Source organism: Varanus komodoensis, unplaced genomic scaffold (assembly GCF_004798865.1).
Source record: "Varanus komodoensis strain SLA01 unplaced genomic scaffold, ASM479886v1 scaffold9, whole genome shotgun sequence".
Classification (NCBI taxonomy): Eukaryota; Metazoa; Chordata; class Lepidosauria; order Squamata; family Varanidae; genus Varanus; species Varanus komodoensis.
The window spans coordinates 7,998,001-8,129,486 of record NW_025336598.1 but is presented as its reverse complement, the minus strand read 5'-3'; the positions used below and the strand labels follow the sequence as shown (position 1 = coordinate 8,129,486).

The window sequence follows — 131,486 nt, the reverse complement described above, 5'->3', positions numbered from 1 at the left end:
AGGAAAAATAAATAGAGAAAGTGTGGCAAAAATGGGGAAAGGGAGGGAAAAAGAAAGGGGGGATAGGAAAACAAGGGAAGGGAAAATAAAAGATGCCTCGCAAAGTATGTTAGTGTTATCTTCCCTCCCCAAACTGTGGTTCAGGACTGAGATTTCTCCCCACAGAAAGTATAACTGAGGCACTGGGGCACTGAGACTCCTCTGATTGTAATTACTAGACTGACTTCAAGGAACAACTCTGTGCATGCTCAGAGATGCATTCTGAGTGTTTGTGTTTATGAAAAACACTTTGGTCAATAAAAAAGTTTGCAAAAAAAGGTCTGTGACTTTTAATGCTCAAAGGTAGGGAAGCTAGCTCATGATACCTGAAAGAACATACACACATTTAATGACTGGGAAGAAAATGGATGGGAAATTTGCACACCTGCATAAACTGTTCTGTTACTGCAGGTCCACTTCCAGCCATTACATTTCCATTTTCCATCTATTTACTCTCTGTTCTCCAAAACCACAAAAATATTTTCAGCATTTAAGCAAAACAGAATCCTTAGTGGTAGGAGATCAAGATAGAGCTAATGAGGAACCAGCCCCAGCAGTACTTACACAGTACCAATGCCCCGTTCAATCCATGGAAAACCTTTTAAAAATGTCAGGGAACCACAGTAAGTGCAGCACTAAAAAGGAGTTGCAAAAAGTGGGGGAGTTAATATCTTTTCTGGAGTAGGTGGAAGGTTGGGAAAGGGTTGAAAAGGTAGAGTTTCCATACTTGAAACTAAGATCACATCTTGAAGGTGAAAGAAATTGCTCTCTACCCCGCACATCCCTCTGGTTTTCCCCCCAGTTTTCCCTTTCGGCTGCCCACAAAAAATCAAAACCTGACCTGACCAGACCAGACCAGACTCTCCATATGGAGAGTGGCAAAAGTGTGCTTATGGAAGAATGAATCACTACACACTTTCAGGACCTGTAGGAACAACCCTACATCAAGCCTGGAGGCCTCGGGATGGCTCATTCAGGTGTTTTCACAAAATTTAAGCCACCAGCAGAAAACATGCTGTGCTCAGACGACAGGAGGATCCATCGTGGCTGGCAGCTCTTGGTAGGTTGTCATGTTCTGTGAGCCCCATATGTGGCTGGATTGATTGAAGAAAGTACAATTAACTTTCAGTATAACTTTACATAAGATTTAGGATGGGGAAGAACTTTGACTGGTTCAACCCGAAATTACCTAACTCCTATCTTCCACACTGAAACTGAAACCATTATGCTTCTGTTTTTGCACTTGTTCAAATCCAAAATGCAGTTCTCCAAACAACACACATGGAAATGTGTATATTAATGAAAATATTAAAATGTTTTAAAATAGGGGAAATTACTTGCAAAATATTTATATTGACAAGACTCTGCATAAAAATACAAATAACTTTACAAAGAATAACTGGATATTGATGTAGAAATAGAACAAGACCAATGTACAAATAGAAAAATATAAAGAAATACAGCTTCCATGTTGCCTGAAGTGCCTGATCCTGCCTAATTTTGGAAGCCAAGCAGGATTGGGCCTGGGTGCTTAATGTTCTGAACTGCCCTGAGAGCTTTGGCTACAGTCAGTATAGAAATGTAATGAAGAAGCAGAAGAAATAAAACACTGACCAAAAAGATTCATCCCTGACAAGATTGAGTGGGTTGGCTTACAAGAGAAAAAACAACACTCTCATGAACAATTCTGGGCAATTCACACGATCCTGTTTGGAAGGTGACATCATACTCTGATGTTTCCTTTCATTATTTCTGTGTTAAAGTCATCCTGAGAAAACTTTTCATACTGAGAGTGCCAGCTCCTATGCCAGAGAAGACAAACTTACCAATGCAGTATCCTGCTTTAGCACTACACAAATAACTGCAAAACGTGAGGCAAAGTATTTTTGCTAACTGATTTGCAGCCCTGGGGCTGTAAAGCACAGCCACATCGCAGATCTGAAACTGGAGCTCTGTATAGTTTCCAGGTTTCTTTGGGAAAGCTGTAACAGTTCAACTGTTAGAAAACAGATGTCTTATTCTACTGTACATCTGTCCCCAGTGTTTGAGAATAATGGGAAGGTGGCCCTGGAAAGCGGAGCTTCAAAACTACTTGTTTTGTGGCCAGTCCCTGCCTTTCAGCCTAACTCCCCTCATAGGGTTCTGTGTGAATACATTTTGGGAAGAATGATGAAGGGTGCCTGGAGCTCTCGTAGGAAGAGTGGGATGCAATGTAATAAATGCAAAGTGCTCTCTTTAGGAACCAACATGGACTAACAGGGACAACAGGTCTACCAACCATGCGACTGCCATGTGCATTTAGAAGGCTGCTGATCTGTTCACTAGCATATGTGGCTGTGCCTACCTGATGGCACAGGATTACCATCAGCATGCCAAGGGTTTCCTGACAGATGTAAAAGGTTTTATACATCAGCATGATTTGAACATGGTTCAAATTTCAGATTTTGGAGAAAAGGTGGCAGCACTAAATTAATTTATTCATGCGTGAATACAGGGAGGTGGCCTGAGCAGCCTGCCTGTAGTGCTCACTGACATGAATAGCACACCAAGGCTTTCCCATTTCCTGGAAGAAAGGGTTGGGTTGCATATGCTAATTATGCATTTTCATTAAGCTCATTTCAAATTGCTTGGGGGAAGCATGAAGAATCATCTGAGTGGGTGAAAAACCAGTATCTTCCAGCTGAGGATTGGCAGTCATTAAGTGTTTATGCATGCATCAATCAGACTATTCACTATCATTACAGGAACTTGTTTGAGAAGTGCTGGCAAGGTTTTTACTGGATTGGGTCAGTATGACACCTACAGAAAGCAAAATCACTTTTGCAGAGGGTGCAAGAAACTACTCTAATGTCAAAATGAATTGCCTCTGATCTCCATACACTAATCACTATGTTCAGTATTTGACAGTGATGATTGGAAAGCCTATTAATTATTTCAGAGAAGTTTTGACCATGGGAAAGCAGAGCAGTCCATTAGAGGAAAGTGATTACTATTTGCAGAAGGCTGTGTGAAAGAATTCTGCAAGTTAATTAAGTTCAAAGAGGCCTACAGAGGAGGAGCTGCCACAATCATAGAATCAAAGAATAGTATAGTTGGAAGTGGCCAGAAGGCCAATGAGTTCAACCTCTGGTTCAGTGCTGGACTCCAGGTTAAACCATCCCTCTCCGATGACTATCCAGTTGCATCTTGAATGCCTCTAGTGTGGGAGAGCCCACAACCTCCCTAGGTAATTGGTTCCATTGTTGTACTGGTCTAACACTCACCAAATTTATCTGGTTCTTTAGCCAGAATCTGGCTTCCTGTAACTTCCTCCTGTTATTCCATGTCCTGCACCCTGGGTGATGGCGAAGAAGAGATCCTGTCCTTCCTCTTTGTGACAGCCTTTCAAGTACTTGTAGAGTGCTATCATATCTCCCTCAGCCTTCTTTTCTCAAGTCTAAACATGCCCAAATCTTTCAATTTCTCCTCATAGGCTTTGTTTCCAGTTCCCAGATTCTCATGGTTGCCCTCCTCTTAACCCTTTCCAACTTGTCTGCATCTTTCTTAAACTGTGGTACCCAGAACTGGACATCATGAAGAAATTGGGCTAGGTACAGGAGACCACAAGACTGGCACCAAATGTTATAATCCCATCTCCTCAAACTCCCCTGATGAGTACCAAAACACAGTACATATCTTGTTGAAAAAAATTCATACACGTATGCAGTATAAAATCTACAGGAATGCCCTTCCAGAAGAGTGGCTGTGCACATTCTATCTGCTACCCAAATACATGACTCTGGCAAGCCTGGATGTTCTGCTGTTTCAGGCATTGGTGCTATCACATGTGGGGTGTCTGGCTTTATGGACTCCTTTCTCAGACATAGCAAGGGTTGCACCAATACTCCAAACTACATAGAAGTTACCACAAACTTTCTGAGAAACTACAGTCCACTGACCATCTCCCATTAAACACTACAATGGATGTTGAATCTCTTTATTCCTGTGTACCTCATAAAGATAGGCCATTAGGAACATCATTCCAGACAGGGCCACAGCTCATCAAGTCACCAACCTGTGCCACTTGGTACCTGCCCACCATTACTTCAGCTCCAGATGGAAAGTGCTGGCATGGGCATTCATATGGCGCAACAGCATCCCAACTTCTCCATGCCCCAGTGCTTTCTCAGTACTCCCCTCCCGCAAAAGCCTCTTGTCTATCAAGTAACAACTGATGACATCTTTATTATCTGGACTCAAGGACAGAGAGTCAGTACAGTATAGGGTAGTGGTTACATTGCTGGACTGGGATCAAGGATCATGACTTAGCCACAGAGCTGACAGGGTGACTTTGGGCCAGTCACTGACTCTCAGACTAATTTACCTCATAGGGCTCTTGTGAGGACAAGAGGGAGAGGAGGGGGAGGATTATGTAAATTGCTTTGAGTTCCTTGAACAGAAAAGCAGACTATTGCTATAATACATAAGAAAGGTGTCCCTGATAGGATTCCAGTGGGATTTCAATAACTTCCACCCCACCTTTGGCCTATGCTTAGAACAGTCCGCACAAAGGGTTCATTTTCTCAGTACTTCAGTCCAACCGCATAATGATCTGTTAACATCACCACATACACCTGCTTGTCGTTACACATTTTAACATGCTTCCAGCTTCCATCCAGAACATATCACAAATCCTTACCATACCACGACTTCTGCTCAGATGCATCAGACAGATATTCATACCTTAAGGATCTAAATCAGACTTTTCTCAAACGACAATACATACCCAACTAAGTGCAATAACAGATCAACAGGGCCAGGCTAGTACCCAGAAATTGTGGTATTGTTACAGTCTAGGAATTACTGGAGAGAGGCCCAGATGAGAAAATGGCATCACAACATTTGTTGTCACCTGCTGCTCCCAGCAAAGACCACTCAAATGTGCTGTCAGTGATCTATAACACACCAATACCCTCACAGGCCTTGGCTGGTTGTCCTGTAGCTGCTTACAGATAACTGCCCGACCTGAAAAAGGGTGCTCATCGTCTCCGGCAAAAGGCTTTGCAACAAAAACAGATGCAGCCGCTCTGGCAGTGCTGTTTCAGGACCTAATCATGCAATCTCACATTAGGGGCTGAATCTGAGGAACACCCGTTCATCTTGCAAAGAGGTATATGCTATCATTTGCCTGCAGTGCCCTAAGGCACAGGCATAAATCAGAACAACTAGGTTGCTCCCTGCACGAAAAGATAAACGGGCACAGATTTCGCATTGGGAATTACAGTGTTTAGGAATGAGGGAGGAATCTCTACCTGCAGGTCAATCAGTCTTCCTTGTTTTGATTTTAGCTGGAAGGCTGCCCTCTGAAAGCTTATTCGGAGTGGAGTCTGGCCTTTGGGCTGGAAGAAGTTCTGCACTCCTACCTTTTGCTTTTTGTTTATCACATGGTGACAGGGATGAAAGGATGATTTGAGACAGGCAAACAGGAAGAGTGAAAATGTAACAAAGAAAATTCCTTAGCCAAAAGGAGGAGGGGGCTGAGATCAGATAGCAGGAGGGAATTGGCACATAGACAAGATAGCAGGACCATTGCTGAATGACCTCACGACTATTAACAAGCATACCCTGCATAGGAAATAAGCTCATTATAATTCACCTGGGAGGGATGAAGTGGGAGGGAAGAACAGATACTGGAGTTGCACGGTATAGGCAGAGGGAAAAGATTGTAACCTCCCAGAACCCTGGCCAATGAGGGAAAAAGAGGAGGGAAGAAGCGGCCGGGGAAAGGGCATAAAAATGGGATGTGAACATGTGCTTGGCGAGCTGGCAAGGGGAAGGAATCTCTGCAACTCCCTTTATTGCAAAAAAGTTTCAAAAATAACTCTCTGCTGCTTGGAATATTTTCTCTTCTGAAGGAAAGGAAAGCATGTTTCTAACACATGGTATATATGTTAATCAGCTCACTGTTACAATGATGTCTATGCCGTCAGCCAACAATGATTTGTGAATGACAACCATTCAAATAATCATCACTGTCTGCCTTTTTTGCCTGCGCTGAAATTTCTCTGCATCGAAATCCCCAAGTTCACAGTTCCCAGAGCACCCCATCCCAGCATATGTTTGTATATGAATTTGCCAGTTTTAGATTAACACATTATGTATCTGATGAAGTGAAATCTAATCAAGGAAAGTTTATTCACAGATACATTCATTGTTCTTTTAGGTTCCATAAGCCTCTTCATTATATCTGCAAATTTAGCCACTTGAAAGCAAGGAAGGCCTTTATAATTCCCTAACTGTGCATTTTGGAAACTTGTACCACTTTCAGTGCAAAGTAATTGCTTGGTTCCAAGTTTCTTTTATTACAAAATGAGAACAGAAATGCCCACATTTTGATCACCCCTTCCTGCAGTCCAAGTAGCATGGGCTTTTTGCCACCCTTGCCAGACAGCTCTGTAACCAATTGCCACAGCCTTACACAATGACCCATCACGAGCAAAAACAGTACATCACAGTTGCTCAGCATAGTTTGTTCCTGAAAAATAAACCACATTATCAAAAATGCCCTGGGCTCTGATAACTGGCAAGGATGGTGTTGCGTCTCACATACTGTCAGCAGTAAGCATCCTCCTTGCCACCCTGCTTCTGCCAATATATCCCAGATATCCTCAGACCAGTTATGTCATGGGTTTTCTGTATGTTACATTCTTCTCCTTGTACATATATCAGTGTGTGCTTACCTGCTGGTCCTGTTCTTGGGCCAGGAGAAGCCGTTTCAGTCTGTTGGTGTACTGTGGAGGGGGAAAGCTTTCTGGAACTGTACAAATGTATTACATGAATTACACAGAAAAAGAGAGAGAGGAGAGAGAATGAATGAATGAATGAACCTGTATGTATAACAAACTGGCCTTAACTGTGGCTGGGTGGCTTGGTCTCTTCCGCAAAGCTCCATCTGTATGGCAACCTGCTGGGTTTTGACCAAGTATCTCAGAGATGTGGTCTCCGGCAAAGCCTGTGCTGAACTGGACCTTCAGGAAGTCCAGTCACGTGTCATGAATGTTCTTCAAGGCTCCAGGTGTTCTTTGGAAGGGTGAAGGACTAATACTGACAAAGAGAAACAGCAAGGCCCCAGTGGACCCTGGTTAATGGAATCCAGTATTCCAGCACGGGAAACATATGTTGTGTACTGTAGCTGCCATTGTAACTGAGGGAAAACAGAAGATCTGGAACTAGGTGTAAGCCATGAAGTGGCCCAGTTTGCTGGCGACAGCAAACTATTTAGGGTGGTAAAAATTGAAAGGAATTGACAGGAGCTCCAACGGGATCGTTCCAAACTGGGAGAATGGGCATAAAAGTGGCAAATACAGTTCAATGTAATCAAGTATAAAGTCATGCATGTCAACTTCAAACAGGCTGATGGGATTTGAGCTAGCAGTGACTGACCAAGAAAGACAGCTTGATGTAAATGTTGATCGAGTGCTCAGCTGCTGTGAAAAAAACAAATGCCACAATAGGCATAGTTAGGAGAGAAATTGAAAATAGAACTGCCAAGATCATACCCCACTTACATAAATCAAGCCCACTTACCACATTTTTCGCTCTATAAGACGCACCTGACCATAAGACGCACCTAGTTTTTAGAGGAGGGATCCATGGAAAGCTTCCTGATAATCACAGGCACATTCCCCATCACTTCCCCATGGGCTTCATTAAAAGATGGGTTGCCATTTGAAAACACACACCGACCTGTGATTAACAGCTCTCACCTGCGCCGGAGGGGGGTGGCGGAGCAGGGCGCTCTGAGCGCGTGCCGGCCAGGTGTGGTGCAGCCGGGCCGGCAGCGTGCCGGAGGTGGTCTTCCGGGCGGTGCGGCGGCGGCAGGTCTTCCTGGGTGGTGGGGGTGAGCAGTCTGTCTCTCCGTGCGGCCGGTGGGTTAAAGCCCACGGCTCCTCCTCCTCTGTGGCAGGTCTTCCCGGGTGGTGGGGGTGAGCAGTCCGTCTCCGTGCGGCCGGCGGGTTAAAGCATGAGGTGCAGCAGGGCGCGCCGAGCATGTGCCGGCCAGGTGGTGCCACGTGGTGCAGGCGGGCCGGCAGCGTCCCAGGTGTCGGGCACACACACATTCACTCTATCAGACGCACAGTCATTTCCCCTTACTTTTGAGGGGGGGGTGCATCTTATAGAGCGAAAAATACGGTATATTGGGTAAAGTTCAGGTCACCACACCTGAAAAAGGACATTACCAAGCTAGAAAAAGTACAGGGACCTTAAAATGATCAAGGAGCTGGAGTAAGGTGACAATAGCTGAGATTGTTAATCTTAGAAAAAAGGCAAGTAAAGAGAGACATAATAGAGGGGTGCAGAATTTTTCCCTATCTCATTATACTAGAACCCAGTCATCTGATGAAGCTGATTAGTAAGTGATTCAGAACAGAAAGTGGATGCATTTCTTCACACAGCACATGATTAAACTGTGCAATTCACTTGTGCAACTTCCATGAGTTGCACTTCCACAAAATACCCGGGGGTTTTTTGTTGTTTTTTTTCAGAAGCATCCATAGCTTGTCATGATTCACACAGTCAAAGGCTTTACTGTATCTATAACGCATAGCCTGATTTTCTAGTTCTTTGGTGTGCTTCAGTGGGCAACATATATTTGTGATATGATCTTGAGGGCCTCTTATTCAGAATCCAGCTTGCATGCCAGACATTTTTCACTACAGATAGGGTCAAATTCTTTGTTGAAACTCTTTGATCATCACTTTGTATGAAAATTATTGTAATGGTCCCGTAATTGCTATACTCTTTTGCATCTGTTTTCTTGGGGGTTGGAAAGTATATTGAACATCTTCAAGCCATTGCTTTGTTATACGTATATTTTCTGACATATTTTTGTTAGGATTTGGACTGATTCACTTTCTGCAGTTTGGACTACTTCTGTAGGTACCCATCTACTCTGGGTGCTTGATTCCTTCCAAGTGCTTTCAGAGCAGCTTTCAGTTCATCTTCTAATATTACGGATTTTTCCTCACAGGATTGCTCTTCAAAGAGTCTGTCACCCTTTCATCTCTTTTCTCACATGTACAAAAACATTTACTTTTACCGGAACTTATCTGGTAGCAGAAAGATAACCATTCTGGTTAGTAGCATAGCAGCAGCAGCAGCTTGTTCTCTCGGCCAGGCCAGTAGCGCCCTTGCCCTCCCCAGCACCCTCCCCAGCCAGCTTCCACCCACCATAGCCAGTGGTGTGGTGCTGCTGCATCCTTGCTTGATCACTTCGTTCCTCTCTGCCAGCCGCCAGAGTGCTGGTCGGGCTACGCATGCTCTGGACAGCTCCACAAGTGTCAGCAGGGTCAGGCATGGACAGGCAGAAATCCAGGCAGGGACCTGTGAGGGCTGCTCAGCCTTATTCCAAATATAGGCTTTTTCTGTTCCTTGAATAGCTGCACAGAACCTGGCTTTTAGCAGTATCTGGGGCGTCCATGGAGGGCATTACAGCCAATGGTGGAGCATTTATTCTTGTTCATTTATTTCCATTAATTTATGTTCTGTTATTTCTGCACAGAGCCAGACTCAGAGCTCACAGTGCTAATCTTGTACACTGCATAGATGCTGAGTCCCCAGCGCAGCTCAGGGCTTTTCGTTCACTTTTTAATTCTGGGCTCAGTAGCACGCTCAGAGATCAGGAAGCAGAAAGAGATTAGGAGCTCTTCATGTGAGAGCTCTTGTGGGTGCAGTCAAATAAGGCTGTTCCCCAGTCACCTGGAATGCCCCTTAAACCTTTCTCCATTGTCATTCTTATATGCTAGGAGAAACAGCTGACACAGTCCTTTCTGTTCAGGCTGCAACTGGGAGAGCAGGCCAAGCATGGAGTCAGAGCTGTTTTCCAGGCTCCGAGCAGCATTTCTGAATAATCCTATAGCCCTCTTGGTTCAGTCATCAATTCAAGCAGAGACTGTGGAAAAAGACAGAAGAAGGCTTGGAAGGGGAGCAGTGAAGGAACCAGGAAAGATTCTCACGTGTAAAGTTGTTTCACTGGAGACTACAGCCTCCACAATCATCTGCATTATTGTATTTCTGATCACTATGCATGGGTATGAAAGCTGGACAGTGAAGATCACTGGCAGAAAGAAAAAATGATGTCTTTGAAACATGGTCCTGGAAGTGAGCTTTGTTCATTATTATTATTATTATTTTATTATTATTATAACATTTCTATGCCGCCCCTTGCCGAAACCTCGGGGCGGCTTACAACATGATAAAATACATTGAAATACAATAGTACATAATAAATTACCATTAAATATAACAATACAAAAAATACATTGATTTACAAATACAAAATTAAAATTATCAGTATAAAATAAAAATATAGGAGGAGAAAGAGAAGGAAGAAGAAGTTGCCCAGGCCAGATCATATGTTTTAACAATTGAAATGATGTTTAAATAAAAAGGTCTTTACCTGGCGCCGAAAAACCAGTAACGACGGTGCCAGGCGGACCTCTTTGGGGAGTGAATTCCATAGGTTGGGCGCCACCGCAGAGAAAGCCCTCCTCCGGGTACTTACTCTCCTAATTTCTTTCATGGAGGGTTCTCGGAGAAGGGACTCTCCCGCAGATCTCAAAGGGCGGTCGGGCATATACGGACGTAAGCGCTCGTGCAGGTAGCCAGGACCCAAGCCGTTTAGGGCTTTGTAGGTCATAATCAACACCTTGAATTGGGCCCGGGCTTCAATGGGAAGCCAGTGAAGCTGATGGAGGACTGGAGTCATGTGAGCATAACGCCCCGTCCCCGTCAGCAACCTGGCAGCTCTATTTTGCACCAATTGAAGTGTTCGGACTGTCTTCAGGGGAAGCCCCACGTAAAGCGCGTTACAGAAGTCTAGGCGGGAAGTCACCAGCGCGTGTGTCACCGTCGCCAGGCAGTCGTATTCCAGGTAGGGGCGCAGCTGATTAATCAGCCGAAGCTGAAGGAAGGCATTCCTCGCTACCGCTGTCACCTGAGCTTCCAAAGAAAGCTCCGGGTCGAGGAGTACACCTAAGCTGCGGACCTTATCCCTAAGAGGGAGTGTTGCACCATTCAGGACCAGGTCAAATCCACCCTCTCCGAAACCCGATCCGCCAACCAACTGACAAACAAGTAGATCGGATGAAGCCAGAACTTTCCCTGGAAGCAAAACCGGCAAAGAAAGACAGACAGACAGACAGACAGACATGGGGTGGGGAGGGGGAGCTGTTTTTTTTTTTTCAGGCACATCATGAAAAAGCAAGTTTCAGTAGAGCAGACAGTCTAGGAAAGTTGAAGGCAGAAGAAAAAGAGGGGACCCAACTATGAGAAAACCCCAGCCTTGAATTTACTAGATTTATAGGATTATCTCCTAAAAATGCATAGGATCATGCCCTTAGAAGTTATAAAGTTAAAACTGTTAAAACATATATACTAGTCAGTACAAAAGACTGACGATAACCCTTTGCTGTTTTGTATTTCAGTTAGAAAGAAAAAAGGCCACATTGTTAGTGATAGATTTCGACACAAATTTCTAGTCAGTCTGGTTTGTTTTCCTTCTGCCAACAGTACAAGTCATCTCTAAGGTAAATTTCCCATCAAATGATGAGGTTTAAAAAGTAAATATTCTTAAATGCCGTATAAACACTTGGAACAATAGAAATTCAAGATTTCCTGTCTTGCCTCACTTTTTTTGTTTATTTCCAGCATTACTGCTCCTAGTAAGAATGTAGTGCAGGGATCTCCAAGCACCTTGAGCTGGTGAGCCCATTTGGAACACGCTTGAGGGGCTGTTCCGACTGTTCTCACGAAGCGGCTGCCACAAGCATTGCCCATTCTTAAAAGGCTGCCATGGTGGGCCCGGTCACAAAACGGTCATTTCCCACATGACAGGCAGGTGAGACTGCAGAAGAATGGCCTGTCCAAGAACTTAATGCAAGGGGCAAGTGAGGTTTGAGCTCCAAGGCACCAACACATGCCAGTTTTCTTTTGAGCCCCCGTTTCACAGAAGGCAAATTGATGGGTCACCACATTGGACTGGCTAGGAAATTAGAAAGATTTTTTTTAAAGCTCACATTTGAGAGTCCCAGGGCAGACTACTGTGGCTCCTCCTGCTGGGACCCCGGCTCTGCCCTCTGTCTGGGCAGCTCCAGTGGAAAACAGGCTCCGCTAGGTCTCCACTCTAAAAGGGTAAAGGGTATGTTCTCTTAAGGCCTACTTTCACTAGAAATTACCATTTTAAAAAACTCATAGCATCATCTAGTGCTTGATTAAAATGTATAAGAGCCAGAAGTACACCCTTTATGAGTGAAGCAAAATGCTAGCAGAAAATTAGCTATCTAACCTGATTCAAGCTTATGAAATAGTTCCAGAAGGCTGCTGCTGTTATGAGCTGTAAAGTGGTGTCTGGCTTATGGGTACCCTCAGAATGAGCGCTCTCCTTGACAACCCTGCTCAGCACTTGCAAATTCAAGGCTGTGCCTTCTTTATGCAAGCAAATCATCTCCCTCTTCTGCTGCCGCCTTTCCCTAGCATTATTGTCTTCTCCAGTGAAATTTGCCTTCTCATGAAGGAAAACCCTATCTAGAGTTTCTAGAGCTAGAGGTACTTGACCTACCACTCATTCCTGTTCTCTTGATCTCAAAGCATAGGGGGATTGCTGCTAGTCTCACGTTTGTTCTTGCATGAATATACCCACAAGTGTATCCGTATCAGGCCATGTGGCAACCGAAGAGAAAATCATGACTGCACATGTTGGAAATACCCTGGTACAAGCCAAGAGGAACAATAATCTCTGGCTCTTAGTGATATGCTGGAAAGAGGAAGGTAGATACTAAATATTCCGCCTCATCATTCTTTTGCAGGCAAGGAAAGAAAATTGGTAGACATTTAGTCATGGCTGTGTGGAACCCCATGAGGTAATTGGTGTTTAGGACTATAAAAATAAATTGCTCAGGTGTGCAATACTTCAAAGCATCAGTTTTACTCAGAAGATAGGAATAATGATATCAAATACCATAGGAACAGAAGAAGTATAATAATTAACTGGTTTTGACCACACTGTTATGAAATGCAAAACACATTACTAAACTCCATTATGACTACATTCCTAAAAAAATAAAATAAAATAAAGTATTTCCATTTCCCCATTCTTTCTAGACATGCTAGACAATTTAAAATGTCATTACTTGTGACTCTGCATATTTAACCCGTGGGAAAGTCCACTGAACTTTTTTTTTTGTCCCCCCGCCTTTTTTTAATAGACAGAAAAAAAATACAATATATCACAACAATAATAATATAACATAACAAAAACACAATAATAAAAAAGTAAATGATAAAGTGCCCCCACCGCCCGGGAGACCAATACTACCACCATTCACATACTATAACAATTAATAATATATAATATACTTCAATTATATCCATATCCCCTCCAGAAATTCATATAATCTTGACTGGGTTTACAGTCTTTGCCTTCTATCAGTACTGCTTTTACAAAAAATTCCCAAATTTATTTGCTTTCATTAACCCTTTTTTAATTCTTATTTCTGTCATTAGTTTATCATTAATTACCATGTTCCATATTTCATTATACTGTTCATGTCTTTGCAAAACCCAATTCTGTTTCCAGGAAAGTCCACTGAACTCAGTGGACCTTATTCCCAAAAAAGTCATGCAGAATTGAATTGCATGACTGGAAATGTTTTCCAGTATACAGCAGTACCTTGGCTCACGAACGCCTCAGTTCATGACCAAATCAGATCGCGAACAGACATTTCATAAAAATTTTGCCGCGTGTCGCGAACTCTGCATCAGGTGATGATCGCGAATGTGCCCGCCTTCCCTGCACTGGTGCAATCGAGCTCGTGCTGGCGGAGGGGGGAGATGGCCACATTCGAACTAGCGGGGGGAGATGGCCACGATCGTGCCCATGTTCCCTGTCTGAGCCCGACAGTGCCCGTGCCTGCCTCCCCCCCTGCGCCCCCACACCTGCGCCCACCTCCCCCCTGCACGATTGCTGGGGGGCGGGAAGATGGCCACGATCTTTGTTGTTCTTTGTCACTTTGCTTCAAATTTTTGTGAGTAAAAAAAATAGTTGCAGAACGGATTAACCTTGTTTACATTGACCCTTATGGGGAAATTTGACTTGGCTCACGACCAATTTGGGTCACAACCAGAGTTCTGGAATGGATTGAGTTTGTGAGCCAAGGTACCACTGTACTGAGTTGCACTCCATGTGTAAGAAAGGTGTAGAGAACTGAAAAGAAAATGTGTATGGTATGTTTGCAGAAGAATGAAAACATCATCATGTTTTGCAGAAGATTGCTAAAGACACTTGGCATCTGTCGTTTCACTGGCCAGTTAACTGTCTGGATCTAGCAAGGGAGATTTATCTATGGAAGCTTCTGGGAAGGGAGCTGTTCTCGACAGCCAGAACTTTTGTTGCATTTTATATTTTTTAATCTTTGCAAGCTACTTTAGGACCTTCCTGTCCACATGTGTACACTGACTAGAATAGTTCTTACATTCAGATGTAAATCATGTGCAGGATTTCATTGTTAAAATTAAGTAATTCCACATTGTGCTGCTGATCTGGGTCCTAGGACTGAATATATATGGGGTTGGATTTGATACACTTAACATGTGACAAGTTGCTGTCAGCTTGCTCTAGCCTGGGACTAGCATTCTTTAGCCATTGTTTCTCATGACACCTGTTAATTTGAGAAAGGTTGCTGTTCTGATGTTTGGGGTGCTGTTCTGATGATTGGGGTGCTCCTGGCATGCTGAGCATTACATGATATGTTTTCTAATCCCAATGTACTCTCAGGGTAAATCACTTTCCTCTGTATATAGGCAGAGATCAAAATTATGTACTGTGGCACTTTATCTTTTCCCTCTGGATTATTTCTGTGTAATATGGCACAAATGTGCTCTTGACTTAGATGATGACTGAGCGGAAGAAATGTGGCTTACAATAGTTTGCAAACTGCTTTCCCCTCTATGTGGGCTTCTTCCCATGACTGCAGGTTGACGGTGCCTATTCCAAAGTGGTCATGGGAGTGCTGTGTATACTGAGTGCCATATGTGTATACTTGCCTAAGCCCAGCCATCAGGTGCAGATTTTCTTGCCAAGTCATGGAGCAAAGCTCAGGGAGCCAAGATTTAGGGTGAATGCCAGGAAGTACTTCCTGATGGTTAGGACCCCGAGGGCATGGAATGGGCTTCCATGGGAGGTGGTTGAGGCCCCATCAGTGAAGGTGTTTAAGGATAGGCTGGATATACACATGGTAGGCATGTCATGAGCGGAGCTGGCTGGAGCTGGGGGTCAGACTAGATGGCCCAGGATACCCTTTCTGACTCACTCTGTTTCAATACTTCTATGTGTCCCAGTGCAGCAATTTCTTGAAGACACGTGATAAGCTGTAAGGCTTACACAGTGTTAGCCCAAGGGCTTCCCTTTGGAGTGGACTGGTCACTTTAGTGCAGGGAAACAATAGGAATCAGCTTCCAGGACAACAGTTGTCACTGGAGTGGACAACAAAGACCGTTCACAGGTGCACCACAAAAGTTGGGTAAACCTGGCTTGTTCACCCAGGAATGTATGACTGAACTGGAGACAAAACCCACAGTTCCAGCACTCCACACACCAAAATGGAATGCCCTAATTCCCTCAGTTCATCTTTTGCTGCCATTCTGCTCCACCTTCTCCTTGTAAGTGGAGTTTGTGATACACACACAAAACTCCCCAGATGGTTCCTTATGCAATGTTTCTGACTTGATCAACACAAATGACTTCATTTTGCCTTCTTCTTTTGCCTGGGGGGGGGGGGGTGATTCCAAATGAGGCTATTATTGAGCTACTGCTCCTCTTATTCACAGGTGATGTCATTTTTCATGCATAACCCTCCATGGTTTCCTTTCCCCATTCCCATGCCCTTGCCTACTGTGGAAAATCTATTAAATAGGGAAAGATGGATAACTGGACCAAATGCCTTCCACCTAGAGGTCCTCAGAGCCCTCGGTCTGAAGGTGACCTGAAAGAAGTTGCTGTCAGCCCCATGCACCATCACACCCCCCTCCCCACTCCAGACAGTCAGATTCAAAGAGGCATGTGGCCTTGACTGTGTTAGAGATGCAAACCAGCAAGGGAATGTTCATATTGTCATATTGTCATTTCATTCACACATTCAGCTGGCAGTTGTGAAGTAGTGAAGTAAAGGGCGCTGCATCCAGGTGTTGTATTTATTGTTTATTTATATTGTAAGCCATCCTGAGTCGATTGGATTGTATAGGACAGGATAAAATATTCTAAATAAATAGACAAACCAGGACATGACCTGCCAAGTAAAAACTGTGCGAACTCCCTGGTAATTGGTGAATTCCGTTCCTTAACTTCAGCATCCACCAACAGCGGGTGGAGATCATCAGCTTAAAGATGAAGGCCGGAATCAAGCAGAGCTTCAAGGCAGGACACTATTATGTTTCAGTAGGATGGCTGGTTGTTTTGTATAACATAGCTTCCTCGCTTCCTCCAACACTGTTAACAGAACTCCAATTGTTAAAATAAGTTTGTGCATGCATTTTATTAGAGTGGCTCACAGGTTATGGCAAAGAGATCTTGAGTAAAGGAAGTCCATTTTTCTAGTGTCATAGAATGCAAGGTCACAACATCAATGAACCAGCCTATTGAATAGTAAAAGATTTGTTCAGTTTATGGACAAATTTGCATTTACTAGAATGATGAAAACATGTGAGTCATGCATTTCTACAAAGATTGTGTATTATGCAAAGTGTATTATACATTCTGACCACAATAACTTTGCAGGGCAGTTTGCATGTGTTAGAAAACTTGAGCTGATGAGTCACTTTCAGTTTCTAGGAATCTCTGGGAACTGTGTAAATGTAAGATATAAATAACTATTTGGGAATGTATTTGACAAAAGTCAATTAATGCTAAGAAGTCTGAATATCAAAAGCATTGTATACAAAACATATATATCACAGAGTACAAAATAAAACCAGACTGATGAAACCTAAGGACTGTGTTCTTACAAAGGACACTTGCAAGAATCTATAGGTATATAGATAGACCTTTAAAAACACCAAATAAGCCAGGCACATTTCAGCTTTTCATTTGCATCAGTGATAATCATCCATAATACAATGGCTTGAGCTATCACTGGAGGGATGAATGTATCTCCATGTATGTTTGATAGACGTACATTCTAGATATGTCATTACTTGATTAATATTTTTGCCTAAAAAGCTTCAGCAAAGTCTAAGTGTGGTGGCTTGAAAATAAAGACATATCCTTTTTCTTCATTAGCTATGTGTGTGTTGTGACTTTTGCAAATCATAAACATTTTAAAGGAATATTGGAACTGTTATTTGTTTTCATTTTATAGGAATCATACAATAGTAGACTTAGAAGGAGCCAAGAAAGCCATCGGGCCAACCCCCCTGTTGCAGGACACCAATTTGCACCATCTTACTCAGATGGCTGTCTAGTTTCTTCTTGAATGTCTCTAATGTGGAAGAACCCACAACCTCTCTAGGAAACTAGTTCCACTGTCACATTGCTCTGACAGTGAGGAAAGTTTTCCTGATATCTAGCCTAAATCTTTGTTGTCATGACTTGAGTTGAAGATTCTGTGCCCTACACTCTGTGAGAAGAGATCATGCCTTCCTCTTTGTGGTACTTACAGATGGATATAATTTCCCCACTCAGTCTTCTTTTTTCTGTCCGGTTCTCTCAGTCTCTCCTCATGCAGCAGTGTTTCCTGGATCATTTTTGTTGCCCTCCCCTGGACCCTTTCTAATTTTTCTGCATCTTTCTTAAATCTTGGTGCCCAGAACTGGAAACAGTATTCCAGATGAAGTTTGAAAAGTGAAGAATATAGGGGAACTACTACTTCTCATGATTTGGTCTTTTTCTATTTCAGTTCTGTTGAGCCACATATTCTCCATCTCGTATCGCTGCATTTGGTTTCATTTTCCTAGGTGGAAGACTTGGCATTTGTCCTTATTGAATCTTATTCTGTTGCTTTCGGCCCAGCATTCAATTTTATCAAAATTGTTCTGCATCTTCATTCTGTCTTCCAAGGTGTTCACTATCCACCCAGTTTTGTATCATCTACAAATCTGATTAGCATTTCTTGTACTTCTGCATCTAAATAATTGATAAAGATGCTGAAGAGCCCTTGGCCAAGAACTGAACCCTGCAGCACCTCACTAGTTACCTTTCTCCAGTTAGAAAGTTGCCATTGATGAGCACTCTTTGTCTGGTTTAGATCAACCTAATATTTTTTCTTTCTAGTCCACTTTTTGGTGGTTTGCTTATCACAATGTTGATAGTGAGGCACTATGTTCAAATCTTTGCTAAAGTCTAGGTGGATTATTTCCACAGTGTTTCCACTGTCCATTTGGAAGGTTACACAGTAAAAAAATGAGATTAAATTAGTCTGACAGGATTTATTTTTGATAATTCCATGTTGGCTTTTATTAATCACTGCATTTTCTTCAAGGTGCTAGCAAATTTTTTAATTTGCTCTAGAATTTTTCCAGGAATTGATGTCAGACTGGTCTGTAGTTCCTGGGTTCATCTTTTTTCCATTTTTTGAAGATGGGGACAATGTTCTCTTTTTCAGTCATCTGGCACCTCTCTTGTTTTCCAGGATATATCAAAGATAATAGGCAGTGGTTCTGAGAGTTCCTTAACTAGCTCTTTTATGGGATGGAGTTCATCAGGCCATGGATATTTGAATGTGTTTATTTCTTCCAGATATTCCTTGACCATTAGTCTATCAATCTTGGGTTGCTCTCCTTCATGGATCACTGCCTTGTCGTGGCGAAGGGGCTTGCGTAGCTCAATGAAGCTATGAGCTATGCCGTGCAGGGTCACCCAAGACAGACAGGTCATAGCAGAGAGCTCTGACAAAACGTGATCCACTGGAGAAGGAAATGGCAACCCACTCCAGTATCTTTGCCATGAAAACCCCATGGACAGTACCAAAAGGCAAAAAGATATGACGCCGGAAGATGAGCCCCGCCCCTCAGGTCAGAAGGTGTCCAGTATGCTACTGGGGAAGAGCAGAGGGCTAGTACTAGTAGCGTTAGAAAGAATGAAGCAACTGGGTCAAAGCCGAAAGGACACTCAGTTGCAGATGTATCTGGTGGTGAAAGGAAAGTCCAATGCTGCAAAGATCTATACTCCATAGGAACCTGGAATGTAAGATCCATGAATCAAGGCAAGCTGGATGTGGTCAAACAAGAGATGACAAGACTGAACATCAACATCTTAGGAATCAGCGAACTAAAATGGACAGGAATTGGTGAATTTAATTCAGATGACCATCAGGTATGCTACTGTGGGCAAGAATCCCTCAGAAGAAATGGATTAGTCATTAAAAGAGTAGGAAAAGCAGTTCTGGGATACAATCTCCAAAATGACAGAATGATCTCAGTTCGAATCCAAGGCAAACCATTCAACATCACAGTAGTCGAAGTCTATGCCCCAACCACTGGTGCTGAAGAAGCTGAAGTTGACTGGTTCTATTAATTTTGTCAACAGAATACAATGGTCATAGCAAACAGTCTTTTCCAACAACCCAAGAGACGGCTCTACACATAGACATCACCAGACAGTCAACACAGAAATCAGATTGACTGTGTGCTCTGCAGCCAAAGATGGAGAAGCTCTAAAGCACTAGGCCACTCAGGTATGACCTAAATCATATCCCTGATGAATGTACAGTAGAGGTGACAAATAAATTTAAGGACTTAGATCTGATAGACAGAGTGCCTGAAGAACTATGGACGGAGGTTCACAACATTGTACAAGAGGTAGCAACTAAAACCATCCCAAAGAAAAAGAAATGCAAGACAGCAAAATGGCTGTCTGAGGAAGCTTTACAAATAGCTGAGGAAAGAAGAGAAGCAAAAGGCAAGGGAGAAAGAGAAAGATACACCCAATTGAATGCAGAATTCCAGAGAAGAGCTAGAAGAGATAAGAATGCCTTTCTAAATGAACAGTGCAAAGAAATAGAAGAAAATATAATAGGGAGGACCCAGAGATCTCTTCAAGAAAATTGGAGATATGAAGGGAGCATTTCATGCAAAGATGGGCATGATAAAAGACCAAAATGGCAGGGACCTAACAGAGGCAGAAGAGATTAAGAGGAGCTGGCAAGATTACGCAGAGGAACTATACAAGAAAGAGCTTAACGTCCCTGATAACCACGATGGGGTGGTCATTGACCTCAAGCCAGACATCCTGGAATGTGAAGTCAAATGGAAGTCTGAGCAACAACGACAAAGCTAGTGGAGGTGACAGTATTCCAGCTGAGCTATTCAAAATCTTAAAAGACGATGCAGTAAAAGTTCTACACTCAATATGCCAGCAAATTTGGAAAACACAGCAGCGGCCACAGGATTGGAAAAGGTCAGTTTACATTCTGATCCCAAAGAAGGGCAATGCCAAAGAATGTTTGAACTACTGCACCATTGTACTCATTTCATTGTACTCATTGTACTCAAAGCTCTGGCAAATCTAGACAGCATACTAAAAAGCAGGGACATCACCCTGCCAACAAAAGTGAGTATAGTCAAGGCTATGGTTTTCTTAGTTGCAATGGATGGCTGTGAAACCCGGACCATAAGGAAGGCTGAGTGCCGAAGGATTGGGGCCTTTGAATTGTCGTGGTGGAGGAGACTCCTGTGAGTCCCTTGGACCGCAAGGTGATCACACCAGTCAGTCCTAGAGGAGATCAACTCTGATTGCTCTTTTAAAGGCCAGATACTGAAGATGAAACTCAAATACTTTGGCCACCTAATGAGAAGGAAGGACTCCCTGGAGAAGAGCCTAATGCTGGGAACAATAGATGGCAAAAGAAGAAGGGGACAGCAGAGAATGAGGTGGCTAGATGGAGTCACTGAAGCAGTTGGTGTGAGCTTGAGTGGACTTCAGGGGATAGTGGAGGACAGGAAGACCTGAAGGAATGTTGTCCATGGGGTTGCGACGGGTCGGACACAACTTTGTGACTAACAACAACAACAACAACTTGGTTTGCTATTCCTCATCTTTCAGCTTGTACTTCCCTCTTTGTTGTAGATTTTCTTGTGGCAGAAAATGAGCCGAAGTAGGAACTGAATACCTCTGCCTTTTCCTTGTCATCTGTCATCACTTTGCCATCCACTTTAAGTAGCTGGACACCTTTCTCTTTCACATATCTTTTGTTCTCGAGGTATCTGAAGAAGGTTTTCCTGTTGTTCTTCGCATCCCTTGCTAATCTTAGTTGTTTCCTGCTTTAGCCTTCCTGACACCCTCCCTGGAATTCCTTGCTGTTTGTTCATACTCTTCCTTGGTGGCCTGGCCCTCCTTCCACCTGCTGTGTGTGTTCTTTTTTCCTTTCAGGTTGTCATTTACTTTTCTATCTTTTCCCCCCTCTTACAAAGAGTTCTAGGTGACTTACTTGGTCTTTTTCTCTATTTTATCCCCACAACAACCCTTTGAGGTAGGGTAGGCTGAGAATTAGTCATGGCCAAGTGGATATTAGAAACCAAGTCCATAGCTTTGACTATACAAACTTTTGATGGCAGGGTGATGTCTCTTCTTTTTAGTATGTTGTCTAGATTTGCCATAGCTTTTCTCCCAAGGATCAAGTGTCTTTTAAATTCTTGGCTGCAATCCCCGTCTGCAGTGATCTTGGAGCCCAAGAAAATAAAATCTGTCACTACCGCCATTCCTACCCCATCTATTTGCCAGGAAGTGATAGAACTGGATGCCATGATCTTAGTTTTCTTAATGTTAAGTTTTCAACCAACTTTTGCACTCCTTTCTCACCCTCATCAAGAGGCTCTTTAGTTCCTCTTCACTTTCTGCCATTAGAGTGGTATCATCTGCATATCTGAGGTTGTTGATATTTTTCCCAGTAAGCTTAATTCCAGCTTCCAATTTATCTAGCCCTGCTTTTCATATAATGTACTCTGCATATAAGTTAAATAGGCAGGGCAACAATATACAGCCTTGCCATACCCCTTTCCCAATTTTGAACTAATCAGTTGTTCCATATCTAGTTCTAACTGTTGCTTCTTGACCCACATATAGGTTTCTCAAGAGACAAATATGATACTCCCATCTCTTAAGAACTTGCCACAATTGCCACCCGCATTTACAGGATCACATTGCTTTGATGGCCATCAGACCTCAAGTTTCCTTTTAAAATAGATTTATTGAGAGGAACATATGCATGCCAACTCAGAGACTGCAAAAAGATAATTTCTAGGGGAAAATGAAAAATAAATGGGGAACGTTTTTACAGGGTAAAAGGGTTCGTGATCATAGCAAGAAAAGGTGGCAAGGTGGTTTGCCAAGTCCCCTGGATAACAGTAGAACTGGGAGAGAAGGAAGAGGACAACGCACTATGAGCCCGGTTGTCTCCTGGGTGCACCATGGGTTGTTCATGCAACAGCCAACTGCCATGAATTATTGCCTGCCTGTGCAATATGTCCACATAGAGATTTTTAGTTTAGAAAAATTCACTAGTGGGACTTCTGATTTATTCTAATAAAATGTTGCCTGACCATGGATTCCAAATCAGCAAGTTATATCTGGATGTTAACATTTCTTGGCAATACATGTGATGGCAAACTACAGTAAAGATAGCTACCCTCTTCTCTGTAATGTATGCACCATAGCCATTTCAGGATGAAGAAGGAGATTTTCTGTAATAAACCAACAAAACAGCACACAATGATAGCATAACAGATAAAAATGATTTTGGCTTGAGTCCTAAGATAATTTAAGGACATTCATGTAAGAAAATTGCAAAAGTCTGGCAAAGTTGTTAGCGTATACATTTTCATTGACTAGAGTCCATTACATATGATGCATATACATATGGTTATAGAGGAAGAAAAAGAAAAGAAAAAGGGAAGAAAAAGAAAACCAGTGAGTCAGATAGCATGCAATGCAAAATGTACAGTTTATCCTTAAATGACTTTCGATTAAACTGTGGTATCAATAGTGCTTCAGGTTAGACTTAGAAAGTAGTTCCTGGTGCTGCATGCACAGGCCAGTGTTACAGAGTTGTCATTTCACATTGCATGATTTAACATTATTATCTCACCCTGAAACTGCCAGATGAATCTTAATAGCTTCCTTGCTATTCTCTCAGTAGCTGAGAAAAGGGCAAAGCATGAATCTCACCCAAGACACTGCAGACCCCAGGGCCAGATGGCAGATTTAGACCCTGTCCTGACTCTGGTTTATTCCTTCATATGTGAGTGACTGGGTTTAGACAACCCAACATTCCACAACCAAAAGTTGACTATGGGTTGAGTGCAAGTTGGTGCTGAACCACAGGTTGTTGTTGAAATGTAGATTATCATATTGTTTGAAGCCAGCCAAGAGAAAAAACCATAGGGACGACCCACAGTTCATAACAAACCATGGGTTCTCTTCATGGATTGTTCCTAGTTAACAAGGCATGGCATATAAGCACAGCAGGGGTCAGACAATGCAATAACTCATGATTTGCCAACAACCTATACTCAGCCTGCACTTAACCCATGACTGTGAATTATGTTCTTTGAAGCTAGTAGGTATCTGCTATTCACACGTTCACTGGAAAAAGGAAGCCATATTCTTAGAACTATTTCTTTATTTTAAAATAGCAGAGAAAAGTTAAAAGTCTGTGTAACTTTAAGGCTTAGTATATTGTTCTGCCTTTTGTTTTTAGTGATATATTTATTGCACTTTTGTAATAGTGACAATACAGCCATATCCTTTACCATAGCCTGAACCAAATACTTGATAATCTATGAGTATTACATTACATCTTTGTTTTCACACTTCCAGTCACTATGCATCCTGTCATGCTGGAAAACTATTTACCAATCCCTTGGGAAATTTTGTTGCTCTCTAATAAATAAGAAATGTTTCTTGTTTAATGTCCAAACTTGAGAATAGTGTCATACTGCTTTGCAGGAAGTAAATAAATTAAGACAAAGATAATGTAAGAATCAGGGCCAAAATACATAATGGTAATTCAGAATGACTTGTGTGTCCAGAGGATTTATAAACTTACTGGCAGTAGAAAGTGCTTTCGCTTGTACAATACTTCCTCATAGTGTGATGCCATTTTACAAAATATTGGTTGATATTGCTCAAGAAAAGGCTGAGGTTAATGAGTAACCAGCCATGAAAGCTTATAAAATAGAAGGTTGCAGATGCAAACAGGTGGGTTTAATTATTGGTTCTTTTCAAGTCGCTTCAGTATTTCCTTCCATCTCAATGGCTTACATGAGTACTCTTTAAACTGCCAGAATCTGAAGCAGTCACTAACAGGATGGCCACCTTTGAGAAATGTAAGTGTCAGACTTGTTATTTTGCTTTGCTTCTTCCTTAATTTGCTGCAAATACCTAACCTATAATGATAAAAAATATTTTTTTTCAGTAAAGTGTAAAAGCTATTTCAAGCAGTCACTATAAGCAGAAGCATCTTTGAGTGTAGTGTTCAGACTTGTGGTTCTGCTTTGAATATTACATATTTTATCGAATCTATAGATTCTACAGTAGGAATATTCCTATTTGTTAGGCGCTAACTGCATGGATTTTAGGTTAGAAATTGATTGTTGAGAGGTATTCAGGAGTGCTCCAGTGCTCCCACTGTTGTGTTAGGGCAAACCAATATTTGTGCAAAATATCGAGTACTTGTGAGGGTAATGAGAGAAGCAGATATTTGTAACTGGAATTCATCAGTGGTGCTGAAATTCGGCAGCATATAATTGCTCCCCGCCCCCTCCCCGCATTGTCCTAGCTAAATCTAGTTATGTTGCAAATGTTGATTGATGCTAGCACAATATCATTGATCCCAGCATTGGAGTGTAATTGGATATTACAAAAGTTTTGGAAATATATTTCATTCTTCCTCTGCCACCAATAGTGAAGCAAACTCATCTTGTTCAATATACAGTGCATGGCAAGAGGTTGCTCTTTTGCGTTCTGTAAGTTTCTGTCTGTTAGAAAACAGTTGAAAAATATGGCATGGTTTTTGTTAGTTTATTTATCCATTTAGCATTGTATTATTCCAGTCCTCAGCCAAAATGCTTCTTGCAAATTATCAGTACAGCAGTCTCTGGCTTACAAAATAAAAAGACATGACCCACAAAAGAGGAGAAATGGGGAAGGAAGAAGGAAACAAAATTACTGTATTTTTCGCTCTATACGACGCACTTTTCCCCCCTCAAAAGTAAGAGGAAATGTCTGTGAGTCTTATAGAGCGAATGTACCACGTGGCACCACCTGGCCGGCACGTGCTCGGCGTGTGCTGCTTCGCCCCCCCCCTCCGGTGCAGGTGAGAGCTGTGCTGCTCACAGGGAGCGGTGCGGAGGAGGAGGAGCCACGGGCTTTAACCCGCCGGCTGCACAGAGAGATGGACTGCTCACCCCCACCGCCCGGGAAGACCTGCCGCCGCTGCACCGCCCGGAAGACCACTGCCGGCACGCTGCCAGCCCAGCTGCATCACGTGGCACCACCTGGCCGGCACGTGCTCGGCACGCCCTGCTCTGCCCCCCTCTTCAGCGCAGGTGAGAGCTGTGCCACTCAGAGGGAGCGGTGCAGAGGAAGAGGAGCCCCGGGTTTTAACCCGCCAGCCACACGGAGAGATGGACTGCTCACCCCCACCGCCTGGGAAGACCTGCCGCCGCCGCTGCTGCGCCACCCGGAAGACCACCACCAGCATGCTGCCGGCCCGGCTGCACCACACCTGGCCGGCACACACTCGGCACGCCCTGCTCCACCCCCCCCCCCCCGCCCAGGGGAGAGCTGTTAATCACAGGTCGGTGTGTGTTTTCAAATGGCAACCCGTCTTTTAATGAAGCCCATGGGGAAGTGATGGGGAATGTGCCTGTGATTATCAGGAAGCTTTCCATGGATCCCTCCTCTAAAAACTAGGTGCGCCTTATAGAGTGAAAAATACGGTAAGTGTTTCAGCAGGGCTGTTGCAATGGCCCTCCTTCCTCAGCACAGTCTGTTCCAGAAGCAACTCACTTTCTGAAGCTGTGTATTTCCGTTATACTGACACAAAATTATGTATTATGCTTAATGATGGCATTCTGACAACTGGAAACATATACCATAGGACTATTCAGATCTGACTGCAGCACAAACCAGAGATTACATTCTTTCTGGAGCAAAGGTGGATTTTTCCTTTTCTTTGAAAACTTCCTTCTGGAAAGAAAGGAATTTCTGACAAATACCTGTAATTTTCCAGTAATTATGTGAAACAAAACAAAACAGATACTAAATTCAATCCAGCCAAAGATCATTTCTCAGAAGTCCTGTTTCTTTCTGTAACAGAGAATTGAAGTAAATCATATGAGTAAACATGGGTTAAGTGTAGTGGAAATGACTGAAACATATGTTTAATGTATTCTAAGGCATTAAGGTTTTTGAGTGGCAAATTTGTAATCCATCAAAATCAAAATGAATACCCTTCTAAATACACTGAGCACTATCTTCTAAAAGAAACTTCTCAAGGAACGAGCAGAGCCATCATAAAATGATTCACTTAAGCCCCCTCCTCAAAAACAGTTTTCACCCAAACTTTCCTGCTGGAAGAAATGGCATTTCCTGTAGTGCTTGGTTCTAGCAGAATTTTGGACAGGTAATTACTTTGACATGTCAGGGTTCTCCCAGTGTTGGTGATGTCAGCAACATTTAACTGTAATCTTAAAGTTCAGAACAGTACAAGTTCATTTCATTTCCACAGCAAAGATTTAAACATGTTTAACTGTGACACTGAAACCAGTTTTTCAAATTGGCTGGATTGTGAGCAGATGTTTTTCTTTAACATACTGAGGGTCGGGGGGCTCACCATCTCCTGCCCAGTAGCCAGCAAGGGGGATACACTATGGGGAGCGAAGAGACAATGTTGCTGGCTCCTGGAGCATCAAGACCTTCAGCAATGGGACATCGGGCGGGGGAAGTGCACACGCAGCCCAGCCCTGGGCAACCAGGCATGCAGCTGCTTTCCCCAGGGAAGGAACACCTGGAAGAGAGGGCGGAGGCAGGACAGCACCAGAGGGATAAAGATGAAAGCAAGGAAAAGGACAGAGAGGTGGACATGGCACAGGGAGAGAGAGAAAAAGCAACAGCAGGAAGGCAGAAGTGGTAGGAGAATGGGAGTCAGGGCAGGAAAGGAGCTTAACTCCTACAGTCTGGGGCAGAGGAAGAGGTCTAAGGCTGGACCCAGCTTACCTTCCCCCCCTGTGCCTACATGGGGAAGAAACAGCCTGTCAAGGGTTAGAGAGGTGGAGAGGAATTGTCCCGCTGTGCACAAAGCAGGGCACTGTAGTAGAGAAGGGCCTTGTCAACGTTAAAGCGGGGGCTCTGGAAAAGCTGGCCGCAGGTGGTGGGGAAGACACCGCTCCCTGCCCCAGTCGGGACAGTCAGGAGTGTGCCCGAAGTTAAAGAGATGGCTTCCTTTTCAGCTAAGCCCCTGTAAGAAGTGGCCAGGTGGCCCTGTTGTTTCTATCCCAAGGACTGTATTAAAGGTGTTGCACTACTGACTAAGAATGTTTGTGGTGATGGAAGCAATGGAGCAGGGGGAGTTTGATGTTCCCCTCCTCCCTGACACAATCACACTGGTGGAGAAGATGGGCAGGGCATAGGGAGTGGGCACAGCAACCCTTCCCTCTGCCCAGGCAGAGTCTTGGATGGAAGAGCAGCGGAAACAACAAGCTCAAGGAAAGCCACACCTGCTCCAGCAGTTGGTCTCTCAACAAACACAGTTAATGGAACAGCCATTTAATGCCAACTGCAGAATCAGAGCATGTTAATACTGCAAGTGTTAAGGGGTTTGCGCCCACCCCAGGTGAAGACTGAAGGTGGCACCTCCACAGAAGTACAAAGGAGAGGGGTGACCCCATCCACATATCAAAGATGGCTCTAGCGAGCGATCACAAAGCCTTTCTCAAATGAGATACTGCTGGTGCAATGCATTCATGGGGATGTCAAATCTTATACCACCTGATGGGCAAAAGGGTAATTGCAGGGGCAAATCTGATTTTGTAAAGTGGGGATTGTGCCCAGTCTGGCCTATGGGCTAATAAAAGGGTGGGACTGGCCTCACTTTGAGGAGCTCATGAGGGAGGTGTCAGGAGGAGAGGCTTTGGTTGGGGAGGATGACGATATGGGGCTACTGCCACCACACATATCAAGAGCCCAGCTTGGGTTAATTTGCAACAGAATGATGGCTTACTAGGCCATGCCCTGCTCCAGGCTCATGCTGGTCCAGAAATGAGATGGCTGGAGATTTATTGTACTGGGTGGTGCCAGCCCATGGGAACAAGCCTGAACTTAGACAGTTGCTGGTCCCAGAGCCACTTAAAGTATCAGTTCAGCAGGACACCTGGCAGTAGAGAAGACATTGGAGAGGTCCATGTACCAATTTTACTAGCCCAGGTTAGAAACTACTGCTTATCCTGCTCTGAGTGCCAGAAGGCCCAGGGGTGAGGGACCACCACTGGACCCCTAATTCTTTTACCAGTCATCAGGGAACTGTTTGAGTGTATAGTATAGGGGTAGATGTGGTAGGGCCTTGGAAAGGTCAGCCAAGGGGCACCCATATGTTTTAGTAATAGTGGCTTATGCCACACGATACTCAGAGGCCATTCCTCTGTGCAATAATACCACTAGGACCATAACCAATGAGTTGTTGGGGATTTTTTCCAGAGTAGTCTTCCCCAAAGAGATATTGACAGATCAGGGAACCAGTTTCATGAACCAAGTACTGAAACTACTCTGGAAGACCCTAAAAGTCAAGCCTTTCCACACCTCGGCGTATCATCCCCAGACCAATGATTTGCTCAAGGATTTAATAGAATGCTCAAACAAATGTTAAAGAAATTTGTGGCTGCTTACCCTGGCAATGGCATATGTTGCTAGGGCTCCTGATGTTTGTCATATGGGAGGTACATCAGGCTTCCATGGGTTTTTCACCCTTTGAGTTATTGTATGGGAGACACCCTCGGGGTATCCTAGACCTGGTAAGAGAGGGCTGGAAATCCAAGTGCACACAAGCCAGTTCCACACTCCAATATGTTCTAGAAATGAGAAAACACCTGTGGGACATAGTCCTAGGAGCTGAGGCCAATCTGGGGCAAGCCCAAGAGGGAAGTATTATTATAATCTCAAGGCCCAACCTAGGAATTCAAGTCTGGCCAGCAGATCCTCCTGTTGTTACCTGCTGGCAGTGGCAAATTATTTGCACAATGCAGGGTTCCTATGAGATAATCAGGAAAGTAGGCCCATAGATTATGAGGTCCAGCTAACTGATAAGAAATGGTCAACTCAAATATATCTTGTAAACCTTCTCAAGAGTCAGGCACACCTCACTGAAAGTGGCCAAGACTGGCAGGATCTTGGGGTAGAACCAACACACAACCCTAGCAGCCTTGCTCTGGACCGCTGGTCGAACCCCGAACAAGTAGAACAGGTAAGGAGATAGGAGGAAGAGTTCTCAGAGTTTTTCTCAGAGTTACAAGGGTGCACCTACCTAATAATTCATTCTATCGAAATCAGTCCTGGGCCAGCGGTCTGGCTGCTGACCTGTCCCTATCCCCAAAAGTTAAAGCAAGTAATAATAAATGAGGTAAAGAATATGTTACGGCTTGGAGTGATAGACGAATCACTGAGTCCTTGGAGAAGTCAGCCCACGTTCGTGCCCAAGCAGGACTGCAGTGTTTGTTTCTGTATCGACTTGAGAAAAGTGAACTTGGTCTCAAAGTTCAATGCATACCCCATGCCAGGGGCGGAGGGGCTGCTAGAGCAATTAGTGCAGGCCAAGTTCCTCACCACCCTAGCTTTCACCAAGGGGTACTGGCAGATCCACTGTGAGCAACACTTCTAGAAAACAAAGTTCTGACAACCATGAATTCAAGCAGCACTAATTTATTAAAAGAATCACTTTTGCAAAAGCGGGTGCACCCTACAGGTAGGCACACACCACCAGCTTGAAGCACTCAATTTTATCCCTGTATCTGGCCACATGGTTCCCTCCCCCGAGACCCCTTTGATAGGGTCTGTTGGGGCTACAGCCTGTCCCATCTGCCTAAACTGATCACGTGAAGGACCACTCCTGTTTACATCTCCCACTACCACATTTTCAAAGACCCTAGTCCATTATTTGTTTTATACCTTATATGCTTTTAGATCCTCTTTTTATTGCCCAAATGTCTTTCATTATCCATGACAGGCATGTCATCACTCCCCTCAAATTCCCACTTAATCCTTTTGTCGGCATAATTAATTCACCTGCCTTTCTGTCAGCACAATACCTTCCCTCCCTAAGGCTGGACTCCATGTGCCCTGCAAATGGTTTGCTTCCTTGATTTTTAACAATGTTTGCTGTTGACTTTGGTCATTTCTATGATTCACTTGGTTAGTTTCCAAATTATTGCAAAAGCAGCATTTTATTCTTCTTATTTATCTCACCACTAACCCCGGATGTAAAAGAGAAAACAGCATTCTCGACACCAGTGGGACTATTCTTCGTGGTGTGGCAGCCACCTTCCAGCACTTGATGGATAAGGTGCTATGACATCTGTCCCACTGTGCTGCTGCCTACATCAATGACATAATTATTTTCAGTCACATGTGGGAGAACCATCTTGAGCATCTACTGGAGGTGTATCTGCCCTATGGCAGAAAGGGTTGACCACCAGTCCCCAGAAGTGCAGGATAGCCCAACAGGAGGTGCAATACCTGGGGTATGTAGTGAAGAAACGATTCATTTGGCCTATGGCTGACAAGGTAGAAAGCTTAAGTAAATGGCCCCAGCCTCAAACCAAGAGGGAGATACAACAATTCCTGGGGCTAGCCAGTTATTATCACAGAGTTATCCCTCATCTCTTGACTCAGGCTGTGCCTCTGAGGGATCTCATTAGAAAAAAAACAACCCTGCCAACTAAGATGGTCTACTGCAGCAGAAATAGCTTTTCAGGACCTGTGAACTTGCCTCCTCAACTATCCTCCCCTAAAATCCCCCGATTTTTCTCAACCCTTCACCCTCTGCACAGAGGCCTCTAATGTGGGCCTAGACACAGTACTCGCACAGGGGGAGGGACCCCTGGAGCATCCAGTATGGTACCTGAGCAGGAAGCTAGAACCATGGAAGCAGAAATACTGAACCCTAGAAAGAGAGGCTCTAGTAGCTAAATGGGCAGTCCAGGCCCTAAGGCGCTATTTATGGGGGAGGGGGAGCATTTAGCCTTAGCACAGACAATTGAAATGGTTAAACAGGAGGAAAGATGACAACTGGCTCACCTGCTGGCATTTGGCCTTACAGCCCTATGCCTTTACCATCAAAGACAGGCATGGTCATCAACATGCTGACACCAATTTTTTCTCCCCTCAGGGCCCCTGGCTGGAATACGGAGATGGCAAGCCCCTCTTGGGCAAAGGGTATATGTGAAGGGTTAGTGGGGCTTGCCATCTCCTACCCAGTAGCCAGCCAAGGGGCACATGCTGTGGGGAAGAGACCATGTTGCCGGCTGCTGGGGCACCAAACCTTCAGCTACAGGGCTCTGGGGGCAGAGAGGCATGCACAGCCCAACACTGCGCATCCAGGTGTGCAGGTGCTTTCCCCAGGGAGAGAAGAGCTTGGGGAGAGTGCGGAGGCAGTGCAGTGCTGCTGGAGGGATAAAGATGAGAGCAAGGAAAAGGACAGAGAGGTGGACGTGGCACAGAGGAAAGCAACAGCAGGAAGACCGAGGTGGTGGGAGAACTGACTGACTGTTTGCGGTGATGGAAGCAGTGGCATAACGGGGATTTGATGTCCTCTCTCCCCTGACACAATCACACATACAGAAAGTAGAGCTAAAGCAATGTCCTCTAATTTGTGCTGGAGGCAGACAGAAGGGAAACCTTGTGTTTGCAATTTAATCATTTCTAGTGAAGTGCAACGCAAGAAAAATTACTGTTGCAGCTGATGATCAGGAGTTACAAACTATGCATTTATTGCTGAAAATAAGGAAATGAGTAGCTGTCTGATAGCCATCTTTGAGGATCCCATGCACTGCATAAAAAGGTTCTGTTGAGCATGACTATAACCCTCTTATAAGAATAAGATAGTCTTGATAGTCCTAATTGTGTAGGATTTAGGTGAGAGTGCACAGTGCTTCCAGAAATAACTTTCATGCTTTATGAGATGTTTGCAGACAAAACCTTCCATTGTTATAGACTACGTATTTTCACTTTCTGACAATTAAGCATTAACCAAACCGTCAAAGGCAACATTGGAGAAGTGAGTTAAATACCAATAAATTGCAGGGACATGTGTTTGTCCACTTTAGTTCTAAAAGAAGATCCATGTTTGACAGCTTAAAGGAAAAATAGTTGTGATAGTATGTGATAAATTCTGCTAAGCAGGAATTTAAATTTGTCTGTTTATGTTTATTCTAGAGAAATTGTTCTCTGTTTGTTTCTAGAGAAATTGTTGAAATCTGAACAGTCTATTTAACATTAAGCATTTTGAACTCCCATTAATTTCAATCAAATAAGGGTTTTCTTAAAGCTTTTCTCTAAAAATATATTTTAAAACTTTTCTTAAAGGTTCAGTTACATTTTCAGTTATTTTTACTAAGAAATAGGGATACTATTAATTCTAAAACTAGAACAACATTTTGAAATTCAGAAAAGCATCTACTGTTTTTGGAAGTGTTATAATGTGAACAGGAAGACAAACTTTTTAGCCTCTTAACTAGAAGTGTCTATTTAGAACAAACATGCTTTTGTAGTTGGTTAAAGCATAAAAATTGCTGTTATTGTAGTTATACATTTCTGATGTTAGTCATCTACAGGCACTGTGTGCGCCTGCAGATTACAAAGTGATCTAGTTTTCATGCAACGCACAATCTGTGGTTAAAAAACCATAAGTTGTTTGGGAATAGGCAGGACTGTGTGGTGACTGCTCTCCTCCCTTCTGTGTGCTACAGATCTGGACATCTGGGTTGTTGAGAGAGTTTGAACCCCACAACAAAAAATAGCTTTAAACTTTGGGTTGCTTCTCCCTCAACAACCCACAGTTCTAGGTTTGCATGTTATGGAGAACAATCCAGGGATAAGGCATCTCCGGATTGCTTAGTGGCACAGAAATCAGTAGTCAGGAAGCAGCATGCCTGCTCACTTGCACATCCTCTCACGCAGCTGGTTTCGAAGCTATGGGTTGGCTCTTGTGTGTGAACCAGGTCATTAACCTCACAGATTCTATTTTCTTTGAAGCATCACATGGAAATGTGGGAGCGCCACCTAGTGAGGAAGGCGATGTGCAGCCCAGGGCTTCCCAGATTGTGAAATACATGGCCACTCTATAAGGCTGGGGGAGTGTGGAAACATAGTGGCAGACCTCTCGGCAAGGACCACCAGTCATTCCAACAAGGTAGATTTAACCATATGCTTAGCTTTGGCTGCATCATTTTCAAAGTTTTTAGTGATGAATGGCTTATCAATGGAATTAGATTAATAACTGTAAAACTGGCAAGGCAGAGGAGGAGGGCTGAAGCAGTATCTGCCATGAGTGGCATTATCAAACACAGACGCTGTTCTTTGTTAAAAGCCACCTTCCCGCCTTTTCTTGTTAAGATGAAGCTTTGGGCCCCTGGTGTTTGAAAAGTCGGAGCCCCGCAGCCTGCGTATGGGCCATTCTTCCTGCCTGCACCCTGCTTGCTGCAGTGCCTTGCCTCATGCTAGCTGCCTGGACCCCACTTGCTGCTCTCTGCAGAACTCCCACAGACCGCCAGCTCACCCTCCTTGGCCTGTTAATCAAGCCTGGCCGCTGGAAAAGCAGGACAGCAGTGCTGAGGCAGGCGGGCGGGCAGGTGGGCAGGAGACACAGCTCCAGGCAAAGTGGGCACCAAAACTGATCATGGGTGGTCAGCAGGCCACAACCCAAAACAGGAACAAGCAGCAGGCAGTGCTGCGGCAAGGCGAGGCGAGGCAAGGCATGTTGATGGGGCAAGCAGAGCAACCGAAAGGGTCCCGGTTCCACTGAGGCAGGTAAGACAAGAGCAAACGTGCCTGCAGCAGCCAAGAAAGTGGCAGGACCAAATCCAAAGCTAAAATGGATTGGCACCAGTGCAAACCAAGCCAAGAAATATCTGTAGGGGATAAGAAAGGGACAGCAGCCAGTCCACTGTCCTTTTGATTTTTTTCATATGGATTATTTGTCTTAGTCTACCTCATGAGAATGAACTGCAATGTAAAATGCTGAACTCATTGTGCTGCTGAAGGCTTCTCAGCCATGCCATTTACACAACTCAGTGTATAATGCAAGAGATACAAGACCAGGAAATCCCAACAGGGCCTTCAAATCATATCAGCAATATCTAATATTAATTGAGGTAGATTTTATAGGCCAATTTATGAATAGTTTCTAGTGATTGGTAATAGTAATCTGGACCATCTTATTTGTGAAGATGGCAACATACAATATACAAAAGCATCATTTATTATGTGTGGGCAATTACTTTAAAATGCTGATTATTGGTATGCAACTAAACTGAACTGCCTGTCTTCTCACCCTTAAAAGATCAGTCAAGAATAGACTCAGTTATGTCAAGCGCTGTGCAGACGGCACTCCTGCCTGTTGTGACTCCTAAACATCATCTTCAAGGACTCGCTATCCAGTATGATGGTGCCCTGGCAGCACTGATTGAATAGGGCCAATTCCCTCTCTGTGGCGAAGTTGCTACTGCCCAAGCTGAAGCACTGTAATTAGAATCACCAACCTAACTCCTTCATGGGGCTTCAACTATATAAAGCATTCTTCTTGTACTGTATGTGAAGAAACAGAGGTTAATTAAGGACATGAACTGCATGAACTTTGTGCTCTATTTGCATAATCACTCACTGATAATTACTACTGCTATATATAGACAAACGCAAACACACACACACTGTGCTTCCAAGGCTAAATACATGGCATATAAATTAGGGTGCAATCCTATGATCAATAAACACAGGTTGGCTGGCCATGGGAGAAGTCAGGGGAGCTGCTGCGACCTGCACATCAGGTGCTGGAGGGGACATTTGGGGGGGGGGGGAGGGAAGGAGCCAGGCACTGCCATTCTGTGAAGAATCCCAGTGGTGCCTCAGCCCCTCCTTCCTGTGGGCAGGGCAACACAGTACTTAAATGTTTAAATTAAATCTCAATGTTTTGGAGGATGAGGGGCTGAGACCTTGGTGAACCTCCTGCTCTCAGCTGGGTGCTTGTAACCTTCCAGGTTCAGAAGGTTACAGGCAGTCACATGGGACGGCAGCCTGAGAAACCCAGAGCACCCTTAGAGACCCTGATTGAGTATTTAAGTAATTCCAATCAGTAGGTGAAGTTCAGCTTCCTCCTAAACATTCCTTTGAGATTTATTATCCACACCCACTAGCCTCCTAAGGATATGCGAGCAATGCTGGATCAGAATAAGGATCACCGAGTGGCTGACCAGCTGCCCATGAGAAGCCCCTCCTCTGATATTGTAGGTAGCATGTAGTCATCAGGACTGGAGGCCATTTATGGCCTCCCCCTCCATACATATATCTAACCCAGCATGTTCTTTAAAAGCCATCACTGCAACTTCTGCAGAACATTCCATAGTGTGATTATGCGCTGTATGGTTAAGAGTGCAGATCTGGGGCTCAAGCAATCTGCTGAGATCTCAAGCAGGCTTTCTGAGATGAGAAAGAGGAGAATGATGTGAACTGTTTTGAGTTCCTTAACACAAAAGGGGGTGGGATATAAATCTAATGATTAAACAAGTCCCTCATGTTATCTTTGTTGAATCTTTCAACATCCAGGCTCATGGGATGACTTCGCTGGGTTCTAGTATTATGAAAGATAGAAAAATATATCTCATAATCCACTTTCTCCATGTAGCAGCATCCACATTATTCCTGACACTGCTCAGCCCCATGCAAAGTGCTGCCCTTAGAACATGTCACGTATTTTCCTCCCCTGTTCCTGTCTTCAGCCTTCTGTCTCCACCACCTCTTCCTGACAAGCCCTCTGTTCCTTCTGCATCACTTTTCTGAAAGGAACACACGGACTGGATTAGCCTGGCAGGCCAAGCCATGCTGGCAGTGGTTTAGCATGGCATCTGACTCCTCCAGCTTCCTGAGGGTGATTTATAAGCTGTCACTCTTGGGCAGTGGCTTATTAAACGCAGTTAGCACTCTGGGCAGCTGTCTTCCCTACTCCCCTCAGTGCTCCTACATTGTCACATGGCATTCTGGTGACAGGACCATGGGAAGAGAAGGCGAAGGGGGAGGCATGATACCTGTGCCCCCCTCACCCCCTGGCCCTGATTGTCAGTTAGGCACAGGGAACTTTTAGCCATAGCACATGGTTTCCATTCCTAAGGGCCTTAGTATGTTGTCCAAACCCATCCTCGGCCTCATGACTTTTTAATAGGAGTGTGCTACAGAAATTGTTTTTGCTTGGGGATTTTATTTGCATTTGTTACTGAAAGACTAGTTCTTTTAATGCTGTATTCATTAGGATTTGTTTTCTTTCATATTTTTTTCATTTGCATTAGTTTTGCTTTGGTATTCACATTCATCCTTGATTATATAGTTGCTGTTGCTTTATTATTATTACAGATACATGTAAAATTTCTTAGCCAAAATGACCTTCAGTTCTTTCACAGAAGCTGCCCTGTTTGGCAAGACTGTAGCTGCTTACATGTTTACCTTTAGTAATTAGACTTCCATGACATCACAGTGCCTCAGCAAATGGAGAAAAATGTCTCAAAGGCAAGCACGTCTGCCACAGAAAGTAGAAATCTTCACTGAAGTTAGTTTAGTGGATTATTAAAGAATATGCTTACACTTATGTTCTAAGCTACATTGATAAAGCTTTCCCAAAATGTAAGCCAAAAAGCCGTATCGACCTATTTCACCAAGCACGTACTTACCTTGTTACAGAGGAACTTCTGACATACTGGCTCTCTGAGACGCTGTGCACCATATATTTAATTGGCATTATTACTCTACATCTTGGCACAAGGATCCATTTTGGTTCCAGAAGACACAGCCTGAAAAGCTGCTAGGAATGTCATTGATACTCTGAACCACCCCTAAAGCATTAGAGCATATAATGATACTTGCTTCCTCACTTACTTTCCTGGCTTGTAAGTGTCCCTTGGTGACCTCTTCTGTTTTAGATATTGTACTAGGGACTCCGTATAGCTAACTTGATAAAAATGAATCATGAAGCATGGAAGCTCCCTGAGCTTGTCATTCATTCAGCAGAACCAAACTATTGTTCCATATTTTAACCATCCCCAGGTGTGGCCTCTGATCCAGTGAACACTTTCTTACCTTCATTTTGCCTGGACAAGCACACAAGACACCACTGTGGTCACCTCTGCTGCCTCTCCTTCACCCACCTGCAATTTCCCCTCCTTTCTGCCACTGCCACTCTTACCTCCTTCGGCTCCCTCCTTCCTTGCCAAAGCTGCTGACTTGAGCAGAAAGGTGGCATGAGGAAAGCAGAATTCATGATTTCAATAGTGGTGGTTCTAGTGGGGGAAAATTGCCAGCAGCTGTGGCAGGACCTGATGGATGCACTTGGGATTGTGTGGGTGCCACCGTGCCTGTGAGTGCTGTGTTTCTGAACCCTGAACTAGGGTGTCCTTTAAAAAGATGATGAAGCTGAGGTCCTCTGTAAAAACAATCCTTTACCTGAATGTGTCGCTTCCATGGGTAATGCATAACATAATGAGCAAAAGAGGGAGCTTTCAATCCAAAGTAATATATGCATAAAGTACTATGTTTAATACTATTATTCATTCTTATTTGAGGTCCACACACATGAACTTTCCCTTTTCTCAAAACCATATGGATGCACATTTATTACCGAAGTGAAAAATGGCATGGTTCATATACCAGCCCCTAGCACATTGGTCAGTATATCAGTTCTAACAGCTTAATTTCAGAGAGAGTGGCACTCTGGGTCTGACCCTCCTGCCGCTCTCAATTTAATCCTTGCAAGAACCAACCTGTGAGGTAGGTTCAGCTGAGAGTTTGTGACTGGCCCAAAGTCACCCAATGAGTTCCATGGCTGAGGGAAGACTAAACCCGGGAACTCCCAGAGCCCCAGTCAAACATTCTGTCCATTGCATCACATGGCCTCTATTTTAGGGACACTGGCTGGGATGCAGGATGTCTCAGGACTAGACATTTTTCTTGCCATGGTGGTCAAACAGACATTTGCATGTCCTCCCCTGACGTGGCGAACAGCCTTTAAAAAAATTAATCAAGGGGGAAGCAAGCAGATTCTGTAGCTCAGCCTTCCTCAACCTGGTGGTCTTCAGAGGCATTTGAACTGCAACTCCCAGAATTCCTATCCAGCAGGGCCACTAACTGAAATTCTGGGTGTTGCAGTCCAAATGTGTCTAGAAGCCACAAGGTCGGGGAAGGCTGCTGTAGCTCTGTGTCTCTTAATGGCATACCTAGAAACTCCTGGGCTATGCCTCCCAGAGCATACTGGTCCTGAACCAAGGTGCCAGCTTAATGCCAGTCCACTTACATACATACATTTGTCAGACAGCAAACAGCTGGAGCTCCTCTATTCCAGTTGTTCAAGCAGATTACATAAGTGTGGACATTCTAAGATCAGGCATATTCAAATATTTCGTGCCTTTATCTTCCCCTTCCCCTTCCCCTTCCCCACTTCCCCAAACTTCCCTTCTAAATTAGTAACTGAGTCCCACATGTTTTTGTAAGATGTTTACTGATCACAGTGGTGTTGACACGTAGGAATTTTTACTGAATAAGATTGAGCCTATATTGGTATGAAGCTTCGTCCTGCTAGTTCATTTTACAAAACTTAATTTCAAATACTTCCCTGCATTATTTACAGATAACAAAATGGAGAAAAATGAAACAAAGACTGAAGAGAAAGGTTCTAGTGCGGTTAAAGATGATCCTGTATTAAAGAAGAAAATGGTAAGTAACATGTTTTTTCTTAATGAACTATTCGAAGATGTGAGCAGTGAATGGCACCCATAAGTGTAGAGGAGAGTCAGTAGAATGCTCTCCCATCTGATAAACTGAAAGAGCTAATTGTTAGCCACAGAGATCATAAAAGCTTTTTTTTTTTTTTTGCAACACCACTAACAGTGTTACTAAAAGTTGGCATACTGCCAGCAGGAAGCCTCTGTCACAAAGCAAGTCGCCTCACTAGGAAATAACCTATTTACCTGTCCCAGATAACAGGTGATTTATTGTAATTACAATTGTAATTGTAACAATGCTTCATGACAAAGCATACTTACTCATGCCTCTGAAACACCTCTACCTCACAATTGTTAGATTCTCCACATAGCTCCTGGCCAGGAAATGCAAGGTGCTCACCCAACAAAACATGGGATGACTCCCCTGCCTCTGCTGGTAGGCCAGGATGGGCACAGGACCCTGCATGCCCCACTGCCGGGAGGGCCCTGCACTGCTGCCAGCCTGTGTGTCTCAGAGCGAGACTTAGGGTGAGCAGGTGGCCACCTCACTCGTCTCTTGCTGCAGCAAATGTTGCCGTTCGGCTTTCCACCTGCCCTGCCTCACTCGTAGTGCGTGTGATCTTCAAAGTGGTGTGCCATGCATCCAGTGCAGTACGCATGCTTTTCATAAAGTTTCCTAATTATAAGCAAACCACCCTGTAATAATTTGATGGATTAGAATTTTGAAAACATGGGGAATAACGACATTTCAGGTAGCAGACCTGTAATACATGAAAGTAAGACTTCCAACAAAGAATCCCACCAGTTGATGTTAGATATTAAAAGTTCTGGTGTAAGAATAAAAGATCAAAACCTGGTGCTCTTTCTATGTGAGCAAAGCCGGCTGGTGCCGGAGGTCAGACTAGATGGCCCAGAAGACCCCTTCTGACTCGCTCTGTTTCTATGTTTCTATGTTACTCTTTTGTTGAGAAGAAGATTCTTATAATCATTCTGTAGTTGGAAACCATTCAAGTAAATTTTCTGAAATATCTAATACTGAATTGGTGCTGAAGTAAAACAAAAAATACAGAAATTGCATTCATTCACCTGGACCAGTAAAGTACACAGGTGCATTTAATAAACCTGTTACTGTGCAACAGAAAAGGCAAGTATTCCTATTATGAGAAGCTTGTAATTTATTAGTCAAAATTTGAAACAAATGTATTACCTTAGTAGCTGAAAAATAGTATTCTCGACAGTGATAAAATCTTCAGTATCCAAAAGATAAGTCAAGAATAAATCAACTATAGCTGAAATTTTAATTTTCTTATGAGCAGTCACACCTAAATATTTGTTAAGATACAACTGAGATTCTAAATAAAGTTACTGTGTACTGAACATTCCAGTGCAACAGTAAGAAATAAATGATAGTTTTCCATGCCAGATTCAACTTCAAAATGAATTACTTACTTACATGCTGGTTAAGAAATGGCTATATAATCAATTATACCACCTCCACATTTTTCAAAGTGAGAAAATTCCCATGTTGATATTAATCAGTAGAAGCAGTTAACATTAACACAGTTATTCTTTTTATGAACTGAACAACAACAGAACCCTGTCCAGTCATATTTGGTATCTTTAAGAGGACTGTGAATTTAGAGGCAGTATGTATATCTGGTCCCAATATTCAACATGATGGTTGCATACCTTTGCAACATCACCTCCCATGCAATATTATTAGACTATTGTAATCTGTACACTTGAACAAATGTGCACTTTCGAACATGTGTATTTGTGCAAATCCCCACAAAGTTCATATGTGTTAGACTATAGAAAGAAAAAGGTATTTTTGGTTGGGGAAAAGCTTATTTTTTCAAATGGCATTCTTCCTAATTAGGAAAAGAAAAAACACAAAAATGCTCACATTTGGGAAGGCAAACAAAGTGAAACATGCTTCAAGAAAGCATTCTGGAAATCACAATGAGTTAATACATTGCCCACCCCACAGTGGGCACGGGGGCAGTGAAATCACAAGAGCAGACTCCAGGTGTGGATGAAGATCCTCTGCACTCATACAGAGTTTCTGGACAGGAATCACCTGATTGATCTGTGTCCTGGGTAGACCATTGCAATGTGTCCTGTGTCATGAGACCAGCTAAACCCCAGCCTGGGAGTGGAAGGAAGACCCGTCATCCAAACAGAGTGCATGACTCCTGTTCGCCTTTCCTTTCCTGGTACTTTACTGCCATCACTGAAGCCCAGACATCTGGAAGTCACAATACAGCCTTTGCAGCGGTGGCATCTTGGATGTGCAAGGTTAAACTGGCAACGATGTCCATTATTTTTCCATACCAGATGGAAATAATCAATTTTTTTCTGCCAAGCCTGTTGACCAGCTAGGGGGCTGATGTATGAGAAGCAGTTGAAGGGCAATGCATATTGGATTTAACACTCATTGGATGCACTTACAGGTGAACTTATGGGTGCCAAGCCATGCTGGGTGATTGTATCTGAACCCAGACAGTTTCCCATATGGCGGCTTGGCTAGTTGTAGCCAAAATGGGTTATTCAAGCCAGGCAACTGATCCCATCATGGGTAACCGAAATTGGCCAACAAGCCTCTTGGCAAGCTTCCTCAGGCCACCATCAGTTCTGGCAGTGCCACAGGTGCCCAAATGGCATTTTGGAGCAACAGGAACTGACTGGATGCCCTCTGTTGTGATTGCAAACCCTTTTGCCTTACAATGGCTTTTCTGTTCCTTTCCCCTTTTATGTTTTCCCCAGAGATCAGCTTTCACAAAACCCATTACAGCCATTAACATTCGCTCAAACCTTGGAAGAGCTCTCTGTGATTGCAAACCCATTTTCTCCCCTTCTGATGTGCACTGTGTTGTTGTCATGTGCTGTCAAGTCTTCTTCCAACTTCTGGTGACTGTATGAATGAGTGCCTTTCAAAACGTCCTGTCCTCCACAGCCCTGCTCAGCTCTTGTAAATGTAAGGCTGCGACTTCCTTTACGGAGCTGATCCATCTCATAGCTGGTCTTCCTCTCCTGCCTTTGACTTTCCTTAGCATGATTGGCTTCTGCCTTTGACTTTCCTTAGCATGACTGGCTTAGTGAGTCTTGCCTTCTCAAAAAGTATGATTGTTTCAGTTTAATCCTTTTTGCTTTCAGAGAAAGTCCCGGCTTAATTTGAGCTAGGACCAAATTAAAGTTTGTCTTCATGTCATTCCAGAGTATTGATCTAGGGCTATGGTTTGAACAGTCAATTTTCTTATCAGCTTTCTTCAGCTTGTACAGCCATCCATAAAGATTAGGAATACAATAGTATAAATAATCTTGGTCTTGGTCTACATTGAAACTCTCTTTCATTTGATTATCTTTTCCAGTTACTTAATTTCTGCCCTTCCAAGTTTCAATCTTCTAATTTTTGACTGCAGTCTCTGTGTGAATTGATGACTGAGCCAAAGTATGCAAAATCTTTTCACACTTTCTATTTCTTCATTGTTGATATTAAAGTTGCACAATTCCTCCATAGCCGTGATTTTTATTTTCTTAATATTCAGCTGTAGTCCCACTTTTTCCCTTCTTCTTTTTATTTAAGTGGGAATCATTTCAGTTATTTGCTGTTTTCTGCCAGTAATATGGTATTATCTGCATTTCCCTCTCTCTCTTTCAGTCTTTCACAAGTATTTTTCTGTGCACTCACAAAGAGCCAAAAGTTGGCAGCCTTGCCTGGTCAATGTCTAGGCAGGTACCTGCTGACAAAGAGCAACAGGTATCTAGCCTTAAGACTATGGTAGTAGGTGGCATATAAATGAATGTATAAATAAATAAATATGGATGCATGAAGGACTGGGTGGAACGGACGGGCCACAAAGAGTAAAAATAGCATGCCTGCCTCATGTTGCATACCCACTTTTAGCCCTCATGTAGTCTAGTTAACACAACTTGTTACTTGGAGTTCAGGTACAGCCAATTATGCACATCCCTGATTCCATAAAACTCTGCAGCAGAAGTGAGAAATTCTGCACCATTCACTCCTGTTCATATGCACCAAAGTGTTAGCATGTTTCTGATATATATATATATCTGATATATATATATATAAATCTCTAGCTACAAGTCGCTTTTACAGTTGAATAAGAATTGCACTGGAGTAAAAAATAGGACACTGTTTTGTGTTAACATTCCTGTTGACCATTTCACAGAGTGAATGAGTGAAAAAGAAGGGCCTTGTTAAAGAAACTGAAGTTCAATGCTTTCCTGACCCTAGGGGTGAACCAGCTTGACACACACCCTTGAAGAGTTGGTGTTGAGACATGTGATATGCAATGAAATTTGTGTCATTTTAGCTTTCCATTCTAAATTGGTGGAAGTACAAAGCACTTACAGATGAAAAGTCTGTTTGAAGTACCTTTCAACTGCGTAATTTTCACTGAATGTCCATTTCTGCCGGTCAAATATGTATTCAGCAACAGCAATAATAGCTGAAATGCTTCTCTGAAATTGCACAATTGCATCAAATCTATTCAAGGGGTCTACAGTTTTGCTTACCACACCACAGCATTCTCTCAGATGTATTCTCAGCATTCCCTAGCATGTATGACAAACCACAGGTTTCCTGTTGACCTCCTTGCTGTAGAAGGGAGATGTGCCTCTTCTCCCACCTAAAGGTGTGGAAAAAGCTTGGGATCCTTTTTAGCCCAGAACCCATAGCTGATGTGGGCTCAGTTTTGCATTGTACATAACCCTCTACTCTTCTTCAGATTTTCATCCTTGGAGCTGGTGAAGGGAGCATGCCACACTGAATTTTGGAAGTGTAGCAAGAGTCAGGGAGGATAACCCATCTCCTGGGAGGTGCAATGTTCTACAAGTAAAAAAACCTGGTTGGCTATCAAGGACAGACAACATTTTTGGACTGCTGCTAACTTTATTATGCGATACATAAAAGATAGTGGGCATGTCTGAGACTTCAGATGAACCTGCTTAGATGCCCCTGTGCAATCAAGAACCCACACAGAACAGGCTTCCCAACTGCAAAGAGCCTTCTAAGAACGTAGGGAGCTATCTTATACTGGCTCAAACCACTGGGCCATCTAAGCCGGAGGGCAGGCTAGATGGCCCGGGAGGCCCCTTCTGACTCGCTCTGTTTCTATGTTTCTGTGTTTCTATGAGGCTAATGCTCCAGTGTCATTGAGGCAGTATATTAATGCCAGGTTGCAGTCTTGAATGTTCAAGGGGATATCCATAGTGCTAATCCTATTTGGGGATTGCTATTGACCGCTCCTTTAACTTTGAGACTAAAACCCAACATGGATACAGAACCCCAGTATTCATTCATTCATTTAAAGCTTTTCTATCCCATCCCCTACAGAATGTCTTGGGACATTCAATGGTACCATCGGCCTTCACTGGTTGACACGGGCTGGCAGCAGCTCCCCAAGGTTTCTCCAGGTCTTCCTAGAAAGAGCAGGGATTGATGCTGGATCCTTCTGCAGGCAAGGCAGGGCTCTCCTGTGGGGCTCTAGGTCCTCCCATCATCTGAATGCACATAGAAATCTGCATCAGAGTTTTTGCACTAAATGCACAAAGATCAGGGAGCATTGCTGGACATGGGGACACACCTGCACCCTATTCCCACTTTTAGACTTCATAGTTAAGGTGAACCTACTGTAGAATCCAGAGCAGTTTCTGCAGCTGGACTCCACCCAAGGGATTGGCAGTGAAGCCCAGCCTCTGTGGGCCAAAGTATAATTTCTCTGTGACATAAAAGCTCGTAACATAGATCTATCTTAGCTACAGAAGGTCTTGTTTATACAGAAGTATTGGAGGATTGCTGTGTAAGGTCCCTTTGTTTGCAGCCTCATATGTATTGCCCAACAGTATGCTATGAGTTTATATAATTGTTTGGTACTCCTGCCTTCTCTGCTCAGGTCTCAGTAATGCATTCTAATAGTATCTCCATAGCTAGTTCAAGTTATGCAACTGGCTGCTACATTCTGGACCAGCCCTATTTTTCAAATAGTCTTCAAAGGCATCCCCACATGATTGCATAACAGTGGCCTCGACTTGAAGTTAGCAATCACAACATGATTTATATGTGGTATTTCTATATTGGTGTTTTGAATCAACCAAGGTGGTTTAACCAAAAATGAAAATAAAAATAGTAAAAAAGTTTAAAAACTAAGATAACCCTTAAAATAATAACACTTTAAAAACCCATGTTAACAAGATGTGTCTTGACCCATTGCATGGACAGAGCAGGTGTGCAGGCCAGTCACCACTCCAAAGGGAGCATATGCCAGTGTCACTGAGGAAGAGCTTTCCCACATGCAGGTCTCCCACTGTTCGTATTTTATATTACTATTGCTAATCAGGGCAAGAATGGTGAAGAGAAGTTGTTTGCACATTATAACAAACGAAGCCTACATACGTGCATTACAACTTGCTTTTTGCACACATTGATTTAAGCTTCACATATGAAATTGTCCCAGTTCTTATCCAATCAGCTCAGGAAGGCCATTGGGCAACAGAACAGAACCGAGGTACCTGGTAGACAAGAGGAGCCATAATCCAGTGAAGGCCACTCCTGGCATTTTAAGCCTCTGAGAACAGTATCATGTTGCCCTCAGGGCCAATCCTTTTATAGCATTTATCTTCACTACTGTCTACAAAACAAGGGGTCTTGTTTCCCCACTGGAACAGAGCAGCACAGAATGAGCCCTTTATGTAAAATAGTGAAATGATAAGCCACAATACATTCTGAACAGTTCATTACCTCTTGCTGGGGTTCCCAAGCTGGCTAATCCATAGCACCATATGGGATTTTGAGGGCACCACCATAAAATGGCTTGCATGGAGGAGGTGGCTTGTCCCACCATGGCTACTGTGGCTGCCTGGCTAATCAAAGGGTAGGTGCGGGGGGGGGGGGGACCAAGAAGCTAGCGATTGGAAAGGAGGGGGAAGTAGGAAAAAAATTGCTTCCTGGCCTCCCCAGTTTTCCACTCACACAGACCTTTCCTTTTCTCTCTCTCGACCCTCAACCTTGCAGTTTCTCTCCCACAAGTCTTCCTGCTTATTTCTCTCTTTTCTTTGATCCTAACCACCTTCTTTCACACTCTTCCTAAGCTCAACCTTGCTCTTTCTGTCTCCCTCACCCTCTCTCCCCTCTCTCTGACTCCAGCCTCACTCACTCACTCCCTGCCACCCCTTGCTTTGCTTTCGGCTCCTGCCTGCTGGATCAACAAGAGCTTCAGGAATAGGAAAAAGAACCCAACACCCTCCTTCAGTTGTTTATGTTAAAAAATGAAGGGGGCAAGGAGGAACATTTTTATAGGTGATGCATGGGTACTTCATCACTCCCATGAAGTCCTGTGTGACTGATGGGTTTGCTTGCCCCTTCCCTTGGCCTGTTCCAGATGGCTTCTGGGACTTAAAAGCGGCTAATAGAAGCAGAATATTGGAAGGGCTGCAGTCCTTAAACAAGGCAAGGGTCTCCCTCACACACACCATTATTTTTGTCATAATTCGCTTGTTAGAAAGGGGCCATTCCGGGTTGCTCCGTTCCAGCTTTTATAACATCCCCGTTGCATTGCATAATAAGTACAGAAGGCGCAGTTCAAACATGCGCCGGAGAACGAACGGATTCTTTCAGTGTAGGAAAGCAGCCAATAACGAAAGTCGATCGGACCTATCAAGGCTGGCGGGTTGCCTAGATTCAGTTTCACCCCACCCCGCAAAGGATCTCGTAGCGTTACGTTTAAGAGCGAGTTTATGATTCCCCGTTTTCCCTCGCTGGCTCGGCAGCAGTCCTACAGAAGAACACAGTCCTGTTCGAGCGACCCTCTTCTGGAGTATACCTGCTATCGCTTAGGGGAAGTGTGCCCTGTGGCGTTTGCGGGAGTCGTGTCAACCCGCCGGAGCTTCCTTCTCCTGAGCGATTCGCAGCTGTTTAGCAGCTAGAATCCGGCGCCACTCCCGATGCTCCCGCTTGATCTCTCCCGGTGTCCTCCCGAGAAGGTCGCTCAACTCCTCAGCCCCTTTTGTCTGGGCTCTGAGCGGCTCCTCCAGGTCGTTCGCTTTCCCTGCCCAGCGGCGGCTCTCTTTGGGCTCCACCTTTGCGATGCCCCGCCTGCCAGCCTGCAAGAGCCAAACAGGTACCGGAGTGCTTCCCCTGTTAGCACCCATGTGCAGCGGCAGAACCTGTTCTAAAGCAGCGCCGGAGGAGGCGGAGGCCCCCAAATCCTGCGAACATGGCAAACCTCGCTCCCCTGATCCAAACGGGCAGCAGAAAGAGAGGAAACGTAAGTAACCCGACGTGGTTACCGCTGGTGTAGGAAGCAGAGCGCTCCACGTGGCTTTTCTGCAGCTCTGTCCTGTGCGTATGATTACTCGGAAGTAAGCCCTACTGTGCTCAGTGGACTTGCTCCCTAGTAAGCTGCAGAAGGTTACAGCCACAGTTGCGGCCTTTGCCTAACAGACGGTTGAAAGGTCGGGCGCGGAAGGGGGCAATCCCAGGTTCTTCTCTGGCGGCGCAGCTTCTGTGGACAGCCTCGGATTACCAGCGAACTTCACTTCTTGAAAGGGGGCGAGGATCCAAATTCAGATTTTGACCTGGGGCTTCTCCTTCGTAATCTTCGATGGGTGTAATGGCTGGGTAGTGAGTGAAATGCACTTTGTACCTGCTCAGGGACATTTTCTTCTGTCCTGACTTCGTTCCTGGCGCAAAGGAAGCTCGACCAGTGAGAGACAGGCGCAGTTCTCCCAGGCAAGCCCCGCTGAGCCTGAGCAGCTCCCTTAGGCTTTCCGTGGCTGGCACAGCCGGGAGACCTTCCCGCGAGGTTATACGCCGAGCGTGCTGCGATTCTTTCTCACCCTTCTGACCCTTGCAAGGAGTGGGCTCCTTCCCTTTTAAAAGAGCCCCGGCAGAACAGCTGCTGGGCTGCAGCGCTAAAAATACAGCCCAACGCCCAGTATTACCCAAGGAGAAGAATTATGCAGAAATAAGCTGGGATATTATTAGCCGTAACAGAGAGAGGGGCAAGGAGAGGGGAAGTATAACTGCAATATGTAGATGTTTTCTTCCTAGCTCCTCCCCTTGAGCTTTACCTGCACCTTCCCTGCAGCCTTGGAAGGAAGGAAAGGAGGAGGAGCGATAGCTGTTGTTTTGGGTACAGAACACCCGAGGTTCCACCCCGGGCTTCTCCAACAGGGTCCTGCCCAAAGCCATCAGGAGCTGCTGTTGTTCAGGTCAACAGCACTGTGCCAAAGCTGGCTGGGACATGCTGGGAGTAGTAGGCCTTCTTTCTATCTAAGCACGCACACTGCTGCACCTTAGAGGGACCAACGATCTGCTTTTGTGTGAAGCAGTTTCCAGAACTGTTAATCCTTCATTTCATCCCCACCTGAACGAAAGCCAACTGCATGTAGGCTGCAGTTAATCACGTGTCCCTTCCTTGCATTTACCCCTTTCAGTGCCAGTTAAGATCTTCTGCTGCTTGATTCAAAGCCAAAATGTTCTCTGCACTCACCCTAAGCCAACACTTTAAAGAGCCTTGCTGCAGCATTCAAATGCCACTTTTTGCCTTCGTCGCTCCCTGCATCTTCACAGTGCCACTGGGAGCAGGCCGTTTCACTGTGCTTAATGGTGGGCCCGGTTGTGGCCCAGCCCCAGCTTGGTTCGTAAGCATGTTGGCTTCGATTATGTTACTCTGAAGTGCCATGTATTCTAATGGCTCAATATGCATTTTTTGCTTTAAAATCAATTAGTACAATCTAAGTGAATAAGACCAATATCATAAAAGCTTTCCCTACAAAATCTCATAGAGAAATGGTGCAGCATAGCCAATGGTTTTACATACCATGGCAGAGGTGTTGCTTCAGAGATTCCAGGCATATTCTTTGACAGCCCGATTAGCATTCTAAAAAGAAGCAAGTCTGTAACTCTTTTATATGTGGAGATACAAAGAAAATTGTTCATACTGTATTGAACTGTATTGCTCACCCACCTTGGATAATTCTGGGCAACAAGTGCAAAAAAATTAGAATAATTGGCAAACACTAGGTCCTTATTTTTACATTTGAAAAAAATACATTTTAGATTACATATATTTAATTCTACATATTCTATATGCAGTAAGACAGAAAAAAGTCCTAAAGCTCACAGAATGTTTCAGCTACTGTGGCTGTCTAAACCAGCACAGGACTGCTCTCTAAATCACTTTGGGTTTTGTATGTTCTGCACTACTTCTCCTTAACCCCTTCTGGCTCAGGCCCTTTGCTGCCATAGTCCTGGCTATGTACGAGGAGAAGAAGGTGGCGGCCAGCTAACTTTACAAGTTTATTGCAAAGGCCATTGTGATAATGGATTTGATATGCTCCGTTATATTATGTATTATTTATGTATTATCTCTAGGCCCATTTCAGTTTGACTTTAGGCCTGGATTAGGAATGGAGAAAGATTTGGTCACAGGATCAGAAGAGTCTCCCAAAGTTTACCTGAAATCTCTTTCCCTACAATTTATATCTGTTGGGCTCGATCCCCAGCCTCTATTCCTGCATGCCAACAGTATGTAGATAACATGCATCTCTGTCTTTCATGTTGTGAAATAGTACCTAGGGGCAGTAATGGGTAGGAAGAGGTCAAGCCAGGCAAGAGTATGCCTGGTTAATAATAATAATAACATTGTTTAAAGATTACCTGATATGAAATTCCCCTCATAGCTACTCGTATTGAAACTAGAACCCTGGATAATGGTTCTGTTTGTGACATAATTTAACTCTATGAAATACATAATGCTAAAACTTCTATTTAAATCAAATTGCCCTACAAAGCAGATTCCTTAATGGTGAGCAGTTCCATTCAGGGTACTGTAGTACTACATTACTTCTTACAATTACAATGAATTGGTTCATTGCACGTTTCCTGGACTGCACCATGAATTGTCCGCTCCGGTTGTCATTTACAACCACCATTCCTTTCCCAAGCCCATGCTACCTGTCTTGGTTCTCCATGAAACACTTTTTCCACGCTTGGCCTCCCTGATCGACTGAATGCATTCAGTTTATGCAAGTTATTGCACTAACATTAATACCCTTTTCAGGACAAGACGTGGCAGTGGGCAATAGCAGATGTTCTTGAAGGACGCTGGTTTAGACTCAGGCCTAGTTTGCAGACAGAATTGGCTTTGGTTGTATTGATGGGTGACCTTTTGCAGGAGTAAGACAGTATGACTGTGTTCATCTTGCTTGATATCAGCAGTTTTTGATACTGTTGACCATGATGTTTTTGTTTGGTTCATCTTCATGAGTCAGAAATTGAAGACATTGCGCTACATTGGTTCTGTTGTCATTTGTGTCAAACATAAAATAAAACTTCTTAGCTAATTGTGCTTACTTGGCAACATATGGACAAATAACCCAGTGGAAATCGGAGTGAAATTGAGTAAGCATGTGGGTATGGGGCAACAACGAATTTGTTACATGTGAAGCAAGAAGGAATTTGTGCTGAAGCTGAATTCTTTCCCAAGCGAGTTGCACAGCAGTGATTTCAGAGGCCAAAGCATCTTCTTTCATACTAATGTTGGGCAACAGCCATTTTGGGGGTGGCCGTACAAGGGACCTGAGACAGCAGCTCTTCAGGATGGCTGTATGGTAGCAGTCATTCTGCAAATGGCAATATTGAACAAAGTATATAAGGCACTGCTAACTACTCAGCAGCTGAAATAAGCAGCTCTGGGTGGAGTGGTCTGCTTGCTCAGGGGAGTAAAGCTCCTCTTGCATGCAATATATTTAATCATATTAATAACAATTACCAATAATATATAGGGGATTGTGCTGTTGGTATGTGCGTATTATCATTAGGTTAGAGGGTATCTTCCAGCAACATCTGTGCTTAAAACTTAGATTAGAAAATAGCTAATAAATGCTAGAGGCACATATGCGCACTGGTCAGCCTTTCTGTTCTCTCTCTGCTAACCCACATATCTGAAAGCTCAACTTACAAGCATGAGGCCAGCTGATATCTGGTTACACAGAAGGAGGCACACCAGGGGAGTTCCAGCTCACCACCAGCTGAGTGGGGTCCCTAAATCCTGACACCAGGCTCAGGGGCCCCCTCAAGGGCCTGAGGAACGTGAGGAGCCTAAGCTACTGATGCTGCTCCTACTGCAGGGATGGTGGCAGGAAGTAACAGTGGGGGCTTTGTTTTGGCTTCCTGGCAATTATGCTGTGGGGCACCACAGGATGCCATTTTGTCCCTCACACTATTTAACATTTCTGTAAAGTTTTTGGAAGCAGTCCTTAAGAGTTTGGGGATAAGGCGGGGTGAGGGGCAACAAACTGAGACTGAATCTTGGCAAGATGGAAACTCAGTGGGTGGCTGACAGGCATGGAAATTGGGAAGTTTGCCTGTTCTAAACAAGGCTGCACTCCTCCAGAAAGATGAGGTGCATCATTTGGGAGTAATCCTGGATTCATCATTGTCATTAGAAGCCCAAGGTGCTTCTTCGGTGAGGAACACCTGTTACCAGCTAAGGTTGGTATATCAGCTGCCCTTTGCTCGAGGAGGAAAGCCTGTCACTGCATTGGCTACCTCGCATATGGATCATTGTCATGCACTTTTCATGGGGCTGCCCTCATGCATGGTCTGGAAGCTGCCGCTGGTGCAGAATGCAGCAGCCAGGAGGCTGAGTGGAGTGCCTGGCCATCCACATATTACACTGGTGTTAAAGCATCCCCATGGGCTTCCTGTTATCATATCAAAACAAGTTGTCTTATAAAGTCCTGAACTGCCTTGGGCCAAGTTACCTGGCAGATCACTTTTCCCTAGTGGGGATCACCAGTGGAAGCATTTGGCGTTTTTCCCGGCTGCACCATGACAGCAACAAGGGAGCAGGCTTTCTCCGTGACAGTGTCCAGTTGCTGGAACAATCTCCGCATTAGTATTCAGGGGGTGCCACCTATTCATGCATTGGGTGCCAATTACAGACGCCTTTCTTTATCAGGCCTTCCCTGAGAGAATGTGCTCCCTAGTCTGTTAGTTTATGGTGATGGTTTACATTGGTTATGCTAATAGTTTTATTATTGTTTCATATATGTACATATTTAGCACTTTTGTATGTTAATATATGTATAAGCTATTTTAACTGCTTACAGATATTTTAAATATGTTCAGTGGTATATAAATGTATTAAATAAATACATTTCCATGAAGTGGCCACTGCTAACCTTCCGAACTTGGCCTGAAGCTGCACCAAGATATATGGTATCCAGTGGAGCCTTACGCATTCCCTTCCTCCCCCGGGAATGCCTCCCCAACAATGCTATGGGAGGGCTCTTTTAATTTGGAGCCCCTGCTTCAATTCCAGCATGGGAGTCCAGTGCGTGGTGGCCCTTCCCGTTCCATTGCAAAGACACAGCATGCTGTGGTCGAGTGGTAAGGTAGCCCATGTCCCCCTTTCCATGCTCAGGCACTGTCCACTTAAACTGAACCCACCTTGTAAAGGTCTTCCTAGTTGGGCTGGGAGGAATGATTCTGCAGATCAGTACAACACACACACACACGACACGGGCAGCCAGAATTATCCCTCGCTCCTGCTGTCAAACCTGGATCATGAAAACTTCACAAACGGGGGTGGTGGGTGCAAGGGGGAAGGACCCACTTGGCTGCTTTCATTCAATGGAACAAAACTGAGTGGTCTATTTCCTGCATCTCAAGCCCTGAGTGGGGTGGTCAGAGTCACATATTTTCTGTTTTGGCCATGACTTGGCATGTTGTGTGGGTTCAGATGACATGCTAAGCCTCAGAGAGCTTCCTAAACCCTACAACAAGCCATGGCTAGGTGACCTAAAAAAACCCCCCAAGGGAAATGGGGGGGGTCACATAACCACTAAGCCATCCTCCCCTACCATGGCTTAGTATGTCACACGGACACAGTCATTGTTCAAGTACCGAAAGCCTTGCCCCCAAAGAGAATCCATAAAGACAGGTGGGAGGCTGATCCATATTGACAAGCCAGTTCTAGCTGTTTTCATCTCCTTTGGGACCAGGGCTTTTCGAAAACAAATGAATCTTAATTTCCCATTCAAGAGCAGGGCACTCCAAACTACAAAATATCTGGGAGGGTTCACAACAAAATATACTGCTTCCACAGCACCACCCGCATGTGTACCGCTTTACAGCGCCCAGGGAAGGTGGCATTTTCTTCAGGGATTTTGGTCTCCTTGAATGCCGAATTTGCTTCACTGCTGTTTTGCCTCACTGCCTTTGCACAGTCTACTAATTCTATCATTCAGAAATACTATGAACGTTGCAGGCAATACCATTATATTGTCAGGGATATGCCAGTGTCAGAAATGCAGCTGTGCTATCTGGAAATATACATTCCATGTGCTTTTTTCCAGTGAAGAATAAGGTTGTACCATTTGCAAGTCTCCTTTTCCCTGTGCGCATTGTTTACTGGGACGCATAGCATTTTTTCAAAAAAAGGTCAAATATATATATATACACACACACACACCCCCTGGAGAAGAGCCTAATGCTGGGAACAATAGATGGCAAAAGAAGAAGGGGACGGCAGAGGATGAGGTGGCTGGATGGAGTCACTGAAGCATTGGTGTGAGCTTAAGTGGACTCCAGGGGATGGTGGAAGACAGGAAGGCCTGGAGGAATGTTGTCCATGGGGTCGCGATGGTCTGGACATGACTTTGCGACTAACAACAACAATATGTGTGTGTGTGTATGTGTGTGTGAGAGAGAGAGAGAGGTTTCATATTTTTAATTTTAAAGCCGTGCAGTTAGGCACAATTTTAGATCTGACTGTTGTGCTAAAACTGGTTTGGAAACTAGCTGTGAGTTTATTTATTTTATTTATTTAAAACATTTATATCCCGTCCTTTGCCAAAAAAACAAAACAAAAAACAAACCTAAGGATGGCTTACAAAAAGTTAAAATAGCAATAATAATACAATAGCAATAGTTAAAATTCAGTAAAAACACAACATAAAACACTTTCAAAATGAAAGAAAAGGAGAAGAGAAGAAAAAGAAAAGAAAGAAAATGCGACTGTGTAAAATCCTTAATTATTAAAATGATGGCTAAATGGAAAGGTCTTTACCTGACACCGGAAAGAGTAGAGAGTCAGTGCCAGGCAGACCTCTCTGGAGAGCGCATTCCATCATCTGGGCGCCACTGCAGAGGAGGCCCTCCTCCAGGTAGATACCCTCCATAGCTCCTTCAAAGAGGATTCCCCGAGCAAGGCCTCCCCTGCTGATCTTAAGGGGCATGAGGGCATGTGGGGAAGGAGAGGTTCCTTCAGGTATCCTGGTCCCAAGAGTTAGGTCTTTCTAGTTCATATGTTGCCTATGCCATGAACATTCTGCATGGCATTAAGTAATCAACTTACTCTTAGCCTCAGCCCCCAGCAGCAGTATAGAATTAATAATGCTAAGCTCTCTTCCATTTATTTGCAAGCTTGTTTATTTGACAAACACAAGTTTTCCTAGTGTTTCAGGATCACTTATGGACTTCAGGTTTGGAAGATCTCTTGCTCTCTCATGAGTCTCTGCAATCTAATGCATTACCTCTGGGTAGGGCTTTTTAGAACTCCATCCTCCTTGGGCTGTTATCATTTTAATGAGAGCAATTGGTCTGTCTTTCCACTTCGAATTTGCAACAGCCTGGAACCAGGAAATAGAGAAAGTGCTTAAAGCAGAGATGTTACACGGCCAAAGCAAAGGTTAGACTAGGAAATATCATAGTTTGATCCATTTGCTAGAAGCTGCTAATTTTAAAAAGCTCTTTAAAAGCAGTTCTAAGAAAAACTGAACTATAACTCTGAAGCTGCTTTAAATCTGTAGAATGGATTGGAGTACACTAATACGAGTGAACAGGTTTCTAGATTCCCTAGCTACTGATAAGGATAAAAAGTTCTGTAGTTTTATTTAATTTAATTTTTTAAATTTTATTTATTTTTTTAGTTTTATTTATTTAATTAAGAGCCAGTGTTATACAGTGGTTAGAGTGCTAGACTAGGGACCCAGGAGATCTGGGTTCTAGTCCCCGCTTGGCTGTGAAGCTCCCTAGGTGGCTTTGGGCCAGTCACAGACTCACAGCCCAACCTACCTCACAGGGTTGTTGTTATGAGGATGAAATGGAGCTATGTAAGCTGCCTTGGGTTTCTCCCAAGAGGAAAAAGGTGGGGTATAAATGCAGTGTATATTATGATGATGATGAACACTTATATTAGCCTTTAATCAACACAATCCCAGGGTAGTTTACAAAAGCTCTGGTGTGCTTGTAAATTCAACATCCATAAAAGCTTGTGCGAATTGGGAAAGGTTCTACAAAAGCCTCTCCTGACATGCCATAACCATGTATGGGGTCCCCAACTAAGTTCCACCAGGGTTTTAATAACTTTCATAGCACCTCCAACCTAAACCTTAAACAGCCCTTGCAACTTTCTAAGCACCATTTTGGACTCGAAGCAACAGTTTATATTAGAAGCCTACAGACCACCATATCAACTTAAATACTTCCTTCCAGAACACACCGTAAGACCCATTGCTTACGGCCAGGCACGGAAATACAGTCATATCTGATCAGATTTGTCTGACAGAGACTCACAATGTAAGGATCTAAACCAGGTAATCCTCTAAGTACGGTCCCCATCCCACAAAATGAAAAACCAGCTTGACAAAGCCAAACTGGTACCCAGTCCTAGAAGAGAAAGCAGAACACCCCCATTGTTGTCACTTGCCATTCCCAACTGAAACCACTCAAATATATCATCAACAAGCCCCACATTCCTCTCACAGGACAGGTGGTTGGTCCAGACTTGCTTACAGCAGCCTCCCAAGCTAAAATAGCTCATCACTAGTGACATTAGGCCTCATAAGAAGAATATGAAAACAGGGACCAGCCCCTTCAACAAACCCAGATGCTCCCATACCTATTATGGAAATACTATTGCAGGACCTAGTAATGTCGCCCACAGCAAAGGTTCATTCACTTGCTCCTCTTCCAATATGCTGTATCCCTTCTTTTGTCAGCAGTGCCCTTCTACATTGGACGTAGGGTGACCAGGCCACATCTATGGAAGGAGGTGGCGGCGGTGGTGGTGGTTGTTACATGCCATCAGGTCATCTCCAACTTGAGATATTTATATAAAGGATGGCATACAATAGCTTTTAATAAATAAATAAGCTTACGGTGACCCGATGAAGGATGGGCCTCAAAAATATGTAAACTCAAAGCTGTGCCTTCCTTTATGGAATCAAGCCATCATGTAACTGAGGTTCCCTTGTGAGCCTTGCCTTCTCATAATGGCTGAAGTATAACAGTTTCAGTTTCATCATTTTTGCCTTCAGAGAAAGTTCTGGCTTGATTTGATCTAAGACCCACCTGTTCATTTGTTGGTCCACAGGTATTAACAAAAGCTCTCCTCTAGTGCCAAATTTTGAACACATTAATTTTCTTCCTGTCAGCTTTCTTCATTGTCCAGCTTTCACTCCCATGCATATTGAATGCAACAGTGTGGATGAACTTGGCCTTGGTCTCCATCCTTTCAATAGATTAACCTTTCTAGTTCTCTCATTGCTGCCCTTCCAAGTCTGTCTTCTAATTTCTTGGCTGGTGTTTCCATTTGAATTTATGATTGAGCCAAGGTATTTAAAAATGTTCACAATAATAGATGAGCAGAGACTGGACATTTGAAAAACCAGTGGAATAATACTTCAGCCTCACAGGACACACTATCACTGACCTTAAAGTGGCCACTGGGCAGCAAAGAATCTTCAAATGGAAACTAGAGGCAGAACCTGTAGAATTCATCAACAGGTTGCATTTTGTTGCCAGAGGCTAGAAGTGAATAAAGGTTTTTATCACTATGTTTATTTGCTTACCTAATGCCAAGATGTTTATGTTCCAGGTAGCAACTTTACCATGATTAACTATTGTTAATAATGTCATTGCCACTACTGAAACATCCTGCATTTCATTTCCTTCTAGGCTCAGTGTTTTACAATTCTGTCCCATGCTTCCACCCCCCAGCCACAGATTATATATACCTGAAATTCTCAGTAGCAATGCAAGCAACTGATGTTCATCCAGTTCATCAGGTGCCAAATGTATTTGTTAGTTTTTGGGATATCAAAGACTCTTTGTTTGCCCCCCCCCCCCCCCAATTGTTTGGCTGAGAAGCATCCTTTGCTGTAAATGATCAGTACTTTTCTTTTTCCTTTTTTCCCAGGAATGGTCTGCTAGTCTCGTGGTTGCTTCTTTGGCTGGAGCCTTTGGATCCTCCTTCCTGTATGGTTACAATCTTTCTGTAGTGAATGCTCCAACAGTGGTGAGTGAACAAATTTTTTAAAATCCAAGTCCAACTTGGCTTAATCTGATACAAGTTCCCTTGTTATATATGTGATAATTGTTCTCTAGTTTACTTTCCCACAGCAAATATTCCAATCTGAATTTACAGTGTTTGTTAAAAGTATTTTAGAGATGTATGTGCTTTATTTAGTTGTGGTTCTTTGTTTCTTTGCTTTGTTTTGTTTTTGGCAGTTTTCATGTCTATGATATAGTCCAGTAGAGGGCAATGGAAAGACAACACTTCACATATTAGATAACAATTGTAATTGTAACCATTAAATGTTGGTTACCATTTGAGAAACTCAAGTTCGACAGATCTAACCTTTCCCAGACTTACCTAGCAATCCTGTGGGCTAGAGACAGCAGCTGGATGGTCTTAAAATTGCTTGGATCCTTAGCTATGAGCCTGGAACATTGCTCCAGCTCAGGGGGATTTGATTTAAATCACTACATACTTGGCATGAATGCCTGCCTTACCCATAAATAGGGGGATTTTATTAAAATATTCTCGACCTGAGTCTCGTTTATGACCTGCTGCCATTATAGGTTTTCTCCTCCAGGGAAAGAATAATATGACAAACCTCAAACTAGGCATCCTGCCACTGCTTATTGCAACTGCAGCTCCTCCTCCTGAACCCCCTTCATTCAGGGACAGAGGGCAGGTAGTAACTACACTTGGCCGCCATCATTGCTGTCCTGGTGACTCCCCTGGTGATCAAATGGTGATGGCTGCTAGAGTGTTCCTATGGGCAAGCAATAAGTGGTACAGAGGAGCAGTAGCCATTACACCGGCCTCTTGGGTCTGGGTGGTGGCTGTTCCTAGGAGCGCTCGTCATGACTGCCCTCAGTAGGGGAGCTGCTGGCAGGCTGGCCTGTAATTGGTGGGACTCAGCAGTATTGCCACAGATACTGTAAGTGTAGGTAACAGTGGTGCTCCATTCTGTGCTCGTGGGGAAATACGTTTCTTCTCTTTCGTGCTGCAGGTATATATGATACTGGTTAATTTATATTAATATTGTGGCAATGTAAGTGTCCCAAGCCATAGGATCACCTGGTTAACAAAGTTAGATTCTGCAAAAGATTCTAGGACTGCAGCACAGCTCGCCAGTTCCAAAAAGCAATGATTGCTATTTCAATCTACCTTTGTGAAAGTTCCCCTGAAAATAAAAGCAAACACATGGAGTAGTCTAGGAGCCCAAGAATTGCCTCTAAGCTAGGGAGACTCAGAAAAATATTAGATACTTGGGTTATCAGGCATTTAGGCTAATCAAAACATGCAAGAATATCCTCTTGAAGTTTCCTTTAAGTCTTCTGATACTAATTGTTCACAGGCTTGTCAAAGGTTGCTAGATTACAGTTTCCCATTACCTTCCATTTTATTTATTTTATTTTTATTTTATTTTTTTATTAAAACATTTCTATGCCGCCCCTTGCCGTAGCCTATTTTAGCAAATAGGACTGATAGAATAACCAGCACATATAACTCCATTTGCATGACCTTCTAAACAACGTTAGCACTAGGTTTAGTAAAGCTTAGCAAAGTTGCTTGTGCTTGTGCCTGTCTAAGAAGGATTATATGAATATATCTTTAGAGGGATATTTAAAACTAAAAGGAAATTTAAAGGATTCAAAATTAAATGAAATTTCAGAAGGTTAAAAAAATTGCATTAAGCTGCTAGTCTCTAACCAGTTTCTAACCATTTTGTATGTTTGCTTCAGTCATATTCCACACAGCTCTTACCACTGCACTTGCTACACCAGACTTTGGCCATTAGATAAGCTCTCATATTGTTTTTGAGAGCTAAAAAAAAAAAAATACACCTGCAACAAAAAAAAAACCTCCGGGGGGGGGGGGGAAAAAAAAAAAAAAAAAAAAAACCTTAAAAAAAAAAAAAAACGGGGGGGGGGGGGGGGGATGCACAACTAAGAAGCAGAACTCTTAGCAAAACTCAAAAGCAGAGTTATTCTACTATGAAACAGCCTGGAATAACCCTGAAGACAGTTGTGAAATTATATTGTATCATAGGAAATGGTGATACATTTTACTTCAGAAGCAGCAAAAAGGAAGTGATTTACTGTAGTTGCTGATGTAACTGCTGAAAACCACATTACTTTTCCAGGAAGTGTCCTGAACAAGCAGCAGACTTACTATTTCAGTTTTGTGAGGGGAAATCAGTTATTTTTAAGAACAGCATGTTGCATAGTTAAGGCTATGAACTTGCAGTGCAAAGATTTAAATCTGCAATATACTGCATAGGCATGGCACCCCAATTTTTTGGGCCCAGAGACTCAATTGGAACTATAAGAGGACATCATGGATGTCCTCACAAAATGGCTATCATTCACAGAACACCTGTTTCCTTGAAAGCAGATTGCTGAGGCAAAAATCAAAAAACTTACCCAACATACTAATTACAAGGAACCCTAATTACAAGGCAGTGGTGGGGTTCAAGTTCCAAATGCCAAATCACATATTTGTCCCGAGAGTACAACAAAATGCCCAGTTTGCACAATGCAAAATGGTGATACTCAGAGAAACACACCCATTATGTTGCAGAAAGTGCATACCTGCTTTTGAATGCCACAAACACGGAATACTAGCATGAAGGAAGATGGGTGAAAGTGGATTAGGATAAGCACACTTGTCTAGATAAGGCAAAGGTCAGTTGAAGAGCAGTTTAGGAAAAAGGGATTCCACTTGGATATGAAGAAGTCACACTCCCCTCCTGAATCCAGCCCTGCACTTGGATTTGAGCAGCAATCAAGAGTCTGTTCATACGGCAAAGTCTTGTACAGGAGCACAGCAGCTGAGCTGTGCCTTTCCTGGAAATGTCAGATCTGACCATGGGGACACGTGCTACCATGGGGACACGTGCTTCATTCCATCTTGTTTTGACAGTTGTGATGGGCTTTATGTAGAACTGCCTTTGAGAACTTTTCAAAAACTTCAGCTGACCAAGAGTAATGTGGTCACTCTGTTGGCTGGGACCAGCTGTAGGAAGCTTGTTAGAAGAGCTTTGCTTGCCTGCTTCTAGGCACAATTTACAGTTCTGTTTGTTTGTTTGTTTGTTTTAATTGATGTGTTTACAACTGGTGTTTTTTACTGTTTTAATTGCAAAATAGTCATGCTTTCCTCTATTTTATGTTAGCTGCTTGAGCACTGTTTTAGTGGAAAGGTCAGCTCTAAATTTAATTCAATAAATAATCTGTGGAAATTTGTGGACAGTTTATATCCACCTTTAGAAAGAAATAAAACAGGGAAACCAGCATGATAATAATCACCAACCTTTAGCAACCATTCTTCACATAAAAATTCAATCAATGGCACTGCATCATAGCAATTAGCATTTAGGGTACAACTTTTACAGGAGGAGTGTGGTAAGTAATACATGCGTAGGTGTTTCTTCTAGTCAGACATAGCATAGTTCACTATTCTGCTGGAATGCTGAAATTAGTCACGCTGCAGTTGCGTTTATCACACACCTTTGACCCTATTACTTTGTTCAGTGGTGAAATCCATTACATGCTTCAACAATCTGTCCAGTCAGCACTGACAGCACTACAGTTGATTTAGAGATAGCTTGAGATATTCTTCTTTAGAATTAAAAACAAATGTGTGATTCTATTTTGCTCCTTGAGAGGTTTAAAAACAGGAAGTCACCGCAATTTAGCTAGCCATAAGCCAGCCCCTGTATAGGTAGTTTAGAGGCACTTCTCTCAGATAGCAAACTCAGGTTCAAGTGCCTATCAGTGTAGAAGTGAAATGGGGCTACCCAAAAATACATGTTCAAAGTATGCAGAAGTATAGAAGCATTTAAATTAAAAGAAAAATGAAGTTTTGTAAAACTCTTAAACCACTCTGGCAAGAACTTGGAATAGAGGAGCATCAGTTGAAGGTAGTGGGTAGGAAAAGATGAGACTTGTCTGCTTAAGCCCCTAATAATGTATGGGAGTATCATAAGAAGCTTGATCTAGGTAAGGTTTTGGGGCTGATAGATGTATGCTGTGCAAGCCCTCTCTAGAGAAAGCTTTCTTTCCCAATGTTTCCTTTCCCAGCTGCCTGTCTAAGGCCAGGGTTGGCACCCCCAGTCTGCCATTGCAGGAACATAGGAAGCTGCCTTATACAGTGGTACCTTGGCTCACAAATTTAATCTGTTCCAGGACTCTGGTCATGACCCAAATTGGTCGTGAGCCAAGTTAAATTTCCCCATAAGGTTCAATATAAATAGGGTTAATCCCTTCTGTAACTATTTTTTTTAATCAGAAAAATGTGAAGCAGAGTGACAAAGAAAAACAAAGATCGCGGCCATCTCCCCCCACACCCCGAGCACGAGCGCGGCCATCTCCCCCCCCCCGCCAGCACGACCACAATTGCGCCCGTCATCACTGCACCTGCACATGCCCATCATCCTGGCGCGCTGTGGGGGGAGAGACAGGTGCGATCATGCTGGTGGGGGGAGATGGCCAAGATTGTGGTTGCACTCCTGCAAGAAAGATGGGCACAATTATGGGCATGCTCCTGCAGGAAAGACAGGCAAGATCTTGGCCATCTCCCCCCCCCCCCCGCCCCCAGCACAATCATGGCTATCTCCTCACTCAGGGGTGGGGAGACGGCCGTGATCATGGTCACCATCCAATGTGAAGTTTGCAACCTGAGTCAACATTTTTATGAAATTTTAGTTCGCGACCCGATTTGGTCATGAACTGGTACCACTGTACCAGGTCAAGCTATTTGTCTATTGAACCTAGTATTGGACCTCTGAGTGGCAGCATCTGGTCTCTGCTGGGCCTTGCACACCATTCACTGTCTCTTCCCTGGGTCCAGCAATGTATGGAGATGGGCAGAAAAGACATTCCTGCCCTGTCATCCTGAGACTTTCCAGCTAGGTTTTTGCTTTGTTTTAAATTAGCCAGAGTCTGATGAGGAACACTGCTGGAAAACTCTAAGACTTTGTTGCTGGGTATAACAACACATTTTTTGTTGCAGGTCCTTCTGATGGAGAAAATAGTGTCAGTTCAAAAGTAAAATTGGTTCATCCAAAAAATGCGGTAGTGGTTTCTGCATACATTAAAAGGGAGCAGAAAAACACTCCAGTGCCTATGAGATTTCAAAGGTGGGGCTGGTGCCAGACTCTAATGGGTTTTCAGCAGAGGGCTGCTGATAGGCCTTCTGCCACCGCACCTCATTGCTGAAGCCCCAGCTGCTGCCGCCCCTCCGTGCTTATGCTCGCCCATGACCGCAGCTGCCTGCCTACCACCAAAGCCCCTGCCTGCAAAAGCACTACCATCACCTCTGCCACTGCACTGGTGAGCCCACCCCTGATATCCGCCCCTACTTTCTGCACAGATTCTTGTCTGCTGCTTAGGAACTCTGAATCCCTGGATCAATTTTTTTATTATTTTCCTGGGCAGTTCTTGAGCTGTATTTGCTTGTTCTTGCATAGCTCTGCTATGAGTGATTTAAAGAACATTTAGTTTGGCCCTTTCTCTTGCTGATCCTGGATTAGTTTCCACTGAATTGCTGATCTGGCTGGTTTTGGATTTACATGCCCTCTGAGCTTGGCTGCCGGAATCAAGGGTAGGACTGTAGAATTTTTGGATTCCCACTCACCCCTTGCCTTCGTCCTATTTTGACCCCTCTTTTCCCACATTTGCTGCAGTGGTGCAGATGCACTGGCATAGAGTTCTGCTGACATTTTAGTGATGTTGTGCTGATGCAACTTCACCAACAGAGATGTATTAGGAGCTATCAGGATGGAGTGGGGTTTCTGCAGTTTTCTAAAGCTCCTCCCCCACTAGTTTGACCAAGGCATCTGTAGTACAGCACAAGATTGCACACCCATTTCATTAAATGCCTAGAAGCTTCAGAATCCCAAATCCAGCCCTGAAAATGATGCTGTTGTTAGCTCTGGATGTTGTGCTGTTTTGTAACTTGGATTTCTTAAACATGTTTTTTAATTTAATGAGTGTCATGTGGAAATCCGAATGTCCAAATGCCAGGTTATTTGTATTGGCTGCATATAATTCCCTGGTATTATTTTTGGAGCAACTTTAAAACTAAACCTCAAGCGGTAGGAATGACACAATCAGTGCCACCACTGATGGATTTTCAGCATTGTCTGCTTGTTGTCAAGGATCCATCTTCAAAAGGTTTCTCAGAGTCAATAGCTGTGGTATGTAGGTGGTGTTGCACAGGAGAGAATTCTGTCTCTCAGTGGGTGGCTCTTCTAATAATTTCACATGAGTCAGAACTATAAGGAGACCATTTTTTCCTCACCATAACTAAAAGGCTAAGGAGAATGCATAGATGCAGCACCATTTGTTGTCAGTCCAAGTAGACTTTATGGCCACTTATTTGGCAGGGTTCCTGCCTCGTCATCTGAAGAAGAGCCCTCCATTCCTATACCTGTATTTGAGGGATTCTCTACATATGTTCTGTTGATTGTACATGGCTTGAAGACAGTGGCTCTCTCCCCACACCTTTGAATCATCTGTAAAAGTTACTTTATTACACTGGGCTACTGGCGACTGGGATGGTGGCAAGTTTGATCCTCTCCACAAATGTGTTCCCAACTATAGAGGTTTATTTTATTTTTCCCATATTAATAACTCACAGCCATTCTAGCTTCTAAGAAAGGGATGTTTGTGGGCCTTCCCAGGTGCTTCATTGGATTGGAATGTATAAGTGTTGACTCCAGTATATTAGTTTGCGTTCTATTAGTTGGCTAAATTTTGAAAGATTACTTAATATAATGAGAATAATTTAAAAATCTAGTTTAAATAAAATACATCTGCTGCAATTCTTTAAAATGTTGATGAAAAATGCTACTTATCCACACTGGCCAGCATTTATTTATCACTTAAAATCTGTCTTTTATTTATAGTTCATCAAGAAGTTTTACAATGAAAGTTGGGAAAGAAGCTATAACCAGTCAATAACAGAACAGTCTGTTACGCTGCTCTGGACTATATCCGTTTCTATATTTGCCATCGGTGGACTTGTGGGTGCGTTGATTGTTACTCCTGCTGTCAAATATTTTGGCCGGTAAGCATAGAAGAAAGAGCTGTGAATTGTGTATGTTTGCTTATTTTTTCTTTCTTTTGATTTATTATACTACAAAAAGAGCATGCTTTATACTATACAAAAAGAACCCTAGTATTCCGACTCCTGGATTTAGAAGCCTAGATGATGTATTTCCCAAGCTAATTTTATTAAGAGCACATTAACACCAAACACAAGTGTGTAGAATATAACTCTATAATTGTTCTTGCATATTTGCAAAAGATAAGCTGGTTGTTTACAGGTTAAAATCTGGTCTTGTTTCTGATTTATTATTATTTTTATTGCCTTTTATTAATGAACTACTTTCTTATGTAAGAGACAAAAATCAGAGGGAGAAACTTAAAATTCCCCTTCCAAAATCACCAGAGTCCCAATCTGAATCAGGACTTCTGTCAGGTGAATTAGACCATTCTGTCTTTTCCTCAGGACAAGGTTAGCAACTTTAACAAAACTGTACCACGCTTGCAATGGTGCATTATTTGTCTAGTTATTTTTTCATTGAGTTTCAAAAAATTCAAACAGAATAAAAAAAGAAAAGAAAGTTTTTTACATGAAGCTTGATTGAAATCATTAGTGTGTGTGTGTTGGGGGTGGGGGTACCGCTCCATATTTAATGTTTGGCAAAACAGACTACCACTATTAGAGATGATCATGTATAGACTTCAACAAAGGCAGCCAAAATATACAGCTGGACCTCTGTATCCACTGTCTCAGTTACTGCCATTTCACTTAACTGAAGTTGACTGTCAGCCCTCCACGTTTGCAGGGCTTAGAGACACAGGACCCCCACGAAAATGGAAAAAAACCATGAATAACTCTAGGGAAAAATCACCAATAGTGTTGATCTCCTCTAGGACTGACTGGTTTGATCTCCTTGCAGTCCAAGGGACTCACAGGAGTCTTCTCCAGCACCACAATTCAAAGGCCTCAGTTCTTCAGCACTCAGCCTTCCTCATGGTCCAGCTTTCACAGCCATACATTGCAACTGGGAAAACCATAGCCTTGACTATACGCACTTTTGTCGGCAGGGTGATGTCTCTGCTTTTTAGAATGCTTAGATTTGCCATAACTTTCCTCCCCAGGAGCAAGTGTCTTTTAATTTCTTGGCTGCAGTCCCCATCTGTGGTGATCTTGGAGCCCAGGAAAATAAAATCTGTCACTACCTCCATTTCTTCCTCATCTCTTTGCCAGGAAATGAGAGGACCAGATACCATGATCTTAGTTTTCTTGATGTTGAGTTTCAAGCCAACTTTTGCGCTCTCCTCCTTTACCCACATCAAAAGGCTCTTTAGTTCCTCTGCCATAAGAGTGGTATCATCTGCATATCTGAGGTTGTTGATATTTCTCCCGGCAATCTTAATTCCAACTGGTGATTCATCTAGCCCCGCCTTTCTCATGATGTGCTCTGCATATAAGTTAAATAGGCAGGGCAACAGTATACAGCCTTGCAAACTCCTTTCTCAATTTTGAACCAATCAGTGGTTCCGTGTCCAGTTCTCACTGTTGCTTCTTGACCCACATACAGGTTTTTCAAGAGACAAATAAGATGGTCTGGTATTCCCATCTCTTTAAGAACTTGCCACATTTTGTTGTGATCCACACAATCAAAGGGTTTAGCATAGTCAATGAAGCAGAAGTGGATGTTTTTGTGGAACTCCCTAGCTTTCACCATGATCCAGCATATGTTGGCAATTTGCTTTCTAGTTCCTCTGCCTCTTCGAAACCCTGCCTGTACTTCTGGTAGTTCTTGGTCCACATACTGCTGGAGTTTAGCTTGCAGGATTTTGAGCTTAACTTTGCTAGCATGTGCAATGGTGCGGTAGTTTGAACATTCTTTGGCATTGCCCTTCTTTGGGATCGGAATGTAAACTGACCTTTTCCTATCCTGTGGCCACTGTTGAGTTTTCCAAGTTTGCTGGCATATTGAGTGTAGCACTTTTACTGCATCATCTTTTAAGATTTTGAATAGCTTAGCTGGAATACTGTCACCTCCACTAGCTTTGTTGTTGCTCAGGCATCCTAAGGCCCATTTGACTTCACATTCCAGGATGTCTGGCTCAAGGTCAGTGATCACGCCATCGTGGTTATCAGGGATGCTGTGCTCTTTCTTGTATAGTTCTTCTGTGTAATCTTGCCACCTCTACTTAATCCCTTCTGCCTCTGTTAGGTCCCTGCCATTTTGGTCCTTTATCATGCCCATCTTTGCAGGAAACGTTCCCTTGGAAAAATCTCCAATTTTCTTGAAGAGATCTCTAGTCTTTCCTATTCTATTGTTTTCTTTGATTTCTTTACACTGTTCATTTAAGAAGGCTTTCTTATTTCTCCTAGCTATTCTCTGGAATTCTGCATTCAGTTGGGTGTATCTTTCCCTTTCTCCCTTGCCTTTCACTTCCCTTCTTTCCTCAGCTATTTGTAAAGCTTCCTCAGATAGCCATTTTGCTTTCTTGCATTTCTTACTTTGGGATGGTTTTAGTTGCTACCTCTTGTACAATGTTGCGAACCTCCGTCCATAGTTCTTTAGGCACTCTGTCTATCAGATCTAATTCCTTAAATCCATTTGTCACCTCTACCGTATATTCATCAGGGATATGATTTAGGTAATACCTGAGTGGCCAAGTGCTTTTCCCTACTTTCTTCAATTTAAGCCTAAATTTTGCAACAAGAAGCTCATGATCCGAGCCATAGTCAGCTCCTGGTTTAGTTTTTACTGACTGTATAGAGCTTCTCCATCTTTGGCTGCAGAGCACATAGTCAATCAGATTTCTGTGTTGACCATCTGGTGATGTCCATGTGTAGAGTCGTCTCTTGGGTTGTTGGAAAACAGTGTTTGCTATGACCATCATATTCTCTTGACAAAATTCTACCAGCCTGTGCCCTGCTTCATTTTGTACTCCAAGGCCAAACTTGCCTGTTATTCTCGTTATCTTTTGGCTTCCTACTTTAGCATTCCAATCCTCCATGATGATAAGGACATCATTTTTGGGTGTTAATTCTAGAAGGTGTTGTAGGCCTTCATAAAACCGGTCAACTTCAGCCTCTTCAGCACCAGTGGTTGGGGCGTAGACTTGGACTACTGTGAATGGTTTGCCTTGGATTCAAACTGAGAACATTCTGTCATTTTGGAGATTGTATCCCAGTACTGCTTTTGCTACTCTTTTATTGACTATGAAGGCTACTCCATTTCTTCTGAGGGATTCTTGCCCACAGTAGTATACCTGATGGTCATCTGAATTAAATTCCCCCATTCTTGTCCATTTTAGTTCACTGATTCCTAAGATTTTGATGTTCAGTCTTGTCATTTTTGCATTATAGCTGTAAGCTTTCGGTTATTCTATCCATTATATATAACACTGAAAACTTTCTAATAATACATGTAGTTCACTGTGGCTTAGCAAATGCTACTCTTTGACTGGAATTATAAACATGTCATAAGTGTGTAATATATAATTTGTTCCTTTTCAGAAAACGTACGTTGCTGCTAAATAATATATTTGCCATTACGGCTGCCCTGTTGATGGCATTTTCTCAACTGGCAGGAATTTTCGGAATGATTATTCTGGGACGATTTATAATGGGCATTGATGGAGGTACGATTTAGTCTGTCCTGTAGGCAATTAACAACTAATGCTGAGCGATCTCTCCTATTCAGAGCCCAGATGATCTATAAGAGTGTTTGTCTGTGCCCAAGTCACATGAGCATCCTTTTCCTTCTAGCTGTCATGAGCCCATTGTTCATATAGCCTTTCCAAAAGCAAAAACTACATAAGACATCATTAGAGAGTATAGTAGAGCTATGTCAACAGCAGTATAAACTACATGTGTAGGAGCCATGTGTTAAACCCAAGTAGTTCAGTCTAAAGGAGGGCAGCTTCACCCATCTTGCAGGGTCTATTTCCTCCTTGCCCTGCCTCAAATTCCCATGTGACACCAATAATGCATTGGGTTTTTTAATACTAACAAAACAAAATAGGACTTGCTTAAGAAATAGTCTCTGTTATGTAATCTTGACTGTGCATTTTTGCTTAAAAATAAGAGATGCCTTCTTAGATCAAACTAATGTCCACTTAATTCTTTTTAAAAAATTCCAACGATCAGACCATACTTGCACGTGTTCTGTGTGCCCTTAATGTGGACCTTCAGAGAATCTTTCATCCGCTGAAGTAATCTGGAATGCTTTTGTTTTGTTTTGTTTTTATGAATCACTTAAGAAATACTTACAACACAACTTTAGTACTTCATATAAGGCAAATTTGCATTTTATTTTCACCCACCCAAAAGAGAAGAGCTACAGCAAACTCCACCTCTCATAATTCTGACAATGATTATACTGTCTGTGTTAAAACTACAGAGTTCTGCAAGTGTACTTAAATTAAGAAAATCTAGCAAGTTTGGCTTAAACAAACTGACATCGGTAAGAACAGATTATCATAAGATTCCAGCCAAATGTTCCCCGTTAGCTCAAGCACTGGCAAAAAGGCATTTTTCTAGAATTTTTTTCCTCTTCTTCTACAAGCTGCTGATCCCTTCCTATTGTGTATGCATGGTGCTGGTTCAGCTACTTACTGAATGAATAAATTAGCTATTAATTTATAAGATTTTAAAGACCCGTGCCTATTAAATTCATTAATTGAAACTTAGGCTTTTATCAACCATCAACTAATTGGCCATAGCAGAAATATTAGTTAAAAATGTTTTTTGTGGGTTCCCTTTGCTATTCTCTGGAGTCATACCTCAAACAGAGGGTGCTGTGAAAGCAACCTTTTGATGTTTGTGAGATTCAGAATTAGCATTTCATGGAAAAACCTTTAAATGCCAAGCCTCAGAGAAGAGAGGGCACACAAGCTAAAAAAAAACCAAACAAACCAAGAAGCACTTCTACTGAGCACTTCTTTTGCATACATAGTCTCATAAAGCACAGTCAAGTATATCAGTATTTTTATTTTTTTTTAATGATGCAGTGTTTTGCAGTAACTTTTTCAAGTTGTATACAAAACCAAACAACTTTAAAAACCAGTAACAAAAGTTCATAAAACATGAGTGTAGAAGTACCCTAAACAAATCAATTGTTGAAGGCCACAGTGAATCAGAAATGCTTGAACTTCCCTATGTAAAGCATGTAAAGAATTAGCCACCGGAATTTCCCATGGGAAGCTAAAGCAGTGAAACCACAACACAAAGACCTGCTTTTTGTAGAGGCCAGGAGATAAAACTAAACATTCTTCAGAGCAAATCAAACTGGCTGAGGGCAAAATCCCATCCCAATGCCCAAAACTCCCCAGACTTGGAGGCATCCATTGCAGAACAGGAATGGCAGCTACCATCTTCAGCATCCTGCGCCTCCCACACACTAAATGGTCATTGTTGGCTCTCCAGCCATGGAGATTCAGAGGGAGGGAAGGAGGCCCAAGCAGCCTCAACATTCCTCATTTCCTGACTGCCTTAGTGTCCCCACCACCTCTTTTTACCCCTCCCCTGGGGTTGCTTTCCTGACCTCTGTTCTGTCACTCAACTGCAGCCCATCCCATGAGGCTTTTCCTGAAGGGGCTTTTCCTGCTGAGGTCCCCACTCTCCCATAACCTTTATCTTATCAAGACTGAATGTAATTGCATTCACTCCACTCCACTGCCTTCAGCTCCTTGGTTGCCACCGGTGATGGCCCTGTTTCCTGAAATGTGGATTTGGATTTGGGACAGCTGAGTGTGAGAAGGAGAAGTGGTTTGCCAAAGGCTATTGAGTTTGTAGCAGAAGGATTTGCTGCTTTTGTCAGAGATCATACTCTTAACCATTCAGCTGCTGTGTCCCACTATCTCACAGATTCTTATTTTCCCCTGGATAGTTTGAAGTGGATATGCTTCTAAGCATGCATCTATGCCAGTGATGGCGAACCTATGGCATGGGTGCCCGAAGGGGCACGCAGAGCCCTCTCTGTCGGCCCCAGCAGCCATGCGCATATTCGGAAAGATTAAGGGCACCAGGCAACAACCTCACTCATTAGCTGCGACTGGCAGAGCTTTCACATGGCCAGTCAGTGAGCTGCCAGGGATTTCCTTGGACTGTGATTTTAGCAGAAGGTAGGAAAGGTAGGAAATACACTCAGATGCCTTTTTCAGGGCTGACCAAAAGCTGGTGATCAGTGGAATGTTGCCCCCTTGTGCTGGTGGTCAGCAAATTCAGGTTTTATTGCAGTGTTGGCACTTTGCGATAAATAAGTGGGTTCTGAGTTGCGGTTTGGGCACTCGGTCTCTAAAAGGTTCGCCATCACTGGTCTATGCTTACTGTTCTTGTCTGGATTATAATCCAAATACTTGTGTCCAAACATTGCCAAATATATGGTTCAAGGATTTTCACTAGGATTTCATTTTTAGATTTTATATCCTTTTCTACTGAAATTTACCATTATTGTTCTAACTTATTTCACAGGTGTATCTCTCAGTGCCCTTCCAATGTATTTGAGTGAAATTTCTCCCAAGCAGATCCGTGGTTCATTAGGACAAATTACAGCAATTCTCATCTGTGTTGGTGTCTTCACTGGACAGGTTTTGGGCCTACCGGAGATATTTGGGAAGGTTTGTAACATTCTGAATTGTACTTTTAAGTTGATATTGTATTGATACAGTTGATTTATTGTTCATCTTTGATTAAATTAATTTCAAAGCCATAAATTCCTACCAGTTTTTCATATAGGTTTTGTCATATTGTCAAACATGAGATAATCCACTAGGAAGGGTTCCTGCATAAGTCCAGTTTAAACTAGTAGAAGTTGGACAAGTTATTTCCTTTAAGTGGGATTTGTGCTGGAGAATTTTCAAATGGATTAAGTCCATTAAGATAGTTATCAGGACTGGCAAATTTTTTGGCTGAGGGGTCACCTTCCAATTTGGGCATATTATATGAGTGTGTATATACCTAAACCCTTTTCAGTGTCCATTTAACTGTGCCATAACTAATATAGTTAATGCTGCTGTTGCTGATGGTACTTGTTTGGTAGCTTGTTTTCACATATATGTATCAACTAGCTGGATTGCATTTACAGCAGTTTTATACTGGGATCAAAATATATTCTTAGCTCAAATAAAGTGGTACCTCAGCTCATAAACTTAATCCATTCCACGACTCTGGTTGCTATGCAAATTGGTCGCAAGCCATGTCAAATTCCCCCAAAACGTTCAATGTAAATAAGGTTAATCCGTTCTGACCCCTACAAACGTGGTCGCAAGCGGATTTTGGTTGCAAGCCAAGTCAAATTTCCCCATGAGGTTCAAGGAATATAAGGTTAATCCATTCTGTAAATATTTTTTTTAATCACAAAAAATTGAAACAAAGCACAGTACAGTAGAGAACACTAACCTAGGTGGAGGGGAGGTTATTGTTTGGAGGGAGAGTCCAAACCATAATCGTGCAATAGCGATCGTGCTGTGGGGGAAGATGGCCACGATAGTGATCGTGCAGGGGGGTGCGGGGAGATGGCAGCTATTGTGGGCGCGCTCATGCAGGAAAGACGGGCGTGATTGCGGGTGCGCTCATGCAGGGAAGACAGGCGCGATTGCGGGCGCACTCGGGGGGAAGACGGGCATGATCGCGGGCGCGCTCAGGGGAGATGGGTGCGCTTGGAGATGGGCGATGACCGCGGCCATATCTCCCCTCGAGCACGACTGTGATCACGCCCATCTTCCCTGCATGAGCGCGACCACATTCGTGGCCATCTCCCCCCCGCCCTCGAGCAGAATTGTGCAGGGAAGATGGGCGTAATGGTGGTCGAACACATGCAGGGAAGACGGGCACGATCACAATCGTCACCCAAAGCGGAGTTTGCGACCTGAGTCAAAAAAATTTCTATTCAGAACCCGATTTGACTGTGAACTGAGGTGTTCATGAGCCAAGGTACCACTGTACATTGAATGAAAAGTAACTCTGAAGATAACAAATTTAGTTTCTTGACAAATAACACTAACTCATGGTTTATTTAACCCATGATTTGTTTCTTTACCTAAGTTGAACTAACAAAACATGATTTGCTTTCTGAATCCCTGGGTTGTTTGTTTTTCCCCCTCAACTCTCCTCTGAATCCTTGTATCCCAAATCCCTGTGCAGTACTATAGTATTGGGCTTTTTTTAAAAGCAATTATTATCAGCCACCTCTGCAGCTGAATAAATAACCCAGGATTCGGGGTTCAGAAGTGATCCTAAGGCCTTGTATACTTTGGGATTTGTAACTTTTGAATGGTGTTGTATAGAATTGTATAACTGTTGTATAGAAAAGAAAAACGGTCCAGTATTAAGCAAAACACATGTTCTAATTTTATTTATGTATGTACTTATTATTATACATTTTATAGTGTGGAAAATGTAAAAAACTATTTCAAGATTTAGGTTTCAGAGAAATGATAGCTTCTAAGAGAGCTGAAAGTAGTATTATTGTTCTGGGTGTGTACATATTTCCTTGTCAACCTTTTGTCAGGGAAATACCCTTGCACAGTTTGAAGCGTTATAAAGCCCTTCAAATTCTGTTTGTCGAAATGAGTAGTGAAATATTTTTTGTCATATCACCTTACCCAGTGCTTTTTTGGTTAAAAAAAAAAAAGGTGCCGGAACTCATGTCGCTGCCGGCACGTGATCACACACACCAATCCCAAGCTGAGCAGCGTCCCAAGCCGGGAGGCGCGGACACAAAAGCAGCCCGCAGGCACTATGTTAATGATGTTTGCTGCTGACCTGCTACGCCGCCGACAGGCGATTCGAAATCACTTCATAAAATCCATTGGAAAAAAAGGTGCCGGAATGCCATTCCCGTGCATTCGATGACAAAAAAAGCCCTGACCTTACCCATTAGAAAGTGCAAGCATTGGATTCAGAATGCCTTGAACTGCAGCAGATATGATGGCCACTGGATGGCACTATTACTTTGAGTAAATACCTCTGTTATATTAAATTGTTTACCATTGACCTCTCTTGGTATGCATGATAGTCTAACATCAATCTTCTGTGTCCTTATATAGTAAATGTATAGAATTGGAAAAGTTACATTATGAGGTCAATTATGTTAGCAACTAAAAATACTCTTCTCGTTGCAGTTTCCTGCCACAAAGTGAGACTGTCCCTCAAAATCTCTTATGAAATCAGCCCATTCCAGGTCTATCAAATGGGCAGGAAGGAGGGTGGGTCTGACAGTCACTTAGACGACCCCAGTGCAGCTCATACAGCACCACTCAAATTCTCCATCTTTACAGCTAAGGAAGTATGTAGAGCGAGGCACCTGACCTATGAATAAATGCCTGCAATTGCATGTCTCAACTTTAGCCCATTCCCCATTCTATCAAAATCATCTATGCAAGGAATGTAGATGTTGCCATTCATGGCTAAAGGGAAATAAGTGAAATGGCAGATAGACTGATGACGCGGATGTCCATTTTGCAGTGGGGGTTGTTGTTCTGGCATGTGAAAATATTTTGCAGCTGCAGGTGGTTGCTTACCTGCAGGTGAACAGGATGTTACTTGGGGAAGAGCTAGTAAGGCAAGCAATATATGGAAACACAGTGTTAAGGATGAATGCTGAGTGGTGGCACTGAAAGCTAACCATCACCCCTACTACTAGCTGCCTCTTCAAATGAAAAATGTTTTTAGGGGAAGTCTTGCCCTCCAAGCTATTAGAGTTTGGTAACCCTGACTCACTCTGTGTTTGACAAATGGAGAATAGGCATCTTTTTATGCTGTTTCAGGACCAATGGTTAAAGAAGAGTTGTTCAACAAGTTGTAGCATCCTTGGAGGAAACCTCTCAATGGATGTCCCACCAAAGAGCAAACAATCAAATCTCTGGGCATAGCCATGAGTCATGTCAAGGAAATTCTCATAATGATCACCTGGGCCTGATTTTTCCTCTCAAGCCGAGGAAGAAGGCACCCCTACAACAAGCTATAACCATGGTGGAGAGAACTAACCCTTATGAGTCCCAGTAACCCACAATTGATCACTTGACCAGTCAGATATTGTCCTGTACTGTCAAAAATGCCCAAAATATTTTTAAAGCATAACTTCATTAGAATAACAAAAAGATACTTAAATCATAAGCAGATTTACTAAAATAAACTGACAGTTATTGTGAAAGAATGTCTCAGTTCAGAAGTAACAATCCTTGTCTAAGAAAATATGGCTTGTTGGACCAGGAATAAATCATGCACATGCCTGTCCCCTCCCTTCCTCTCCTGCTGTGCACATCTTGGTTTCTTAAACCACACTTGTTTGGTTTGAAACTGGCTTGAACGATCTGGATAAACAAGAATTTAGAATGACTTAATGACTTGCTCAGGTTGTACACCTAGACTGATTCCTGCAGTACATTGAGATGGTCAAGCATGAGTGATAGCTGTAAAGCTAAGCCAGTTCTGAATGCATTAGAGTGAGCCAATGAATCCAAAATGGTAGCCAATTAATTGGATCAATTAATTTTCGGGTGCTTCTAATGGCTGTTGCCTAGTGATCATAAAAGAGTGCCACCAGATCAGACAAGAAGCAAAATAGCAAGGACGAATTGGAGGTTCATGCCTGAATTAAATATTTAAGGAATAGCTAGGCATATAAAAGGGAGTGTGTGGTAGGAACATCAGCAGTGGCAGCCAGGCAACCCCACTTCAAGGGGTTTGTTTTTTGTTCAACATTATTTGAACCATTCATTTATTGGTTTAATTTTTTAGAAATTGGTGTAAATAGCAACTAGTCATTTATATAGGAGAAACAGGTGAATTAGGATGACATCATTCAGGTTGGACAAAACCTTTTCTTATTGGTTCCAGCCATTGTCCATATTTTTACGTAGGACATCCTGTGATCTAAGCTTCAGTTACAGTTGAATGTGATAGAACGTTGAGAAATGGTGTATATAATTTCCGCCTAGCTCAATTTCTTATACTACAAGATACTTTTGGCATAAATCACTCTGATTCTTCCTTTTCTTTGTGGCAGTACAGGAAGTTCCCTACGTATGGACGAGTTCCATTCTGAGAGCATGTTCCTAAGCCCAGTTTGTTCATAAGTTCAACAAAGTTACTCTAAGTACCCAACTAACACAATTGGCTGTATAGCACTGTACTGTAGTAGGTTTATAACACCGCTGGAGGACTTCTGGAAGGTATACTTCTGCGTACATTGCAGTGCAGAAGTGCATCCGTGTTGTTCATCTGATGGGTTCTTCCTCTTTTGGCATCACTGTTAGGTTGGTGCGACCTGTGTTACGCTTTGCTGGGCTCACCTCTCAATTATTACAGTAAAGTACACAAAGGCATATTTACCTATTTGCATATTTGAAAGTTCACAACTTGAAGGTTTGCATGTAGGGGACTTCCTGTATATAATTTGTGATAGTATAAATTATGAACTACAGATTCATGAATTTTAATACTTTTGTTGAACAAGTTGCCCCAAATCATCTGAAACTCGGCAATAATTATAATAAATAAATATGGTTTTAAAATTTCTCAAAAAGAAACAATATTGGGCCTCAGTGTCAAAAGAGGAGGATTTCAAAAATTTTCAGTTTCAAAAACTGGAGAAGCATTTTATTGAATTTTAATATCTTACGCACCACTTTATGCCTTTGAAAGGTATAAAATGATACTAATGGAAGGATAGAGGAGCGTGAGACAGCTTGTCTAACTGTTGGCTCTGTCACATATGACTAATACTGCTTTTAATAATGGAATAAAAATGATGATATTATGGCACATTTCTGATTTGGATCTCAGAGGTTTTGAACCAATAAATGTATTTTAGATAAAAACCACTGAGCTGGAATGCCTCTTGGCAAGGGAAAAGTGGGAGAGATAGTGAGAAAGACAGTTGCTACCACATTTTAATAATCTGTAAAATTATTGCCCTATAGAATATTTAAACATTTGTTTGGGAAATAATACCAAATTCAACAATCAGTTGTAGTCATGAAAGCATGCTGTTGTGTACTGACTGGAAAGAAAACCTTTATATGTTACCATATTTAAAAAACAGTTTTCAAGTACAATTAATATGTTTTTTCTCAATGTCCTCAAAGTGCCTCTAACTAACCCATTCAGACTTGTGTGTAAATTCTGTGTGTAAATTCTGTTAACATTTACAGGCCTTTTGCACATGCACTTGGGGGTAATATTTCAGCCCAAATATTAGGGCTGAACCATGGATTATTGTGTTGTCTGAAGTCAGCCATGCTAACCAACCACAGTTTGTCCACCACAAATAATTCATGAAGAGAGAACCCATGAGGACTTTCTTGTAATCTAAAAAATCGAAATGTTAGTAACAAGTGAGACAGTTGAACAGTTGTGTAGGGAGCATCTAGATCACACGTGTGTGCGTGATGATGTGTGTACACATACATGGGAATACTTTTCCTGTCGGATGTGACACACCAGTACTACCTTTTGGGAGGATATCTAGGAATTCTTTTTATTCTCCCAGAATTTTAACAATTAACTTTTAATCTTAGTTATACTGCCTTTCAGTTTTGTACTGCTGCTATACCTCTGCCAGTTTGATTGCAACTGCTGTGGTTTTATTGTTTTTGTGTTTCATATGCCGTTCCCTTTTTCTCCTTGATTACATGTTTTTAACTTTTATTAACTGCCCAGAGAGTTTTTGGCTATTGGGTGGTATAAAAATTAAATTAATAAATAGAATCCTACTGTTCTTATTCATAATTTGTTAACCACCCTGACCAATTATTTCAGTGTAATCTGCCCTTGAAAAGTGCATATAAGCTGCAATACTGCTGGCTTATGTTTAGTTCTTCCCCTGACTTTCTTCTGCAGCAAGATTAACCTCCAGTTTTCCTTTAGGGGAATTTTATGGAAACTGAAAGAGACTTGTGGCTATTGACGTGCTTGTGGCTATTAACTTAAATGTGTGCATGTAAGTGAGCTACAGAAGATTTCAGTGGGGTATAAGCATTCGCAAGGCTGGACTGGTGCCTTACTGCCTACCTCCTACCGGGAGTCAGTCCCCTTGCACAGCTGGTGCTCTCCCACTTTTCTTAGCTTAGCTAGCTTCCAGTAACAATCCAGGGGTCAGTAATCACTTATGAGGTTCATAGTTGGGGGAAATACTGTATGTTCCATCTGTGGAGAAAGACAAATAGATGGGCACACCTAGAACAACCTCTGGTCCTGGCACCATAACTTTGGAATACTCTCTCAGAGAAAAAATGTGCCAAAATCAGACTTCAGTAACCCCCTTACACTGAGCTAGACTTTCCCCTGTGTGGCCCACACAATTGACAGGGGCCCTCAAGGACCTCAGAGCAGAGTGACCTTGTCCTGCTTTCTCTTATCCATTTTTTAGACTGGAGATGCAGTGATGAAACCTGGGACCTTCCGCAAGCATAGTTGCTCTGAACCCTCTCAGGTGTTTCTGTCTGTCTGTCGGTTGATTTACAACAGTAGCACAAATACGTTGTGTACGTATCCATTACTTGCTGTTCTTTTTTTTTCCAGGAATCCCTGTGGCCCTACCTATTTGGAATCATCATTGTTCCATCACTTGTCCAAATTGGAGTCTTGCCTTTTCTTCCAGAAAGTCCTCGCTTCCTCTTGCTTGAAAAACATGACACAAAGGCAGCAGAAAAGGGTACTGTGCTTTTGTGTTCTTCATTGTTATAATTCTGATCCCTGTGGCTTAAAAACTAAGTACACTGATGAAAGTGTGCACACCCCATTGTTTTGCAGTCTTTGTTCTTTTAAAACTGAGAGATTAAGATCTGAAAATCTTGTAAGCAAAGAAATCTGCCATAGTCAGTAATGCTCTGTATCAGTCCTCATGCATTTCTGTCTCTACCAATTCATTCAGATGGCTCAAATTTGTCAAAAATCGGTGTATAACATGCACTCTTTTTGACTTGCTTCATTCAGTTTAAAGATAGGTTTTACTGTTTATAGGTTTTACCATGTAAAACTTCTATATACTTTCCCATATCTATTCTGACTTAATTTGCTGCTGGAAAGTAAGGAGAACTTAGTTCTTTTCAGATGTTTGCAAAATGCATGGAGTGGGAAATGGAATGGTGCCTGCTTGATTCACCCCGATGCTTTGTGCATTCTCATGGGCCCAAGATCTATGCATTCAATGTGACATGTGGAGGGGTAAACTGTAGGCACTTAGGCTCTCCGCGTAATAGAACCCTGGACACAGAGAGCCCATCATCACATGAAATGCCCACACATGTACAGTATTATATTTGTACCCGCCCTTGTCCTGACATTGTGCAGAAATTGGGAAGGTCGTCATCATCTACATGTTGACTATGCACAAGAACTTTCCCATCTCTACTAAGTCCCTTTTACATTGCCAGGGGAAACTTGACTAATAAATTACATGCTGATAATCAGCAGGTATAATTTACAGTATAATTAATATAGAGGGCTGTAAAATACTGGCCTACAAGACGTGAGGCTTGCCTTTTCATTGAAGGGAAGAGAGGACAGGGGAAGGCTGGACTGTATTTATGAAGACAGTGCAAAATGTCTGTGTTTAAATCGAATATGCCATTGGATATTGTATTTTTCCAGTACCTCGGAGAGTGACCTGCATATATACTAGATATAAATGAAATGGAAGTGATATTAATATAAGTGATCCAAGTGTTATTTCATGAGTTGGGCCATTCTCTCAGATGCATTCCAAAGTTTTCTTGTATTCTTAAACTTGTTTGATATGAATGTGTGCATCTATATCTATGTGTGAAGTCCTTGCTGTAAGGTATACAAACACAAGGCTCTGCAACAATTTTTGTTACCCAGAAAGGGGGAAATGTATGGTCCAAATTACATATTCAGTTTAAATAAATTAAGTGTTTTGTTCTGAATAATACTGATTTAGCATGCAGAAAACAATCTGCATTTCAAACACAAGTATAAATTGTGGTTTGCAGCATTTCAGACCTTCCTTGGGAGAACGGATGTGTCATATGAGATAGCAGAAGTTTTGGAAGAGAGTCGAGTGCAAAGAAACATCCAAGTAGCTTCGGTCTTTCAGCTGCTGCGTGATTGTAGTAAGCGATGGCAGATTCTGACCATCATTGCAACCATGGCTTGCTACCAACTCTGTGGCCTTAATGCTGTAAGTAGTTCTATTCAGTATGTTGTTGGCAGATATATTTTATGTCTTGGAGGTCACATTTGTTCTGTTTAAAACATTTGTAGGATGTTTGCAGAACCTTTTGGTGATGTCCACAGATCTGATACTAGTCGTATAGTTTGCCCTTGAGTATTCCAGTGGAAGCTTTTTTCTCCCCACACACATTGCAGGTAATAGAGACCGATCCATTTCAATAGCACAGCAGGCAATGAACAACTCTCTACCAGGGCCTGCACTGTGCCAACCTGGAGAGCCTGGTACTTGGGAGGGCCTCTGCAGTGGAATCTTCATGCTGAAAGCCTGGACACTCGCACGAACATGTGAAATATATCCATATGCATCCATAGCCAATATAGCCAATAGATAATGTAGCTCCTGATGAGTCCTGATTTATGCCATTGAGCCAAGCACTTCGGTTTCCCATTCTTCCTGGTAGTGACAAATTCTCTTATATGTTGAACCCCAGAAAAATGAGATCCGGCAGCAGATATACAATAACATTAACATCGGATTACCGCAATGTGCTCTACCAGAGCTACCTTTGAAGAAAAAAATTGCAACTGCTGTAAAATACAGCCACTTGCCTGCTAATTAACAATTATAATATGAACCATAGCTTTTCAGTAGTTAAGCTACACTGGAATTGGCTATCAGTTTGTTTCAGGATAAAATTTAAGGCAGTGTTTTTAACCCTTACTGCCCTGAATCCCAAACCAGCATTGTTGGTGGCCAGAAATTATGGGAGTTGTCATCCAATCACCTGGAGGCCACCAAGCTGGGGACGGCTGCCCCAGCTGGTTTGGGACCAGCATAACTGAAGGATTGCCTGCTCCCTCGTGAGCTTGTGCAACCCTTTTTCAGAGGCCCTGCTCAGGGAATCTCCCCATTCTGAACTGAGGCAGCTGGCCGGGAGGAATAGAGCCACTTTGATCATGCCATCTCATTTCTGGAATGCCCTCCTACTATCCATTTATAATGGTGCTTTGATTTTCTTTTACAACATTCTGGTATTTTATTGTGTCTATAGGTTCTTTTTGTTAGCAGCCATGAACTTTTAAGGAAGGACAGAGTATAAAAACATCACCATCATCTTCCCTCACTGCAATTCTTTAGACAGGATACAAAGACAGTGCTGTTCTCTTCTGTCTGGATGCAGTGCTGCTGCTGTTTCCAAATTGTCCTGTTGGTTGCTTTACCTGCTGCTGCGTTTTTATTTTGATTTCATTTTGGAGTTATGTTTGTCATAGTGTAGCATCATGTAATCAGAGGTGGCATTTAAATATCCTAAATAAGTCACTAAAGTGGCTCGTAAGTCCTCCTATCTCCTTAGATCCGCTTCCCAGTTAGTTTGCAATGGCTCTGTGCTGCATCCACCGATTCGGAGCTTGCCACAGCCTAACCCTTTCCTGCCTCACCCTGCCAGCACTGCTGCCAACACTGGTGAAGCTCCATGCTCTTCTCTTAGGCTCCGACAGCCTCTCAGGCCAATAGTAAGGCAGAAGGGCTGCGTGAATGTACATAGGAAGGGAAGTGGAAAGTGGAGAGGTGGGCCATGCCTTGAAGTTCCTTTACTCAATAGATGATGCAGCACAATTTTGCAAGCAAACCGTCTTGAGAAGGAGCTTGGAATTGCATGCACACCAGGGAAGCTTGAGTAGAATGAAAGAGTAGAATGCGAAACAAGCAGATCGGCTATGTCACAATCCAGGGTCATGTTGGTATTGAGGACTGCATTAAACCTAGCAGTTCTGTGTCATAGCACCAACCTTATTTTGGCAAGAGAGCCACTGACAGTCAAGTCCTAATTGTGAGATTTTGCCATTGTGGTGTATGCTACTGTACAAAGTCACCTCTCCCCCATGCCCTGGGATTGTTTTCCCTCGAGTCAGGAGGAACCAAGGCACCAGCAGAAGCATAGGACAGGGCGGGTGGGCAGGCTGGACTGTAGATGGGACTAAGCCTTGGCGAGTTCACCAGTCTACATCTTGGTGCATTTGCTGGTAAAATCACCTCTCACCTAATCAGGTCTTCAAAGGAACTTACACATGGAAATGCGAAATCAAACTGCAAACAATGAATGTACTCATTTAAACAATAATTCAGCGATACCATGAGAAGTGTGCTCAACCAAGCCTGTTTTTACACATCATTTAAACTGTTCTATATTGTGATCAATCCCCATGTAGGAAAAACCCTGTGCTTCCTCTTCAGGTCCAGGTCTTTCCACCACCACAACAAGTAATAGATACTTAACTTTTAGATATCTTAGCATTATTTATCCATCCCTGTGCAGTTTGCCATTTTGGAATGGATTATATTACCTTAATAAATGCCAGTTCTTTTAATCTGGCCAGATTGTCTCAGAAGGTGCATATGGCATGACTATTATTTTTAAGATATCTTCTTTCCCTCACAAAGCCCTTTGTTCTTGTTTGTCAGGAAATTCAGTAACTTTCTGCAGTATCAGTCAAAGAGTTAATTAAATGTTACTGACAAACTCTTCACTGTCTGCTCTAAGTTGAAAAATACATCTCATCATTCCTTCAATAAACCTATAAAATACATCCCACAAGAAGTGTAGTTTGCTACTAACAGCAGGATTTCAGTACTAATGACAAGCTTGTTCTGTTCCCTGTTGCGGATATTTTACTGAGAAAAGACATGGAATTATCTTGTCACCTACTCTTTTTAGAGTAGCGCTGTGTATAATTACACTTACAAGTGATAAGAAAATGGCATGTACAGTGAAATAAACCAGATTTTTTCAAGGTTTGTGCTTAAAGTGCTTGAAAATTGCATAGGAGATAGAAATCTAGGCCTCTAGCAGAATGTGTGTGGTGGAGGAATCACAGAATTGGGGTAGTGTTCATTCAGTACAGGAGATAGTCAAAGGTTGAATGACGTATAGGAGACACTTAATTCTGGTTTTGAACCTTTAAAAAGTCATGTTAAGCCATTTGTGTAGGGGGTTGTGAAACAAGTTTATATAAATGTCATGGGAAAGATTTAGGGTCCAGATGTATTTATTGGTTGTCAGGCAGCATAGCCAATTATTTGGCTGGTTTTTATAGATTCACAGATTTTCATAGAAGAATAGTGTTGGAAGGGGCCAAGTAGGCCATCAGGTCCAACCCCCTCTTGGTACAGGACACCAAGTTATAACATCCCACTCAGATGACTGTTCAGTTTCACCTTGAATATCCCTAATGTGGCAGAGACCACAACCTCTCTTGGCAACTGATTCCACTGTCGTATTGCTCTAACATCTAGGAAGTATTTTGTTTGGGGGTTTTTTGGTGTCTAGCTTGAATCTGGTGTGCTGTAGTTTAAGTTAACTGATCTGTGTTCTACACTCAGGGGTGAGTGAGAAGAGATCTTTTCTTTCCTCTTTGTGACAGCCTTTGAGGTATTGGTAGAGGGCTATCATATCCCCTCTCAGTCTTCTGTTCTTCAAGCTGAACATGCCCAGTTGTCTCTGTCTCTCATCATAGGGCTTAGTTTTCAGACCCTGGATCATCATTGTTGCCCTCCTCTGAACTCTTTCCAGTTTTTCTGCACCTTTTAAAAACTTGGGTGCTCAAAACAGAACACAGTGTTCTAGGTGAGGTTTGACTAGTGCAGAGTAAGGGGGAACTAGTACCTCTCTTGTTCTTCTCTTTATGCATCCCAAAATTGCATTTGCCCTTTTTGTGGCTGCATCATGTTGCTGGCTCACATTTAACTTGTTGTCTACAACAACTCCAAGGCTTTTGTCTTTGTCCAGTCTTGTTGAGCCAAGTATTCCTTATCTTGCATTTGTTTTCCCCCTAGGTGGAGAACTTGGCAATTTGTTTTTTGAAGATAATGTCCTCTGATTAGGTGGATGATAATAGATGCCAATAACTGCTCCTTTTGTTTTTTGCTCCCTGTGTGCCAGATGTTCTGTAGGTGACTATTTGGCTCCTCCTCCTGTAATTCATTGTAGGTATAAGTGTCTTTAATGTATCGTGTGTTCCCGCCTCCCATTTTGTCCCTTCTGTTTTTCTTGAAGGGGTTGTATCCATCTATTTTTGAATTCCGCTCATGAGAGTGTCCCACCAAGTTTCAGTTATTGCTATGAAGCTGTGATTGCCCTCATGTACTTGGAGCTTGAGTTCATGTTGTTTGTTTCCCATTCTTTGGGTGTTGGTATAGAGACATCACAGTTCATTTGGGCTGTGACCTCGCTGTCTTCCTGCATTTTTTGGGATACTGTTGTTCATCCGTATTTGAGGTTTTTTCCTCTGCTGTGGTACACAACTCATTGCCAGTTGATGTTGTGCCCTGACGCACTTCTCCCTCCCCTGTGTGATTTAGTCTGAAGTCCTCCTAAAGAACTTCTTCATGTTGTGGCTAAGCACGTGCTTTTCGTACTTTGAGAGACGCGGCCCATTGTTAGTCCGTAGTCCTTCCTCCAGGAAGTTTAGCTTATGCTCCCAGAAACCAAACTTCTCTTTCTGGCATCACTTTTGTAGCTGGATATTCACTCTGAGTGTTTTTCTTTCCCTAACATTTCCTTTTTCCTGAACTGATAGGATTGGGGAAAAGACTATCTAGGTCCCAATGTCTTTTTGTTTTCCACCCTAGCGCTTCAGAGCCTGGTGTTATTTCCTCAGTATTTCCCCTGGCTGTGTTGTTTCTTCCCACATGGATGAGAAGGAAGGAGTTCTCATCAGTGGGCTGTATGAGTCGCATGCATCTGTTGGTTATATCACTGACTGGCTCCAGGGAGACTGCACACCCGGCATTTTCCCAGGTCGTCTTGACATACATATTTTTCCATTCCTCGCCTTAGGGTGTCACCCATAACTAGCACTTTTCTCTTCTTTTTGTTATTGCAAGTATTTCTTATGTTTGGTTCTGTATTGTTGCTGGCTTGGGTTGCATCTCTCCTATTTGGTTGCCCTTCAGTCTGGGTGGGTAGAGCCTCTCATATTTGCTTGTTCTTCAGTCCCTTTTTCAAGGTTTGTCAGTATTTAGCATTTCTGCATCACCAGCTGTTCTCGCAAGTCTTCCTTGAGTATCTTGAAGCGGTTCAAGATTTTCACAACTTCCCCAATTGTAGCTTGCCTTCTAGTCCCTCTACTGGTGACTACCGCTTTTTTCCATAGTGTTTTCATGTCTTTTTGTTTTGCCATAGAGTTCTCAGCCTTAGATCGTTGCTGCACCCCTAGTATTTCATCTTTTTTGCAGAGGGGAAGTTGTCAGTTCAAGGGTAGCAAGTCACAGCTCAGTTGCCCTCAGCTTTTTTTTTATGAGGGCAAGTTGCTCGCTTTTGTTGCATTTGTAGTCATTGCAGCTCACCGCCACTAGGAGGCCCTCTCTGCCCATTTTTTTCTGGTGGATGGGTTTGCAGCAGTTCTTGTAGCTTTCCCTCTCCCTTTTTGATCCTGCAGTAGAGGCTCATGCTGGCTTCACCAAGGACTGGAAGATAGGCTTCCTGGGCATGGTGGGAGAGGAGGCAGCAGCTTTGGCCATCTTTACTGTGGCCTTTGCCTGCAGGGTAACATGGGGCTGCTGTTGGCCCCATGCTTGTCTTTTTGGTTGGGGGTTTGCTAGGGAGGAGCCTCTGTTGCCGTGGCTCCAGTGACAGTGGAGTTTGCTCAGAAGAGCACATTCATGGGAAGGTGGGAGAGAGAGTCCGGCTGCAGTTGGAGGGCAGCCTGGTGGGTCATTTTCCCCTTCCCCCACAATTGACTCCCCCCAGCTCCAGAGTCAGAGGGCAGCCGCCTGGACTGGGGAGCACGAGAACCAGAGTCACTTGGCAAACTACTCACTTGGCTCTTCCTTTTGATTTTTCTCCATCTTTGTGCCTGGCAGGCCTGGCACTGTGGGGGAATTTCACTTTTCTCTCCCTTGTCATGAGGTTCTAGAGAGGAATGTTTGATCCCTCAACTGTGGGGGGACCCATCAGGGTCAGGGGTAAGTGGCAGCCATGTTTTTCACCCCTTTTCTCCCCTATTTTGTCTGAGCGCCAACCTTGATCAAACTCACTGTGGCCATGTTTGTATATGTTTTCTAGATTTAGCCCTATGCTAATATACTGGAGTAGGATAAACTCAAAATAACATATTAAAATATGTATTTATTGTCCTCCCCCTGTTCATCATTATTGAGGCATGAAATGTATGTAGATCTAAATTTTAATTAGATACTGAAAAATCATTTTTGAATTGTGTAACTGAAAACTGACTTCTTGTTACAGATTTGGTTCTACACAAATGATATTTTCAAGGGAGCCGGACTAAGTCAGGAAATGATCCCATACGTTACCTTAAGCACAGGAGCTGTTGAGATTTTGGCCGCTGTTTTCTCAGTAAGTGCTATGATGAGTGTATCCGAGGCTGCACTGTCTTCAGGACTTGCTCCTCAAGGAGGTGCACCTGGCACCATTCTTGTTTTCTTTTCAGCACCAGGTTTCACCACCATTTTATCTGCCAGAAGTCTTGCTATCTGCTTTAATCTTGCTTTTGCTATACTTGCCACTATGTTCTGCATTAATTTTTATTCTAATTGCTGAATGGTGGTTTATTGTTTTTCTTTATTTAAGTATAACTGCATTATTGTAATATGTTTTTGAAATTATAAACCACCCAGAAAGCCCAATGGACTGGGGGTGGGTATATATAAATATGATAGATAAATAAATAACAAAGTCACAATGGTCTATTGGGGGTTCTGTATGATTCCAGACCCTTGGGGTTGGCATAAAGTGGGCTCTCTGGGGTCATGTGAATGTATTTTCTTCTTTGGTGCAGCACTCTCCTCCAGTGGACTTCCAAGTAAGCCCAGGCCTGAGTTTGATCAGCTTTAACCCAAGTTTTTCTCTAATTCTCTTCAAACCATTGTCCAAAGTGTTATAGGTGCTGTTTGTGCTCTGTTGAATGGAACAATCATTGTGTGTGTCTTTGCCTGGTCATCTCCATACTCTGGTAAGAGTTCAATAGGAGTGCCAGCCATCACAGCTGAGGAAGTTCTTGCGGGAAATGATCTGAAGCAATCAGTTTCTGGGGGCAGATCAATTTAACTGGCTTCCCGTCCTTCAGATGGACATGCCCACTGAAAGTATAAACCTCTCTAAGAAATTATCCATTCATGGCAAGGGGGCTGCGGAATGTCCTTTCACCCACAATTCACCACCTCACTCAAAGAGCTTCAGCTGTGGCACAGTATAGAAATGAAATAAATATAATAAAATAAAGAAAACCCAAGATTTAAAACGTGCTGTACCAAACCTGTCAAGTTGGTAATATTGAGGGACAAACCCATGGTTGTCATGATGGCTCCAAAGTCCTGAGCCTTAACTACATCTTAAAGTTCCCTAGGAGCAAAAACCTGGGAAACTTCCTCTCCAAATCTGAAATAATAAGAAATGAGATTTAGGGTAATGTAATGATCAGCACACCAATATAACCCCCACCCTGTTCTGGGTGCCCAATTCCAGGTACTAACACTTTAAATTGGAGGTCTACCAGACAGTGAACTTGAATATGGAGAATAACATTCTGTAAACTAGTGTGACTTGCCTTGCCTTCATTCCCAGAACATCAAATCTGTGTTGGTTCTATACAGAGAACTAGACAGGTGGGACTAACTAAGCCCATGTCACCCATCCAGCTCTTAGCAATGCAAACCAGGTCAGCACCAGCATTCAGGATGATCCAAGATAATGTTTTCTTGTGTAATGCTGGCTTATAGCATGGAGAACCTATGGCCCTCCAAATGCTGTTGGACTACAATGTCTGTCATCCCTGGCCATTTCTTGTGCTATCTAAGGCTGATGGAATTTGGAGTCCAGCAACATTTAGGAACAGTAGTTTGCCCACCTCTAACCTAAAGGCTGTCTTGTAGATAGGACAAGCAGAGTAATTCTGAATGGAAAAAGAGTGGGAGTTTGCACAGACCTGATTATTTGTCCTGCTTCCTTCACCAAGACCTGCAGCCATACCATAGCTGGAAGTACCTGGCTCTCACTAACAAAACCAACAGTAAATCTACGCAGTTTGAAGCGACAGAAAACAAAGCACAATAGACTTGCTTCTAGGACCCATAGCAATGTTAGCAGCATCTACATCAATAATGCCCCAAAATAGTGATGTTTAGAAGGAACTATTCCACAGATGGCAGACCAACCTCATGATCTCATCTCAGCACAAAGAGGCTGCTCACACCTAACAACCTATCAAATAGACTGCTGGTGGGTTGTCATGTACAAGCGGGAGAGAACATGCAGCCTACTTTGTATTTTCTGCTTTTACTCAGCAATACACAGTTGGTTCCTTTGTAGGTTGCTGAGATATTATTCAAACAAACCAATAGGTTAACCGATTGGTTGATTGGTTGTTTGTATGCAATGGCGAAAAGTCCAAGAGCGAGGCAGTTAACTCTCAATGACTTGTGCATTGGAAGTTCAAGACCATTGTGCTTGCTTATCAAGTCTATCAGCTTACAGGACTGATAGGAAACTCCTTTCGTGGAAATGAGAAACATCTTTGATGAAGGGCTAGCTAGGAAGAACCAAGAAAGACAGTAGCATGTAATAATTAGCCATGGTAAGAGATTGGCTTTTTGACCAGATTCATAGTAGATGAATGAGTATTTAAGTATTCTTCCAAGTCCCTTCACCTTTCTCCCCCGCAAGCCAAAATTAATTGTCATGGGGTTATAGTAGCCTAACTCCGCTGATACATTAGCACAATGTAATCAGTTTCCGGCCAGAGTAACTGGACCACAGGAACTGAAACGTTAATTTCCTTGATGAAAATAGCACTTCTTTGCAGTACTCCCATTCCCTAGCTGTCATTGTGTAAATATATTTGGACTCATTCAAAGTCTTCCTCTGGCATATTTTGTTTTGCTGCAGACATTTTAGAAAGTTACCATTCCAAAAGCAGCACATTACAAAGAAATGTAGGGAGCAGACTGGAGAAGAGTGTGGCCACTCTTGGAGAGCCCTGCCTATCGTGGGAGACAGGAGAGGGTTAGAAGAGCTCTAGCACAGTAGAAGCAGTTCTGTGTGTACAGAGCTTCAATTTTGCAGCAGCTGTGGAGGGAGGAGGGGGCTCTATCCTGCAACAGAAGGGTCATCAAGGGTCATGCAATCGAGTGAGGTGCATGCATTGGCCTATCATCAGATGCACACAACAGTAACACTTCTTGATACTTGATACATCAATACTTGATGTTGTGAGCTGTCCAGAAACTCAGAGTAATTGGACGGCCTAGAAATATCCCAAATAAATAAACGTTCAGTTAAAACTTTCATAACCTTATTCATTTAATAAATGTTTTAATAAACCGTTATTTCAATGAAAATGTTTCAAGTTGAGGATGCAGGTGGCGCAGTGGTTTAAACTGCTGTGCTGCTGGGCTGGTTGATCGAAAGGTTGCTGGTTTGAGTCTGCACAACGGGGTGAGTCCCCATTGCTCCGTCCCAGCTCCTGCCAACCTTGTAGTTCGAAAGCATGCAAATGCAAGTAGATAAAAAGGAACCACTTCGGTGGGCAGGTGACAGCGTTCCGTGCACTTCAGTGTTTAGTCATGCCGGCCACATGACCACAGAAACAGTCTGCAGACAAACACTGGCTCCCTCGGCTAGGAAATGGAGATGAGCTTCGCCCCCAAGAATCAGGCATGACTGGACTTAAAGTCAAGGGGAAACCTTTACCTTTACTTTACCTTTATGTCAAGCTGTGAAACAGAAACTTCATTTTATCTGGGCATAATTTATAACTATTGCAGTAGAAGGGCATTGTTAACTGAAGCAAATTCTGGTTGGTGTGGAGCTCCACCATTGCACTCTGGGCTAAACAGTAGTGGGTTTCATTTAGAATTTTAGTGCAATTGCTTGCACAACTTCTGTTGCTAATTTGGTTCTAAAAGGCAGGCATAATCCATTGTCCCATTTCAACAGTGCTTATGCATTGGATTGTCCTCTGGATGATTTTGTGATCTAGTTCTGTATTGCGCACATGGAGAGTTAGAAACAGCATGAAGATCTTTGTTTTGTATGTTCTGCGTCAGAGTTTTTTGTTCACCTTGTGAAAATGCTGCATTTTGGTCTGAGTGACTCATCCAGTGTCCTTAAGAATCCCTGAGGATCATGGACTTTGCAAGTTACAAGAACTGACAGCATACATCCACTGATTTTGTGAGAAAATAAAACATTGTTTTTATTTTTCCCCCCTCAGGGCTTAGTGATAGAACGGGTTGGACGCAGACCGCTTCTGATTGGGGGATTTAGCTTGATGGCTCTCTTTTTTATAATACTTACTGTGTGTATGACTTTACAGGTATGTAAACACTCACTGCTGTGCTTTCTTTTAAATATCAGGTCGTTCTTGTACTTACTCATACAAGAAATGTGTTCCCTTTAGTGTGTGACTTAAACATGGAAGTTGCATTTATGGCTAACTATGACTAATATACTGTCAGTTAGTTCCTTGTTATTTATTATAATCAGACAGGGGACACACTTCATTTGTCCTTGCAGCAGGGTGGATAAAAATCAATGATTTAAAAAATAAAATATAAAATTTATATATCAGATTTTTATTTGAATTTGATTTTTTTAAAATAAAATGTTTTTATGAGGAAAAAATCTTTCTATAGTTTCAGATGCATTATAATCCAAAGCTTATTCATCATGAAATAAATATTCATTTTTAATTACGTAGTATGAGGCTGTACATTCATGCAATTTTTTTTGATAGATGAATTCCATTAATCCATTCAAAATGTCATGCTGTTCCAGAGGTTTCTGTAAGATTATTAGACATGTTTTTCTGTCTAGAAGATATTATCACATATGCTTGGTTTTACAGTTCTCCAAGCTGTGATTTTGTATCTGCCTCTTCTTCACAGCAAAAATATTATAAAACAAACATACAGAATTGAAAAAAAGACTTTAATCCCATTGTTCCTTTGCAAATCTATGTATACAAAATCAGCTCTTAAGTGCTAAGTTTTAAAAAAGCAACGAATAGAAGATTGTTGGAAGTGGAATAAATCTGCACAAGAAGCTAAGTGTGAGGAGGGAAGAGCAAGCAGTAAAAATGGAAGTGAAGCCATTTGAGCAGAATACTCCACAAGTCTTTGGAGCTTTTGGGTCTAGCCTGAGGTTTATCATATTTATTCTTCCCTGGAGGAGAAAATCCATAATGGAAGTAAGCCATAAAAGAGACCCTATTTGAGAATATTTTAATGAAGTTGCTCTGCCTATGGGTAAGGCAGGCATTCATGCAAATTATGTAGAAAACCATGATTTAAATCTAGTCTTACCAACTAGTGTTTTAAATCACGATTTAAATTGATTTGATTTAAATCAAATCCACCCAGCCTTGCAGCTTGCAAAATCTGTAGTGAGTCAGTTATAGATAAATTAACATAATATAGTTTCACTCATTACCTGCCACAATGTCTCTTAATCTGATCCTTATATAAAGGAAAAGTAGAGTGCATAACACTTTTCTATGTTCTTTTGTCAATCATGGCAAATTAGAGAAATACAAGTATTGGTCACTGGTAAGTATAATTATAGCCCAGTTCATGTTTTCTCAGAAGCAAGCTGTACTCAGTTCAATGGGCTTCTTTCCAGGCAAGTGTGCATAGGATTGCAACCTTTAAAAAGTGAGACTGTTCTTTCATAGCACAATCCTGTGCATGCTTCCTCAAGAGTAAGTCCTTTTGTGCTCAGTAGAACTTACTTCCAGGTATGGGAGCATCAAATTTCAACCTGAAATCCTGAACAGAAAATTAATGATGTATCTTCAGTAGCCTGTGAAGGTTTATTGTTGGTTACATGTCAAGAAACTGCCCTTGAGATGCATTACTAGCATTTACTTTCCAAATTTTCAAATGGATGTTTCTGAACAGTCCAAAATGAAAAGGGTTCTGAAGCAGGTCACAGAATGAAATGGAAGTAACTTTGAGTTTATGTGCTCTTGGCATAAATTATTGTACAGTTTCTTTTGTTTCAGGGGCTTCTCTCAAACTAATGAAGACTGTAATTCTGACAGTTAGAATAGCTTGCACTGGGTGAGCTTTCGGCACATTACATTTCTGTAGGCAAAGTCATGATCTTGGTTCCTCACACTAAGGTTAAAGCATACTTCCAGGCTTAATAGAGTAGAAGCAAGAGTTGCTTTAACTAGCACACAAAAGCAGTTATAGCTAAGCCATTAGCTGTAGCTTAGATGTGACAAGCTCCGTATAATCATACTATGCCCACATAATCCAAACTCACTACACTGACCAGCAGTCACCTTCTGACTACCTTTCTTGCCTGAGACCCTTTTGAACTGGAGATGTTAATGACTGAACATGAGATTTGTCCAGGTACATGCTATGTATTACTGTTCTGGGCCTTTCCAAAATGTAGTTACTGGCTTTGTAGTGAACTGCATTCCAACAGTTGAAGAATATTGCCAAATAAAAGTGCTTCCCAGTCATATGGTGATGTGTTGAAGCAGGATAAAAGCCAATAACTGACTCTAGTGTAGCTGTACCAAACTAGATAATATGTATGTAATTATGACATACTTGGTGTAATAAAAACAAAGATAAACCTAACTTTAAAAATAGAGACTTTTGTATGAGAAATTGTACTTTTCCATGCATAACTGAATGGAAACAGTGGTTGGGAAATCAGTTAAATTAGCATCAGTCAAAGTTCATCCAACATAGATATGTCAGAAGGATAGCTTTGAGAATTTTGAGAAAAGCTCTCCAAATCAAAAGATACTTAATGTATGGTAATTTATGCCCTAATAAATATATAGAAATCAACTAGGGTGATGGTTTAGATAACTAGGGATAAACAGATAAACTAGAGCGTGATTAAACTAATTAATCAAATTGTGTTGATCCCTGATGCAGAAAATATATGATGTTATAACCTACAATATCAACTGCCAGTGCTGAGTGACATTTGGGCAGGGTGGTATTTCAGTACAGGCAAAAGAGAAGCAAGGGTCAGAGTCAGAAGGTGGACTGCAAGGTCTTGCATCGGGTTAGAATCAGAAAACCGGAGGCAGAAGTATAGTGGTACCTCGGCTCACGAACCCCTCAGTTCATGACCAAATTGGGTCACAAACAAAAATTCCATTAGAATTTTGACTCAGGTCGCAAATTCCGCATTGGGTGGTGACCATGATGGCGGCCATCTCCCCACCCCCACCCCGAATGGGAAGATGGCCATGATCATGGTCGTGCTCATGCAGGGAAGACAGGCCGTCTCCCCCACCCACTGAGCGCACCAGTGATCGTGCAGGGATGACGGACACAATCATGGTCCTGCTGGGGGGTGGGGAGATGACTGCACTCGTGCTCAGGGTAGAGGGGAGGAGATGGCTGCGATCTTTGTTGTTCTTTGTCACTTTGCTTCACATTTTTCTGATTAAAAAAATAGTTACAGAATAGATTAACCTTATTTACATTGAACCTTAGGGGGAAATTTGGCTTGGTTCATGACTAGTTTGGGTCACGACCAGAGTCCTGGAACAGATTAAGTTCGTGAGCCAAGGTACCACTGCAGTAGGAAAGAACAGGTTGATGATCAGGTGCTGGATCAGAGGAGGCAAAACTGTTCTCCATTCAGTGACTTGCTCAGGCAGAGGAATGCAATCTGGAGGAGAACTACAGTTCTGTTCAAATCCCTATTGGTTTTGCAGGTCACTTGATGCTGGCTGGACTGAAGTGCTGTGGTCCCAAATTTGGCCACTTTTATGGCTGGGATGCAGCATAGCAGAGATTGGGCTGGCAATTCTCTCAACCTGAAACTTGCCCCAGTGGTGCAGGAAGTAAGATGCCTGTGCCCTCTCACATGAGCCCCTCATCCAAGACCTCTTACACTTTAAATTGATACAATAATCCATACTTCCCTTTTTACTACTTCTTTTTAAGTTGTGGATTCAGGGTGCAACTAAGTGTTAAACCCATTAATACATGCTGGGTTTATCTGATGGCAGTGCAGGCATGTATAGCATTGCATGTACTTATTAGTAAGTCTACACCATTGTGAGCATGTATTTATTGGCACAGAAACTGATAAGCACCACATTTTAATGGACAAGTTATTATGCAAACCAAAGTATTCATCTTTTGACATAAATATCTGTCGTTTTTATGGATGTGCCTAACAATCGCATAGAACCTGCTCTACAAAGCAAACCAACCAACCCCCAAACTGTGCAACTGTTTATATTGACTGTAATATGTATTTATTACACATTACTACTATCCTTCTATTGTACTTTTCAGAATCAAGCAATATGGCTTCGATACTTAAGCATAGTCTGCATTCTTGCAATAATTGCATCATTTTGCACTGGACCAGGTAATGCATTTTTAGCTTCATTTTTAACTCAGTTATCAGCTTATGACAAAATGATCTCCATATTTCCTATTTTTCCTATGGAAATTGGTGAGGTTAGGAGTGGGGAAAGAGGTTAGAAGGGGAAGGTTAACATTTAATATTTATAAGGCTAAATTGTATGTTTTATAACAAAAATGTTGACCTATCCTATTGCCCCTCCAGATGAAACTGGAAAGGCGCTACTGAGTATTAATCCTATGCTGTGGGATGATTGGCTTTGATTGTTTTGGCTGTGAGCTTAAAATATTTTTAAATGTTTCATCAAAATAGTAAATAAAGTGCAAACCTTGATTTTCAAGAGAGACATGTTCATACAGGAATATCTTCATTTTCTTAAAAGTACCATTGCATGCTTGATCATAGCTCAGGGTAGATGTGGGTACCCTTAAGGGCACAGTCCTGTACCAGCACCTATGACCACAGTCCTATAAGCTTCTGAACACAGAGGCTTTCAGTGGACTAATCTACTTCACTCACAGTTGGTGGGAGGATGAAGTGAAGGTAGAAGAAATATTTCCCAATATTATATACTGCTTTTGTGTTTTTGGAAAAGATGTAATATACTGTGCCTACACTGATTTCACAAATGTTCAGATACTTTTATTACCTGAAATATAGATATCAGTAAAACGAGCCATTTATCAATTTCTAAATAAATTAGCTTAAACAGAACAATCATCCGTCATCAGTCAGTGTGGCAATTCATCAAAGCTGCTTCAGTAAAATCTATCCAGATTAGCTCAATAGAATAAGCACTATTACCAAGTAGTAGTGCAATTGATCAAAATTAATTTGGTAGATAGAACAAATGTGCAAATATTTATTTGTATGGCTTAGTGTTCATTAAATCTTAGCTTCAGAGTTAGTTCATTCGATTAGATCCAACAGGCATAGCAATACCATCAAACAATTTAAGTTAATACTTCCAAAGATGTCAAATTAGTCTGTCCATGTAGTTAAAAAAGATTTAATAAATATATCTACCTTAGGTCATACTATTCCCATTAAAACAAAGAAGGCAAAGCTGAATACTTGCAGGTTTTTCATTAAAACTATCAGTGTAGGTTAATGGCCATGCCATAAGACCTGGCCCTGGCCCTGGCCTCTTCTGCATAACTGCCTCACCAGATTGTCTTAAATGGCTTAATCAAGTTTAGTTTCTAGCATTTTTGAAATAAGATCTAGTGGGAAATGCCATTCCCAGGAAAGTAATGCTCTGAGGCATTAATGCTCTGAGAACAGAAAGACATTTCCACAGGGATGGAGTAGAAAAGGAATCATGGTCAAAGATGTGTCATTTCTGCTGATCTTCCTTCCATAAGGCTTTAGTTAATAATTTTGTTGTTATACTTATTTATATAATTGTGGCACTCAAGGTTAAATCACAAAATAAGAATTTAGATGTAAATTAATAGAACTACTTATTTGATGATATCTTTGAATTACACTATAAAGAAATTGTGCAGTCATGTACAAAAATGAGCTTTTCTACAAAGGCCAAGATGACCTTACTCAGAATATCCCTGAGAGACTGAGAAAGCTATGTTTTAATATGTGCCCCTCCCAAAAAAACCGGGTTCATGCCTACCTTATTTGGAGTTCCAGTGGGCATTAGAACACTGACAGCCTCTTCTGAGCCATGATAGACTAAAATTCTGAAATGTTAGTGTTCCTTTGTTGTGGAACAACAGTTCGTTTTTAATAATGGTGCACCTGACTTGTACACATGGCTTGTTATGTCCCAATAATATTTCTAATAGTTCTCAAACTGCCTTCCCCCATCCTTTAGATCAATTTGTTATGAGCATTCATTAAACAGAAGATCCTTTAAACTAATATTTTTGAAGAAAATTATAACTTTAACCAAACAAAATGTTTTTCACATTGATTTTCCATAATTTTTCTGTTCTTAATAGCTTCTCATCACTTTAAGTATCATTTCATTACTACCATACTCCTGGTTATAACTTAAATAGATGAACATGTAGTATACTTCAGCATTTATGCTTTCTACAGACAGCTTCTATAACTAGTAACTTTGCACAGAATCTACATGGATGCATTTTCATTCTTGATTCCATTGCAGGGTAGGTACATGATACTCCATGGAAAAAAAGAGGAGAATGAAAAAAAAAATGCCAGAGCATTGTTATTAGACTTTAAAATCCAAAGTCTGGAAAGCCCTTTCTTAATAATATAACATTTTACCTAAATCAATGCAAAAGATTTAAGAGCCAGTGTTTTCTGGTTCTGGGAAAAAAGTATATTTCTATGATTGTGGTCCCTTTAGTTTGATGCTCACTTCTGTGTACATTTGGATATGCATCTAATTTATACCAGTGAACACTTTGCTCAAGGAAGGGATATTGGCCCCAGGCCTATAGCTGTTAACTTCATGTTCTTCAGATTTGGTTTCTTTTAAAGAGGCTGGAACCGCTCCCTCCTTCAAGGAGGCAATTACAGCCTCCTGGACCCAGGTACAGATCCCTTTCTTAATTCTGATAATGAACCAAGATGGGCAAGGGTCAAGCGTACAGGTGGTGAACCAAGGTTGACCAAGGACTTTGTGTATATCTTCAGGACCCAGGAGCTGAACCTTATCCAACAAAATTGGATCGGATGGTGCTCCAGATGGTGCTTCTTCCTGTTAAAGGAATTGTATTAAATGTGGAGTCCAGTTCATGATGAATCCAAGTGACCTTGTCTTCAAAATGCTGTGCAGATTCATCATAGGAACTACCAAGGGTTTCACAATGTCTTTCTCTGACCTAAATTGAAAAAGGCCCTGAACCACTTGGAAAAGCTCCACTGGACAATACTGAGATTAAAATCGAAGATTCTTGTGATTGTTTTTGTCTGATGTGATTGTCTTTCCTTAAAGCATCAGTTTGTGTTCCATTGTGCTCAGTAAAGAAAAAGACAGTGTAGCTGAAATGAAATATTGCAATATTTATGTTTGGTGCATTTAACTCTGTGAATTCATTTTGAAGCTGCCTTGCTGTAAAGGCACCTACAAGAATGCTTTCTAATGTACTTTTTAATGATCAGTTCCAAAACTTCCCTTTGAATGTGTGATTATGTGTGGCTCCTTTTGAGTGGGATCATCTACATTCTAGAGGTATGGTGAATCACCTCACCCACCTTATAACCTTATACTAGGGAGACTGCTGGATATAATGGGAATGTGTGAGATTGCTGTGGCAACTCTTCGGCTCAGTGTGTGCATGGGCATGCATGCCTGTGCAAGACTAGCTGAAAACCGTTGGGCTAACTCTGAATTAGCAGACATGGGACTTTACTGAAAACATCTCATTCATGTCTCTTTCCTTGCAGGTGGGATCCCATTTGTTTTAACGGGAGAGATCTTTCCACAGTCTCAAAGGCCAGCTGCGTTTATGATTGCTGGCATAATCAACTGGCTCTCCAACTTTGCAGTTGGACTTCTTTTTCCATTCATTCAGGTATGAACCAGAATTATGTCATCTAGGTAATGGTTGTAATGGCAAAAACTGACTAGGGGAGAATTAATGCAAACTCATCTTCAGTATCCTGTGGTTTAATTCTAAATGTATGTTATGATAACAAGGAACTTCCACTACAGGGAATAATTAGGTTAAGGATTATGGAACAGATTTTTTCTTCACTCTCAGTACTATGAACTTTGAATTCTCCCCCTTCCACCCCACACACCTTGAGCTGTACAGATGACCCTTACTTTAATCATATAAACCTTCCTATATAAATATATATACCCCCCCACACACACACCATATTGTGTGTGCATTTGTGTGTGTGTAATGTTTTACATGAGATTTCTCAGGAAAAGCATCTGACAGCTGCCCACTGGAAATCATTACAATACTTATTCATCAGGGACTCTACAAAGCCCTAAATGATTGAGATTCTAAGTCATTTAGAGTCTTCCTTTTCCCATGTTCCACCAGCAGCTATGAGAAGTCCTAATAATGTATTAACAGGATACAAAATTTATAGAGCAAGTCCTGTCAGACTTAAATACTGTTTAGGGCTTGCTCCCAAGTTAAGTGTTACAGGATTGCTACCAAAGACAATCATGCATTCTTTTCTTGTGGAATTATTTTAGGTCCCTGTCAGCTCACTGGCTTAAGCTTCCTCCACAGAAGCAGCAAAATACCTTTATTTAAAGTTTCCTTTTGTTACTGAGGTGAAGGACAAAATAATCCTTGCCGTTAGTGTTAGTTCACTGCACACACTGCAATTTATCCATTTTATTAATATATTTTGTGTATAGTCACCTAAGGTTTATTGAAAATGCTTCTTTAAGATTTAGAATCTACAAGATCTTTAGAACAAAAACCTGATGAAAAGTTTCTTATAGATCGCCTATCCTACTTTAGTTATCTGAGAGAAATCAGTCACTCTTGTTCATGGACTCATCATGTTGTTCTTGAGCTGTTCCTTAGTTTCATGCTGAGTAGGCAACCTTTTTAGGAACTGGGCTAGCATCACTTAGCAAAAAAGACATTTTGGAGGTGCAGATGACAGCTTAATGAAAATGTTGACCCAATGCACAACTGTTCTTTGAAAGGCAAAATTCATGTTATGCACAATTAGGAAGAAACATAAAATAGAACTGCCAGTATCATATAAAGCTATAGTGCAACTGCACTTAAAATACTTTGTAAAGTTCTGATCACCATGGCTAAACACAATAGTAGGGTTGGAAAAAATGCAGAAAACCGCGACTAAAATGATCAAGGGGTTAGAACCACTCCCCTGTAAGGAAAGATTGCAATAACTGAGAATATTTTAGTTGAGAAAAAGGCAAGTACATGAAGACATGATAGAGGTGTACAAAATTGTGTGGTGTGTAGAAAATGAATAAGAAGGCGTTTCTCTCTCTCTTTCATACTTGCACATTGGACTAGATGGACCCTTGGGCTGACTCAGCATGGTTCTTATATTGGGTCACAAGCCCATTTTGCATTCTGAAATAGGTCCATGGGCACTACCAAAAATTGTTGTGGGGGGTACACATCTACTTCTTCCTCCAACACCCTTCACTATTTCCTTTCTCATCTCTCTCTCTCACACACATGGATTCATGCCCTCTTCTTCCTCTTCCTTTTGTTCTTCCTCTTCCTGTTCCCTTCCAACTCACTATTTCCTCCTCCTTCCCCCTCCCTGCTTTGCTTGCTTCCGTCCTCCTTGCTCCCCAACTCCTGCTGCACACACCTTAACGATCTGTAGTAGGCTAACATGAAACATGAAAAGCCGCAAGCAGTTGCATGGGGATGCAGAAGGAAGGAAGGGTGGCCAGATGGACCGCATTGGCAACGTTGCACATGCACATGGCAGCAGCAGGGAGAAAAGGACCGCCAAGGTGGCAAGGAGCAGGAAAGGTAGCAGTGAGCCCGGTGCCAGGTGGAAATGAGGGAAAGAAAGGCCATGATGGTACAAAGACAGAGCAGGAGGAAGAGTCTGGGGCAAGGGAGGGGCTGTGATGGTTGAGGGAAGGGAAGGCCAGGCCACACAAGGTCTTAGAGGCACCTTATTGGCAGCCTCCTGTGGTTTAAGGTGTCTTGCATTATTATGCTGTCATCAGCATAATTATAACTATAAATTCAAATTCTTTGAATTCTTAAATTCAAAAAGGTTTGTCCTCTCAGCATGATACTTGGCACTGAGAATCATTCTGGTAAGGAGTATAATAGGGTAAAAAACCTGAATTGACAGTTTAAATATTTTGTGTTAAAGTATGGACATCTCACTGTGTCCAATCCAGAACATACTTTCAGTTTTCCTTTTTTATATAACATTATATAAAAAGTCAAGGATAATATAGGGTTACACTTATTCCTAAAGTTACCAATGCCAAAGCTCCAATGAACTCATTATGCATGAATGTGGTAACTGGGAGAGCTGTACCTATTGAATTTCTACACACATGGCATTTCCCCCATCCCCCTGTTGAGCTGAAAAACCAAGGCCAGATTGTGAGTGCACAGAGCCTAAGATCTGACATAATAGAAAAAGCATGATATGTGACACAGCATAAAGACATCGCTGCTTTCATTGTTTGTTTGTTTGTTTGTTTGAACTCACCATAGAGGGCTTGGAGGCTTGGCAGCAGGGAGAAGGAGAAGAAACAGACATTAAGGGCAAGACAGTGCACGTTTTGTAGAGAGGAGGAGGAAAGCAATGTATAAGCACCTCTCCCATGCACAAGGCACAAGTCCCCACCCTGGAAACAGGAAAGAGAGTCTAGCTAGCCCCAGGGCTCAGCAGCTGCTCCACCCAGGGTGGAAGGCAGACCAACCAACTCTAATTCATACCGACTGCACCATGCCAAATCTAGTGTCCACAGACCTGTAAACCTGAAGGAGTCAGGGCCTTAACCTATGACTGCTGTCATTCCCCTTCTGTGACAGTAGCAGTAGCCTTGGCACAGGAAACTTAGGGACAAAAACAACCTCACAGCTTTCCTAAAAAAAACATACCCACAAACAGAGGAGGAGCTGAAGCAGCAGGGTACATCCTGGACCCTCATTAGATGCCCTGAGTCCAGGAACATTTTCTGTTTTTCAGCTGGCAGGCCTCAGGTAGGGTCACAAAACACTATGCTTAGTGATGTAATTTGGAGAGCCAGTACAGATGTACCTGGTTGAAGTCAGCTACTCAAATCTGCTTCCGGGGTGGAGGAGAGTGACTTTGACCTTCCCCTCCCCAGAGAACCTATAACAATAGCCCAGATAGTGATTCTCACACATGACACATAATGCGTATTGTCATTCCTACCAGATACTGAAGACATGTACCCACATATTATCTCTGATGCTCGCTGAGATTAACACCATGTACTAAGAGTATAATTTTCTGGCACAGGAGAAAAGGGCCACACACACATTTTTTTCAAAATCAGCTTCTTAAAGATGTATATACACCCACATGCTATTAAGATTCACTTTGCAATTCTAACCCAGCTTTTATTCAGCTGTATGTAGAAGAGAGAAAATGTAATAAGGCGATTTTTCCATATCCTTGTTTCTACTTTTTGGAAAGTGGGTATTTTCATGAACAATACACAGTCACAATCTGTGCTGAGAGCAAAACTGATCTAATGAAGCCTGACAGCACATTCCAAGGACTCTCAGGTCTCATGAACTGGCAGATACTTACATTTTCTTGGTATCCTGCTTGAAGGTATATATGCCCAAAGCAGAAAACATTGTTACCCTTTCGAAAACAGTAGCACTGCTTGCTGTGGAAAGACAGGCTTGATCCTGATACATGTGGGTAGTGAAGTGACAGGCTGAACTTACATGAAAAGCCACGGTTCTGATATTTGCGTGAGTTCTCAGGACAGTCTGTTGACTCGTGTATTCATTCAGACTTTGACAGTGTAATTTGTAATACGTTTCATAGACACACAATACTAGTACTTGCCAAAACACAGTTTTACTAATCAGATAAATATATAGGGAGTTAACTGGTATCCTTGATTGCCTGACATATGACATATGATCAAGAAAATATCATCAAGTACTAAGGTTTGGAAAATACTCTTCCCCAAGGAAGAGGCAGATAAGCCCAGCCTCTTCAACTGGAGCAGTTGTTTGTATGAACACAGGTCCTACAGCATGTACAGCATAATAATTATTGCAGTAATTCACATGCATTCGCCGTTGCTTAACTGGGCCAAAAAGCAAGGAAGCCCTACCCTCACTGCCCTACATGCACCATAGAATAGAATCAGCACTCAGTTAACAATGCAAATGGTAGGGTGCTATCATGGCTGTGTTCACCTGATTGTGGCAGGAGAAACTAATCGTGATAGCGTATTTTCCTCACATGCTGAAGGAATTGCCATAATTATACTTGTCAGATCAGCTCACCATGTCATATGAATCCAGTGTGAGAAATGTTCATAAGTTTGTGTCATTAGGGTTATTTTTAATAATCTAGCAGTTTTCATCATTAGAAGACAAAATAGCTGTAATTCTGACAGATAGATTTGATATACAGGTTAACATACACCTTGAATACAGCTTTGCCTAAAATCCCTGAAGTAGCATATCTACCTGATTATTAAAACAATAAAAAGACAAATCTTTGAAAACTGTACAAATTTAACAATGTTTAACTATAAAAATGTAACCATCCTATGCATGTTCAGACAGAAAGAGTATAACTCCCATCATGCCCTGGCCAGCCCTGCTGCCTGATGAGATTGCAGGCATTTTTTTCTGCCTAGACATACACAGGATTGGGCCCATAGACACTGAACTGCCAAGTCTAAATCAAAAGGGTTAAGGGTGCGCTCCTTTCACCCTCGTGGCCAAAGCTTGTTTTCCTCCAAACTCTGATGCTTATGAGCTTCCAGTGGCAGGAGTAAGGCATCATGGAGGCAGTCTCTGCCACCACTGCTGCACCTCATTCTCTGCATTTTCTTTAGAGGGCTGTTTTCAGCACTCGAGATTTACTGCTGAGAAGGGGAGGGAAGGAGGCTGCAGCCCCAGCTGAAATTGCTGTGGCTTCCCGGCATGCCCCCATTTTCCATCTTCGCAAGTTGCAACCTTGAGGGGAAAGCAGCCGGCATGATCCGTTCCATGCTGGCTGCAACAGGCCAGGGGCTTGGACTTTTGAGTCCCAACAATAGGATCAAAGACCTGGGGCTCCAGAAAATCCTACAGTTCTCTGACAGTGCTGGGAGATTGTACTCCTTAAGTTGACAGGTTTGCCTTTTAAGAAGTTACACTCAGACCCAGCAAGTATAAATTTTATATAATATATTACTAGGAGTAAGGAAGATGATCCAGATGCCAGACTTGGTTTATAGTTTCCACAAGTATGTATTATGGTAGCTCTGGCTGCAACATTTATAAATCCTTTCTTTCAGATCTTAGAAGTATAACCCATGGTGCAAATGAAATACACTAGTCAAATTTGGTTTTGCCCACTTGGCGGAAACATAGTCCTTCCTGGTGTGGGGAACAGCAAGATTTCCCTCTGTTATTTTCTGCTGTGCAATCACATTACTAACTCTTAAAGTTTTATTTGCCCACATGAATTGATTAACTAAAGGAAATACTTTGCTTAACTTCTCTTGAATGATTTTAAGTAGAAAAATATGATTGGTTAAGAATGTCAGCATGATGATAGCTCTAAATTGATTATCTCATATGATGGATGCAGGGAGACATATTCCTAATATTGAATTCCCAAAAATATGGTATATAGTGACGATGACTAAAATCACAACAATTTTAGGACATACAGAGAAAGTCTTCCATTTTCTTTGCAAACAGATTAAGTAATTTTGTGTTTTGTAAAATGTACTTATAGAAATGATGGCATGAAACTATGCATAGAATCATAGAATAGTAGAGTTGGAAGGGGCCAGAAGGCCACTGGGTCCAGCCCCTGCTATTGCAGGACACTAAGCTACACCATCCCATTTAGACTGCTGTTCAAATGCTTTTTGAGTATCTCCAGCAAGGGATAGCTCATAACTTCCCCAGGTAATAGTTTCATTGTTGTACTGATCTGACAGTGAGAAAATTCCTCCTGGTTTCTTTTAAATTAAATCTATTATTCTGTGTCCTGCACTCTGGAATGAATGAGAAGAGATCTTGTCTTTCTCCTTTGTGGCAGCCTTTCAAGTACTTGTTGAGAGCTACCATATCTCCCTGCAGTCTTCTCTTCCTGAGGCTGAAAATGTCCCCTTCTCTCAATCTTCCCTGATAAGACATTGCCTCCAGGCCCTGAATCATCCTTGATGCTCTCCTCTGTACCCTTTCTAGTTTTTCTGCATCTTTCTAAAAACATAGGTGCCCAGAATGGAACACAGTACTCCAGGTGTGGTCTGACTAGTGCTGGCATATTTCTAGGTCTCTCCACTCCATTGAGTTAAGCTTAGGTCATAAAAATATGGATTTATGTAAAATATGCAGACATGAAATCTGCATATATTTCCCTGACCCTATTTCCCTCCCCACAAGCATGCTTAAACTTGCCAGTAGTTTTTCCTTTTTAAAAGCAACTCTTTTTATTGTTGTTTTATTTTATTTGGATAGCTGTTAAAAGTAAGTGTTCATGAAAAGGGGGTGGGATGCAGTTCTCTCTTTTCTGGAGTACTTGGAGGCCCAGGTGAGTGTAGAAAGGGTGGAGGGCACTGAGAACTGTTAGGGCAATACTAAGGACTGGAGGATCATGTCCCAGAAATGTACTTGTACCCTTTCAAGAAAAAGAGCTCTTCACTAATTTGCTTTTTAGTTCAACCACTCACCAATTGACAGCTGTCAAGTTTGTGCAAAGTAACCTGTATGCAGCTTTGCTTGGTCAGTGTACTGTACTTTGACAGCAGACCTGACATTGGCCAGGCAAGATTCCACTTTTTTCAGGCAGCTGTAAGCACACACTTATACAACCTGGAAAGACCAGCATTTAAAAAACAAACAAGCAAGCAAGCAATGAGTTCAGCTGCACATATTTTTGCAGTCTCACTTTTTAAAGGTCACAAGCCAGTGGTGGTTGGTCCAAAATGCTGCAGGAGCAGCAACCTGGACAACAGCAACAAGGGGGTTCTGCCATTTGCTCACTGCTTCAGGCAACCCACAGTATCTTACACATGTAATCATGAGAGCCCTTCATCAGGTGACACAACCCACCATGGTTAGCTATCTTTGATGGGTTGCCTTATCGTGAAAACTCAGTCAAAGTAGACGCTGGGAATGAAATGTTTCTTGAAGTCAGTACTAGACTCCCTAATCCAAGAATGGGAGGCTTTTGGAGCAGTAGCTGCTATTTGATAAGAGTACTCAGAACATAGTCAGAGGAACTTTTTATAGCATGCCTTTTTGCTTTGTGTTTTCAGAAAGCTTTGCAGACATATTGTTTCCTGGTCTTTGCTGCCGTCTGTCTTGCTGGTGCCACTTTCCTTTTCTTTGTTTTGCCTGAAACAAAAAACAAGACTCTGGCTGAAATCAACCTGGCATTTGACAAAAAGAAGAAGGTGCCTTTAGAACTCCGTGAAATGGATCATCAGTTTGGAGCCAAGGGAAAACCAAGTGAAGAACATGAATCCAACTCATCTTCCACACTGGAAAATGGAAAAGTCAAGAGCAGAGTAGTCTAAAGCTGATTCTTTAATATTATTTTTGCATTGATATGAAAATTACTCTTTCAGCACAGACTTTTTTTTTTGTTTGCCTTAATGTGGTTGTGTGGGGGTGCTAGGGGGCAGTGTTTTTGTAACTGGGGTTGATCTGTGGTACAAGATGTGGGAAGGTACAATGCAATATTAACAAAGGCAAATAATGGAAAGTAGAGTTGTTTAAGAAAGGGAACTTTCCATGGATTTATTTAAATATATACAAATCAAACGTGCAGACAGAAGTGGCCAGTCACATTTCAAATGGGATGCACTCAGCAAAAATGGGTTGCCATCTCTCTTCATGAAGGCCCACATATTTCAAGTTTTTGGTGCCTGTCACTGAGGTTCGTTCATCACTGAAAATAATCTACCGCTGGCCTTACTATCCCAGCCCACTGACTTGCCATTTGTGGAATAAGAGGCCCATTAATTTTTCTGAAAAACTTTTCCAAGATGCTACTAAGTCTGAAGTAGCAAAGCTGTGGCAGCAGAGTCAAAGACAGCATAGGGAAAAATCTCACCTGTAAAGCCGTTTGCATCTTGGCTATGGCTGGCTCGCTCTTTTCACTTACACCTGCAGGAGGAGTGGTAACAGCAGCCAGCAACTTTCCACGTGGCACACAGCTCAAGAGATATATACTGCTGCAATAAAGTAGGAGGCATTCCTGCAAAACTACAGTGGAAGTTTCGTCCATCATGGAGATGGTGACTTCTTCCATGTTGGATCATCAGATCAAGAGCTGCTCACTTGCTGGGCTTTTAGCAATTTTCTGAGAATTATTTTGAAAGGAAGAACTGTTAAACATGTAACATTATGTGTCATGATGGATTTCTTGGAATGTAAAGTGAGTCCACATATTCAATTCTCAGGTCTTACGATCTTTTTCTCAGTCCCTTCTAAATGAAATCAGGTCTCTGCTATGTTTTTGTGAGGATTTTTTAAACATTCATTTACAAACAGTTGTTGTTGGAGCATCTTTGTAAATAAAATTAAACTGTCCTTATTTTGAAACTTGACCAACAATATATAGTGTATACATTTATCTTTAGCTGGATCCAGTCACTGTAGTAGTATAAATAGTTTATGTTTGGATTGTGATAATTTTTTAAATGTGATCATTTTTAATGGCATACAGATAGTTAGCTCTAAAGAGCGCAGAGTTTCAGAGGACAGATTCCAGTAGTCTCGGCATTGACTGCCAGCCTGGATGCCAGGCTTGCCCAGCCTAGCTCTGTGCAGCAGTGCCAAAGACGTGGCTTATCTTTAACCAAAACATCAAAGGGAAATTGGCACTGTGTTTGCATCAAAATTGTACTGTTAGCTTCACTTGAACCACACTGAAATCAAACTGGAAAAATTAGGATCAATAATTGATCCTAACTCACTGTGGAAACCACTAATTGTTTGGAGCTTGAACTAGGTCCTTACTCTGCATTCTCTTATTTCCTTTATTTTTCCATTCTGTATAATTACTGTTTGTCTGAGCAGGGCTTGTACATTCAGTTGAGCTTTGTTTCGCTTTAGTGTTGGGAGTTAGAAGCATGTCAATATGCCCGGATTTGGTTCATCTTAGGACGTGCATGCCGGCCTTTCAAAGCTCTAGATGCCACAGAGCAGCTACATTTCTGTAATAGTGCTGTTGATGGGTAAATGGAATGTGATAAATAGACCTCTGAATTGGATGTAGCTGAGGCTTAACCTGAGCCTCCATTAAAACAAAGTGCAGCTCCCTTTTCAGCTTCCTAAAGACTATCGAGACTGTTCCCCCAGCACTGCAAGAAAAATAGGGATGGCAAATGAAGCCTGGCACCTGTCTGCACAGCTCTGGGGAATTGCCTGGTCTTTAGTGGCTGGGGCTGGCCAAGATTATGCCCCTTCAGTATCAATTGCCAACTCTCCTATTCCAATGGCTTGTCACTGATGAAATGTTTGTTCTGCTCTGTTTTTGCCAAGCCTCCAGCCTTGAAAGTTTCCCTTATCCAGTCCCAGGAGCACTGTTTCAGCATACCTGGTGGTCTGTGGAAGCAATTTCCCAGAGTATCGGTATGTTCTGTTTCCTCACAACCAGCTTATTGTGCCTCACCTAGTACTGCTTGAGACTTGCAGGTGAGCCATGTGCTCCTGTGTGAGAGTTGTCCATGTAGCTGCTAGGAGATATCTAGACACTTAAAGCACATGCATGCGTGTGTGTGTGTGTGCGCGCACAGAGAGAGAAAGAGAGGGGCGGGGAACTAGCTTAGTTCCAGGATTCTTGCCTCCTTGGTTCCTAACAATTGCAGCCTCATTGGTTCTTAACAATGTCCAATTATAGCATGTGTTGAACTATTAAATACTGATAAAGGCAATTTAAAAATGTGGGCATGCTGACCTCAGTAAATTTTACTAAGCTCTTGAAGGGCAGGATTTCCTTTATAACTGATTGCACAAATATTTGCAATCATATCCAAATAGACTGTGGAGTTTTCTAAGGCTGAGACAACATCCAATGTTTTATTCACCATGTCCATTTTTCTTGTAAAATGATAATCATGCCTCTTTGTAGAACTGCCTATTAAAAATGATGAAGAAATCCAGGCTTCTAGTGCAGGTGTGGATGGGAATAAACAGGCTTCCTCCCAAACAAAATACAAGAGCACTTTTTTAGCTCAGCTTATTTTATGTGGGCAATTGAGTTTTGAATGTTTTTTTTAAAGGAAAATGGAGGCTAAAGCAATCAGCATGCTTGAGCCTCTTATAGTATGCTGGAGGGATGCTTCGGGCTGTGCATGGGTGCACTGTAAGGCTTAAAAATTCTTCTCACGCAGACTTGCATACTACATGGGGGTGTTTTAGAAGGGTGTTAGGCCTTCAGGCAGGATCCAGGTTCAAGACTGGCCACCAGCCTCATGCTCAAGCCTTTTCATACTGGAAAGAGGAAGAAGGTTTCAAAAAGTATTTTTAAGTCCCTTCCTGGAACAGTCCTCTTCCTTTTTGTGATCTGGGACTGCAGTGCTACAACTTAGCTGGAGGAAAGCACTTCTATAGGGCTCTAGGAACATATTTGCAATATGTTATTGCAATTCTCACTTGTCATTTCTTTTATGAACCATTCCATGAGAGTGGATCTAACAGAGCTTAATGTGAAGTATAAACTCCTTTTCTGTGGAAAACTAATTTTTCAAAAGGGAAATATTCCATGTTAGTACATGTTAGAGCAGTATTCTAACCTTTTCAGGTCATAGTTAGCCCAAATACTCATTTGGGGAGTCAGTTCTTAATTTTTACTATATATCTATAAAGCTGCTGTTGGAATCTACCTTAGACAGACTGTGAATCATGGTGGGTCCCAATCCACCAGTTGATCAGTATGGAAAGAAACACTTCCATCTGCCAACCATCTGGAAATCCTTGTTTCTGCAGACCCTCACAATTTCCATTCTTTTGCTGTGATAACTTCAGTAGGATGAGAAAATGAGCACCACTGATATCTGTTAGGATATGTTTCAATAAATGCTAACCTTAGGTTGTAATCCTATACCTATATAACAGAGGAAGCACTACTTTATAGTAGTGTTTATTGTTAAAACCAGGTAACTGTTAGCTTATGGGGGTTTTGTTGTTGTTGTTTTGTTTTTGTTTTGTCTCTTCAGTGGCTTTCAGGATTCTCATGTACCATCTAAAAGTTTAGGTCTTGAATCCAACAAATAATGGGGTCAATATATGCATGTGACAAATGATACAATGAATGTAATCCACAATTAATAAAGTATGGCTGCTATTTTTTTACTTAAGTTTTCTTTAGTTTTACTTTGACTCATGTGCATCTAAAGGTAAGCATGCCACCATATCAATTTATTAACCACCCAGAAAAGGAGACACATAAAGTATCTGCTATAGAAATATGATGGTGCATGCTTTCTTCAAAAGCATCTGCTGAAACTTAGGTTTTGTGAAGGCTTTTCTCAACTTTGGAAAAGTGATATTTGATAAAGAATTAGACCTTTGGTGATTCTTGTATATAGTGGCAATACACTGAGAATGTTGTTCAGTCACAAAATTGCGTCCGATCCATCACGTCCCCATGGACAACATTCCTTCAGGCTCTCCTGTCCTCCACCATGCCTCAGAGTCCACCCAAGCCCACATCCGCTGCCCCAGGGACTCCATATAGCCTCATCCTCTGATGTCCCCTTCTCCTTTTGCCATCAATTGTTCTCATCATCAGAATCTTCTCCAGTGAGTCCTTCCTTTTCATTAGATGGCCAAAGTATTTGTGTTTCATCTTCAGTATCTGGCCTTCTAAAGAGCAGTCAGAGTTGATTTCCTTAACAGCAAGAATAGTAATTATTAATGTATTAATTACTTTCCTGTCTGTAAGTGAACATTCATTTTCATCCAGGCAGTTTGCCTCCAGCATATCTCACAAAGCTGGACAAGCTGGCAGTACATTGTTCCCAAGTTCCCTGCTTGAAAGTCCATTCTCCACAGGAGGCATTGTTTTAAGTGTGGTACACTCAGGGTGAGAGGACAAGAAGGAAAGCCACTGATAAGAAAGAAGAGCAATAAGAGAGAATGAAAAGCCACAGGCACCCATGCAAAGCCTAATATTATTTCCCAATGTATCACAAAAAATATGCTCTCATTTGTAGGAGACTGCAGTGAAACTAAAAGCATGCAACATTACTATTATTTAGGGTTACTCCAAAACATGTAAAACAAATAAAATGTTATACAATTATGCAAATTCTACAGATGGTGTCTTCCTTTACAAAATCAATTGTTAAAATATTTACATAGAGTATATAACCAATAAGTTAGCACTTACACTGGATTAAAAGCTTTTGCATTATTAAAATCACCAGAAGAAAAAAGGCATAAATATGTCAAATTCATGTGTGCAACATACATTACACAAAACAATAGTTTTTATGCAGGATGAAATACTTCTATCATTGCGGCCAAAGAGGGTTGTCAGAATTTTTTTAAGTTATATGGGCTATGGTTAAATTGGAGGGAGCTGATTGAATGACTTTCTCATAATGCCCTTTCCACCCTCTCAGTTTGTGCAGGTCTTTCCATGCCAATCCTTTCATGGGGCAGAATTTCAGGAGACAAGGAGAGGAGGGGTGAAGTGATTTCTGCCCAATCCAGCTGTCACCTAACATTTAGACAACTTCAGTCATTCACTTAAATGTTTTTGAGGATGAGGAAATGGCCAGTCCTTGCCTCCACACTCCTGCTATGCTGAACTGGATGCCCATCACCTTATGAGTACAGAAGGGGATGGGCACCTACACAGGCCTGGGCTTGAAAATGGCCTGCAGCTGCTTCACTCACAAACATGACATTTCCATGGAAGGAAGGAACATGTGAGTCATCTGAGGAACGCACTGGGAAGCCTGTGTAAGGGGTTAATAGCTTTGACAGCTCCATTGAACTGTCAAACTACAAACCTCCATTCTAAGGAGTCAAACAGGAAAGAATATGGGTAGATAAGAGTGTTTATACCTGTGTATCTCAGGGACACTTGCAAAATTGAGGCCATACTTGGGGCTATGGTTCCCTCTCAGAAGAATTTGCCAGAAGGCATTCCTGCCCATTACCAACCCCAGGTTCTCCATTGCTGCCTTTGCATAACTGTGGTCATCAGCACTTGGGGAAAGCGAACAAGGGAACATAGAAACAGAGTGAGCCATAAGTGGTCTCCAAGGCCATCTAGTCTGACCCCCAGCTCCAGCCAGCTCCACTCATGACATGCCTACCATGTGCATGTCCATCCTATCCTTAAACACCTTCACCAATGGGGCTTCAACCACCTCCCATGGAAGCCCGTTCCATACCCCAGGGGGCATAAGCATCAAAAAGTACTTCCTAGCTTCTACCCTCAATCTTGGTTCCCTGAGGTTTGCTCCATTGGAATGCATCCTGCCCTCATCCACACGGAAAAAAGGTCATGAACCACCTCCACATGACACCCTCTCATGTACCTGTATGTCACTAACAGGTCCCCGCTGAGTCCCTTCTTCAGGCTGAAAAGACCCAGTTCCCACAGTCTCTCCTCATATGGCTTTCCCTGCAAACCAGCCACCTTCCTTGTGGCCCTTTGCTGCACCAATTGCAACCTTGCTATATCCCTCTTGTAATGAGGGGCCTAGCCCAGAACTGAACACAATACGCCAGCTGCGAGCGCACCAGAGTCATATAGAGTGGCAGTAATACTTCTCTCGATCTAGAAGCCATGATTCTAGCTATGCATTAAAGGGTGGCATTCACTCTGTCGACTGCTGCATCTCACTGCTGTCTCATACTGACCAGCACCCTTGCCCCCTAACCTGTACTCATGACTGATTACGGAAGGTAGTACTGGGGGATTACGGCTCTGCATCATGACAACTTTGCCATGGAGTTCCTCAGGTTCACTTTTATCCCCCATGCTTTTCAACATCTGCATGAAACTGCTGGGAGAGGTCATCTGGGGTTTGGGTTGCAGGGTCATCAGTATGCTGATGACACCCAACTCTACCTCTCTTTTATATCTAGTCCAGGTGAGGCAGTAACTGTTCTTAACTGGCCATGGTAATGGGCTGGCATTAGAGATTAGAAGGGCGATTACCCAGCAGAGGGTGGCACCGTGACTGTGGAATACACTCCCTAGAGAGGTTTGCCTGCTGCCAATGCTTTTTTCTTTCTGGCGCCAGGCAAAACCCTTTTTATTTTATTATTATTTTAATGTTATTTTAATGTTCAATACTATCCCATTATTTTTATTTTAATTGTGATTTTATTGTGAATTGCTGGATGCTGTACCATTTTTATCAGTGCTTGTAAACCATCCTGAGATGTTAATAATGGGACAGTCTATTAAACCTTTTAAGACAGACAGACGGACGGACGGACACCCATTCCTATGCCCGAAGTGCAAGACCTTGCACTTACCTACACTGAATGCCATCCTGTTGCCCCCCACCCACGTCCATAGTCTGTCCAGATCCTTTTGGACAGTACCTGCTCCTCAGTTGTGGCCACTGCCCCCATTTTAGTATCATCTGTGAATTTGACCAGCAGACTTGTCACCCCCTCTTCCAGGTCATTGATGAAAATATTGAACAGGATCGGGCCCAAGACAGAGCCCTGGGAAATCCCTCTCATCACCAACTGCCATCCCAATGATTCCCCACTAATAGTTACTCTCAGCCATGCCCTAATCCATCAGAGAGTACATCAGTTTATCTCAAAACTCATCAATTTCTCAACCAGGCTATCATGCAGCACTTTGACAAATGCCTTGCCGAAATCCAGGTAAGTCACATTGACCATGTCCCCTCCATCTAGCCATCTCGAAACCTTATTATAGAATTCCACAAGGTTTGTCTGGCAGGACCTGTTTTTGCAGAAGCCATGTTGCATGGCTGCCAACCTCCCTTCCCCATCTAGGGCTTCCAGTGTTTTTCCTTTTATGAGCCTTTACCCAGAATGGATGCAAGGCTTATCAGTCTGTAATTCCCCATGTCCCCTCCACTACCCATGTTGAAGACTGGGACCACTGACACCACCCTCCAGTCCTCTGAAACCTCATCCATTCTCCATGAGGCCTCAAAAATGGAGGCCAGTGGGCATGAGAGTACCCCTGCCAACTCCCGAAGTACCAATGGGTGTAACATCAGGGCCTGGCACCTTTGTAACATCCAGTGCCCCAAGGAGCTCCTCAACTTAACTTTAGGAAAATAACTTCAGTAATTGCAACAATTAGGGGTCAATTTTAAAAACCCAGCCATCAGGAACAGCCCCTCCAGCATGCCACTGGGGTGCATTGGAGGGTCCATAGCTGTCAACCAGCCTTTGCAGGCTGAAGAGGGAGGAAAAGGCGAGAAAAAAGCCACAGCAAGCCCCAAAGCTCTCATAATCCCCGGAGGGAGGGGAGGGGGCTTTGTCAGCCACTTGAGTGCATTGGGGGCAGCTAGCAATGGGGGTTGCTCAGAAGCTGCATGGCAGGAGCATCAAAGGATTTCTGTCTCTCTTTGTAACAGTTTGCCTTTGCCCACAACGTGCCACATCACATGGCTCCCGGTCATGGCTCAGCTGGTTGGATTATAACCCAACATGTCAACATGCCCTGCACTAGCAAGTCCTCTGACCTCTGTTACTAATAACTTCCATATGTAAGAAAAATAAAATTGTAGAGCTATGGAACAACTGGGGGAAACTGTTTTTAGTTCTGGAAATGTGGGTAGAGATTGGAATGTAACTTATGTAGTTTCCATGAAAACATTACTTGCAAGAGATCTCGGAGTGATAACAGATGCAGAAGGTAACCTTTAACTGTCATTAGCAAACCGAGATTCTTTAACATGATGAGAGTGGGGGATTAGATGCCTCTAATGATTCAGAAATAATAGTATATTGTATATTGTGTGTGGTATAAATTCATTTAAATTAAATAAAATAATACTTTAAACTGACACTTGTGATCAGGTATAGGTAGAATATGTTCATTCTTAATAAAAATGACGTATGGCTTTGAAGGGATAACTGTCTCATTCTTTGATTTCTGGGAAACGATTACTACGCTCTTGTGTGGTTTGTGATGATAACGCTGGCAGTAGCAATAGCTCTTTGCAATTGCAGCCTTCACGGTACTGTCTGCTTTGTAAAGAGATCCGTACTGAAGGGGAAGGGAGCTACATATGTGAGGATACAACTGCTCTTGCATGGCTCCCATTCATTTCAGATAAAAATTCACAGAACAATTTAATCTCCTAACAATGCTTTTAAAATAATACACATACAAGTGAGGTGGTGGAAGAGCATGAGTCGAAAGAATGCATTGTTTTCTTTTTAATTACTCAAACTCAAGGAAGAATGTTCTTTTATGTCACCTGATGTAAGAAAAACCTCCAAAATCAAAGGGGCACTTCTTAAGTGCAACACAGAGCCCAAATAGACAATTACACATAGTTATGTTTATTTTCTTTCAGTAAAGGAATAATATGAAGGAAGGTTACTTACTCCCTTCAGGCTACTTTTCTGCTCAAATACGTGCACACATACACTTCTGTTTTTTGTCATCCAGAGGAGAAAGATACTGAAAATGGTAGCAAAAAGCAAGTACGAAGCAATTTTGAAGGAAGATAACAGTGGCATGAAAAAGATAAGTACGTAGACCTCTGATGAAATTCTTTGCCTTAGTAGCAGACAAAGGGGTGAGGGGAGTCAATGCTGGAGAAAAGATAAATGTGCATATGTTTTGTTTGACCCATGGATACGACACAGATAGCAGTCACTCCTTCACACTTTTTTTCACAAAAGCGGGAGTCTGTAATGCATGAGTGGAAATGACAGCATGCATCAGCTGCTGATCCACTTTTCTACTGCAGAAAAGAATATACTTCTAGTGAATTTAATCTGTGATCGAACATGAATGCATGCCTTGTCCATCAAGGTAGGGTGTGAAGTAGCTGGGACATATAAAGCTGCTTTGGGGACACCGGAATGAGACATTCCTGTACCACTGGCATACGTTATGCTAATATTTTCTACCTCCTACTTGCCCTTGTTATGTTGCCATTCTAATGTTGTGGAGAAGCTCCGGATGAGTCCATAGGACAGTGGCGCTTCTGGTGCTTTCCTGATGTACTAACCAGCCTGCAGCCCAGACACATCTTCTTTGGCTCTGTAATACCTGGCCAAAGACTCATCAACAGTAACTTCTTCATAAATGCCTCAAGAATTCCCAGAACTGCCTGGGATGCATCCACATTAAGATAAGGTGGTTCTTGGCTGAATGCACCACGGGAAGTGATATGTGAGAAGAACTGCCTACTAGGAAGCACCAGGAGCACTCCTGCTCTGTGTGTACCAAGCAACCCAGTTGGTTCTCAGAGCCTGGTAAAGTGGCAAATCACCTGCTCTTTGCTATGGTGCTCCATGCTCCACTCGGGTGTTCAACAGCTTGGCCTTGCTATCAGCCTCCATCCACTGGCCAAATTTGCACCATCGACCTTGAGAGACAGAGAATCCTCACATTCTCTAAGCTGCAAGGAAACCTATTACAAACATCCAAATGTTAGGGTACTGTAATAAGCCTGTAGGAGAAGACAGTTGTTGAGTTATTTTATATATAGGCCTGATTAGTTTAGATTACCATATAGAAAATATATTCACTGCACTCTGAGAGCTTTGAATTACTCTCATGAATTTTTATTACCTCTTCAATATTTAAACAGCAGATTCATGTTTTTAGCACTCCTGATCCATTTCAGTACTATGCAAGTACTTTTCATTCATTGGCACACTGGAAGCCACTTGCACAACCGAGTCTTTCTCTTCTCCTCTCCAGAGCAGCCTGGGCTGGATTATCCATTTGGCAGGAAAGGATTAGTGCCAAGGCCTATGAAATGCCCACTGGCCAACAGAAACATGCGAGGCGTACAAAACAATATGATTAATGTAACCCTAAGCGCAACCCAGTTGGATGGAAGCCCTGCGTCTCAGGGGGGGTCTAACTGTCCCGTGCCCTTCGACAAAGCAGGACGAGTGATGGAGGGAACGCTTATGACTCCCTCATCCTTTTTACATGTTTTGACTTTTATTTTAAGCATCCAAAAATCCTATGGTCCCTGTGATCTTTTGTTTGATTAATTCAAAATAATAATAATAATAATAATAATAATAATAATAATAATAATAATAATAATTTGTTGATTTATTTAGAACATTTTTATGCCGCCCCATTTGCAAAAAGCCTCGGGGCAGCTTCCAAAACAAATAAATAAACATACAATTAACCTTAAAAATCCGGAGACATAAAAATGCCAGAGGCACAGATATAAAAACCAATAAATACAATCAACAATTAACAATTAAAATATCATTTAAATAAAAAGGTCTTGGCCTGGTGCCAAAAAAACAACTAACGACAGCACCAGGTGGACCTCTCTGGGGAGTGCATTCCATAGGTGAGGCGCAACCGTAGAGAAGCCCCTCCTCCAGGTACTCACCCTCCTGATATCTTTCACAGAGGGTTCCCGGAGAAAGGCCTCTGCTGCCGATCTCAAGGGGCGGGAGGGCATATATGGATGCAAGCGCTCCTTTAGATAACCAGGTCCCAAGCCACTGAGGGCTTTATAGGTGATAACCAACACCTTGAATTGGGCCCAGACTTCAATAGGAAGCCAGTGAAGCTGACAGGGGACTGGGGTTATATGAGAACAATGCCCAGTCCCCGTCAGCAACCTGGCAGCTCTATTTTGCACCAATTGAAGTATCCGGACCATCTTCAAGGGCAGCCCCATGTAGAGCGCGTTACAGAAGTCTAATAGGGAAGTTACCAATGCATGTGTCACTGTTGCCAGGCAATCATTCTCCAGGTAGGGATGCAGCTGATGGATCAGCTGAAGCTGAAGGAAAGCGCTCCTCGCCACTGCCATCATGAGCTTCTAATGATAGCTCTGGGTCGAGGAGCACTCCCAAGCTGCGAACCCTGTCCCTAAGAGGGAGTGCAACCCCATTCAGGACAAGGTCCAGGTCCCCTACCCCAAAGCTCAAACCACCTACCAAAAGCACCTCCGTCTTGTCTGGATTGAGCTTCAGTTTATTGGCCCTCATCCAGCCCATTACCTCAGCCAGGCACCGGTTCAGCACAGCCACTGCCTCACCTGGATTGGTGGAAAACGAGAGGTAGAGCTGGGTATCATCAGCGTACTGATGATTCCGCAGCCCACACCTCCTGATGACCTCTCCCAGCGGTTTCATGTAGATGTTAAATAGCAGGGGGGACAAAATGGATCCCTGAGGAACTCCATGGCATAGCTGCCATGGCGCAGAGCCATAGTCCCCCAGCACCGCCTTCTGGAATCGGCCATTGAGATAGGAGTGGAACCATTGCAAAGCAGTGCCTCCTACTCCCAATTCCGCTAGCCTTTCCAGAAGGATACCATGGTCGCTGGTATCGAAACCCGCTGAGGGGTCCAGGAGAACCAACAGGGATGCACTCCCCCTGTCTCTCTCCCTGCACAGGTCATCATACAGGGCGACCAAGGCAGATTCAGTGCCATACCCGGGTCTGAAGCCAGACTGAAATGGGTCCAGATAATCAGTCTCATCCAAGAGCGCTTGGAGATGTCCCGCCACCACCCGCTCTAACACCTGGCCCAAGAATGGGATGTTGGCCACCGGTCTGTAATTGGCGGCCACCTCTGGATCCAGGAATGCCTTCTTTAGGACTGGCCGGACTACTGCCTCCTTTAAAGGGGCAGGTACCCGGCCATCCCTTAGAGAGGTGTTGACAACCTCCAGGATCCAGGTCCCTATCCCATGCTTGGCTTTGTTAAGTAGCCAAGACGGGCAAGGGTCCAGTAAGCTGGTGGTGGGACGTACTTGTCCAAGCACCTTGTCCACATCATCAGACCACAGCAACTGAAACTCATCCATCAATTTTGGACCAGACAGCAACATTGGCACCTCTCCAGAAGGCTCTGAGTCACTAGTGGAGTCCAGTTCGTGACGAATCTGAGTGATTTTCTCCTTGAAATGCTTGGCAAAGTCATCACAGTGGGCCGTCGAGGGTGGCATGGGATCTTGGGGCCCGGGTGAACTAGCCCCTGTACCACCCAAAAGAGCTCTGCCAGACGGCATTGTGAGGAGGCAATGGAAGCGGAGAAGAATCTTTTCACCGCCCTCACCATCACAGCATAGGCCCGATAATGGGCTCTTAAGTGTGTTTGGTCAAATTCATCCCATGATTTCCTCCACCTACGCTCTAGACGTCTCCCAACCCGCTTCATTGCCTGTAGTTCAGGTGTATACCACGGGGATGAATGGGCTCTGCCAGGTGGGAGAGGAAGCTTAGGAGCAATTGTGCCAATAGCCCTGGTCATTTCCCCATTACACAGTTCAACCAAGGCATCGACAGGAGCACCAGCCTTATCAACCAGGAATCCTCCAAGGCCTTCAGGAATCCATCCGGATCCATTCGGCTCTGGGGGCAGACCAACACAATTGGGTCCACACCCTTACAGAGGGGAAGGTCGCTCCCGAGCTCAAACCTCACAAGGAAGTGATCTGACAATGAGAGGGGTGTCAGACACAAGTTCCTCACCCTCAGATCCCCCTCTTCCTGCCCCGTCGAGAAAACCAGGTTCAGAGTGTGTCCACATTCATGGGTCAGGCCAGTGACATGTTGAGACAGCCCCATGGCCATCATGGAGGCCATGAAGTCCTGAGCTGCCCCGGTCAGAACCGTCTCGGCATGGAGATTGAAGTCCTCCAGGACCAGCATCCTGGGAGTTTTCAACACCAAATCCGAGACGATCTCTGCCAGCTCAGACAGGGAGTCCATTGGGCAGAAGGGTGCATGGTACACCAACAGAATCCCCAATCTGTCTCGGTCACCCAACACCAAGTAGAGGCACTCTAGACCCGGCCTCGAGAGAACAGGAAGCCCTGTGAGGGAAATAGAGGCTTGGTAAACCAAAGCGTCCCCCCCTCCCCTCCCCTCCAGGCATGGTCGGTGCTGGACCAGATACCCGGGTGGGCACAGCTGAGAGAGGGAGACATCCCCTCCTTCTCCCACCCAGGTCTCTGTAATGCAAGCCAGGTCGGCCCACTCATCCACGATCAGATCATGGATGAGTGATGATTTATTATGGACCGACCTGGCATTAAGCAACAATAATAATTTATATAATTTATATAAATATAAATTAAATGTAAACGTGGTATTTTCAACACAACTGAGAACCCAAAGATCAAACATCCTCTTCAAGACAGGCACTGGGTGGTGTAATGGCTGGCTCTCAACATTCTGCAGTGCTGCTTCACTAACCCTTGACCCTCCCACACATCAAACAGGTTTACTCTTCATCCAATAGCATAGCAGAAACATACACAGCTCTAGAGAAAGGATTGCCAGAACAAAAGAACTTGGTCAATTAAATACTTTTCACCAGTGCTGGCAAGCAACTCGTAATCTTGAGGGGGATATTACACCACCTCTCCCTTTCATAAAAATCCTAAAAATGCTATTGTGTTTAAGCTGCATATATCAAAAGTTAAAAACAGAACATAAACATCTATAAGGAGCCAGTGTTTACCAGTATGTAAAGGATGGTCTTTACCACCACCCGACCTCAAGATGCAAAGACAGGACTTCCTCAGGATGTTGCACAGAAGACAAGGACGTGCCCTTTCTTCAGAAGACAAAGACGTGTCCCACAGCGTCTGCACTGATCTTCACAAATGTCTTCACTAATACTGAGCAAAGCACTCATCCAGTTGCTTTGCTTGGTATCCTTCCCTGGGCCCACACAACCGCAACTGTCAGGTTTCCAACTGGGGACACCATCCAAAAGGACTGAGGCCATTCATTCTTTTCACAAATGGTGACAGTCAGCCAACTTTGATCAGTATTGGCCCATCCTGAGCACCATCCACCCTCTGAAGATTCTGTTTAATGGACTAGGTTGCTCTTTCAACAATTCTAAATTGTGGGTACCCTAATCTACTAATACATTGTTCTAGTCCCCGATCATGAGCAATCTCTTAAGTCTTGGCTAACACCTTCTAGAATTAACACCCAAAAATGATGTCCTCATCATCATGGGGGATTGGAATGCTAAAGTAGGAAGCCGAAAGATAACCGGAATAACAGGCAAGTTTGGCCTTGGAGTACAAAATGAAGCAGGGCACAGGCTGGTAGAATTTTGTCAAGAGAATACAATGGTCATAGCAAACACTCTTTTCCAACAACCCAAAAGATGACTCTACACATGGACATCACCAGACGGTCAACACAGAAATCAGATTGACTATGAGATCTGCAGCCAAAGATGGAGAAGCTCTATACAGTCAGTAATAACTAGACCAGGAGCTGACTGTGGCTCTGATCATGAACTTCTCATTGCAAAATTTAGGCTTAAATTGAAGAAAGTAGGGAAAAGCACTAGGCCACTCAGGTATGACCTAAATCATATCCCTGATGAATATACAGTAGAGGTGACAAATAGATTTAAGAAATTAGATCTGATAGACAGAGTGCCTGAAGAACTATGGACGGAGGTTCACAACATTATACAAAGGTAGCAACTAAAACCATCCCAAAGAAAAAGAAATGCAAGAAAGCAAAATGGCTGTCTGAGGAGGCTTTACAAATAGCTGAGGAAAGAAGGGAAGTGAAAGGCAAGGGAGAAAAGGAAAGATACACCCAATTGAATGCACAATTCCAGAGAACAGCTAGAAGAGATAAGAATGCCTTCTTAAATGAACAGTGCAAAGAAATAGAAGAAAACAATAGAATAGGGAGGACCAGAGATCTCTTCAAGAAAACTGGAGATATGAAGGGAACATTTCATGCAAAGATGGGCATGATAAAGGACCACAATGGCAGGGACCTAAAAGGGGCAGAAGAGATTAAGAAGAGATGGCAAGATTACACAGAGGAACTCTACAAGAAAGAGCTTAACATCCCAAATAACCACGATGGGGTGGTCACTGACCTCGAGCCAGACATCCTGGAATGTGAAGTCAAATGGGCCTTAGGAGGTCTGAGCAACAACAAAGCTAGTGGAGGTGACAGTATTCCAGCTGAGCTATTCAAAATCTTAAAAGACAATGCAGTAAAAGTGCTACACTCAATATGCCAGTGAATTTGGAAAACACAACAGTGGCCACAGCATTGGAAAAGGTCAGTTTACATTCCGATCCCAAAGAAAGGCAATGCCAAAGAATGTTCAACCTACCGCACCATTGCACTCATTTCACATGCTAGCAAAGTTATGCTCAAAATCCCACAAGCTAGGTTCCAGCAATATGTGGATCGAGAACTACCAGAAGTACAGGCAGGATTTCGAAGAGGCTGAGGAACTAGAGATCGAATTGTCAACATACACTGGATCATGGAGAAAGTTAGGGAGTTCCAGAAAAACACCCACTTCTACTTCATTGACAATGCCAAAGCCTTTGATTGTGTGGATCACAACAAATTATGGCAAGTTCTTAAAAAGATGGGAGTACCAGACCATCTTATTTGTCTCTTGAGAAACCTATATGTGGGTCAAGAAGCAACAGTGAGAACTGGACACGGAATCACTGATTGGTTCAAAATTGAGAAAGGAGTTCAGCAAGGCTGTATACTGTCACCCTGCCTATTTAACTTTATATGCAGAGCACATCATGAGAAAGGTGGGCCTAGATGAATCACCAGCTGGAATTAAGATTGCTGGGAGAAAGATCAACAACTTCAGATATGCAGATGATACCACTCTAATGGCAGAAAGTGAAGAGGAACTAAAGACCCTCTTGATGTGAGTGAAGGAGGAGAGCGCAAAAGTTGACTTGAAACTCAACATTAAGAAAACTAAGATCATGGCATCCGGTCCTCTCACTTCCTGGCAAATAGATGTGGAAGAAATGGAGGGAGTGACAGATTTTATTTTCCTGGGCTCCAAGATCACCGCAGATGGGGACTGCAGCCAAGAAATTAAAAGACGCTTGCTCCTGGGAGGAAAGCTATGGCAAATCTAGATAGCATACCAAAAAGCAGAGACATCACCCTGCCAACAAAAGTGCGTATAGCCAAGGCTATGGTTTTCCCAGTTGCAATGGATGGCTGTGAAAGCTGGACCATAAGGAAGGCTCAGCGCTGGAGAATTGAGGCCTTTGAATTGTGGTGCTGGTGGAGACTCCTGCGAGTCCCTTGGACAGCAAGGTGATCAAACCAGTCAGTCCTAGAGGAGATCAACCCTGACCGCTCTTTAGAAGGCCAGATCCTGAAGATGAAATTCAAATACTTTGGCCGCCTAATGAGAAGGAAGGATTCCCTGGAGAAGAGCCTAACGCTGGGAACAATAGATGGCAAAAGAAGAAGGGGATGGCAGAGGATGAGGTGGCTAGATGGAGTCACTGAAGCAGTTGGTGTGAGCTTGAGTGCACTCCGGGGGATGGTGGAGAACAGGAAGGCCTGGAGGAATGTCGTCCATGGGGTCGCGATGGGTCGGACACGACTTTGTGACTAACAACAACAACAAGCAAGAGGCACCTTATCACTCCAGAGCGTTGGGAGCTCTTCCAGATGTGGGCTGTGTCATAAAGTGCTGCAGTGGGAGAATCACATGAAATTGGGCAGAGGCCCCTTAAACAACCTGCAAGCATCATAGGAAGAACTGGTAGTGTTGGGCCTCTCTCTTCCTCTCTTTGATTTTGCCCCTATTTAGTGTGATGGCTCAACACAGCTCTATTGCACTGAGTGATTTGTAGAAGCTGTGGCATCCAAAGATTCAGTGGGCTGATAGCTTTGAAAGCTGGATTTTCCACTCCCAGGAAAGCTAAGCTTTCATTACCCTAGGAAGCTGGCAATTCTATTCTTTCTGGGTTTTATAAAATTCATCTCTCCTTCAGAAAAAAGAACCTTGTTAGGCATTCTCTGATCTACATACAGTTTATCACAGAAGTGAGTACACCCCTCACATTTTGTAAATATTTTATTATATCTTTCCATGTGACAACCCTGAAGAAATGACACTTTGCTACAATGTAAAGTAGTGAGTATACAGCTTGTATAACAGTGTAAATTTGCTGTCCCCTCAAAATAACTCAACACACAGCCATCAGTCTCTAAACAGCTGGCAACAAAAGTGAGTACACCGCTAAGTGAAACTGTCCAAATTGGGCCCAAAGTGTCAATATTTTCTGTGGCCACCATTATTTTCCAGCACTGCCTTAACCCTCTTGGGCATGGAGTTCACCAGAGCTTCACAGGAGTCCTCTTCCACTCCTCCATGACAACATCACAGAGCTGGTGGATGTTAGAGACCTTGCATTCCTCCTCCTTCCGTTTCAGGATGCCTCACAGATGCTCGATAGGGTTTCGGTCTGGAGACATGCTTGGCCAGTCCATCACCTTTACCCTCAGCTTCTTTAGCAAGGCAGTGGTCGTCTTGGAGGTGTGTTTGGGGTCGTTATCATGTTGGAATACTGCCCTGCGGCCCAGTCTCCAAATGGAGGGGATCATGCTCTGCTTCAGTATGTCATAGTACATGTTGGCATTCATGGTTCCCTCAATGAACTGTAGCTCCCCAGTGCCAGCAGCACTCATGCAGCCCCAGACCATGACACTCCCACCACCATGCTTGACTGTAGGCAAGACACACTTGTCTTTGTACTCCTCACCTGGTTGTCGCCACACACGCTTGACACCATCTGAACCAAATAAGTTTATCTTGGTCTCATCAGACTACAGGACATGGTTCCACTAATCCATGTCCTTAATCCACTTGTCTTCAGCAAACTGTTTGCGGGCTTTCTTGTGCATCATCTTTAGAAGAGGCTTCCTTCTGGGACGACAGCCCTGCAGACCAATTTGATGCAGTGTGCGGCGTATGGTCTGAGCACTGACAGGCTGACCCACCACCCCTTCAACCTCTGCAGCAGTGCTGGCAGCACTCATACGTCTGTTTCCCAAAGCCAACCTCTGGATATGACGCTGAGCACGTGCACTCAACTTCTTTGGTCAACCATGGTGAGGTCTGTTCTGAGTGGAACCTGTCCTGTTAAACCACTGTATGGTCTTGGCCACCGTGCTGCAGCTCAGTTTCAGGGTCTTGGCAATCTTCTTATAGCGTAGGCCATCTTTATGTAGAGCAACAATTCTTTTTTTTTCAGATCCTCAGAGAGTTCTTTGCCATGAGGTGCCATGTTGAACTTCCAGTGACCAGTATGAGTGAGAGTGATAACACCAAATTTAACGCACCTGCTCCCCATTCACACCTGAGACCTTGTAACACTAATGAGCCACATGACACCGGGGAGGGGAAATGGCTAATAATGCCCAATTTGGACAGTTTCACTTAGGGGTGTACTCTCTTTTGTTGCCAGCGGTTTAGACATTAATGGCTGTGTGTTGAGTGATTTTGAGGGGACAGCAAATTTACACTGTTATTCAAGCTGTATACTCACTACTTTACATTGTAGCAAAGTGTCATTTCTTCAGGGTTGTCACATGAAAAGTCATAATAAAATATTTACAAAATGTGAGGGGTGTACTCACTTCTGTGATATACTGTATTTGCAGTTATGAAATACTCGTATGTATATAGTTCCTTGTTGATGATCCAGGATAGCTCAGGGAGCACTGTACTGCAAATGGGCACGCTTTGAAAAGTCTCTCTCTCTCTCTCCCTCTCCCTCTCCCTCTCCCTCTCTCTCTCTCTCTCTGTGTGTGTGTGTGTGTGTGTGTGTGTGTGTGTGTTCATGGCTTATAATCCAGTAAACTGAAAAAATACAGCTTGTTTTCTAGATGTGGCTACGAAGGAATTTGGGATTTTATTACAAATGACATTTCAGAATCCATTATCTTCATTAATAAGGTTGAATAATAGCATGTTCATGAGCTCTGAAAAGTGATGGGGAAGCTTCCACACAATCAGCTAAGGGAAGCCAGTTATTCTGAACAGCCGGAGTATAAGTAATTCTTTCTATAATCCTGCTGTTTTAAAGTCTTCTACTGCAATAATGCGAAAGCCCCTCCTGACCACAGCAAGACTTCAGCCTGGGTTCCAGCCCCTTTCACCAGATTTAAAAGCCATAAAAACTGTCGTTCTCCTACTCTTGAAGTTTACATATCCTCAAACAGCTACTGGTAAAACGGATTTATGTTATAAATAAAATATACATATATGGGCAGGTAATATAAAAGCACACTCAAACTATGAACTCACTGCTTCCCGTCTATTAACTGCCTTGAAAAAGATCAGCTGGGATTCACAGCACACGTGGCACCAGGCACTGATAATTTGATCTCACCACCACCACCCAGCCTTATTTATTAACTTCAACCCAGGCTGGGCAACCCTGCTTGACTCATCCCCTCTGTCCCATCTTCCTGATTTAAATCGTCCCAGAAGTTGGGAGGACCTACTCTGATGGGAAGAATACAGGAAACTCTGTAGCACCTGATGTTTGCTTCATAGAACTAATGAATAGCTTTGTGAATTTCTGGGGAAATTGTGAGAGGGGAAACAGGTTGAGGAATTTCCCCCTCACCCCGTAGCACTATTACACTACTAAAAATCAAAGTCCCAACATCATGTCTATGTTTTTTACTTTATTTATTAATTGTTTTTCTATCCCGTCCCCTACAGAACGTCTCGGGGGGGCTTACCATACTGTAAGCATGTGCAAAGGGGGAATCTCCACATGCACTGTTGTATTGCAAAAGGCCACCTTGAAAGCAGGAACCATATCTACGCAGGCTACCTGGTCACAGGGATGATGCAGCTCCAGGATTGTATTTTTACTGCTTGATTGGCTACATTGGCTGCTGCCCAAGAAGTGGCACTTGCTGGGCAATTCACCCTTTCTGAGGCCACTTGGCAAGACACCCGTTAGGGGCTTCCCCCCTCTCAGTGAGGCTCCTCCTCCCATGGCTGGGGCCAGGGGCTCCTCCAGCTCCTCCTCTTTCTCCTCATGGACACTGCTTGCTTGCTTGCTTGCTTGCTTGCTTGCTTGCTTGCTTGCTTGCTTGGCAGGCTGGCAGGCAGGCAGGCAGGCAGGCAGGCAGGCAGGCAGGCAGGCAGAGGCTAGGCATCGCTGGCTCCTCCTCACTAGCACCACTGTCCCTGGGCCAGGGCAAGCGGTTGCCATGGGGGCTAGTGGGAAGCAGGCCAGGGGCAGGCACACAGCAGGTGCTCTGCCAGGTCTGCCTGTGGAGCCCACCCTGTGCAGTGATATCACGAAGGCCACCCTTTCCAGGTATCTGCATCTGGGTGTGGGACATGGGACACTGGGATGCATCCAGGTAGCTTAACCCACTCCCCATGCATACGTTCTTTTAACGTATGGCTGTTAGCTACCAAACAGGATTTAAGACTGTGCAATCCTGCCTCACACTCAAACAATTATCATCATCATCATCATTAGTAGTAGTATCATAACTCACTCAAAGTCAATAACACATTTTCAAATAAAAATGAAAATAGCAATACTCCAATAAGTAAAGCAACAGCAGAGGATTTAAAGCAGCATTAAGAAAAGGAGTTGCTTACAATAAATAAACTGAATGGCACCAGGATAAAAGGCAACAGTGCAGCATTCAGAGGAAGCCAGCCCAGCTGACTGTTTCCAGAAACTGCCTGACCTCAGCTCAAATGAACTTTGAGTACGCCAAAAAGAAATGGTCAGACCTGAGCCCATAACTGAACATGAGAAAAAAAAATGTTAGTAACACTCTTTCCTTTTCCTCACCAGGCAACAGAGAGTTCTTTTATTTTGAAACTTTATTACAATAAAGAGAGCCCAAGGGCTTCCTTCCCTTTCCAATTCCCAGAGCACATGTTCATGGCTTTCCCCAGTGCTTTTCCCTCCCCTTCCTCATTGGCTGAGGTACTGCGTGGTTACAATCTTTCTGTCCGCCTATTCCATGTTGCTCCAATACCTGTTCTTCCTTCCCACTTTGTCCCTCCCATGTGCATCATAATCGGATTATTTTCTATGCAGGGTGTGTTAGTTAATATCCATGAGGTCACTCAGCAATTTTGTGCCAATTCCCTGCTGCTGTCTGATCCTGGCCCCCTCCCCCTATGGCTAAGGAATTTTCTTTGTTATATTTTCACTCTTCCTGTTTCCTTGTTTCAAATCATCCTTTCATCCCTATCAATTCCTCCCTTTTCTTCTCTCACCCTGATTTGAAACAATAATGTTTCTCTCAAATTTTGCTATCATAAGTTTGGTTATTTCTTTCTCTTCTATGGGCTCCTGCAGGCTTTTCGACATGTTATGAACAATGGGCTACAGTATACGCAGATGCAGCTAATTACCCCCACGAAAATAACTCCTAATACTAACACAAACAACCACCTTGGCCATCCCAGGCCTGGAAGCCAATTTCTTAACCATTCCCACAACCATCCAGTCCAATTTTGTACAGCTACATTGGCCAACTCACCTGCTCTTGCCTAGGTCCCAGTGGTAGTTTCCAGATTTGAAAGGCAACCCTCTATATATTCCTGCTTCCACTGTACCCAAGCTGTGAAACTGCCACTGAGGCACAGGGATTTCTTGGCATGCAAATACGGGTGATTGCAAAGCTGTTTACCTGGCACCCTTATCAGCTCTTACTGATCAGCAAAACAATAGTCCTGGCAGCCTCCCACTTCTTTAACCAACAGTTAATGCCAAATAGCAACCTGGCCTGGAAATCGAGCACCCTCCAAGAATCAGGCACCCTCCAAGATTTATCTGAGTCAGTTCAGATAAATCCTGTTCCATACTTCCTCTTTCTCATAAAGCAGCTTCTAGCTCAAAACTAAACTGGTGTGAGGAGAAAGTTATTGCCTGCAATGGAGAGTGTGTGTGTTCGCTGAGAGTTCAAAGGGTAGGTGAAATAGAAACAATTGGAAAAATAGCAAAGAAAGAGAAAGAGAAAATCCAAAAACCACAGGATAAGCAACCCCAATGGTACTAGCCCTCTTAGGAAGCCCCTTGGTTCTTTTGCCCCCTTCCCCTTGGCTGCAAAGAACTCAGTGCCAGCCAGCTCTCATCCTAACCTGGTCCCCCACTTCTCTGCAGTAATGCCACCTAATCTATTCTGAGGCCTGGTTTTCCAACTCCCTAGCCCTCTTCTGACCCATAGTAGCCTAAGAATTTCATCCTCATCTGGGCTGAGGCCCTTACAATGATGAACATCCGGTCTGAGGCCACCATCCCTTCTGGTCAGCAAACTTGGGTTAGCCTGCTTTGCAAGATGGGGACAGGGGCAGTCGGAGATGAGCAATTGCTTAATGCATGGCTCCTCAAACTACTGCCTGTGGGTTGGATAGGGCCCACCATGGTTATTTACCTGACCCACCTCAGAGCATTTGGACTCGCTTGGCGAAAACGATCTCCAAGCAAGTCAGAAAGCCCTGAGCCGACACAGGCTCATTTCTCTGAAACTGAGCAGAGAGTTGGCGTACGTTCCAAATTGTAACAGCTCAGCTGTGGGTGCACCAGCTCCCCCCACACCCACCCACCATTGCACGCATATACAAAGTGAAAATACAGAGTGGGAAACAGAAGAGAGGAGGGCAGAAGAGAGAGACAAAGACACTAAAAAAAGAAAGAAAAATATAACTTTTTAAATCTATTTTTAAGTATCTGAACCACATCCCTGGGCTGCAGGCCAAGCCATGGCCGTCTCGCCGAGCCTGGAGGCTCCTGCATCTCCGCCATGGCCTTCACCAGGCAAGCTGCTGCCGTCGAACAGCTGCCATGCTTCTTCCCCCCGTGCTGGGGAGAGGCGGGAAGCACCCTGCTCGGCCAGCTACAGCCCTGTCCTTCGCCTCCCCTCGCCTTGGAAAGCAGCCCTTCCCTCCCTGCTCGCGGTCCTCTCCTGGCCGGGGGAGCCGCCCTGTGCTCCCCTCTCCGGTCTCCCGCTCCTGCTCCCTTGGAAGCAGGGCAGTGGTGAGGACTATAATTTCCATCATGCTCAACCAGCATGGCCTATGGAACTGTAGTCCAACTCATCTGGACAGCACCAGTTTTGGCAAGGTTGCACTTAAAATAGATGCAGTCATTAGCTCTGCATCTAAATACAGCCATTGTGTTGAACAATCTGGGGGTAACATTAACTGATGAGGATGGAGGTGGGCTTGGTGCTGCAGGGTCAGGGTCTGATCGTGCTGCTGGAGCAGGGAGGGGGTTACCACTGCAGTGGCTTTATTTATTCATTTAACACTTTTGTATATCATCTCATAGCCACATGGCTCTCTAGATGGTTACATGATGAAAACCAACAAGATAAAACATCCTAAATACACACAATCTGGACAGTTAAGACCAGAATAGCAGTAACAACATATCATAGCAGGAACACCAAATAATGGTTTAACAACAGGCTGGAACTATCTCAAATGTCATAATTAAGAAAACTAAAATTTACATAAAAATATAATTAAAATTAAATTCCGATTAAAAGCATCAACAATTGAAATGCTCCTTAAATAAAAATGTCTTAGCTTGGCACCAGAATATGTATAAGGACGGTGCTTGATGAATATACCTGGGAGTCGATTCCGTGGATTCTATAACTGAGAAGGCCCTGCTTGGGTAGCCCTCCTCCTAGCTTCCTTTAGAGATGGCTCCCAGAGTAGGACCTCTGATGACGATCTCAGGGTCCAAGTAGGCTTATATAGACGGAGACGTTCCTTCAGATATTCATGTCCTAAACCTGAATAGGGCTTTATACTTCAAAATGAGCACCTTGAAGCAGGCCTGAACTTCAATGGGCAACCGGTGTAATTCATAGATGCCTGGTGTAATATGTTTGGTACTACCAGTTCCTGTCCGCAGCCTAGCTGCTCTATTTTGCACCAACTGTAACTTCTGGACCGTTTTCAGTGGCACCCTAACATAAAGCACATTACAGTAGTCCAACCAAGAAGTTACCAGAACATGGATTACAGTTGCTAGATCCTGCCTAACCAGATATGGTCAAAGTTGATGAATTAATTGGGTCTAATAGAAGGCATTCCTGACCACTGAGCCCACCTGGTGCTCCAGGGACAGCTCAGGTTCTAGAGCACCCCCAAGCTCTGGACCCTGTCCTGTAGAGAGGGTGCAACCCCATCCAAGACAGGACAGATATCCTCCATCTGGACATGGGAGCTACCTACCAACAAAAGTTCTGCCTTGCCTGGATTAAGTTTCAATTTGTTGGACCTCATTCAGCCTATCACCCCAGCCAGACACTGGTTTGGGACCATCACTGCCTCATCTGGGTTTGATGAAAATGAGAGGTAGAGTTGATGAGTTGAGTCCAAATCCCCTGAAGATCAGGCCTAAAACTGGCTTGAAATAGGTCCAAATACTCAGTTTCTTCCAAGAGCATGTGGAGTTGTCCAGACACCACTCAATCAAGCATCTTGCCCAGGAATGGGATATTAGCTACTGCCCTAAAATTACTAACAACTGAATCCAGGTCTGTCCTCTTCAAATGGGGGCTAAGCACTGCCTTTTTAACAGGAAAGGGAACAGTCCTTCCTTCAAACAATTCACAATTTTGTGGATCCAGACCTGTGTTCTCTCCTCAGATTGAAATGACCAGCCAACTTGGGCAAGGGTCAAGTAAACAGGTGGTAGGCCAGACTTGTCCAAGTATCTTGTCCACATAATTGGGCCTCAATAATTGAAACTTATCCAATAAAATAGGACCAGAATATGCACTAGATGCCTCTACCAAAGGAATTACATCTAATGCGGAGTCCAATTCATGTCAAATCTGAGTGATTTTGCCCTTGAAATGCTATGCAAAACTTTCACAATGGGCTGCTGAGTGTTCTATCTGGTCAACTTTAGGGCCAACATGAAGAAGGCTATGAACCACATGGAACAGCTCTGCTGGATGGTTTTCAGAGGATGCAATATTGTCAGAGAAAAGGGCTCTTTTCACTTCCTTCACCACCATGGAGTAGGCTGGATAGTGAGATCTCAAACGTGTCCAATCAGATTCAGCATGGGTTTTCCTCCACCAGAGCTCTACCCATCTGCTTGTCGTGCATGAAGCCCCGACAGAAACAGTGACTCATGAGGAGACCTTGCACTTGACACCCAGTGCCCAAGAGTCGACCCCACAACCAAACGCAGGGACAGCCGAGCCAGCTGCTGCGTCTTCCTCTGAGCCCCAGCACGTTGAGCAAACGCCTAGACCTTTATCAGAGACAGAAAGTCATGAGAAAGAGGAAGCTGCAAGTTCTACTCAGAAGGAGGCAGAGCAGACTGCCTCTCCCCCCCCCCCACCCCGATGCTGATCTCCCTGAGCCAGAAACAGAAGACACAATAGGTGTCGTGGATTTTTCAAGAGCCCAGAACAGATGTATTTTACGCCAATTTGAACAGCTGCAAAGTAGACTGCATAAGAGGGAGGAAAGGCGTGACTTGGGAGAATGATCCCATGTGGGCTCAGGAAGGGCTAACATCTGCTTAGCAAGGACCGCTATTAGGGAACTTATCAATAGAATTGTAAATCTTGCAGACAATTAGCATTAAAGGACTTTGGTTTTATTGCTCTAGAATGTGTGGAATGTTTACATACCGGGCTGCACCTCAGGACACTGCTTCATCACCCACAGCTCAGTATTGTACCATGGAGGTGATTGGGCCTAGTGAAAGAGGGCATTTAGGTTCGATCGTGTCAACTGCCTAGGTCACCTCCATATTCCATAATACGACCTGGGGTTCAACAGGAGTGCCAACTATATCAATCAGAAAATCCCCCGAGGCCCTCTGGAAGCCATCTGGATCCATTAGGCATCAGGGGTGGACCATCTTAATAGGTCCCCTACCTTTGCAGAGGAAGGAAGAAGCTGCAAGTCTAATCCTCACAAGGAAGTGATCTGACTATGGCAAAGGCATTACTGTTATACCCCTCCTCTTCCAAATCACCATTTTCCTGTCCA

At 43.0% G+C, this 131,486-nt stretch overlaps 1 protein-coding gene across 2 annotated transcripts; it reads left to right on the top strand.

Annotated features, from left to right (window-relative positions):
* The first annotated feature begins 24,322 nt into the window (after nucleotides 1-24,322).
* SLC2A9 (solute carrier family 2 member 9) lies at nucleotides 24,323-108,856 on the top strand. Of its 2 annotated transcripts, XM_044418427.1 has the most exons (13): nucleotides 24,323-24,390; nucleotides 38,937-39,022; nucleotides 57,264-57,362; nucleotides 64,267-64,427; nucleotides 67,908-68,032; nucleotides 70,866-71,011; nucleotides 77,919-78,051; nucleotides 79,352-79,539; nucleotides 85,781-85,891; nucleotides 89,766-89,867; nucleotides 93,835-93,910; nucleotides 97,283-97,410; nucleotides 104,805-108,856. In XM_044418427.1, exons 1-13 carry the CDS (start codon nucleotides 24,372-24,374, stop codon nucleotides 105,063-105,065), a joined length of 1,635 nt encoding a protein of 544 aa, XP_044274362.1. In that variant the 5' UTR covers nucleotides 24,323-24,371; the 3' UTR covers nucleotides 105,066-108,856. The 2 variants fall into 2 exon arrangements, with proteins under 2 accessions (XP_044274362.1, XP_044274363.1); XM_044418428.1 differs by lacking the exons at nucleotides 24,323-24,390; nucleotides 38,937-39,022 and adding an exon at nucleotides 47,263-47,318.
* Nucleotides 108,857-131,486: the final 22,630 nt, after the last annotated feature.

What these genes read in the sequence shown, in the direction of transcription:
- SLC2A9 (XM_044418427.1), top strand. An exon ending in AACTCTGTGGCCTTAATGCT is followed by an intron (nt 79,540 to 85,780) that starts GTAAGTAGTTCT and finishes TTCTTGTTACAG; the next exon opens with ATTTGGTTCTACACAAATGA. An exon ending in TTCTTTTTCCATTCATTCAG is followed by an intron (nt 97,411 to 104,804) that starts GTATGAACCAGA and finishes TTGTGTTTTCAG; the next exon opens with AAAGCTTTGCAGACATATTG.